The sequence below is a fragment of the Bufo gargarizans genome, chromosome 3, assembly GCF_014858855.1.
Source record: "Bufo gargarizans isolate SCDJY-AF-19 chromosome 3, ASM1485885v1, whole genome shotgun sequence".
NCBI lineage: Eukaryota > Metazoa > Chordata > Amphibia > Anura > Bufonidae > Bufo > Bufo gargarizans.
The window spans coordinates 154,573,135-154,698,215 of record NC_058082.1 but is presented as its reverse complement, the minus strand read 5'-3'; the positions used below and the strand labels follow the sequence as shown (position 1 = coordinate 154,698,215).

The 125,081-nt window shown below is 44.1% G+C and overlaps 2 protein-coding genes across 2 annotated transcripts; one reads left to right on the top strand and one right to left on the bottom strand.

Moving 5' to 3' along the window:
• Positions 1 to 23,202: 23,202 nt before the first annotated feature.
• On the bottom strand, positions 23,203 to 88,571 carry UCHL3 (ubiquitin C-terminal hydrolase L3). Its single transcript, XM_044288264.1, has 9 exons — positions 88,429 to 88,571; positions 88,332 to 88,343; positions 67,866 to 67,994; positions 66,428 to 66,584; positions 64,121 to 64,206; positions 60,601 to 60,648; positions 31,336 to 31,411; positions 27,769 to 27,827; positions 23,203 to 23,437 (listed from the first exon to the last, which is right to left on the bottom strand). The coding sequence occupies exons 1-9, from the start codon at positions 88,468 to 88,470 to the stop codon at positions 23,354 to 23,356; spliced, it is 693 nt and encodes a 230-aa protein (XP_044144199.1). The 5' UTR covers positions 88,471 to 88,571; the 3' UTR covers positions 23,203 to 23,353.
• Positions 88,572 to 88,840: 269 nt separating this feature from the next.
• COMMD6 (COMM domain containing 6) lies at positions 88,841 to 106,635 on the top strand. The gene is made up of 7 exons (XM_044288265.1): positions 88,841 to 89,178; positions 90,241 to 90,299; positions 92,941 to 93,006; positions 94,348 to 94,424; positions 96,540 to 96,705; positions 104,410 to 104,562; positions 105,588 to 106,635. The coding sequence occupies exons 1-7, from the start codon at positions 89,142 to 89,144 to the stop codon at positions 105,636 to 105,638; spliced, it is 609 nt and encodes a 202-aa protein (XP_044144200.1). The 5' UTR covers positions 88,841 to 89,141; the 3' UTR covers positions 105,639 to 106,635.
• The last annotated feature ends 18,446 nt before the right edge of the window (positions 106,636 to 125,081 follow it).

Genomic DNA, 125,081 nt, shown 5'->3' with positions numbered 1-125,081 from the left:
CGTTTGTCTTAATATATTCCCCCCCGACCAAAATATCTGTCATCATTATTATAAAATTGTTACTACAGCTACTGAGCATGTTAAAACAAATAAATACATCTTCTTTAAATGCCAGTCTTTCCGAAATGTTATCCTTCGGGAACCAAGGAAGTAAGAATGACAGCAAATTACTGCAAGATAATAAAGTATAATTTTCAGCTGTTCCAATAACGTGACAATTACTGTAGTTATCCATATTCATACAATTCAATATTTTAAGTGCAAAACGTTCCCTGCTTTATAATTGCAATGATTAATTTTCATTCATACAATACAGCCCGCCCTGATAATTTCCTTTTAAAACTATATTATTAAAATTCTGGTAGAATTATAGACACTAAAGACAGTTGATAGTGTATAGACATTTGTATATGTGACTTTTATATTTGTGATCAGATAACATGTACAGTATTTAAAGGAATATTTTAGCTCCTTAATGATTACCCATGGCTTAAACCTACTGTTCTGCTATGAGATTCTACATTGGGAAAGGGGGGATTGGTTCCCTGGTTACAGGCTATAAAACTGGGAATCCTCTCATCCCCAGAATAGTCTCTGTCTCCGATAGCAGCCAACTAATGATGTGATGATGGTATAGAGAGGCAGTGTACAGAATTGTAGTGTGGCTGTTCTTTGTAGAAAGTCAGGGCAGACAGAGTTCAGTCATTACAGGCATACATATAGGGAAGCCGAGTGCTACCCAACAAGGGATGGCACCCAGGTTAAACAACTGCTCTGTTACACTTTTATTGTTTTAACAACAGCCGTGAAGTAGATTTATTATAGAGTGCTGCTGTTTGCCTCCACAGACAGTTATGGAGCTTATAGCGAGTTCATATCTGCATTGGATCATATCTCCTAGAGCCTCATTTGCATATATTACAACTTCATTTTTATCAGCAATGGCAACACATATCAACATAGGACCAACACCACAGCAACATGCGTAGCGGTATGACGTAGCGGAGCAGCTGCGTAGGCGTGCCGCGCGTCCGCATGGGTACCGCCCACCTCCTCGCCTCGTCTCGGCATCTCGGCGTCCTGGCCCTCACCTCTGCTCTGCATCCCCCTGCACGGTCTACTGAAATATGACCGAGGCAGGGAAGAGGTGGAGACGCTGAACGGCCGGACGATCGCCCTGTTGTTCTGCTGTGCCCTGCTGTGTCCTGGTACTGTGTCCTGAAGGAGAGTATGGACTGAGGCTTGCGGGTTGGTGTCGGCGCTCACCTGACTTTGGCTGGCGGTGGATCTAGAGGTGTCGTCGGGCGCAGTCTGTTGTATGCCACACGTTGGGATTGCCGACTCTGGATGGCTGTGGTCCGAGGGCTGTCCGTTATGTGCACACTGATGCACTCGATGTATTGGATGCTGGCTGCTGCCGAAGACCGGTGAGATCGTCTCTGTGTTGAGTGCGCCAGTCGCTTATTGTCATCCCCCCCCCTACTAACCCATGTTGTCTACACTAACTATGGGCGCATGGACAGTGACCGGCTGATTGGTACAGTTTCGGCCTATCTGCTGACTACCAGTTACTGGGTTAGCTAGGTGTAGGACCCCTGCATATATTTTCGGAACGGTTGTGCGGGATGCCCTGTGATAAACTCTCATGGAATTGGTGACGGTGGGGACGGCACCCCGACACTCCATTTGACATGTGGGGGCATGTTAACTACGTGGCCGGCCGATACGTGGTCCCCTTTCAAGCTCCAGTCGTTGTTTATTTAATCTCTTGGCGGTAACAGTCCCCACAGCTTCCCCTATGATGGATTAATACTGAATAAGTATCGAGCAATCCCCACACCACAAGGAACATATAACGGTTTATGGGGGCTTACAGCTGATACTTTCCGCTAAAAAGAGAAAAAAAAAAAAAAAAAAAAAAACAATAGAGGCTATTGTGCCGAGCTTGGCCGGATTGGGTGGACTACCTCCATGGCAACTTAATCGAAGGTTTGCTCCTCATTATTCTGGAGTCCTTGTGATCGACGCAGCTCGCTGATGTCGGTCAGGGGCCCTAGACTGTGACCCTTACCCACTACTACTGATCATTATTGACTTTGTCTGCACCACCGATCTTAATGAGTGCTTTGCCTTATGCTTGATATTTGCCATTACTGCCTGATACTGCTCAAGGCTTTGACATTTTGTTGATTTTTTTATGCTATGTAAACAAGTGTTGCTCCATTATATATGTATATGTCCATACAGTTATACTCGTCCCCCAGACGGGTCGGTATAAATCAACGTCAGGTTTGCACACAAACTTCATTTTGTTAATATTGACACGTCGCAGAGCCAGATGCTGTGGTAGTGCTGGGATATTTTCACCATTGGATGGCGCTGTGACAGCATCTGGGTTTGGAACTGTGTACGGTGTACCTTTGCTTGAAAGATTTCGAAAATATGCCCGCCAAATACAACAGGAGATCCGGGGGTACGGGATCCCCTAGGGCGGGTGGCGGTAGTAGTCCACAGGCGAGAATGGATAAATACCTGAAATCGCCCCCACCGAGACAGAGGGGGGGAAAGAAAATACCTGAACTGGCTGAAACACAGATAGATCCATCTACTCAGATCGAGCAACACACGAGATTTGATAATATTGAGAACAAATTAACGGACATATTATCGGTGGTACAAACCACCAATCAATCAGTTCTAGACGTCTCCATCACCGTACAGACACTGCAGACTGATCTTACTCTTATTAGAGAAGATATGAATGAAATTAGGGCCGGCATCGCACTTGTCGAAACTGGGTTGACTAAGGTTCAAACAGAACAGTTACAGATGGAAAAAAAAATAGTAGAATTGGATAAGGAAAATAAACGCATTAATGCAAGACTAACTGATATGGAGGATAGGGCACGACGTAACAATTTGAGAATAGTTGGCCTCCCTGAGGGGGTAGAGGGGGGCAACCCCGTGGCGTTTATGCAAAAATGGTTAATTGAAACGCTTGGATCCGATGGAGATACTCCCGCACTATGTGTGGAGAGAGCCCATAGAATCCCCGCAAAAAAGACGCCGCCGGGTGGCCCCCCCCGAGCCATCCTAATTAGGATACTCTCCTCTAGGGATAGAGACTGGGTGCTTCGACGTAAGAGAGATCTAGCTGACACTACACTCGACGGATATTCGATACAGATATACCCTGACTTTTCCAGGGATACCCAAAGTAAGCGTAGGGAATATTTTGATATTAAGAAAAGACTACGTGAGGGGAATATTAAATATTCAATGCTATACCCCGCTAAGTTAAGAGTGGTGTATAGAGACACTGTAATGTTTTTCCACTCCCCTAGAGAAACCGTAGAATGGCTAGACTCTGTTAGGGTGTAGACGCCGGGCCTCGGTTGATGTGGCAGTAATGCCTCCCAACCTAGGGCTGGGGCAATAGCGGTGGGCGCCCCATGGACGGATGGGCGAAATGTAAGAGGTTGACAACGATGTTTCGCATCAGTGAACCAGTAAGGGGGTTGTTGGGGGGTGGGTGTCAATGGGTGTGGGCGGATAATGGGTGGGGGGGGACCCTGGCTTGGTTGTGGCTGCCTTTGGGGGGTGACGGACGCCTCCTCTACAATTCATGATATGACTAATAATAGAGTCATGATATGGAATGTGCGTGGATTGGCTGATAGAATGAAAAGGGTAGTGGTCTTTGATTTAATCACTCGACATCTCCCTGCAATAGTTGCTTTATTAGAAACGCATGCCACACCGAATATCCCTGAATATTTAATAAAGCGATGGGCAGGACATCAATTTCACTCTGGTCTCTCGGCATATTCCCGAGGGATTAGTGTGTATATACATCATAGCATCGACTTTATCCTGCTAGACCAGTCGATCGATAGAGATGGGAGATATATCTTCCTCTTTGCCCAATGGAATGGCAGTAGGTGCGTCCTTGCTTTCTTGTATATTCCCCCACCGTTTACAATGACAGTTTTAAAGCAGCTGGCGCTTTTTATACATAATAAAGAGCGATCCCCGATATTAATATGCGGTGACTTTAACTGCGTGCTTGACCCGGCGCTGGATAGATTTTCAACCGCCCGGAAAAGTGCGCAGGATAAACACGCTCTATTTCGCGGGTTTTGTGAGGAGGTGGGTTTAACCGATGTTTGGCGATGGCTCTACGGCAACAAACAGGTGTTCTCTTGCTTTAGCAAAGCGTATAGCGCTATGTCTAGGATCGATATGGCCTTGGCCAATGAGCAGATGCTTGAATCTATCTCAAAAATGACGTATGAGATCCATGGCATATCCGATCACTCACCGATCTTACTGGTGATGAAGACCGGACAAAAAACCGGGATTAGCAGATCGTTCAGACTGAACGAACACTGGCTAACCATACTAAATGACTCCGTTGGGATAGATAAAGAACTTTCACAATTTTGGCAAGAGAATATCGGTACAGCTCACATCCATTTTGTTTGGGATGCCATGAAGGCATTTATGCGTGGGCTGTATTTTTCCAGAATAAAAAAGCAAAAAAATGATTTTTTTGCTGAACAAAAAAAGCTGGAGGCAAATATTGCATATCTGGAGGGCTGTATCCGAGTACGGAATGATCTGAATACGCGCACTAAGCTAAAATCTGCCAAAGACCACTATACTACCTTTATGAAGGAAAAAGCACAGAATCAACTATTTTTTATGGGCTATAAAGACTTCTGCGAGGCGGGTACCCCGAGTAAGCTATTGGTTTCTATCATAGCGATTCAAAAACCCCCTCAAAGAATTAGACAAATACTGACGGGGGATGGGCGTAGATTGGAAAGAGGAATGGAGATGGTAGCAGAGTTTTTTAATCACTTTGATAATTTATATCGATCCGGCGTGGTAGATACAGTGACCAGAATAGATGACTTTTTAGAACAAGTCAAGATCCCGGTGCTGTCGGACTCCGATTCCGCTTCCTTGTGCGCCCCCATTTCTTTGGAGGAATTACAAATGGCCCTGCATGGGACCCGGGGCTCTTCGGCGCCGGGATCGGATGGACTCCCATTTGGCATTTATAAGCGCCATGCGGAGATGCTCTTGCCCGGACTGTTGCTGGTCCTAAATGAGTCTAGCAAATGTGGAAAGCTGCCCCCGTCTCTGACCGAAGCAACGGTCACATTGATCCTTAAAAAGGGGAAAAAGGGAAATAAAGTTGAGGACTATCGCCCAATATCACTGCTTAATGCAGACTATAAAATAATCGCAAAAGTCCTTTCCAACCGCCTAAAAAAAGTAATAGCGCGCCTGATACATGTAGACCAGACAGGGTTCATCCCTGGGCGACAGATACAGACCAATATACGGCGGACCTTTCTTAATATTCAGATTGGCGGGGGGGAGGACCGCTCGATCCTATCACTGGACGCCGCTAAGGCGTTCGATCGGGTCGAGTGGCCCTTCCTCTGGCGTGTTATGTACAGGATGAATCTGGGCCAGGAATTTATTGGATGGGTTAAACTGTTATATAGTGAAGCAACTGCTAGAATTAAGGTTAACGAGGTGCTTACCCCTGCCGTCTCCCTAAAGCGGGGAACACGTCAGGGTTGCCCCCTTTCTCCACTCCTCTTTTCAATCTTTATGGAACCCCTTGCCTGCAGGATACGGACTGAACCTGGTATATCCGGTTTCGGGGGGAGAGGGACGGACGATAAGATTTGTTTATATGCAGATGACGTTTTACTCTACCTGAACGATGGTTGGAGAAGCGTCCCCAATGTTATGCGGATAACAGAGGAATTCGGCAGAATTGCTGGGTATGAGATAAACTGGCTTAAGTCTGTACTCTTCCCCCTGAACCGGATGCCCCCCCCTAACGATCTTAGGATCAGAATTATTCTCCCAACAGATCATTTAGATTATCTCGGGATAAAAATCAGCAATAATATCAGGGAATATAATCAGTTAAATATTTCCCCTTTAGTGGGGAGAATAAAAGACAAAATAAGAGTGTGGCAGAAACTCCCACTTTCGCAGATCAATAGGATTGCGCTGATTAAAATGGTTTTGTTACCTTGGATATTGTACACGGTTAGCTCCTGCCCCGCTTGGATTGAGGATAGTGTCTTCAATCTGATTGATCGCCTGATAAATGATTTGATATGGGGCAGAAAAAGGGTCCGCATTAAACTACAATACTTGCGAATGGCCGTAAGTAATGGGGGCCTAGGCCTGCCCCATTTTCAAATCTATTATCTGTGTGCACAATTACAATGGTGCGTCAATGTCGGGGACGGAGTATTAATATCACATATCCTAGGTCAACGCCCACTACACGCAAATAACATTTTTAGTATACTGGAATCTGGGCTGTTTCAGCGTGCAGATTACTCCTGCCCCATCGGAGCCGCGCTACAGAAAGTTTGGAATAAAATCAAGGTACTGATCCATGCCCCTCAAATTTTGGACTTCTCCCCGCTATGGGACAACCCTGCCCTAACTGAATTCTTGACACTTAACGAAAACGAATTCTGGACTCGAAAAGGTATTACATTATTTTCACATATATACACAACAGGGAATAGCAAACCAATACGGGAACTGATACAACAGGCACCAATAACTGCACTAGAGCACTATAGATATTGTCAACTACAACACGCACTAGCATACACTCTCAAAAAAACACCTCTGATAAAAGCTACTCCGGGATTTTTATTATTTTGTTATAACATAGTAGGGAACAAAGTTAAGATTTCACTAATATATAGGAGATTCATCGAGGAAATAAGCACCATCACTAAATTTAAAAGTGTGGATAAATGGAAGACAGATATCGGGGAATGTAACCCCTCACAATGGCAGGAAATATATCAAAATATTAAGAAGGCCTCTCTTTCACGACAACACCGATTGATACAATTTAAAATAATACATCGCCTATACGTTACTCCGAGTCTGTTATCTAAAATGTACATCAATAAGGGTCAAGAATTTAGCTGTCTTAAATGCTCTTGTGTAGCCGCAGGGCTTGTACACATGCTGTGGGACTGCCCTGCTATTAGGACCTTTTGGGGCTGCATATTTCAGACAATGGTGGCAAACAGCAGGAATAGTCCCCCCATGACTATTCAAGTAGTTGTTCTTGGACTGTTCCCTCCTGAGTACAAAAACAAAACCACCAAAAATGAACAGGCATATTGGCTAAAGGGGTTTCTACTGGCCAAAGTGATAATCTTGAGACAGTGGGTGAAAGATAGACCCCCAACAATGAATGATTGGCAAAGTTTAATGACGAGAATAACACACTTTGAGGGCATGAAACGACGCGGATTAAACGATGCCATAGGAATGGGCCTACAGAGAAGGGAAATAGCTAGCAGCAATATTTCTGATCAGAATTGATGATTATTAATTAGTGGAGACTACTGCATAAATATACCCCAACAAACCATTATATATTCCTAAAAGATAAACTCTATCAACACAGCCCACGCTAAAACATGTGTGAAACTGTAAAGGTTCGAATGAAAATTTTTATGAGGGGGGCAAGAATATTCCGCCGCCCCTCGCGGCGGCCACACCAAGCCAGGTGGAAATGGGGGGGGGGGGGCCAGGGGGGGGGGGGGCTTTGGATTCTATGCCTGTGAACTGTTATTAGAGCTGGACTGTCCTGACTACAGATGTTTTGTTGTTTGTGTCTGCTCTATGGCATGGATATGATACATTGTTCTATATGCGACTATTATATGTGATTAGAAATTTGCTTTTATATTGTTTGTAAAATAAAAATACAAATATAAAAAAAAAAAAAAAAACATAGGACCAACACAGATGCCTTCAGCTGCCAAGTGCACATGTAACAGGTCAGCCAGTTTCATAGGTACAAATCTGCTGAAAGATGCCCTTTAACCACTTCACATCCACCTATAGGATATAAACGTCCCATGGGTGGATGTTCTGGAATGTCCATTCAGACATGGCAGCTGCGCGCTAATAGTGCAGCTGCCGAGCAGGGAGCCTGCTGTCAGTGACAGCAGGGCAACCCAGAGAGAAGGCAGGGACAGTTCCCAGGTGTCCCTGCCTTCCAGCGCTATGTGCTTCCTGTCCTGGCCCAGTGGCCATGTGACCGCCGGGGCCAGGAGAGTGCAGGAGCTGTCAGGTCTTCCATAGACTTCGATCAGCCCTGCACTGAGGCTGTACAGTGCTGTATTCTGCTGCACAGCCTCTCTGGGGGGTGTATTTCCCCTGTAACTGGGGCTACTATGTCAGCCACAGTTACAGGAGAAATCAATAGTGAAGAAAAAAAATGTGAAGTTAAATGTCCCCCAGAGGTCTTGTATAACCTTATGGGGGATGCAAAGTGTAAAACAAAAACAAAAAAAAGTTTCACATATAAAAAAAAAAAAAGTTTGTCGATTAAGTAATAAAACAAAATAGAAAAAATAGAAAGAAATTAATAAAATAGACATATTTGGTATTGCCGCATCCGTAACGACCGGCTCTATAAATATATCACATGATCCACCCCGTGTGATAAACACCATAAAAAAAATAAAAACTGTGTCAAAAAGCCATTTTTGTCACCTTACATCACAAAAAGTGCAACTCCAAGTGATCAAAAAGGCGCATGTCCCACAAAATAGTACCAATAAAACTGTCACCTCATCCTGCAAAAAATGAGCCCCTACATAAGAAATCGCCCAAAAAAAAAAATATAGTTCTCAGAACATGGAGACATTAAAACATTTTTTTTTTGTTTCAAAAATGCTATTATTGTGTTAAAAGTGAAATAAATAAATAAATAAAAAAGTATAAATATTAGGTATCGCCGTGTCCGTATCAGCCAGCTCTATAAAAATATCACATGACCTAACCCCTCAGGTGAACATCGGAAAAAAATAAAAGTGCAAAAAAAAGCCATTTGTCACTAAGCAATTAAAAAGGCGTATGCCCCCCAAAATAGTACCAATCAAACTGTCACATCATCCCCCAAAAAATGAGACCCTATCTAAGACAATTGGTAAAAAAATAAAAATAAACTTTTTTCCTTCAAAACTGCTATTATTGTGAAGTAAAATAAATAAAAAATAGTAGACATACATTAGGCATCGCTGTATCCATAACAACCAGCTCTATAAAATATCACATGACCTAACCCCTCAGATGAACACCGTAAAAAAAAAAAAAATTAAAAACAGTGCCAAAAAAGCCATTTTTGTCACATAACATCACATAAAGTGCAACACCAAGCGATCAAAAAGGCGTATGCCCCCCTAAATAGTAGCAATCAAACCGTCACCTCATCCTGCAAAAAATGAGATCCTAACTAAGACAATTGGTCAAAAAAAATAAAAAAGCTATGGCTCTCAGACTATGGGGACACTAAAACATCATTTGTTTGGTTTAAAAAATGATATTATTGTGTAAAACTTAAATAAATAAGAAAAAGTATACAAATTAGGTATTCCTACGTCCGTAACGATCTGTTCTATAAAAATATCACATGACCTAACCCCTCAGGTGAACGCTGTAAAAATAAATAACTGTGCTAAAACAACCAATTTTTGGGTCACCTTGCTCCATAAAGTGTAATAATGAATGATCAAAAAACATATGTACCCAAAAATGGTATCAATAAAAACATCAACTCTTCCTGCAAAAAACTAGCCCCTGCACAAGACGATCGGCAGAAAAAAAAAATTCTTTCAAAAATGCTTTATTATGTAAAGCAAACAAAGAAAGTAGACATATTTGATATCATTGCATCTGTAACAACCTGCTCTATAAAAATAGCACATGATCTACCCTGTCAGATGAATGTTGTAAAAAATATAAAATAAAAACAGTGCCAAAACAGCAATAAACGTAATATAGAGCAATTAAAAATCATATGTACCCCAAAATAGTACCAATAAAACTGGCACTCTATCCCCTAGTTTCCAAAATGGGGGGTCACTTTTGGGGAGTTTCTACTGTAAGGGTGCATCAGGGGGGCTTCAAATGGGGCATCTAAAAACCAGTTCAGCAAAATCTGCCTTCCAAAAACCACATGGCACTCCTTTTCTTTTGCGCCCTGCCGTGTGCCCTTCCATCAGTTTACAAGAATCAGAGTAATAAATATTGAGTTTTGTTTGGCTTTTAGCCCTCGATGTGTTAAGAAAGAAATGGATTAAAATGGAAAATCTGCCCAAAAAGTGACATTTTGAAATGTCATCTCCATGTAAGTTTAATTATTGTAGAACACCTAAAGGGTTACCAAGGTTTGTAAAATCAGTTTTGAGTAACTTGAGGGGTGTAGTTTCTACAATGGGGTCATTTATGGGGGGGTTTCCACTATGTAAGCCCCACAAAGTGACTTCAGACCTAAACTGGTCCTTAAAAATTCTAAGCCTTCTAACGTCCTAAAAAAATAAATTACATTTACAAAATGATGCCAACATAAAGTAGACATATGGGGAATGTTAAGTAATAAATATTTTATGAGGTATCACTTTCTGTTTTAAAATCAGAGAAAATGAAATTTTTAAAACTGCTAATTTTTTTAAATTTGGGGTAAATTTTGAATTATTTTATAAATAAAGGTCAAATATATCGACTCAAATTTACCACTGTCATGAAGTACAATGTGTCACGAAAAAAGAATCTCAGAATGGCTTGGATAAGTGAAAGCGTTCCAAAGTTATTACCACATAAAATGACAGATTTGCAAAATTAGGGCTTGTTCACACGACCGTATATATTTTTCAGTGTTTTGCGGGCCATTTTTGCCGGATCAGTTTTTCAGTTTTTCTCAGTAGTGTTTCCGGTTCCGTTCGTTTTTTCCATATGGCATATACAGTATACAGTAATTACATAGAAAACATTGGGCTGGGCATAACATTTTCAATAGATGGTTCCGCAAAAACGGAACGGATACGGAAGACATACGGAGTACATTCCGTGTGTGTTTAGTTTTTTTGCGGACCCATTGACTTGAATGGAGCCACGGAACATGATTTGCGGGTAATACTAGGACATGTTCTATCTTGCAACGGAACGGAAATAGGGAACGTTTTTGGGCGCAACCATTGAAATGAATGGTTCCGCATATGGAACGCAGCCCTTAGTTTGTATAAACGAGCCCTTAGGCTCTGTCAGGAAGGTGGTAAATGGCCCGGATGTGAAGTGGTTAATCATCGTGTAGACTGACCATTTTTGTTTTAGGGCAGTGTCCTAGGGGCCACAGGACTTTGGTTACAACTCATAAAGAATGCTCCTTTTAAAAATAAAAAAAAGCTGGCGGGTCTGGATTCTCTTCAGCAGTTGTTAATGCCAGAGGAAGCTGCAGCTAGCTATATATTTCCCATGTAGTGGTCAATAAATGCCTGTCCATGGATGATGGCTTTCCAGTCTGACATAAAGAGAGGGCCCAAAGTGGGTGACCCTCCCCCTCCCATGACCCTAATATGGCATATGTTCAAAGGCTGTCCTAACAACCTCTTCAAATGATAAGTTCATCCAACTTATCAACCCAAACCAAGTGCGTCATTGCTGAAGTGTCCAGTATGAAGTAGCTATTAGGAAGTGATATACTCCAGACTAAAAGCAGCTAGGGCCTAGTACTGTGATGGCTAACCCGCACTCCAGCTGGGATAAAAGTAGGACTCCCAAGATGTGCACTTGCTTGGATGGAGCATGCTGGGAGTCATAGTTTCCCCACTGCTGGAGTGCCAGAGGGTAGCATCACTGTGTATAACCAGCAGTAATGGACACATACTAGCCCATTTGGTGTTGACATGAACAATATCTATTCACAGTGTTGAATGAGATTCATAACATTTTATTGCAATAATCTTTTGCAAACATATTTTCCTGAACTATCAAAGTGTAGTCTTCTTCATGTCGATGTGTACGATGTTCTAACTGCATCCAAGGGCGCATTTCTCTGTGACGTTCCCCTCTGGGTGCACGATTATACTTGCTACAGCAGGAGAGGAATTCAAGGTTACAGAATGCCAGCACTAATAAAAACCTGAAATAGTGGAAATCCTCACTGAACACGCGAAGGTGAGAACAGAACATTTTTATTTGTATTAAAAGCAGGAATAAATAATTGGGGGAAAATGCTCCATGGCGTCTTAAGGCTACTTTCAGTACTTCGTTAATATTTTCCAGTGTTGAGATCCGTCATAGGGTCTCAATACTGGAAAAAAAAAAAACGCTTCCGTTTTGTCCCTATTCATTGTCAATAGGGACAAAACCTAACTGAACAGAACGGAATGCTGCATAATGCATTCTGTTCCGTTTAGCTTGTGTCCCCATATCGGAGAGCAAACCGCAACATGTTGTAGTTTGCTTTCCATCCTGGGATGCGGAGCAAGATGAATCCGGCATGACCCCCAATGCAAGACAATGGGAAGGGATCCAGTTTTCTCGGACACAATCTGCCACACTAGAAAACGGATCCGTCCTCCATTGACTTTCAGTGGAGTTCATGACTGATTTGTCTTGGCAATAGTAAAGATAATACAACCAGATCCGTTAATAATGGATGCAGATGGTTGTATTATCAGTAACGGAAGCGTTTTTGCTGGAACCCTGCCCGATCCAGTAATACTGCTGGTGTGAAAGTAGCCTTAGTTATCTCGTATTTAAAAGCTATGCGCACTTTTGCATCCAATATTTTGTTGTTTCAGTGTATGTAATATAACATATGCATACAATCCAAACGTTGTATGCTGACAGCCCCATACAGATACACATTTGGCTCGGCTGAACATGTATGCCTATTCAATGGGTAGAGGGGTGAACAAACGGATTGGGCAAAAATATTAATTTCACTGATCCTTCTCTCCCGTGACATCCTCTGTGGGCGGCAGTCAGACATCCCACACACATTAGACTGTTGGCTGAACTCACAGTTCTCAGAGGGGAGATAGGGGGTTCAGCCGATATTACACTAATGTGTGTGAGGGCCTTTAGACGGACCAGAATAACACTGGACTGTAGGATCAGACTACATATAGTCAGTTGTAGTCTGTACACGTGGAGACACATAAAGTAGGTATGCACAGCAGCTGGAGCTATAAGATTTTCTTTTATCAAGACTACTTGTACTTATGTTTTTTTCAGATGCATTAGAGCAGGGATGTTCAACCTGCGCCCCTCCAGCTGTTGCAAAACTACAACTCCCAGTATGCACTAATAGCTGTAGGCTGTCCGGGCATGCCTGGAGTTGTAGTTTTGCAACAGCTGGAGGGGCGCAGGTTTGGGCATCCCTGCATTAGAGCAGTTCAGAAAAGAAAGCATGGTAGTCCACGTCTTGAAGATTTCCCTTAGAGGAAATACATACCCTCCTCACTGATTTAGTGAAATTAACTAGCGTTTTCAATCCTAGTTTCTGATTACATGTAAAAACATATATATCATTTCTGTTTAATTAACATTGTTTATTGAAAAATGTGTATCTAAACTTATTTAAGTCCCTCTAGGGAACTTTATCTTTTATGTTTAACCTCCTCCATATTATATTGGTAGATAAATTGGCTTCCTCTGAAGTATTGTAATAGTGAGCTTGGGACAAGGACTCACAAGTGCTAATGTACTGTGCTACAGAATATGTTAGTGAGTTACTAAATATATTATGTACCAAAATAACTGTGATGTAGGGTATGACTTAACAGCCACAGCCTGTTAATCACACTCTCTTTCTTGTTACTCCCTAGATGCTGCAATCAGTATTGATTTCAACATCTAAAGGTTTCAAATGGCTGGGAAGTTCTGGAGCAGTGTGTTTGGTTGTCATATGATCATCAGGATGCACAATTCCATCCTATTGCAGTTAGGGAAACACAATTAGGAAGAAATATTATAAATTAATTGTGGGGGGGGGGGGAAGTTAAAAGGGTTGTCTGCTTTTTTTTATACTGATGACCAGCCAATCAGCTGTTTGAGGAGACTGCTGCGCTTGTACAAGTGCTACCCTATCTTCACTGTTTACCTGCTCGCAGTCACAACTGCAGCGCTGACCAGGTGTAATTACAACTACGCTGTCCCATAGAAGTGAATGGGCGCGGCATAGTTTTAATTACAGCTGCTCAACGCTGTAGTTGCGAAGGCAAGCAGGTAAACAGTGAAGAGAAGGTAGCGCTCATACAAGCGCTGTGGTCTCTTCAAATAGCTAATCGGCAGGGGTGCTGGAAGGATAGGTCATCTATATGAAAAGGTGGACTACCCCTTTAAGGAAATTCTCAAGACATGGCCTGCTGGCGCTTTGAGGACAGCTACGAGAGACACTGCATTGCTGCAATAAAAATAATGTTTGTACATATCTTACACAGGTTCTGTCACGGGATTTCACAATAAAAACTGTATACATTATTTACTTAGTCCAGAAAGACAGAGAGGTGTTGCAATGTATTCACAAGCCAAACTCAGTCTACGCCCACCTAGAGTATCATCTTGCCCTTACTAAGGCGAGATGGAACTTTGCCTGACCACCAGGTAGCTGGAAAACAGTGGAGCAGGCTGGTGCGCCGCTCTTTCAGCAGCTCCCCTTGCAGTGCGTGGGAACAGAAACAGAGTGGCACAGCAAGCAGAGCGGTGTCCAAGTTAGAGAAATAGCATAGCTTGCTGTACTACGCTGTATTCGTAGCTTCCATGCACTGCAACAGGAGCTGCTGAAACAACAGAGTGATGGCCCACTATGCTGTTTCCCGGCCATCAGTCGGGTAGTCCTTAGTCCAATCTCGCCTTAGTAATGGCGAAATGAGAAAGCCACTTGAAGAGGAGGTACACTGAATGGAGATTTTCACTTAGGATAGGTCAGGGAAGCTCAACCTGCGGCCCTCCAGTTGTTGTAAAACTACAACTCCCACCATGCCCTGCTGTAGGCTGTTCAGGCATGCTGGGAGTTGCAGTTTTGCAACAGCTGGAGGGCCGCAGGTTGAGCATGCCTGGGCTTAGGTGGTGTCACGGGCGTTCCCGCAATAGGTGGCAGGAGATTGGTGAGACTGGCAACACTTGGTTTGATCTGACAGGTTTTCCTTGTGGATCAATAGATGTCTGTGTTGTTTTTTGTAAAGGCCACACCCCTTGCCTCAGGTGTTGCTAATGTGGTCATTTAACCTTTCTTATTTATTCTTGTTTCTCCCACAATGCTGTGCGGTTTATAGCTTCAGTTTCAATTGTGGATAGCTGGTGTGTGGATCTCGGCTGAGTTCCTGGTGCTTTCATAGCCCCTTTGAAGTGAAGTATTTCCTTTCCCTTTTGTATTTTGTTTGGGTTCTGTGTGATGCATTTCCCTATTGTTTGTATTAGGCCTGAAGGAGACACCGGTTCGTCCTTCCTTTTGGAGGAACAGGTAGTCTCGTCCCTGCCATTAGTACCAGGGTTCTACAGGGCTAGATAGGACTCTAGGTATTCCTGAATATGAACACGCCTACCTTTGGGGTCTGTTCATACTGGTAGTCAGTAGGATTTTGATTAGGGTTCTACTAGGAGGTGTCCACCTTCCTTCCCTAGTTCTCAGGCCTGATTCCCTGTTCCCCCCTTCCCTCTTATGCTCGGTGTGGTATTTCCCTCCCACACCAAAGCATGACAGGTGGACACAGAATGCATTTAGATTTGTGAATCATTGGACACATCAGCTATCCCACTCTCTAGCTAGACTAATAAAATGTCCCTTTTAATTATCAGGTTGGAAAATGTTCAAAAACCATTATAAAGCCATTCATGGATTTTCAAAGTACCGTTGCATATCATAGCTATGCACGATATGCCTAATATATTCTACAAATGTATGTATTTGTATTTAAAACTTTTTTTCTTCTCCTCATGCATTGTCATGTACTACATTAGGGATCAGCAACCTTCGGCACTCCAGGTCCTGTGAAACTACAACTCCCAGCATGCACACTTAGGCTACTTTCACACTTGCGTTCGGGGTTCCGCTTGTGAGATCCGTTTGAAGGCTCTCACAAGCGGCCCCGAACGGATCTGTACAGCCCAAATGCATTCTGAGTGGATGCGGATCTGCTCAGAATGCATCAGTATGGCTCCGTTTCGCCTCAGTTCCGCTCAGCAGGCGGACACCCGAACGCAGCTTGCAGCGTTTTGGTGTCCACCTGGCCGTGCGGAGCCAAACGGATCCGTCCTGACTTACAATGCAAGTCAATGGGGACGGATCCGTTTGACGTTGACACAATAAGGTGCAATTGCAAACGGATCCGTCCCCCATTGACTTTCAATGTAAAGTCAGGAGTCCCTATTAATATACCATCGGATCAGAGTTTTCTCCAATCCGATGGTATATTTTAACTTGAAGCGTCCCCATCACCATGGGAACGCCTCTATGTTAGAATATACCCATGGATTTGAGTTAGATCGTGAAAACTCAGATCCGACAGTATATTCTAACACAGAGGCGTTCCCATGGTGATGGAGACGCTTCAAGTTAGAATATACTAAGAACTGTGTACATGACTGCCCCCTGCTGCCTGGCATCACCCGATCTCTTATAGGGGGCTGTGATCAGCACAATTAACCCCTCAGGTGCTGCACCTGAGGGGTTAATTGTGCGTATCATAGCCCCCTGTAATAGGTCAGGTGCTGTCAGGCAGCAGGGGCCAGACCCCCCTCCCTCCCCAGTTTTAAATTCATTGTTGGCCAGTGCGGCCCCCCTCCCTCCCTCCCTAGTATTAAATTCATTGGTGGCCAGTGCGGCCCCCCTCCCTCCCCAGTATTAAATTCATTGGTGGCCAGTGCGGCCCCCCTCCCTCCCTCCCCAGTATTAAATTCATTGGTGGCCAGTGCGGCCCCCCTCCCTCCCCAGTATTAAGTTCATTGGTGGCCAGTGCGGCCCCCCTCCCTCCCCAGTATTAAATTCATTGGTGGCCAGTGCGGCCCCCCCCCTCCCTGCCTAGTATTAAATTCATTGGTGGCCAGTGCGGCCCCCCTCCCTCCCCAGTATTAAATTCATTGGTGGCCAATGCGGCCCCCCTCCCTCCCCAGTATTAAATTAATTGGTGGCCAGTGTGCCCCCCCTCCCTCCCTCCCCTGTATTAAATTCATTGGTGGCCAGTGCGGCCTCCCCCCCCCCTAATTAAAATCACCCCCATCATTGGTGGCAGCGGAGAGTTCCGATCGGAGTCCCAGTTTAATCGCTGGGGCTCCGATCGGTTACTATGGCAGCCAGGACGCTACTGCAGTTCTGGCTGCCATGGTTACTTAGCAATTTTAGAAGCATTATACTTACCTGTGCTGTCTGTGGCCGGCCGCTCCTCCTACTGGTAAGTGACAGGTCTGTGCTATAAGCAATGCGCCGCGCAGACCTTTCACTTACCAGTAAGAGGAGCAAACGGCCAGCCACAGACAGCGCAGGTAAGTATAATGCTTCAAAAATAGCTAAGTAACCATGGCAGCCAGGACTGCAGTAGCGTCCTGGCTGCCATGGTAACCGATCGGAGCCCTAGCGATTAAACTGGGACTCCGATCGGAACTCTCCGCTGCCACCAATGATGGGGGAGGGGGTGATTATAATTAGGGGGGGGGGGCCGCACTGGCCACCAATGAATTTAATACAAGGGAGGGATGGAGGGGGGCCGCACTGGCCACCAATGATTTTAATACAGGGGAGGGAGGGAGGGGGCGCACTGGCTACCAATGAATTGAATACAGGGGAGGGAGGGAGGGGGGGCCCTGGGCACCAATGAATTTAATACTGGGGAGGGAGGGGGGCCGCACTGGCCACCAATGAATTTAATACTGGGGAGGGAGGGGGGCCGCACTGGCCACCAATGAATTTAAAACTGGGGAGGGAGGGGGTCTGGCAGCACCTGATCTCTTACAGGGGGCTATGATATGCACAATTAACCCCTCAGGTACGGCACCTTTGGTAGGCGCGTGCGTTCCAGGTGATGCACTTCTGGTGACGTTAGTTCCACTGACATTCGTCCGGCCGGGGATTACGCCCGTGGGCCTGTCTTCCAGGCATAAACTTCTTTAAATGAGCAGGCGGTGGCTAGACACGTGAGGTCCTGGTCTGCTGCCAGGTACCTCTGTGCTTCTGGCAAAAATCTGAGTGTCGGGTTCTTCTTGTCCGGATCTTCGTTGCATGTGCTCTGTATAAATTTTCTTTTTTTTCCCTAGCATCATGGAAGAAGAGAAAAGACCTGACCCGGCAGAAGGAGAGATCCCTGAGCCAGTATTTCAACTCAGATTCTGAAATCGTAAGGGGTAAGTGCTCAAGCCGATTTTGGTGTTATTGATGGGGTAATTTATCTATTTATTTCTAGATGCGATCCAGGAAAGTTTTGACAAAACAAAAAAAACATGAATGTGCTCTGTGTAGATGCCCTTTGTCCTCCTCCTACACTAAACAATTGTGCCAGCAATACATAGACAAGACAGTTTCTGAAGAATCCCCTGGTTTTCTAAAAAACATCAAGTCTCTCATTAGATCGGAGGTTAGATCTTCTTTGAAGTCCTGTAAGAAGCAGAAAAAAATCTACAGAGACTTGGTCGTCAGAAGTGGATTCTTCAGATAGTAATCAGGAGCAGGAACCGTTTAACTCTAAGGATTCCTCATCCTCTGGGGAGGGGTTAGATAAAAGCAACTTGTTGCCAGCCGAAGATACGAACAAGCTATTGAAAGCGATTCGCTCTATATTAGAATTGGAAGATGTAAAAGATGATAAATCAGTGGTGGATTCAGTTCTTGAGGGTCTTCAAAAGAAAAATCTAAGATGTTTTCCCTTACATAAGAGTGTTATGGCCCTCATTAATAAAGAATGGAAAAGTCAGATAAAAAAGTTTTTATCCCTAGGAGTTTTAAAAGAAAATATCCTTTTGAGGAAGAGGCTTCTTCTTCCTGGGATAGGGCTCCAAAAATAGATGTTGCTATTTCCAAAATATGTTGAAATTCCTCTCTTCCATTCAAGGATTTGGGGTCTCTAAAAGATCCATTAGAGAAAAAAATCGACTCCTGCCTTAAAAATTCCTGGGAAGCATCCACCTCCACCTTTAGACCTAGTATAGCTTCTACAGTGGCAGCCAGATCCATGGTCATTTGGTTGGACAGATTGGAGGCCCAGATTCATGAAAAATGCCCCCAAGAACAAATCTTGGCCTCTATCCCTACCTTACAGAGGGTGGCAGATTTTTTGGCTGATGCCTCGGTAGATTCTATTAGACTGTTAGCTCAGTCAATTCAGCTCGCAGAGCTCTGTGGTTAAAGAATTGGAGGGGAGGGGACCTGTCATCAAAACAACGCTTATGTGGTATCCCTTGTCAGGGAGAATTTTTGTTTGGCCCAGATTTAGACTCCCTTCTAGAAAAAGCAGCAGACCGTAAAATAAAATATCTGGGTGTCTTTACTGGTTTTTCCTTTAATTACTTATCCAGATTCAGGCGTTCCTTTTGCTCTTCTGGTTTAAAGGAAGAGGCCGTCGTGGTAGCGAGAAAAGCCAGATCTCTAGATCTAGAGGGTTTGGAAGCAGGGGTTTCCTGTTCAGAAATTCCTCCTCTCAGCCTAAAAAGCCATCCCAACCACAATGACGCCAAAGCAGTGTGGGAGTAATAAAAGAAGGCCTAAAACTATAATTTTTCTCTTCCTCAGAGATTCATGATCACAAGTCCTCAGGGCTCATCATCAGGTCTATCTGCAATGGAAGCGAAGGTTTTGAATTTAGAAAAAAAAAGTAAGTCCTAATTCCAGTACTGTTAGCGAAACAAGGAAAGGGGTACTATTCCCCTCTCTTTTTAGTAAAGAAACCAGACAAAACCTTCTGAACTATTATAAACCTCAAACAATTAAACAAACACCTTGTCCTGAGAAAATTCTAAATGGAAACGCATATTATCACGTCCCCAGTCACCCCTCTCACCAGCAGTTCCTTAGAGTGGCCGCAAGAAGAAAGGGTCAGATTTGTGATAGCCAATATCACGCACTCCCATTTGGTCTTTCCATCCAGCCATTTGGCATCCTTCATAAAGAAAGAGGACATTTTATTCCTACCATACCTAGACGATTTCCTGATCATTGCAGACTCTCATCTAAATTGTGTAACAGCTGTACAGGAAGTGTCAGACATCCTGAAATGTTTAGGATGGATGATCCCAGAAGGTTTTTCTAACAGAAGAAAAGATTACAAAGATACAGGGGAGGCTTCAGATGTTAAGGACATCAGATTATCTGTCCATTCGGAAAGCCATGTCTGTGCTGGGGTCCCTAACGTCTTGTATGCCAGCAGTGGCGTTTGCTCAGTTCCACTCCCATGCCTTACAGATGGAGATCCTTTTCATCTTGAGAAAACGGGGGAGCTCTTTGGAGACAAAAATAAAATTCTCAAAGGAAACTTGGAGAAGTCTGAGATGGTGGGAGGAAAAGTTGAATTTAGATCAAGGAATTGCCTGGAATGTCTCCAGCCCAGTGGTGTTGACCATGGATGCCAGTCCCTTTGGGTGGGGGGCTCACTTTCTAGACCAAGTATTCAGGGGACATGGTTTTCAATTCAGAAGACATTTTCCTCGAACAGGAAAAAGTTGTTAGCAGTGAGGCTAGCTTTAAAGAAAGCAATTCCCCTAATCTATGTAGATGACATAAGGATATTATCGGATAATCGAGCAGTGGTGGCGTATATAAAGCGCCAGAGGGGCACAAAATCCAGGTCCCTCATGAGGGAAGAGTTCCCTTTTGTTTCAGTTTCTGAAAGGGAGGATTGGTCATATCTCCGCTCTCCGAATAACCGGCAAAGACAATTTCCAGGCAGATTTCCTGAGCTGGCATCTGCTGAGACAGGGGGTCTCTAAATCAGGATATCTTCTTAAAAAGTCAGTTCCATCAATCTGTTTTCCACCCGAGCAAACAGGAAAGTGGAATGTTTTTGCTCTCTCAACCCGAAAGAATCCCCGTTTGGAGTAGATGCTCTTCTACCTGAAATGGAACTTCCCCTTGGGTTATGCTTTTCCTCCCCTCCAATTAATTCCTCTAGTGTTGGAAAAAATCAGGGACGAGGGAGCAAGGATTATACTAATAGCCCCCTTCTGGCCAAAGAGAGCCCGGTTCTCTCTTCTAAAATCCATGTCAATATCAGACCCATGGATGCTTCCGGAAACCCTGGATCTTCTTAATCAGGGACCAGTTTGCCATCCAGACATCAGAGGTTTACATCTGACGGCCTGGAATTTGAAAGGACACTATTAATTAATCAGGGGTTTTCTGAGACCCTGTATCCACATTATTAAAAAGTAAAAAAAAAGTTACAATATCAATTTATGCAAGGGTTTGGAGGAAATACCTTAAATTTCTAGGGGTCAGGCCCAGGCTTTGTACCTTTGGAGACTTCTGTCTTCCAGGTACTGGAATTTCTTCAGAAAGGGCTGTCAGGGGGACTAGCTAAAAGTACTTTAAAGGCCCAAGTATCCGCTCTCTCTGCCCTTTTTCATAGGAACTTTGCTTCTAACCCATGGGTGGAAAGATTCTTTAAAGCAGTAGACAGAATTCTACCATTAAAATCTCCCAGTATGGCCCCATGGGATTTAAACTTAGTTCTGAATGCTTTGACCCATCAACCATTTGAACCGTTATCTTCCTGTTCGGCAAAACTCCTTTCATTCAAACTGGTTTTGTTAGTAGCCCTTACTTCCGCCAGAAGAGTTAGTGAAATACAGGCCTTGTCTATAAACCCTCCCTCGCAGAGGATAGGGTAGTCCTGAGACCGGATCCCGCTTTTCTGCCAAAGGTCCCGTCTAGGGTTAATAGACTTCAGGAAATTGTGCTTCCAACTTTCTATACTGACCCTAAGACTCAGGAGGAGAGTAGGTTACACTGCCTTGACGTTAGAAGATGCCTTTTACATTACCTAGAAGTGACTAAGGAGTGGAGGAGATCTCCTTCTCTTTTTGTCTGTGAAGGTTCTCATTTATCCAGGTCATGGTATATCTGTAAAGAATAAATCAAGGCAACTGGACGTACTATAGATTTCTTAAAAAACGTTTCACTCGTTCTTCCAACGAGCTTTCTCAAATAGAGGTGGGGGGTTAGACATCTATTGTTGGCCACATACAATGCTGTCTTGACACCTTTTTCTGGGAAGTCTTTATCACCTACTGACTACAATTAGGATAATGGAATCAACACCTTTGACCCCATGCTGGGTATAATGACCACTGACCCCATGCTGGGTATAATTACCAGATGTTGATTCAGTTACATATTTATTCCCAGAGAATTCTTGTACAGTCACTCAGAATTGAGAAAGCTCGTTGAAAGAACGAGTGAAACGTTTTCAAGAAATCTACAGTACATCCAGTTGCCTTGATTTATTCTTTACAGATATCCTTCTCTTTTTGTCCTCTTTTCAGGGAAAGAACAAAGGAAAGGTAGCCTCTAGAGGTTCTTTGGCTAGATGGATTAGATCTGTTATCTCCCTAGCTTACACTTTGTCTGGAAATTCTCCTAACTCTCTTAAGGCACATTCTACTAAATCTGTCTCTACCTCTTGGGCTGAAAGATTAAATATTTCTATTGAACAGATTTGCAAAGCTGCCACGTGGTCCTCTCCTTCCACCTTCTACAGGCACTATCGTCTTCAACTAAATCCTTCCTTCTGATCTTCTGTTTCGTACCAGGGTTCTTCAGGTGGTGTCCCACCCATAAGGAAAGGGTGTTCTCTGTAATCTCTCTCTGTGGTGCTGTCATGGGGGAAGGGAAAAATGATTGATTACACTTACCGGTAATCGGATTTTCCAGACCCCACAAAAGCACCCTTCCTTATTCCCTCCCTTGGGGATTTTTCTTGGTTCCTTTCTTATGCACAGGGTGTAGCAGCAAAAAAAATATAAAAATTATATACATATATATATATATATATATATATATACACACACACACACACACATACATATTTATTTGTATATTGGATAAAGTAACTTGGGTTGGAGTCACTCTCATGCTCTGTAAACCACTGAGGTGGGAGAGGGGCTCCACCCTTTTATTTCTGCAGGTTTCCTGTCCCTGGGGGCGGATCCCCCTCTCTCTCTCTCTCAATTGTGCTGTCGTGGGGTCTGGAGAATCCGATTATCGGTAAGTGTAATCATAATTTTCCTTTGTATATTACATCTATTTAACAAGCCCTGACTGTTTGGTTTTGTGCGGTTTATTGGTAACATCACAGTGAAGATGTCACTGATGAGAAAGACCTGAACACAAGCTGCAGGAGGTAGTCACCACAGTATGTCTGCTTTGGTAAACATTTTCTTTTTATTATTAACACACAGTACTCTGAGATTTGCTCACAAAGATATAAAATCCATTTTTTCATCACGTGGCTTTCTTCCAAGTCTTCTTGGCCATTTTTAGTGTTCCACCGAAGTCCGGATTTTGTTATGCTTTAGAGAATGCCACCACAGTAAACCTTAGTTCATCTGGATCACGCTGCATGAACTTTCTGCAGACTTTAATAGCATCCTGGAAAGTGATAGGAAGGAGAAGATAAAGATCCAAACACATTTAATATAAAAATTAGATTGGCGTACTCACTGCACGATTAGACACTTGACAAAAACATGCATTTCTTCAAAGATCAAGGGTTTAAACATCGGGGAAAGGGCTGATGTTCGCCAGTAGATAAATTGTTTGTCGGGAGGACTGGCTTTGCTTTCTTTCATCGTCTGTCATTTGTGAATGTATGTTGCAATGCTGGCAAGCGTTTATCTGCTCCCATTGTCTAAACTGATGGGATATGGATGAAGGTACTAAACACAAGGATGGATTACAGAAATGTAACTATAAGCACAAAGAAATGTGATGATTACTAAGGGGATTCTTTATGTAATCACAACTGTTGAGTAGGAACTTAAATGGATTTGCCAGGGATATTTAAAGCGGACCTGTCTCCACTCCTGACATGTCTGTTTTAGTAAATCATTGTATTCCACATGAAATGACAATTCTGGAACATTTATTATCATGACTCTGTTATGGATAAAGGTACAGAGTGGAGTTACCAGTTGTGGGTGTGTCACTGAAAAGTCTGGCACTGTCCAATCACTGGTGCCAGTAACAAACCCCTAACTGGTACCACCCATCTGTACCTTTAGCCATAAAATTCTAGCAGTAATAACTGACATACGCCAGAACTATAGTCATAAGAAATGATTCTCCAGAATTGTTACTGCATGGGGAATGCAAGTAGTGTCTAAAAAAGACAAGTCAATAGAGGTGACAGGTCCTCTTTAAAAATTGTCATAAAATAAAGCAAGTATTACTCACCTGGAGAATCCCTCTCTGGTCTTGGCTGCAGTCCTGCACTGATGAGATTGCAGATAACCTACAGTGTGACTGCAGCGGTGAAGTGCAGGTAGTAACAAAGTCAACACTGCGGGACAGCAACAGGGAGCAGCGGGAACACCGGAACCCCCTTAATATGAATGCCCCACCACCATTTTGTAAACACGTAATAAAAAATGTTATATAGCCACTGAGTTTTCTAATTTCTCTGTCTGGCTCATGAGATGGTCGCACATGCTCAGTTTCATCCTTCAACTGCCTCCTGAGCTGTGATGGGAAGAGAGCTGCAGCAGAATGGACACACCTCCTGAGCTGTAACAGAAAATAGCTGCCAGGTTATCCCTTGTCCTATTCACCCTGATAGAGATCTATCAGGGTGAATAGGAGCTCACATTGTCCCTGCTGCTGTGTGCTTTGTGCACACAGCAGCATGGAGCTTACCATGGCAGCCAGGGCTTCAATAGCGTCCTGGCTGCCATGGTAACCGATCGGAGCCCCAGCATTACAGTGCTGGCCTCCGATCGGAGGAGCAGGGGAGAGGGGATCCTGTGGAGGGGCGCACTGCGCTGCCAGCTTGATAGAAATCTAGCAGAGCAATGACTGGGGAGATCTCTGGATCCATTATGAGGTACAGGGCTGGTTCTAGCTTTGTTTACATTAGTCATGGCATAATCCCTTTAAGGTGTGTTCTGCAATTTGAGAAAATAAAATACTATCAGATTTTTCCCAATTCCTAAACTGGTTAGCAATGGCACAGTATGGTACTAAGGAGCTTATTTATTTATCTAGGTAGTTATATTATTCTTCAGATCTCTATTACAGCTTCCCATTACTTTCTACCCAGCTTTCCTGGCACCCTTAAAGAAAAGCCTGCCCAGCAATGGCACTGTTTGGTTTCTAGAGGGAGATTTATCTAAGAATAGAGCAGCAGCCTGGACGCAAGGGACGCCCCAGCTCATCATCACCTGAGCATAACCCCTTTAATACTCCTGAAATTGGAGAGGGTGGTGGCACCACCCTCTCCAATTTCATTATTCACCTCCTAGGGGCCGGCAACCCGTTCTAGTGAGGATCGACCGACACTGGCAGCACTGACTGCTTACCAACACCTTTGTACTCTAGGGTTGTGCCTACGGTTGCACAACCACCTAAGGTGAGCCTAATCATCTTAAACAGTCTTTTCTCTACCATACCTACTACCCTATGAGCGCCTATCCCCTCCTTGTTGCCCGATTTCCTTTAATACCCCTGGAAGACTTTCCAGCCAGGGAAATGCTGAATTTTTGGACGGGCGCACAGACCTTATCCTCTTCTTAGAGAGTAACATTATCTTTATAGTTTTTCAGTACATCCCAGGAGGGATCTCAAGGCTCTCTGCACACTGACAGTGCTGTCTCCAGGGAGGAAATGGCTGCAGCTGATGAATGAATAGGAAACACACTAAATGAAGCAGCAGAGGTTGTTTCCTTCCTCTAAACACTGTGGTGAGAAGCAATCGTACCCCAGCACCAGGACACTGCTCCACGATTAATATTGTGCTGGTATATATCTCTCTGGGAAAAATCTGATGGAGGTTGTCTTTATGGGAGACCACAATGTGCCCATTACTGATCCTAACCTCTTACACTCATTCCAGCTTATACAACCACAGCTGGTAATATTAGTGCCTCCTATAACATTCCAAATTTTCAAGATAATCTAATCTGAATAAGTTATTCAATAGATACCGAATGAACAGTGCCGCCAGTAGGATGGGTATTATACGGTTTCTACCGGATTTATTTAGGAATAAGGAAAGGAGCTTGGATGCTAAAGAAAGCTCTCTACATGAAAGTGTTTTGAAATGATTGCACTAAATATATATCTAATCTTGGATGAAACATCTCAGTTTCTATGGTCATCTCCGCCCCAACATGTCAATAAAGAAAATGTTAAATTCTTTTAATCCAGCATTTATGGGTCCTGATATGGATTAGATTATAAAATAGGCTGCAATGTCCGAGCCATTGAAGAATATCTCCTCTAGAGCAGTGGTGCACAACCTGCGGCCCTTGATACCATTCTGTGCGGCCCCCAACCATCTAGTAACAGACATGTATGTCTATGTCTTCTGGCTGCTCACATGTATTTGTCATGTATTCTCCCATTAGATGGGAGTCCTAAAACTGGAACTAGACCCTAATGGTATATACTGTATGTACAATCTGCCACAAATACAGTATTTCAGTTGTTAATACCCCGTTAAATTGTATTTCCCCCCTTGACATTGCTTCAGTCTGACAATATGGCCCCCACACAGAAAATGTTGTGCACCCCTGCTCTAGAGTCACTATTACGAGAGGCTGTATACTGTGCCACCATCCGACTGAAAAGGACACTTGGGAGGAGGAATGCAAAGAGAGTCCTGTCAGGCAGCTGCTCTCGTCAGCAGAGTTCTCAGCATCTGCCTCACAAAACGACCTATTCAACTGGATGAAGGCATAATATACATGTTCTACCTACAGCTTCTAGAAAGGCAACTCAAAATGCTAACATATTATGTACCCATCACTATCTTATAACTGGTCATGGACTGATCATCTGCAGGGAACAGGTGACGGGTTACCCGAATTTCTAGACTACTGGAACAACCTAATGCAATGGGCTGGTCTGTGGTGTAGTTTGCCTACATTGCACCGCTCTTCTATTCTGGATTCTTTATAATATGATTATTTGTGAAACACTAGATCAATGAATAGTAAATCAAGAGATCAGAGCTTTCCTGAATTCAGATTTATGTTAGACACGAACATCTTGGGCTCTGCTAACTTTGTGTTTCTCCTTCCATCAGGGGCTCCAGTATTTTTGACAGTTTGGGGTGCTATTCCCACCTTTAAACTAAGAGTCTGACAGATCCCATTAGAAGCCACAGACGCCCGTCAGATTAGTTTGAAATCAGATCTGTCAAAGCTTTTATGGCTCCATTATAAAAACAAGTCATGATGCTGGTGTGAACAGAGGCTTAGGCCTCTTTCACACGAGCGTGACGGATTGGCTCCGGATGCATTTCAGTGAAACTCGCACCACTTTGCAAGCAAGTTCAAGTCAGTTTTGTCTGCAATTGCGTTCAGTTGGTCAGTTTTTCCGCGTGGGTGCAATGCGTTTTGATGCGTTTTAAATGCGTGATAAAAAACTGAAGGTTTACAAACATCTCTTAGCAACCATCAGTGAAAAACTGTATTGCATCTGCACTTGCTTCCGGATGCAATGCGCTTTTCACTGAAGACCCTATTCACTTCTATGGGGCCAGGGCTGCGTGAAAAACGAAGAATATAGAACATGCTGCGTTTTTTAACGCAACGCAGAACTGATGCGTGAAAAAAATGTACACAGACCCATTGAAATAACTGGGTCAGGATTCAGTGCGGGGGCTATGGGTTTACGTCACGCATCGCACCCGTGCGTAAAACTCGCTTGTGCGAAAAAGGGGCCTTACAGTAAAAAAACATTTGGTAATGTGGTGTACTTACTTCTAACAATGTGTCCTCACTAGTTTTCCCATGGTTTATTGGAAAAGGCTTCCTTCCATCTATGACATGAAAGAAAAAAAAATGAAAACATTAATCCAGTTTTGTATGATTTAAAGTGGTTTCTCCACCAAATGTAGCTATGCTGCAGTGCCCTGCAAAGTGGGTAAACGGGGGCAATAAAGGGAATAAGCCACAGGAAGTCAAACAAGCACTGATCAGAACGCTATATAAAAATCATTAGAGCAGTGATCACAAACCTGCGGCTCTTCAAATGCAAAATTACAACTGTCAGAGGATGCTAGGAGTTGTAGAAGGGGAAGAATACATTAGAGAATGGGAATAATGGGGCTGTCAGAGTTTTTTTTTAAATATATTTTTTATAGACTATAGAACTCTCTGCCTGAGGAGGTGGTCATAGTGATATCACTAAAAGAGTTCAAGAGTGGCCTGGATGTATTTCTGGAGTGTAATAATATTACAGGCTATAGCTACTAGAGAGGGGTCGTTGATCCATGGAGTTATTCTGATTGTCTGATTGGAGTCGGGAAGGAATTTTTTCCCCTTAAGTGAGGAAAATTGGCTTCTACCTCACAGTTTTTTTTTTGCCTTCCTCTGGATCAACTTGCAGGATGACAGGCCGAACTGGATGGACAGATGCCTTTTTTCAGCCTTATGTACTATGTTACTATAGGCAGGAAAGCTATTAGAATAATTTTTAAAAACCCTTAGGCCTTATGGACACAACTGTATGTATTTTGCGGTCCGCAAAAAAACCGATCCACAGAAAATACGGATGACGTCCGTGTTTATTCCATATTTTACGGAACAGCTGGCCCCTAATAGAACAGTACTATCCTTGTCCGTAATGCGGACAACAATAGGACATGTTCAATTTTTTTGCGGAACAAAAAATACGGACATACGGAAACGAAATACACATGGAATTAGGGATCGACCGATATTGATTTTTTTAGGGCCGATACCGATAATTTGTGAACTTTCAGGCCGATAATTTATACCGATATTCAGGGAATTTTCATTTTTGAAAAAAAAAAAATAATTCCCACAAAACTGCTGAAAATGAATGTTTATTGTTAATGTGTATTTTTTTTTTGTAAATCTTTCTTTTTCATTTATACTTAATATTTTGGTGTTTTTATTTCTATTTTTGTAACTTTTTTTTTTTTTTTTACTAACTTTTAGCCCCCTTAGGGACTAGAACCCTTGTCCTATTCACCCTGATAGAGATCTATCAGGGTGAATAGGAGCTCACACTGTCCCTGCTGCTGTGTGCTTTGTGCACACAGCAGCATGGAGATTACCATGGCAGCCAGGACTTCAGTAGCGTGACTCCTGGCTGCCATGGTAACCGATCGGAGCCCCAGGATTACACTGCTGGGGCTCCGATCGGAGGAGCAGGGAAGAGGGGATCCTGTGGAGGGGCGCACTGCGCCACCAATGTTTTTAATACTGGGGTGGGGGGGCTTGGGGGGGAGGCGCACTGCGCCACCAATGCTTAATACTGGGGGGGAGGGGGGAGGGGGGGGCGCACTGCGCCACCAATGTCTAATACTGGGATTGGGGGGAGCGCACTGCGCCACCAATGAAGGTTAATCTCTCATTTATTCATATACAGGAGGAGGGAGCTGGCTGCAGAATCACATAGCCGGCTCCCGACCTCTATGAGCTGTAGCTGCGATCCGCGGCACCTGAGGGGTTAACTACCGTAGATTGCAGCTACAGCTCATAGATGTCGGGAGCCGGCTATGTGATACTGCAGCCAGCTCTCGCCTCCTGTATATGAATAAATGAGAGATTTCTCTTCATTGGTGGCGCAGTGGCCACAGCCCCTCCCCTCCTCTTGTCCCCTGTCCTTTCATTGGCGGCAGCGGCAGCAGCACAGGGGGAGGAGACACTGCTTCCTTCTCCCCTGTGCTGCTGAGGGAACACGGAGAGCGCTGAGAGCAGCGCGATCTGTGTTCCCCATACGCTATCGGAATATCGGCAAAATAGATGCCGATACCGATAGCGTTCAAAATCCTGAATATCGGCCGATAATATCGGTAAATCCGATAATCGGTCGATCCCTACATGGAATACCTTCCGTTTTTTTTTGTGGACCCATTGAAATGAATGGTTCCGCATAGGGTCCGCAAAAAAAAATCCGGAACGGACACGGAAAGAAAATACGTGTGCATGAGACCTCATTCTCACCATCACAAGCTGCCTCCATTCCTTTGTTATCGCTCAGATCCCTTATGCCGCTGAAGCCACCTCATGTTTTTGGTTGCAGTAATGACACACCACACGTTACCTTTGCAGCCATGCACTGGCCTCAGCAGTCTACAGCACAAGACAGCAGTTTTTTTTTCCTTTTTTATTCCAATAGCTTCCCTGCCTTTTTTAAGGGATTCGGTCACCAGGACATTCACTCTTAAACTAGGCACAATGCCTGGTAGGTCTAACTCTGCTGAGTGTAATGATGACTTTCATTTTATGATCTACTGCTTCATTCAGTTTAATTCAAATGTAAATAAGCAGTTAAGTGCACTGAGGGCGGGCCCAAGTCACTCTGTGCACCCTTGCTCCTCCTGCTTCCTCTGACCCCTCCCTCTTTGTTGCCAGGGCCAAGCGAGATGTCTATGCAGTTACCTAGCCCTGTCAATCACAAAGGAGAGGGAGAGGCTGGCAGAGGAAGCCACAGAGTGCACTTAGCTGCTCTTTCCCATATGGATTAAAAGTACTTTTTCTCCAGAATGATGCAACGGATCGCCAAGTAACAAGTATGTCAGAGGGCCCTCTCTCCTGTACTAGTTTGTAACTCGCCTTGTCCATGCTGGGTGCAACTGTCTGTATTATGTATGTGCACCCCTGTTCATATGTACAGCGCCATGGCATGAACGGCGCTTTAATAATAAATAATAATGTAGCTGAGTTAGACCTACAAGACATTGTGCCTGTCTTCACAGTGGATTTCCTGGTGACAGACTCCCTTTAAAATAAATAAATAACAACCCCTTTAACATTGTGCCTCAATGCACTTTAGGTCACCTGGACACGTTGCGGAATATGCGCGTTTTTCCCCCATGCAGCATAGTACAGTACCAGCAAAGTGTATACGATTACAGAAAACTCATGTACACGATGGTCGTTTCTGCAGTGTGGATTTCCGCAGCATGTCAATGATGTTTGCCGTTTTAGCTGCGGATTTCATCCTTTTCCAGAGAGTGAGATCTGCAGCAAAACTGCATCTTAGGGTCCATTCACATGTCCGCAACTGCGGAACAGATGCGGACCCATTTTGCGGACGTGTGAATGGACCCTAATCTGCAACAAAAACCGCTGTTAGAAATTGTGGATTTTTGTGCGGATATGCTGCAGAAAATTGTGCGGATCTTATGTACGTACACCCCCCATCGTGCAGGCGGCCTTAGGTGTAGAATTCTGAACAATGAAGCCCCTTCCTCTACTAATAGGCAGGTGTATGGCGGAGGTGGGGATACAGCTGCTTCTTCTGTTTCTTCAACACGGCACATACATTAATACATGAACATATATTATAATTACCAAGTTCATAGAGATGACCTTGTAGATGGACAAAAGCAACAAAGTGTAAATCTACTTTGTCATCGATACTGGGAGCCTGTGAGAGAATAAAAAGAATTAACGCGCAGGCATACAGCATACAAGTATATGAAAGGATACGGCAGGCGTCCTATGGTACACACAGGCACAGAGCAAAAGTCAATAACGCCTTGAGCTTCAGGGTGCGGAGCAGGAACTCTATGGCTTGTGGTTATGGGTTGGTAATGCTTTGTGACATGCATCTCCTCTCTGGGACAATAGTAATTTAGTTCTCGTTTCAAGTAACAATTCAATCACATAATTACATAATTCCCAGTGCATTGTTGTCCCACTCCGCCCTGTAATATTGGCCCAAGCACTGTGTCATGCTCTAAAAGAAGTTTACCTAAATCTGACACTTACAACCGGTTACTTGTCAAACTTATGGCCCCCATGATTGAAACCACAATTCTCAAACTAGAAAAAATTAAAAAAAAAGACCCCGAGTGCCTGACTTCAATGGATAGCTGGCGGTGTATGAATTGTCCTTCTCCAATTAAATGAATGAGAAACGTCTGAACGATAGAACATCTTCAGCAATTCCTTAACTCAAAACAACCAACTGCCAACTTGATATTCAGGACACATCTCTAAGGGCTTGTGCAACTGGCCACGTCTGCTGAATTCCTGCGTGGTAACGTTCCTCAATTGGCGCAGGCGTACTCAGTGAAGGACACGCGTTTGCCAGCTCCTTCCTCAGTGCACCTGCGCCGATTATGTCACACTACACCCGGAAGAGAAGACTGCCGATTATCGCTGATGCCGGCAGTCTTCTCTTCCGGGTGTAGTGTGACATAATCGGCACAGGTGCACTGAGGAAGGAGCTGGCAAGTGCGTGTCCTTCACTGAGTATGCCTGCGCCAGTTGAGGAACGTTACGGCGCGGGAATTCCGTAGACGGGGCCAGCGGAAGGAGGAAGGCGCTCGCTGGCCCTGTCTATCAAGAGGAGATGGGGCGTGTCTAGAAGCGGCAGATGCGGCGGCTACCAGCAAGTACACGCCCAACTTGCTGGTAGTGAAGAAATTTGCATATGATAAAAGTATGATTTTTACAAGAAATAAGCCACAGACAAAGGTAGGACATGTATGATTGCACTCAGCTGACATTAGCAAATAGCTAATGTCGGCTAATGAAAATTGCACAATGGGGGGGTGACAGAAGCCCTTTAAATCTAATTTAGCCTCTATTTCTGAAAAGTTTCTGGTGGGATTTAAACTCACAACCTTCTACATTACAGACAAGAATGTTAATGTTAAGTTGTTCTGCTGTATAGGAATTCTGTAAAATATGAGACTTCTGCTGTATAGGAATACTTACTACTAGTAAGTATTCCTATACAGCAGAAGTCTCATATATATATAGATAGATTTTTTTTTTAAGTAACTAGCCATGCAGCTCTATGTAGTGGTTAAGATTCTTGGCTGTAATGTAGAAGGTTGTGAGTTTGAATCCCGCCAGAAACTTTTTGGAAATAGAGGCTAAATTAGATTTAAAGGGATTCTGTCATCAGATTTGTGCCCTATAAGCTAAACATATGGCCATGTCGGTGCTAATAACATGAATCCTAAACTGCCCTTATTAAACCTGCTTGTGGCTCTATTAGCCCAAAAAACTGTTTTTTATAAGCTATCACTCGCCTACCTAAGGTGCCCAAGGGGTTTTACGTTAATCCATGGTGCCTGCCCGGACCCCTCGCCGTCTGGTGCTCAGCGCCGCCTCCTCAATCCACCCGTCCCTCTGCCAGATCCGGCACCTGCGCACTAGGCTCAGCCTGATGCGCTGTGGACTCCTGGCAGCGGCTTCGTTGAGCGAAGTGCGTATGCGCATCAGGCCGGCGCATGCGCACTTCGCTCAACGAAGCCGCTGCCAGGAGTCCGCGGCGCATCAGGCTGATCCTAGTGCGCAGGCGCCGGATCTGGCAGAGGGACGGGTGGATTGAGGAGGCGGCGCTTAGGTGAGGAAGGCGGCGCTGGGCACCAGACGGCGAGGGGTGCAGGCGGGCACCCTGGATTAACGTAAAACCCCTTGGGCACCTTAGGTAGGTGAGTGACAGCTTATAAAAGCCTGTTTTTTGGGCTAATAGAGCCACAAGTAGGTTTAATAAGGGCAGTTTAGGATTCATATTATTAGCACCGACATGGCCATATGTTTAGCTTATAGGGCACAAATCTGATGACAGAATGCCTTTAAATACACCGGGTGTCTAAGCAGGGGGTGCCTGGTTTAATGCTTGGGTTCTCTCATTGACTTCTATTGTGCTCGGGTGCTCTGTAGAGCACCCGAGCATCGGGAAGTGTTCTACTCGAGCACATGAGCACTTTGGTGCTCAACACTACTAGATACTATATAATTAAGGCTACTTTTACATTATCGTTTTCAATTCCGCTATTGAGAGCCGTCATAGGATCTCAATAGCGGAAGAAAACGCTTCAGTTTTGTCCCCATTCATTGTCAATGGGGACAAAACGGAATGCACCAGAACGCATTCTGTTCCATTTGGTTGCATCGCCATCATGGACAGTCTTAGGCTACTTTCACACTCGCGTTTTGGCTTTCCGTTTTCGAGATCCGTTCAGGGCTCTCACAAGCGGTACAAAACGGATCAGTTTTGCCCTAATGCATTCTGAATGGAAAAGGATCGGCTCAGAATGCATCAGTTTGCCTCCGTTCTGTCTCCATTCAGCTTTGGAGGCGGACACCAAAACACTACTTGCAGCGTTTTGGTGTCAGTCTGATGAAACTGAGCGAAACGGATCCGTTCTGCACCCAGACTCCTCTTCTGTGAGGCTATGCTGTTTTGATGGATGCAGAACATGGTTTAGCATTATCTTGCTGAAATATGCAAGGCCTTCCCTGAAAGAGACCTCTGGATGGGAGCATATGGTACTGTAAACCCCTATATACTGTTCAGCATGGATTGTGCCTTTCCCGATGTGTAAGCTGCCCATGCCATAGGCATTAATACACCCCCCATACTAGCAGAGATACAGGCAAACTGAACAAGCCGGATGGTCCCTCTCGAGTCTCCAGGACACAACGTCTGTGGATTGCAAATCTTGATTCAGAGCCGTTTTAACTCACATTCATGGTTTGAACAGGGAACTGTGTTCATGGGCTGTGATTTCTGGAAGTCTTCCTGAGCCCATGCAGTCATTTTCAGTACAGAATCTTCACTGTTTTTAATGCAGTGACGCATGAGGTCCCAAAGATCACAAGCAAGCAATTTTTATTGTCTGCTGTGTTCCCTGCATACATGGATTTCTCCAGATTCTCTGAATCTTTGATAATATTATGTACTGTAGATGGTGGGATATTTAAAGTTTTCACAATTTTTACATTGAGGAACATTATTCTGAAATTGTTCCACAATTTGTAGATGCAGTTTTTCCCAGGTTGGTGAACCTCTGCCCATCTTTTCTTCTGGGACTGTCTTTCTAACATGCTCTTTTTCTGCCCAGTCATGTGACTTTGTAGAAAGTTTCTCCCAAACAGTTTTTTATTAGCACCATTTACTTTTCCAGCCTTTTGTTGTCCGTCCCAAACTTTTTTTTTTACATGTGTTGCTGCCATCAAGTTCTAAAGGAGTTATTTTTTCATGAAATGGTAAAATGTCTCACTTGCAGCATCTAACATGTATTCTACGATCTACTGTGAATAAAATACGTGACTATGAGACTGGCATTGCATTCTGTTATTTACATTTTATACAGGTGTCTGCGTGGGTTCCCTCCCACACTCCAAAGACATACTGATGGGGAACTTAGATTGTGAGCCCCATTGGGGGACAGTGTGATGCTAATGTCTGTAAACGGCTGCTGAATATGTCAGCGCTATATAAGTGCATAAAATAAATAAATATAGTGTTCCAAATTATTAGCAATTTGAGGGGGTTTTTCTGCAGCGACCGATGGTCCGTGAAGAAATTTTGATGTGTGAATTGGTCCATTGACAGAGTTCAATCTGTGTGCTGTCCATTCTACCCACTGACAGTATGCGAATGTGAAAATGATTACTCGCCAGCCCCATGACAAACAAGTGTCCTGCATCCAGTTAGTGCTGTCTCACACTCATAGTGATCGATAGACGTGTTGTCACTCGTGCTAGGGAAAGCTGCAAGCGCCAATGCCTTCTCGAACAGCTGATCAGCGGGTGTCCCAGGTGTCGTACCCCACTGATCAGAAACTGATGACCTATCCAGAACAGTATTTAAGTCTCAGAAAAAAGAACTTAAAATCATGACCACTGCTGTACCAGTAACAACTCTGGATTCCTGCTGTATGAGCATTTTCTGGTCACTGTGAGTTGACTGGTACAATTTTATTATAATGCTGTTTAATGGGGACATTGGTAGGGTTAATTATATTTGCTGGAAAGCCTACACTTCTGTATGGGTTCTGCAGGGTGAAGAAGGAAGATAATGCTAGAATCACGTTATACCAGTAATTAAATCTGTCGCCCTGACTCCATGACAAGCTGTACTAACAGTGACATCTGCAGGCTAATGGCGTACCACAGTGAACTTGCTAACAATGTAAGGTTAACTCCCATTTTTTATAAAAAATAAATAAAAAGCCACACTTCTTCATTTAAAAAAAGGAAATAAACAAACAATGCCCAGGAAATTGACGGGACATTCAGTAGCATTATTCTCATTGCTTACAGGGGATTGTCATCATGTGCATTTATGGCCTGTCTTCAGGCCCCTGACTCCCAGGTGGCTTACTGACCTGCTTCATAATTAAGCCTCTTTCAGACGAGTGTGACGGATTAGGTCTGGATGCGTTCAGTGGAACTCGCACCATTTTGCAAGCGAGTTCAGTCAATTTTGTCTGTGATTGCGTTAAGTTGTTTTAATTTTTTTCTGTGCGGGTGCAATGCGTTTTGATGCGTTTTTCACACGAGTGATAAAAAACTGAAGGTTTACAAACATCTCTTACCAACCATCAGTGAAAAATGGATTGCATCTGCACTTGTTTGCGGATGCAATGCGTTTTTCACTGAAGCCCCATTCACTTCTATGGGGCCAGGGCAGAATATAGAACATGCTGCGTTTTTCACATAACGCAGAACTGATGCGTGAAACAAAAAGGCTCATTTAAACAGACCTATTGAAATGAATGGGCCAGGATTCAGTGAGGGTGCTATGCGTTCAAGTCACGCATTGCACCAGCGCGGAAAACTCGCTCGTGTGAAAGGAGCCTTACAATTCAATGGATAGGGCTACAAAGCCATCCCCACCCCTTCACCTGCACTTCACACATGGCTGGAAACAGCAACAATTCACGGTAAAACGACATGCAATTTTTAACGTGTGGTTCCTGGCCATGCAGCACAAACCACGAAAAAGCTCAATAATAGGACAACTAAAAACATGAACATTCTATATAAAAGTTAACCAGACAAAAAGCAACTATTTATAGAACGGACTGCATTATTATTATTTGAAGATTATTTTTATGTTGACTTAACTAGTACTGATCTCACGCAATTTGAAGGTGCAGATTCCAAATATCAAGCCAGAAATGATGTATCAGGTCCACATTTTTACAACAAGAACTTATTTTACATATTGTTAAGTTTAAAAGGGTTTTCCAGGATTTTTATAATGATGACCTATCTTATCAGAGCGGGATCTGATCAGCTGTTTTGCGAAGGCATGAGGCATCGATGCTCCTGTGAACACCGCTGCCTTCTCGCATCTCACCAAGCATAGCACTATACATTGTATAGCGGCCTGTGCTCGGTATTGCAATTCAACCCTATTCACTTGCGTGGGGCTGAGCTGCGCCTAGGCCACGTGATCGAGGAACATATCTTCACTGGCCTAGGAAAAGCAGAGATCCAAAATTGATTTTTTCTACCACTTTGTTTTAATGCTGTATGGAGACCTGTCTCCGTACAGCATTAAAATGTATTTCCTCTGTATAGGCAAAATTCATTTCACCCGAAGTCGCAAGATCACGGTAATCACATGTGCGTCTTTAAAAACATACAAAAATAGCAATTTGAAGTCAAGTTTGGTACCAAGATACCAGCCGGTACCAAATCTGACTTTGAGTTGCCATTTTTAATGTTTTCAAAGATGTAGATGTGATTACCGAATTAATTCACCAAAGTCTCGCGCGACTTCAGGTGAAACAAATTTTGGCAAAATGGAAGCAATACATTTTAATGTTGTATGGAGACGTGTCTGTGCAGCATTACAATGAAGTGTTTGATGAATCGACTTCGGATCTATGATCTAAAACTTGATTCGCTCAACACTGGTCCTAATGTCCTTATCTTTGGCATTTTTTTTGGGCACAATGATGTTCTTTTAGACCAGGGATCATCAGCAACCTTCAGCTGTTGTGAAACTACAACTCCCAGCATGGTCCTTTCCCTTCTGTGGGAGTTTAGAGAACAGCCAAGAAAGTGTGCATGATGGGAGATGTAGTTTCACAACACCTGGAGTGCCGGAGGTTGCTGATCACTGTTTTAGACGATCAACATAGACTATGGCTTTTTTCTACAGGCTTCTACCTAGTAGGCCTATTTATATTGTTTGGTTTATTTGCAGTCTTGCCTCTCAGCCTCCTCCAAAACAGGCATAGAAAATGATAAATGAGACGAGCCCTGCCCACGCCCCCTTTTTTAGACCTGGCGTGAGCGGGGAAGGAACCCGGCTCGTCTCACTTATTTTCTATGCCTGTTTTACATAACTTCGGCGAATCCCCCACCAGAGCAGGGGTTATAAGACTACTGAAATAATCGTACTGCTCTAGGATAGATGTATTACCTTTTTTCATCTGACGGGCTCACATCATCATTTTAAAATAAATGCCAGCTTTCAGCCAGACAAAAAATCCTGGCAGAAAGCCAGCAGTGTGCCGGAAAGCGCCCAGATCGCCATTGCATCACATTAGAGTCAACGGAGATCCAGCAGTTGTTAGCTATGCTGGATACGGTGAACTCCGACAGACTGTTCCTCTGCCGGATTTCAAAACACTGATGTGAACGTAGGGTTTTCCAGCTCTTCGCCTATTTGAACTCGTTTAAAAAGGACCATTTATTCATTTCTGTGAGTCAGTGTAGATTTTAGCTGATTTGTCATTCATACGGCTATCATACATGTTAAATTGACGCATGAGGAACTGTCCAGTTATGGAAAACAATACCTGACTACAATAAACAAATGTGATATCTGAATTCAGCACACAATAATTTACAAAGATCAGATGCTATCTTGTGGTCCTCAAAACTGATGTAGACAAATGTTATAATCCAACTGTAGACTGTCTGCTTGAAGGGTATGCCATCAGGTTAACCGTGTGTGGGTAATATACACACTCTCATAGTCAAGTCACATTATTATGACCGCTTCCTACTTTCAATGTCGGCTGTGCGTAGCTCATGAAGGATGTCACGTATCATGAGCTGGCTTGGTGGGTATATACGGTGTGTGATAGGCTGTCTGCACTCATATGCATCATTGTGGTCATGGATGAAAGGGGCTATTTTGCAAAAATGGATGATAATTGGATTTCGGGCCAAGGGTAGTAGTATTTCAGATACTGTGCAGTTTGTGGACAGTTCTCCTGCTGCTGTGGTGTACAGTAAGTGTATGGTGAGTAAAGGGTGCACAGACATGATACAGTGGAAAAGCTCTCCACCAAAATGAACCAGGGGGCTACCAGACGTGTGCCTAAAACAACAGCTCAGCAAACTCTACTGCTTATGGGGATCCGAAGCAGATGGATGATCACTGCACGTCTGCTAACAAAGTTGCATCAGCATAAAAGGAGTCAATTTTCGCAGCATTATCAGAATTGGACCTCCTTTAATTGGCAAAGGGTTGTCTTGTCTGATGAGTCACGTTTTCTGCTTCATGAAGTAGATAGATGTTGGCATGTCAGCCAAAAAACATCACAGAACAAACCCTCTTCAAGCATTGCTGGAAGAACACAAGCTGGTGGTGCCAGTGTTATGGTCTGGGGAAATGTTTTCGTGGCATTCTCTGGGCTCAGTCATCCATATGGAAGGCACTCTCAACCATTCTTGCAGATCACATACACCCAAAAATGCAGATTGTCTTCTCTGGGGAGGATGGGATCTTCCAGCAAGACAACGCAACATGTCATATGGCTAGAAATAGCCAACATTGGTTGGAAGAGCATGACCAAGACTTCCAAGTGCTATCCTGGCCACCTAATTCCCCAGACTTGAACCCAATCGAGCATTTGTGGGACCATGTCAATTGTTGTGTTTGCACTGTGGATGCATTGCACTGCACTCAGAATGGCTCCAGACAACTGTGACAACCTACCAGGGTATTATTGAGTCACTCCCAGCCCATCTGTCCATGCTGCACACAGTGGTCACGCTGGATATTAGCCAGTGAGCATAATAATGTGACTCGACTGTGTATTTTGGACTGTGTTCACATTAAAGCATATTTGGCCAGGATATGTTTATTTTCAGGCATGACTGTACACTAGAATTTATTACAGTCAACCTTATGTACAGGTCACAGCACACACTGTGGGAGTAAAGTGCTAATGTCACTAGTTTCTTAATGACTACAGAAGGAATTTTAGGTCAGTGACATAACAGTTATGTACGGAATCCCCCCCCCCCCCCCCCCCAATTTAAGGACGCTACCGTCCAATTCCAAGGTCACTTTTCAGTCATTTATTTACGGTATTTAACGGACAGTGTTAACTTTCAGTGGTGCTTGAGCAAATATTAGGCAGTTCAGTGGAGGAGATTATAGAGGACCGAAAACCTCTCCTGACACGTCTGTTTCACAATGTAATCACAATTCTGGAGCATCTATTCTCTTGACTATGTTGTGCTCGATTATTCCTGCTAGAAGTTATGAATGAAGGTCCAGATGGATGTTGTCAGTTGAGGTTGTGTCCTTGTACAGTGACACTGACAGCACGGACTGGACTGTGTCAGACTGTGCAGAGACATAGCCCCAACTGGTAACACTCAAATGAACCTTTACTGCAGACTATTAGCAATTCATGTGTAACTTCTAGCAGGAATAACGGAGGAATGACAACGCACAGTTATATGAAAAGAGGCTTAAGAATTGTTATTACACAGAAATATCAGCAGAGGTGACTGGTCCTCTCTAATACTGGCCCCGTCTCTCTTCTGGTGTACAGAAGAGAAATAACAATGGAGTCCATTGTAGGGCGGCGCTTTGAAATCACCACAGAAGGTTTCCGTTCATTGTTGAAGTTGTTGTCCACTCCAATTAGTGACTACAAGCTGCTATCTGTATAAAGCACACCAGCATACGTTTCTAAATGGGCATCTTGTACTTCTTGTGCTTTTTTAACTCCAGAAAAATATAGATAAATCTTTCCAAATATACTTAGGATTCGCATGCAATACTGTGCACATATAGGAGGTCAATTATTATGCCCCTCTGGTCAGAAACTAGAGTAAAAAAAGGAGATATGTCGCGAAGGCTGGACCATCAGACACCGCATATTTATCATCATTTACACCACTTATGTGGAATAAATGATAACCGACATGTACACAGCTATGATTAGGCATAGATTTCAGCAGGTTTATGCTGCTCTCGGTTATGTTGGCATACAGGTAAGCATAACTGTAAATGAATAGGGTTGGAGTTTATTACTGATGGCCTATCCACTGGTCATCAATATCAGATAGTGGGGGACCAAATTTCAGGACCCCCCACTGATCTGTAGTTTGAAGAAGCTGCAGAGCTCACATGGCATAGACGAGGATTAGTCCCATTCAAATGAATAGGGTCGAACTGCAATACAAAGCACAGCCACTATCCAGTGGATGGCGCTGTGCTTGGTAAGCTGCGAGGAGGCAGAGGTACTCTTCAAACAGCTGACCGGTGAAGGTGCTGGGTGTCAGACACCCACCAATCAGATATTGATGACCTATCCTAAAGAAAACTCATTTAAAGCGACCCTCTAGTTCAAGAAAAAAAAACACATCACATTGGGGAATGATTAGAAAGAACACGTACATGGTGCCTTCCTTTTCATATTTTTAGTTTCAGATCTGCAAATTCTCTGGCTTCTCTTCAGCCATCCAAAAAGGTAGCATTGCGACTCAGACTATGTGTGCACACTGTGCATCGACAGCCCAAGACACTTCCTATTTGTCCAGCCCTGCTGTTGGATTGGCCAGCTGTGTTCATGTGAGCAGTGCTGGCCAATCCAAGGGCAGCAGGAAGTGTCTTGGGCTACTGAATGCACAGTACTCTTAAGGCAGTCTGAGAAGCGGTACAGCCATCTTGGGTGGCAGAAGGGGAGCCCGGGAACTGCAGCTAAAAAGATAAAAGGAGGGCACCAGATAATGTTTATTTCCCAGTTAATGTGAATTTTTTTTTCTTGAACTGGACGGACGCTTCCAGATTAGCTGGGCAGGGAGAAGCCGGAAAGAAGCCACCCAGAGGATGCTTCTCACCATGCCTGGCACTTGTTAAAACCATGATTTCTCTGAAAGGCTGCAGTGGTTCAGAGTACAGCATAGTCCATTGTTATTAGGAAGCCTCAATGTATTTCGGGCAGAATGAACCTGCTGACTGGTTCCATTTAACAACCAACTATGTATTTAATCTAATTATTATTTTTCTACTTCACCAATTCTGCTTTTTCATAATCTGGGCACACAACACTCCCCTGCTGGTTCAGGTTCTGTACAGAATATACCATATTGAATTACAACCAAGAGCGGCAAGTTACTGTACAGTATGAGATGAAAACTAAATAACCCAACAGACAGAGCAGAAAAGTCAAATTACATTATAGGATCTCCCCTAACTTGATGCAACTCTACAACAAACTATAGTATAATGCACGTGTCGAAAACTACAAGCAGCAGAAGAAAAATCCATGTGAATTTAAAGGGATTGTGAGCCCCACAGAGGTGCATGCACACCACAGCTCCATTCTCGTGCGACGGGACCTCAGTTATCACTGATCGCTGGAGGTTCTTGTGATCGTTGGGAGTACCAGTGGTCGGACCAGTGATCTCAAGTTCTGTTAGTGGGACAACCATTTTAAAAGGCCCAGGAGAATAATCCCAGTGCCATTACAAAGCTTAATGTGTGCAAGCACCATCTCTGGCAGTCCCATAGAGGTTAATGGAGCAGGTGCCCAGGTTTGGGGAGCCTCTGCCCTCCGTTCTTATATTTCCTGGTGGCTGACTGTTGTGGTCCTGTGCTGATGTAGTCCATACATGTCAATGTTTGATGCTTCATGTGTCCAGAGATCCTCTTCTGCATAGCACTCTTGTGATGAAGTAATTATACACATGTAACACTCATAACACAAAAGGTAAACTTACTGTAACTTTCAATGGCTTTTGGTGTGTTAAATGTCAAGAATTTATTTATCGCATTAAGTGCCAAGATAATTATTGCTAGTATTGTTACTTTGTCACAAAGCGCGTTTCTTTGTAAGTAGCAGGCGCAATGACTGGGAACGGTAATTGTGCTGCCCCCATCATTGAGCCGCTCATATGCTGAACGCGGTATCCGATTTAAAAATTTAGGCTTTTCAGGGGGTTAAAAAAAATAAAATAAAATACTCACCTTAGGGTACTTTCACACTTTCCGGTATTGAGTTCCGTCCTAGGGGCTCAATACTGGAAAGAAACACTTATGCAGTATGCATCAGGATGTCTTCTGTTCAGTCACTTTTACGGTATTTGGCCAGAGAAAATACCGCAAATTCCAGAACACTTAATGGAATGCCGGATCCAGCATTAATTTCCATTGAATTGTATTAAAGCCAGATGTGGTACCAAGTGTTCCAGAAAAACAGATCCGGTTTTTTGTTTCTTTAAAAGTGTGAAAGAAACAAATACCGGATCCATTTTTCCAGATGACACCGGAGAGACAGATCCGGTATTTCAATGCATTTGTCAGACGAATCCGCATCTGAATCTGGAAACAAATGCTATCCGTTTGCACACGGATTTCCGGATCCGACAACGGAACTGCCTGCTGGATTCCTCTAATGCTAGTGTGAAAGTACCCTTATCCATTCTTGATTGAAGATCCTGCGGGAAATCTCACACGGTGCAGATGACGTCATAATGCGACATCCCATTGCACTAGATTTCGTGGTGGATATTCAATCAAGATGGCCGCGGCGGCCTCTTCGTGCTCAAATGGATGAGCTGAGTATATTTTTTTTTTTACAATTTTAATGCAATTTCAGGGAAAATTGATTAGTTACCGCTAAGCACCAGGAAATTTGCTCAACCCTAATTGCTAGGTCTGTACTAGGTCTTACTTTTGCTACTATTTTGGGTACATAATTGCTGTGTAGGCCTCCATCTCCATGGTTACAAACAATCCTGATCCTACATTCATACTCCCTTCCATTGGTCCTCTACTTCTTCCTAGTATAATTTGGTAATTTAGTAAATGAATGGGTGAAATTGAAGGGAGTATGACTGCATAAGGGCTGCAGAAGGTTTGTTACAGACAGTAGCAGACGCATAGCAGCCTCAGATGCAAATGGTAAAAAAAGTAAAACTATTTGCAAAAATTGCTAAATTTTTCATTTAAGATGCCCTGGAGGAATAAAAAAAATGGTTGCACAGACCGTAACGGGGTAGTGCACCACTACATTTTTATTTTTTTTTGTAAGCACCCCCCCTGGCCAGACTGGTGAGCCACGGTGATGAGCATACTTACCTAATCCCCGCTGCTGGGTTCTAGCTCCATCGCTTCTCCTCGGGCACCACATGTCCCAGGTCTTCCTGCATCCTGTTTGACGCTGGTCTGGTGACTGGCAAAACCAATGACTGCCCGAGGTGCTGACGTGTCACGTGACCTAGTCAAACACGTCAAACAGGATGTTAACGCAGAGAGAACCGGGACCTGCAGTTAGAGGGGGAGTGATGGAGGCAGAACCCAGCAGTGGGGATCAGGAAAGTATGAGGGACATCTGGGGGGGGGGGGGGAAGCACTCCAAGGGTGAACAATCCTTTTAAAAGGGGGGGGGTAGAAGAGAGATGTTTTATAGGAATCATCCCAGGGTCCATCGATGGAGAGAAGTGGTGCTGTTTCTGGAAGAAATCTGCCATGTTTTTCCAATCCTATAAAATCCCCTTTGAAGGCCTGAGCTGATCGGGGGATACTTGTCCTGGAAACTGCCATGGCTGGCTGTTATAGTCAGGAGAAAGCTGCCAAGGCCTGCACAATGCCCAGTGAAATGCAGTACCTATCTGGTCAGGTTTGAGCCAAAGGGGCTCCCTGTATCACGTTCATATGCCCAACAGGGACAAGCCTGGAAATATATCTGTGAGGGAACTGGATTAACCGCACCAAAACCTGAATGCAGGTACACCTTAATCAGATATGAGAAAGGCAAGAACGCTTCTGCAAGACATCACTAGCAAACATAACAATTACGCATCAATTTCCAGACACAACAATTGGCATGTAACACGCTGTGACTTGCGAGTGCGTGTGAAGTTTCTAAAATGAAGGGTTTTCTTTTGGTAAGGTGAATTTCTTCTACATTTCTTAAACTACTTCTAAGTACCACTACTAATCCTGTAAATAGACAAACAATCCCAACCAACCTTCTCATCCTAATATTACATGGTCAATTACCTTGACTAAAAAAGATTGAACACACACTATAAGGCCAAAAGGCTGCGGGAAAAACATCATCTTACCTTAAAGGGAACCTGTCAGCGGCAAAAACCACCCCAAACCGCCAGCAGTACCTTCAAGTAGCCGGCAGAAAAGAATACAATGCAACAGCTCTCTGCAAACCAAATAAAGTACAACAAAGTATTCTAATGCTAATGCTATGCTTATTAAATACATTTGAGATTCTTGGCAAATACATTTTGTACAAAATTATTTGGGCCAGTTTGCCTTCCCTGCCCCTTCGCCTGTGACTGACAGCGCTTATGGAGCGTTCGGCTTGCTTTGCCGAAAAGCCGTCCGTCAGTCACAGGCGAAGGGGGCGCGGTTACCTTGACTTCAAGCGTGACTCGAAAATAGCACGGGCAGGGGATAAAAGAATGGTTTTTCCTGCTTTTACCGCATGTGACTGCAGGAAGAGAATCATCATTAGAAACACACTGCTGGCTACTTGAAGGTACTGCTGGTGGTTTGGGGTGGTTTGTGCCGCTGACAGGTTCCCTTTAAAGCACTTGTTTAGGCCATTTGTGAGGCCAATATTAGTTTTTATGGTGGTCGCTAATGTGCTTTAAACCTGCACATACGCCTTTTTAAAGGCGCAGCAAGTTTAGCCTGGCATAGGTAGGTGCTGGGTGGAACGGGTGGTAAAAATAAAAATGAAATAAAAGGTTTATTTTAAAAAAAAATACCGTTTTAAAACGCAAAAAAAATATAAAAATAAAAAAATAATTAAAATCGTCTTCACATATTTGTCTCCGATGCATCTGTAACGACCTGAACTATACAATGATGTAATTTATCCTGCACGTGGACACTTTAAATAAATGAAATACAGTAAATGCCAGAATTGCTATTTTTTGCTTACAAACAATAAAGCGAAATAAAAAGTGATCAATATGATACCAATGAACTACAAGTCGTCCCCCAAAAATAAAGCCCTCGCACAGCTCTGAAAGGAAATAAAAATGCGATATGCTCCCATTGTCTATGATGAGAAAACACCTTTAAAGGGAACCTGTCACCGGGATTGTGTGTATAGAGCTGAGGACATGGGTTGCTAGATGGCCGCTAGCACATTCGCAATACCCAGTCCCCATAGCTCTGTGTGCTTTTATTGTGTAAAAAAAACAATTTGATACATATGCAAATTAACCTGAGATGAGTCCTGTCCCTGACTCATCTCACATACAGGACTCCTCTCAGGTTAATTTGCATATGTATCAAATTGTTTTTTTTTTTACACAATAAAAGCACACAGAACTATGGGGACTGGGTATTGCGGTTGTGCTAGCGGCCATCTAGCAAACCATGTCCCCAGCTATATACACAAAATCCCGGTGACAGGTTCCCTTTAAAGGCTATGGCTATATTTGAAGCAATTTTTTATTATTGATTCACTTGTATATTGGGCTAAAAATATTGTTTTAAATTGTCAAAAAGGGAGGAGAGAGAGAGGAACTAAAGAGGAAGCAGTCAGAGAGCCAGTGAACGGATTCACTGTGAAAAGCTTTCTGAAGATGCTATGTACTATGAAACATGGATGCTGCAGAAGTCAAATGAAATGATATTTTTTATAAAAATCCATTACAAAAAATAATTTTAGACAAAATATATTAAAATCAATAATAATAAGGCTCCAAAGGCGTCCATAACCTTTAACAAACCTCAAGTGGACATTGCTCATGGTGATATTAGGCTTGCATGTGGACACCTGGCCATGGAAAACCCATCCATAAACTCCACAATATTTTAACAGCTCCTCTTTTGTCTCATAAAACATAGCAGCAGAAATAAGGCTGCACAGGTCAGCATCCTCTTCTTCCCCAAGCTGGGAGTACTGTATGTCATACTTTTCTTACAGGTTGTTACACCTGGAACATAACTAGCTTTACAAGGGTACATGTACAAATATGGCAAATTTGTTGTACAAATTAACTCGACTGTTCTATTCATCTGAATGAGAATATCAGAAATGTATGAGCTGCTGCCAAAACAACCCGCATTCAGATGTATGGGATGGAGCAACAAACTTGTGCAAGTCAATATGCCTCTGGACCAATGGAGTCCCCGTCCTTCTAGTACCACTACAGCAATCCCCAGTGGGATTTCAACTCTCCCCCACATAAGGTAATTTCCTTCTGACTACAAACCAAAGTATTAAAAGTCAGAGAATGCTACAGGGGTATACACATACTGTATATGTCTTGAGACCACATGATCTGATAAACTACACACACACACTGTCATATGCATTATCTACATCTAAAGGGGTTTGTAACAGCAGCACCAACCCGGTCTTTTATCCTGCCGGACAAACACTTAAAGGAGTTTTCTGACTTTTTTTATACTGATGGCCTATCCTTTGGATAGGTCATCAGTATCAAATCGGTAGAAGACTGCAGTGCGCTTAGCCTCGGCAAGTGATGTCATGTACATCAGTCGCGTGGTCTAGGCGCAGCCAAGTCCCATTCTAGTGAAGCACCACCATTATACAATGGATAGCAGCTGCACCTCTCACCAAAGCTCCGGTGAGCGTCTCAGCTAGGGCTGCAGTAAACAAATATTTTTGTAATCGAGTAATCTATCGATTATATTTCTCGATTCATCGAGTAATCTAATAAGAAAAAGCTACTTAAAATAACGTACGTAATTAGGCATGTATAAAGTTATTGGTTTGAAGGGGTTAATAGAAGCACCTTGGCATTAGGCATGTATAAAGTTATTGGTTTGAAGGGGTTAATAACTTTATACATGCCTAATGCCAAGGTGCTTCCATTAACCCCTCCAAACCAATAACTTTATACATGCCCATTGGGTTTGGAGGGGTTAATGGAAGCACCTTGGCATTAGGCATGTATAAAGTTATTGGTTTGAAGGGGTTAATAACTTTATACATGCCTAATGCCAAGGTGCTTTCATTAACCCCTCCAAACCCAATGGGCATATATAAAGTTATTGGTTTGAAGAGGTTAATGAAAGCACCTTGGAGGTGCCTTCATTAACCCCTCTCTAAACCAATAACTTTATACATGCCAAGGTGGTGCCTACAGCCTCCATTACCCACTCTCTCTCCATCTGCCTCCCCCCAGCCTCTGATCTGCCCCTCCCCCCCAGCCTCTGATCTGCCCCCTCTGGTAACACAAACCCCCCCCCCCCAGTATTAATCATTGGTGGCAGTGGCCACAGGGTCCCCCTCCTCCCCCCCATCATTGGTGGCAGTTTGCAGTTCCGATCGGAGCCCAGCAGTGTAATGCTGGGGCTCTGATCGGTTACCATGGCAGCCAGGAGTCACGCTACTGAAGTCCTGGCTGCCATGGTATGTTAGTGAGCAGAGAGCAGCGCATTATACTCACATGCACTGTGGCCGCCGGTCGCTCCTTCTCATAGGTCTGTGCGGCGCATTGCTAATGCTGTAAGCATTAGCAATCCGCCGCACAGACAGAAGAAGGAGCGACCGGCGGCCACAGCGCACGTGAGTATAATGCGCTGCTCTCTGCTCACTAACATACCATGGCAGCCAGGACTTCAGTAGCGTGACTCCTGGTTGCCATGGTAACCGATCGGAGCCCCAGCATTACACTGCTGGGGCTCCGATCGGAACTGCAAACTGCCACCAATGATGGGGGGAGGAGGGTGACCCTGTGGGATATGGCCGGCACATTCATTAGTGGCGCAGTGGCCACAGTCCCTCCCCTCCTCCTCCTACTCTGTCCTCATTGGTGTTCAGCGGCAGCCGCGCACAGTGGGGAGGGAGAGACTCCCTCCTCCCTCCGCTGTGCCGGCCGGCTCAGGAGAAAATGATCATATCGCGGTCCGGCGATATAGCGAAAATCCATATCGTGGCCCAAATTCATATCGCATATCGCCTATACCGTCCACCCCTAACTGGGACCTTAAGTGACGTCAGACGCACATTTTTAGCCAGCGTGCTGATGATGTATGAGCACAACTGCGCATTACGCAAAGTCCTGCCTCTCTGGCCTCCGGAGGACACGGAAGCGATGAGTGAGACGCTTAATTTCACTCCCGCTCCGTGATCATGTGATGTAACGATTACTCGATGCAGGGAAACTGCATCGATGAATTTTTTTACTCGATTTAATCGAGTTATTCGAATAATCGTTTCAGCCCTAGTCTCAGCTTCTTCAAACAGTTGATCAGCGGGGGTTCTGGGTGTCTGACCTTCCTTCACTAATCCGATAGGTCATCAGTTAAAAATATCTTTAACCCCCTTTAAACTTTCTATGGTCAATAAGCCATTTGTCTCCCTAATGCGTGATACATAGGCTTCAGATACATATTCTATGAGCAGCTATAAACCAGGTGAGTGGAGTCCACCAGCACATCAGTCCCTGCCGGCAGTATGTACTAGCTGTATATGTCCTTTCATGTAATAAATCAGTGCGCGCAGGAGAGCCAAGCAGGGACAGGAGCACAGCAGCTGCTATCCCACTGTCTTCACTCTTTTTGAGACATACCAGCTGTCTGCTCTCAACAGCAGAAGAAAGCTGAATTCCTCCAGATTATCTGCTTGGCCCACCGAGTTGTCACTCTGGGTTCACAGACACGCGGATCTATTCTGGGCGCTTCCTGCGGTCGCTGCCTTTTGAAAACAAGATGCATTCTGAAACATTCAGCAAAATACCAGAATAAGCACTGATGCGGCCAAGAATACAGTACAGCCAGCTGGCACGCAGGCCCTGAACCGGCGTCCAAACCCAAGACCCACGAGCAAACATTTAGGAATTTCAAAGAACTTCTGTGTGCCTAGGACATCTCAGTATATACTATGTTGTCAGGAGCTGAAGCACATACTTTAATCTCTGAGCTTTGATATACTGTATACACATGTACAAGTGACAGTCAGAAGCTCCACTCTGGAGCATTTTGCTAGTACAAATCTTCTCAAAATCAGTCGCACCAAATAGGAGAGCAATCTAACTCAACTAACGTTCTCCTATAACTATTAGTGGAAAGTCTTTCTAACCCCAAGTCCTCAAGATATACCCTTCTTATCTTCCCATGTAGATTTTTCAATCTTGTGTCAAATTGTAATGTATGATGATGCATGCACCACTGGAGGGAATAGTCTAAGTACACAGCAAGCAACAGAGTCCTCCATCACTGATGTCCTTACTGAACTACATCACACAGAAGCTGTCCTGCTGTTCACTGGGAAGTTACTGTAGTGTATCTATAGAGTAATTAACGTATGTTAGGAGAATGTTTCAAATCACAAGCTCTGTCGCTCCCTGCAGAATGTATGCTGTGCATAGGGTTATATAGGCTATATATTGCAGTATGGATAACTAAATACTGAAATGTCCTATTATTTTAATATCTTAATTTGCTATGACTATACACTGGTGTATATGGATGCTGGTCCCAAATACGTTACCTATATGATATACTTGCACATACTTGGGACATCAGTGTATATTGACCACTGGCCACAGAGTTGGTTGATAACCATGATACCTATTCTAACCTAGACCTTAATGTGACATACACTAAGATATCTGGATCCTTCATTCATCTATGTTATGGCCACCAGAGTGAAGCCGGAGATAACTCCAGAGACCTAAGGATCTCTTATCTGTATAAATAGCTGAGGATACAGCAATATTGTCATTTATTTTCATCCTTCATCATTGCAGTCATTGTATTGTATTTTCATTATTCTTTTTGTTATTTTTTCGTAATTTTTTTTGATGTTTCCTTGTATCTTCAGTGTCTGATGAAGGCCCGAAAACGTTCATACATATTGCCACATTACTTACCTTCTTGAATTAAAAGAAATATATTTTGAGCAAAGCAAATTTCTGCTGTGGCCGATTCTTACTGTTACAAGAATGTGGGACTTCTTACCTCTGTAGTTACAAGATACATAAACTTAGAGATTATTATTAGAGAGCACAAATATTTGAGTCAGTCAGGAATACCTCGGACCAGAGTGTCAGCCCAGCTCAGAACACCATTCCTCAGACATAACAGGGACACAATATGGCTGCCAGGAAACAGCATCTTCTTGTTTCAAAAGCTGAAGGCACCACATCAGAAGCCTGGAGGAAAAATTGCTGAATGTACAAGAAAAAAAAGACTACACCCTTACCATACCGTTTTTTTGGGGCTAAAGGCAAACTTAAAATGGGTTGTCCAATAGTAAAATTGCTAATACTGTAAAATGTAGGTACCAGATGAGTCAGTGACCTTGACTAATTGCTACAGATGTGTTTAAAATATCTGTTAGGGTGCGGCCATATGGAGTAGATTTCTGTTGTGGATCTGTCATGTATTTCATGCTCTGTACTGCTTTTCTCTGAATCCACTAAAGGGGTCAATATAAGGGGGGCCCTCACCAGTCACTGAGAGTGGTGGGAGAGAGCATCTCTTACTCATTTAACTGAATGAAGGCCACCCTCCCACACTCATACACACCCCCCATACACACACCATTATTCTGGTCATCCCCACAGAAATAACAATCAGAGCTCATCCCCTATGTCCACCCTCGAGTAATCACAGACAGGCCCCCCCAAATCTCAATGTAGTCAGAAGGCTTGCTCCTCAACATCTCCGCACCAAGCACATGCAGGCTTACCATCCCCTCCACACCCCAAAGTATTCAGAAGGCTTGTTTGCAGCAAGTACATGGAGGACCACCCCAGAGTAGTCAGAAAGCTTGCTCCCCTCATCCCCCTCCCCCAGTAATCAAATGCAGGCTCACCATCCTTCCACAACCTAGACACAAAGTTCCTTCCCCATTCTCCCAGGCTCACCATCCTCATTCTCCTGCCAGCCCACATCACACTTCTTTTAATCTGTGGCAGTCCTGAGCCATACGAGGAAGCAGCCAGTGTCACAGCAGGGCCCCACTCTCTGCTATAGCTCCTCTTTGGTGGCCTGTGGCAGGAAGCGTGAGGGGCGAACCTAGCAGACGCACCCTGCATGGAGCCGAGAAAAACAACTGTCGTGTGCATGAGGCCTAATAGCAATATGACGAGTCTAATTCCAATGCGGAACATACTTTGTTCATACACAGACAATTCCCTGGAGCTGATCGCTCTAAATTTAGATATTTTTTCCACAATAATGGAATGTAAAACATAGAACACAGTTGGTCTCAAGAGGTGACTTGCCACCTAGTAATTTGCGAGTTCCAAATATGTCTCCATAGTAAAGCTTATTACCTTGTGTAATAAACCATCCTAGGGTAAGAAATGTACAGAGACACATGCAAACAACTTTTTGGGGCCCTCTGTTCGTGCCCCTATGCCGATTTTTGCTGAATTCAGGAGAGCCTGATTCAAACCTCATTTCTAGGACATGTTTCTTCAGCCAAGTCTCCCTTCTGCTCGCACCTCTATTAAAGAGGATTACTAGCATTCCAGTACCTTATATTTTCTTACTTAAGAGACGCGTGCTCTACGGGAATGTACTGTGTGTGGAGTCTTTTCTGCTCTATAAATCCTCTACCTGCTAACCTGACAGGGGAATAATAGCGTTTCCAAGAAAAGGAACTCCTACACATGTCCTGTTCTGCAGAAGAGTATATTCATAGCTGTGCTATTTAGGATATGTACATCCCCTAGCTTCCTGGCATGAAACCCCCCCTCCTATGACAAAACATTGCAGGTGTGGCAGCGCTAAAGGCATCAAGGTTGTACCTTGTTTTCACAAGAATCACGCTTCATTTAACCCATACATCGTACCAGAAAAATTCAAGCTTATTTTTCAAAGTTGACTATTATGCGACTGTGACAGAAGTACAAAAGCTTCTAAACATTTGAGCAGAGTGAAAAAATAAAAAAAAATGTATTTGGAGAATGAATCCAAATGAATTGTAAGAGTTCTGGACATGGAAACCCATGGTTCCAGACAAACTGTCACGCTGAGACTTGTGCGCCATCAAGTTAACCCATACTGCTGCAGACAGAGGTGACAAGCACTCAAGACTGGTATACCGTATCATCTGGTTCCATCCTGAAATGGCTGCCATCTAGGCCTTTTTTTTTAAAGAAATCCCATTTCCCATGGGGAACATTGAAACCTTTATAAGGATTGTCCTGGGTTTTGATATTGATGGCCTATACTCAAGATAAGCTATCAATATTAGATCAGCAGGGTTCGCCAACCCCCCGATCAGCTGATTGCTTGTAGCTCCACGCACTGTGTAGTGGACGGCCCTGATAACTGCAGCACTGCTCCCGTTCACTACAACGCAGCCAAGTAGTCCTGGTGCCGTCTTCTGCTGCCAGAGCTACAAGGTAATAGCTAATCAGACACATACCGATATGATATTGATGGCCTACCCTGAAACAATATACTGGAGAAACCCTTTGACTATTTCTAGAACAGATTTGGTTATAAAGTTACAAAAAAACTAAACAAAAAAAAAAAAAAAACTCTTATATCATCATAGGTAATGTTCGGAGCCTCTATCACAGATTCAGGCATCAGCTCAACCCAACACACCACTCTGTAACTGAATGGGTCTGTAGTGTCTGAACTCTGCACAGTAGATACGCAAGACAAATAAAATAATGGGATACATCAAAAAAGGCCTAGATGTTCCTGACAAGAACACAGTTTTGCCTTTATACAAATCACTGGTCAGACCACATATAGAGTCATGTATACAATTTGAGACACTTGTGTATGAGAGAGGAATACAGTAGGTAAACTACAGCAGGTACAGAGGAGGGTGACCCAGGCGATTCAGCAGGATGTCCAGCTTTGAGGACTTTAGCAGACCTCTAGAGCGTATTGTACCTGTTGAAAAGCTCAAACTCCATTGCTCTATTCTTGCTCTGTGGTTCCTTCTGCTATCTTCTGATCCTCATTCTGTAAATTTCCAGACAGACGGGTCACATGTGCCGCAGCATATGTGACCCACACCCATCTGGCAATGATGGCATATCCTACCAATATGCCACCAATGTTCCAGAGAGGAATACCCCTTTAAGGGAATGGTTAGTTTGCAGTACCAAGACTTATGAAAACTGGGTTCATTTGGAAAAAAGGAATGGACTGTACCGAGCATTTTCTAATGATCTTTTTATACCTAGGCCTGTAAGCATGACAGGAGGTCCTCACCACATCTAGAGGAATGGATGTGGATTCTTCACTGTAAGGCCTCATGCACACGACCGTTGTTTTATTCCGTGTCCGTTGTTCCGTTTTTCGTGATTTTCTGCGGACCCATTGACTTTCAATGGGTCCATTGAAAACTCGGCTAATGCACCGTTTGTCATCTGCGTCTGTGATCCGTGGTTCCAGTCCGTCAAAAAAATATAACCTGTCCTATTTTTTTCACGGAAAACGGTTCGCGGACCCATTTAAGTCAATGGGACCGTGAAAAAACGCGGAGGCACACAATATTGTCATCATCGTCCATTTTTTTTCCTATCATTTGCATGGCAAACTTGACTTTACTTTCCTTCATGTCTGGAGATCCTCCAAAAATAAAGGAAGACACACGGAAACGGATCACGGAACCCCATTTTGCGGAACGGAACACAACAACGTTCGTGTGCATGAGGCCTAAGGGCAATGAGAGTATGGAATGGTTGATTCACTGTACAAGCTTTAGATGGACTGGAAGCCTTTCCTGAAAGCAAGGACGGGCACTAGATCTCTGGGACGCTGATGTGGGGATTGAATCCGATTCCCATATTTGGAATGGAATTTTTTCCATGGGTAATGGCATCCGCCGTAGTGGGGTGTTTGCTTTCTCCTGGCCACAGGATTGTAGATTGGACTTGTGTCTTTTCTCAACCTCATCAGCTATGTAACTATCTACATACTACCAGGACTGGGATCAGACAGGGAACTTATGATGTTACATGAGTCAATAGGAATTTATGAATTCCATAAAAGAACTCTAGTAGTTATATCCTCCTCCACGGAAGTATGCAGTAACACAACTGAAACTTTCCATGTCAGCAGTGCTGGGGTAGACAGTGTAGACTGTGACTGTCTTATCCTTTTGACCTGAGAACACAAACATTTGTGGTTCCATTTCCTTTAATAGACCTTGCGCCAAAAAAACTCTGATGACATGTCTTATCTGGGAACCTCGGTGGGCTTTTTTTCATCCACAGACATGTTTACTTTGTCACAAGTCTCCAGCGCCTTGTCACTGTGGGTCACTTGATAAAAGTCCTTTACTTGCTCTGAAAGCATCTTTTGTGCAGAGCCAAAATGCAGAACACTTCAGAGAATAATAGGACCATTAGAGGTCAGGATCGCTTGTCAGTGCTGACTGTATGGAATACTTGCTGCCTTCCAGAAGCACTGGAAGAAACTGCAATTCCCTAAGACAGCTTCATCAGAATCAGAAGTGGTCAGATACGAGGGGGTTTGAGGAGCCTAGAGCCAATGGTAATTAAAAATTAAAGGCTATGTACACCTTTGGAGTCAATTTTTTCATGACTGCATTTAACTTATATTTGGCTAAAAATCATATTTTCAATTGGCCTTTATTAAAAATATTGAGCTGTTCAGTCACAAAGGGTTAACTTTTTCTGACTGTGTGACTGGCATTTTCACTTTCACTTTGTGCCAGACATCTAATAACCCTTATCTCTAAATTGCTAAGAGGTCATAAACACTTAATCAAGCCACAATCTTATCAATAAGATAAGGATTGAGCTTTATGAGTGTTTATAGTGTGAGAGGGCAGAGATAAGGAGTCTGTCTGCTCCTCAGATGACAGAAAAGCCACAGGCAGCTAGTAGAGCATCTCAGCTCTGTACAGAAAAAAGGATTCCATACTGTTAATAAAGACCAATTGAAAACATGATTTTTAGCTCAAAATAAGTATAGTGCAATAATAAAATTTAATTTGCCCCCCAAAGGTGTACATAGCCTTTAAGCTTCCTGGAGTGATCCCCAAGTCACTGTAGTGGGATACAGTAGCAGTTATGCCATCATCATACACCTTGCCATTGTCTATATGATATTCTGACAACAATGACTGCACATTTATACTGTGCATCATAATCAGGAAAGGCCCATGCAACCCATAGTAGTAACATATATATGACCATACAACACTGCAACATATAAGTACAGTGTAAAGACCTGCCACCTCTCCTGACATGTCTGTTTTAGTAACTACTTGCATTCCTCGTGTAATAACAGTTCAGGAGCCTCATTTCTTATGGCTCTATGTGTGATGTTCTTCTATTATCCCAGCTAGAAGTTTGTGCTGCCAGTGCTAGACACCCACACCTGGTAACACCTTTATTTATAAACTGCTAGCAGGAATAATAGAGGAACATCACTAAATCATCATAAGAATAAATGCTCCACAATTGTCCTTTCATGTGGAATTTTACATACTAAAATAGACATGTCAGGAGAGGAGTACTCTTCAAGCAAAACGAAAAATTCCAGCTTCTAAAAAAGAAAATGATTATTTGCCTTTAATTGTTTTTTGACAAATGAAGGCAGGAAGGTAAAAGGGTACAAGTATTCCTTTACCATCATGAAGGAATTTTCTGACTATACCAGAAAATATTAAAAGTGCAATCGATATGAATCTCCAGCGATCCCAAAAACCAAGGGGAGGAATTAACGAGAACCCGTCATCACAACATGCAGTGCAATCTGCAGACAGAATGTTATGGAGCAGAATAACCTATACATATTTGTGGGAAATGATTCAGTGAACCTTGTAGGCAGCACAGTGGCTCAGTGGTCAGTGCTGGGGCCTAGGTTCATATCCAACCAAGGACATCTGCATGGAGTTTGTATGTTCTCCCCACACTCCAAAAGACATTGATAGGGAACCTACATTGTGAGCTCCATGCGGTACATCAAGTAATAATAATGTTGTAAAGCACTGCCTGCGGAATATGTCAGCGCTATGTATTTGTCACCTGACACCCAGACCAGGTCTCCTATCTGTACTGTTACCCTGATTCAAGTAACAATGATATCCTATTATTAAATGGGCTTCAAGGAGTTAAACATTGATGACATCCTCAGGATTAGGCTTCATGCACACGACCGTTGTTTCATTCCGTGTCCGTTGTTCCGTTTTTCGTTATTTTCTGCGGACCCATTGACTTTCAATGGGTTAGTTGAAAACTCTGCTAATGCACCTTTTGTCATCCGCGTCCGTGATTCCAGTCCGTCTAAAAAATAAAACCTGTCCTATTATTTTCACGGAAAACGGGAGGCACACAAGATTGTCATCCGCGTCTGCATCCGTTTTCTTCCTATCATTTGCATGGCAAACTTGACTTTTTTACTTTCCTTCATGTCTGGTGATCCTCCAAAAATAAAGGAAGACACATGGAAACAAAAACGGAAACTGATCACGGAACGGAACACAACAACGGTCGTGTGCACTGAGGCCTAAGGCATCAATATCAGATTGATGTAACGGGTCGCAGCACTCCGGCTACAGCCACAGTTGCTCCTTAAAGGGGTTCTGCCAACATGACATTTTATTTTAAATATAATTTTGCATGAAAAACAAGTTACTTTTGTAATTTACTTTCTGTTACAAACATGCTTCAGTTGTGAGATATTCTATTTACTTCATTATAATGGCGTCCTGGTGTTTAATCTGTATAGTAATGGGCACATCCACCTACTGAAGTAATTGCACATGCCACCAGCCATATCTGTGAGTGTTACAGGGAGAGAGCTGCAGCAGAAAGGACATGCCCCCTGAGGACACGCCCCATGAGCTGCCAGCCTAAAGAGAATCTAGCCGAGCAATTGGAATGGATGGGACCATCTTTGGATTCATCTGTGGTACAGGGCTGGATCTATCTTCGTTAGAAAGAGACTGCCATGTACTATTTCTACATCAACCGTGGGATACCCTTTTAAAGGGGTCTTCCAATTATACCTAACCAAAGCATAAGGAAATGTGCAGCAACTTTCTAATATTACAGAGTTGCTGAACTTTTGGTTACAGTGGACGGACCGAGGACTATGAATTGTTATTTAGTGCATTTACATATTACTGCCTTACAAAATACATTGCTTGAATTCCCATCCTGCAGAAAGCAGGACTCCCTGCCCAGGCCGTCAATGAGTGCCCCACCAGGTAATCTCTTGCCCCCAACTTAGGCATGTGAACTGTTCAGTAAAGCGGGCAGCAAACAGCATGGAGGAGACATGTGCCTTTACATCTATGACCTGACCCTGGAATAACACTTGCATTTTTCTTCCTATGCAACGACTGCAGACTACTTCCTGGCTGTGAGAAAGCAGTAGGTCCCGGGAGTTCTCAGGCCACTGTCACACAATAGGAGAACATTAGTCTGATGGGAAATCGGACGTCTGTAGGGTCCACTGAAAGGAATGCCAATTTAAAAAATACATATTAGGAAAAATTCGTAATTAATAATTATCAGAATCACCTCTTATTCAACCAGATTAATTACAATAAGGAGAGGAGCCATCAGAAAAATCAGATTCCCTCCAGGCACCACCTAAATGCATCCAAAGCCATGAAGACATGCCGACAAGTCTCTTAAGGTTCATTTACATTTCTAGATTTTTATTCAGATTGTATGTATTTCCTTCGTTTTTACTAATATATATTAAATATACACACACACACTCACGATATAGTATTTAGCACTTTGATGATTGGGCCAATTTTAGTTTTTGCATTTACATTTTTGTCTTCCTACCTTCCAAGAGCCGTATGAGGGCTTATTTTTCAGGGACAAGTTGTACTTTTAATGGCATCATTTAATCTATCTTATCTTGTATTGGAAAATGGGAAACAAAAAATATTATAATTGGTTTTGATTTGAAATGAAAAAACAAAAAAAAAATGCAATTTTGCCATTTTTGGGGGGTTTAATTTTTACGGCATTCACTGTATGATAGAATGACCTTTATTCTGCAATTGAGTGTGATGACGGATGAGTTCTTATTATGTTTTACTACAAAAAAAAAAAAAAATGTTTAAAAAAAAGGATTTATAAAAAATTTAAAAAAAATTAGTTTGAGGGCTTTTATTGTGGGAAAACCTTTAGTTTTTATTGGCACAATTTTGGGGTACATATAATGTTTTTATCACGTTTTATTTAATTTGTGGGAAGGTGCAAGATGACAAATGGCAAATTAGACATTTATTTGCAGAGCATGATAAATATTTTTATATTTCAATAGTTCGGACATCTTTAGACACGGCAATACCAATTATATATTTTTTTTATATGGAACATTTGGAAAAGGGATGACTTATATTTTTGTTATATATATATATATATATATATATATATATATATATATATATTAGCATTTTTTACTGTAACCTTTAGTCCCCTTAGGGACTTGAAGATGCGATCGTCAAGTCCCATGCCAGGACTTTCAAAAGTAGCCGAGCTCACTTCCTTGATTTTCGGAATGCCCATAGAATTGAATGGAGAAAGCTGCGCAAGTGCCACCTCTGGGACTTGCTGCTATTGGACATTTATGGTGCAGCCTATAGATATGCCATAAATGTCCAGATGCAAATACCGCTTTAAGGCCTTGGAGCTGACAACCCTTATCGTCTGGACTTGTGCTCCTGAACATACCAAAGCAGGTACATCTACCCATGGTCTCGCCACTGTTTTGTAGGACCAGGAAGCGGCTGGGTCTTGTGACCACTGCGGCCAATCACAGGTCTCATGGGGCCCAACCATACTTTTTGCTCCTATGGGGACCCGCAAGCAGTCGGCAACAGAGGAGTGGAGGAACCTTGGTCAATTGGGTATGCTTTTTTTTGTTTAAGGGCACAGGTCTGAATGTTAAGGTTTGTTGGCTCTAAAGCTGGATAACTTCTTTTATTATTACTGTTTTGCTCGCTTATATACATATTCTGCAGCGCTTTACAGACATTTAGCATCACTCTGTCCCCAATGGGGCTCACAATCTCAATTCCCTATCAGTATGTCTTTGGAGTGTGGGAGGGTAACCGGCGTACCCAGAGGAAACCCAAGCAAACACAGGGAGAACAGATAAACTTCATGCAGATGTTGTCCTTGGTCGGATTCAAACCCAGGACCCCAGTGCCGCAGGGCGCAAGTGCCAACCACTGAGCCAGTGCCTCAAGGCGCCAGTGCCAACCACTGAGCGCCAGGGCTGCAAGGCACCAGTGCTAACCACTGAGCGCCAGGGCTGCAAGGCACCAGTGCTAACCACTGAGCGCCAGGGCTGCAAGGCACCAGTGCTAACCACTGAGCACTCCTATAATATATTTCAATATGGAGTTATCAAAAAAGGTGGATGTACGGCATTTACTGCATCACGGCTGGAGGTTCCTAACACTAGCACAGAGTGCAGGTCCCATGTCTGATCTGGCTCTTAATCTTTATGTGTATGTTAGCCATTGTTACTGGGCTCATATCTTAGGCCTTGTAATACTTTCAAATATTTACATAGCAGCAGAATGATGATTATTCAAGAGATTTCTATATGCCAAATAATCCCACACAGGGTTTAGGTTGTATCTGAATGAACCATATTAGGTCAGGTCTGTTCCCTGAAATTTGGAAAGACTGGGCAGAAAACATGAAATAAATAAGGAGTCTTACCTCCGACTGCCCCTCCTGAGCGCTGCTCTCATGTGTAACCCGAATACTCTGGAACAGAATAACAGCAATAATCTTGTTAATAGCTACAGACATACTTGACTAAGCTACGCCGCAAGAAACTGGACCACAGGAATACTAGGTATGTACACCGCTAAATGCAAGATATCCAGGGCTCAAAAAATCAACAAATATATCCAATGACTAGTTATACAGTATAGGCACAATAGCTATTGGATAGCTGGGGGTGTATTAGCAACACACAGAATACACAGCTGTATGTCTCTGTCCTCCATTCTGTTCTATTAAAGGGGTTTGCCCACTAACCATGTTATAAATGGGATTATGATCAGTGATGGTCCAGCCACTGGGAACTCCAGCGGCCACAAGAACAGCGGTTCCCGATTCCCTGTGTGAATGAAATCGGTTGTATACGTGCATGACCGCCGCTATATTTAGGTCTATTAGACTGACAGATAGCGGAGCCCTGTTCTCAGCAATCCCATAAGCAGATAGAGGGGTGGTCACTAGTGATGAGCGAACTTCTGTTTTAAGTTCGGCGTCTAAAGTTCGGCTTCCGGTTAGCGGAGAATCCCGATATGGATTCCGAATACCGTTGTGGTCCGTGGTAGCGGAATCAATAATGGCCGATTATTGATTCCGCTACCACGGACCACAACGGAATTTGGAATCCATATCGGGATTCTCCGCTAACCGGAAGCCGAACTTTAGACGCTGAACTTAAAACAGAAGTTCGCTCATCACTAGTGGTCACGTATGTGCACAAAGTAAATCAGGGACCCCCATTATTGGGATCAGTGGGGGTCCTGGCTTTTAGAACCTCAGTTATCATACAGTTATCTCCTATCCTATAGATAGGCGATTCATTTTGTTTGTGGGCCAACTTTTTAACTGAAACCATAATGTCATAGACATTTAGAATATTAGAAGAGGTTCAGTACTAAAGTAAATATGTGCTACCATTTTGTAATGCACATGATGTCCCTTATCTGTTTCTGCAAGCAGGAGAGTCGGGGGGCTGTCAGGGCACCTGCGGAGCTGTCCTAGGGTGTTACAGCACGGACAACACTAGTTTCATCGAGTTCAACTAAAACCAGCTGAAGCAGCAAGGACACACCCGCTTCCGCTCTGACAGTACCCATGCTGCAGCTGCCTGCAGAGGCAGAATATTTTCATACTGTACAGTTACCGCTCGATGTTTTGATACAGCACCCCTTTAGAGGGGTTTCCAGGCGTGTGTAAAAAAGAAAACATATAATACACTCGCGTGTTGTGCAAATCCGTCAAAGGCCTCATGCACACGACCGTTGTGTGCATCCGTGGCCGTTGTGCCATTTTCTTTCCACGATCCCATTGACTTTCAATGGGTCCGTGGAAAAATCGGAAAATGCACCGTTTGGTAGCCGCATCCGTGATCCGTGTTTCCTGGCCGTAAAAAAATGACCTGTCCTATTTTTTTCATGGCCAACGGTTCACGGACCCATTCAAGTCAATGGGTCCGTGAAAAATCACGGATGCACACAAGATTGTCATCCGTGTCCGTGATCCGTGTCCGTTTTTTCCTATGGCAAACTTGACTTACATTTTTTTTTTTCATGTCCTTGGATCCTCCAAAAAACAAGGACGCACGGATGAAAAAAAGGTCACGGATCACGGACCCCGTTTTTTGCGGACCTTAAAAAAAAAAACGGTTGTGTGCATGAGGCCATAGACTGATCCGTTCAGATAATACAACCGTCTGCATTCGTTCAGAACGGATCCATTTGTATTATCTTTAACATAGCCAAGACAGATCCGTCACAAGCACCATTGAAAGTCAATAGAGGACTGATCCGTTTTCTATTGTGCCAGATTGTGTCCGTGAAAATGGGTCCTTCTAAATTGACTTACATTGTGTGCCAGGACAGATCCGTTTGGCTCAATTTCATCAAACGCTGCAACTGATGCATTCTGAGCGGATCCTTTTCCACTCAGAATGCATTAGGGCAAAACTGATCCGTTTTGGACCGCTTGTCACAGAAGAGATCTGGAAAACGTTGGGGATTAGAAAGTTGTGTAAGGTTTTAGTATACTAAGTGAAGCAAGCGGTTCAGGATTTTCATGCTACGGGCAGCATAAAGTTCCAACAGGATCCTTGGTTACAAACAGCAGTGATTTAGCCGGCAACAGGGAGAAAAGTAATCTGGGCGGCTCCCTACCCGAGTCAACCCGACTGACAGGTGTCTCCCTATATGTGTATAGGGAGAGGCCTATTAATCAAGCTGAGCAGGAAGTGGCGAAGCCTGCGGGGTGCCACTGATATGACTTTTCTCCCCACTCCCAGCTGGTCTTTGAACTGGGTTTTCTCAGAAATGCTGCAGCATTTCAGAGTAAGGGCTTATGCACACAAATGTATTTTCCTTTCGCTTCCGTTCTTTTTGCGGACCATATGCGGAACCATTCAGTTCAATAAGGCTGTAATACAGAAAATACAGAAGTTACTCCGTGTGCATTCAGTTTGTCCGCATGGCCGTTCCGCAAAAAAGTAGTGTGTGTCCTATTATTGTCCGCAAATCACGGTCCGAGGTCCCATTCAAGTCAATGGGTGCACAAAAAATACGGAACGCACATGGAACACATCCGTATTTTGCATATCCATACTGTAGAAATGCTATGCCCAGCCCAAATTGCTCATGTGTTTGGTGATTAAAAGGTTACTGTTTCTATATACGATCTGCAAAAACGGATCAAATACGGAAACCATACGGATATGTTTTGTGCAATAACAGAACGGAAGAGGACTTAAATCAGAGAGAAAAAACCTCAGATATGGAACAACGGATCAGTGAAAAACGGACCGCAAAACAACAATGGTCGTGTGCATGAGCCCTAAAACACAGCGGTGCATAACCAGGTTGCCTGTCAGCATTTTATACTGCCTGTGGTTCCGGCAATACTAATTTATTTCAAGGACACTGGAAAATCCCCCTACATAGCTCGCATTCAGCCGCACAAGCCCCAAAGCGCAAGTCAAAGCAGAGCTAGATCTTAAAGAAGTATTCCAGTAAGTTCACATTATCCCCTATCCACTGGATAGGGTAGAACTAACTAATGGCTGGGAACACGACCACTGGGACCGCCACCGATCCCAAGAAGGAGGACTCTTACCACCATGGTCAAGGAATGTGCCCTGCTGCTCCATTCATTCTGTATGGGACTGCTGAAGATAGCGGAGTGCCGTACTAGACTATCATCAGCAGTCCCAAAGAAATGGATAAGCAGGGCATATAAGCAACCTGCCACTCAATGAGGATGGGGTTACAGGGCTCCCATTCTTGGGATCGGTGGGTGTCCAAGCAGTTGGTCCCCCTCCTATGACTTAGTTATTACTTATCCAGAGGATAACTTGAAGTGATAGCCGTTGTACCACTTTAAAGGGTCTTAGAATGAAATTGCCGTAGTGATCAAATCTTCTTTGCTAACCCCCAGTTAAACACGGCAGCGCAGTCATACTTGTACATACCTCATCTTTTTCTAGAAATTTGGCTCTTTCTTCAGGACTTAATGAGGTGGACTCATGAAGAAACTTTTTTAAAGCAGAATCACTTTCTGAAGGAAGGAAAAAACTGTCAGAGATAATAAACTCCAATCTGGGAAATATATTAGGACTCTTCGAATGCTCTGACTTAGGAGTCGCGACCGTAAGCCCTCCTATATATACGGTCCGTGAGCGGGCCCATATGTCCCGGAGCGGCATTAATCGTGCGCACGGGAGCACACAGCATTATAGATTACAATGATGCTGTGGACGTTGGGCCAGCCGGGGGACTATTGTCCCGCACTCATAAGATCAAATGAGTGCGGGACAATAGCCCCGCGGGCGGCCCGAAATGCACAGCATCATTGTAATCTATAATGCTGTGCGCTTCCGTGCGCACGATTAATGCTGCTCCGGGACATATGGCCCGCTCACGGACCGTATATCTCGGAGGGCATACAGTCGTGTGCAAGAGGCCTTAGGGACACATTCATTTCAGCTCACATTGTAAAGTGGGACTAAAAATAAAGGGAAATAGAGATGACAAAAATAAATAAATAAATAAATAAATCTATAAAATATGGTTTCATCTTGTGTAAAAAATACACACATATACAGTTGGCATGTTATTTAACCTGCATGGCGAATGTCATAAAAAAATGCAAAAAGTTCTAAAGGAATTGCTGATAATAAAATGTAATCTATAAGTCCTATGCAAAAAACATGTCCCCATACAGCTAAATAAACAAAAAACAAGAAATTATAAGATATTTCATTAAAATTATTGTACAAAAGTAGTTAATTATTGAAAAACCTACATTTTACTATGATTGGTACTGCTGTAATCGTACCAACCCATGAAATAAAGGTCATTGGCGTTGCATAGTGAACAGCATGAATAATTTTGCAGTATTTTGCCACAGAAAGAATTAATAAAAGTTAACCCAAAATGATGCCATTGCAAATATACAACTAATCCTGCAAAACAACAAGCCTCATACAGCTACGTTGCTGGAAATAGAAGAAAAAAATGAAAAAGATCTCTTGAAATGAGATTATGAAAAAAAAAAACAACAACATGCTTAATCAACATAGGCCTAATTGGTTTACACGGTGCAGACAAGTTGCAGTCAAAAATGCTCCAAAAACGTGTTTGTACTGCGATTGTGTGATGCAGTACTTTTCCATGTGTTTTTTAGTTGTAAATAAGCAAAATAAGTTTCACTTCTAAAAACTACATCGGCAACGAATGCATTGCAAACAATGCCGCAGTCGCAGTAAGATACATGCAGTTTTTATTATATGTATTCTTACTGCGACTCATCGACAACGTGTAAACCCAGCGTTATAGCTGCAAGCCAGTCTGAAATGTCACACAAACACAGAAGTAATCAGGCGATTTTTATGTTAGCAATTTATTTTGTACACACTAATTGGGTGCAAATGCACCATATTAGGGCTGCTGCATACGAGCAAGTCCATTGCGGGAATCGCGCTCTGTGTACGAGCGTGATCCTCTATTGTGGACTTGCAGGAGCGCATGGCCTTATCATGATTTATAATGCTGTGTGCCCCTGCTTGACCTTACATCTACAGGATCATACTGACAGCTTTATGTCACTACGATTCTGTAGCAATAAGGTCACGCAGAGGCACACAGCATTATAAATCAGTGTAATGCTGTGTGTGCGCTCCTGCAAGTCCAGAATAGAGAATCACGCTCACACACAGAGTACAATTCCCGCAATGGATTCACTCGGGTGCAACAGACCTTAGTGTAGGGAATTTAAAGGGGCTGTCTGGTTTCATAATACTGATGACCTATCCTCAGGATAGATCATTAATATCAGATCGGTGGGGGTCCGACACCCTTGCTGATCAGCTGTTGAAGGGGAATGTGGTGCAAATGCTGGGTTCTCTTCAATGTTTACCTTCATGTAGTGGTGGTGCTGGGTAATTGCACCTCCCTATCCCATTCACTTGATTAGGATGAACAGTTACAATTACACTGCACCGCCACTACAATGCAGACAGCATGCAGGTAAACACTAAAGAGAACACAGCTCTCCTACTAGTGCCGCAGCCCCTTCAACCAGCTGATAGACTTGGGTGCTGCGAGTCGGACCTCCACCAATCTGAAATTGATGACCTATCCTGAGCATACGGTGAACAATTTCCTAAAACTGGAATATCCGTTTTAAGCAACTTTGATTAGAAAGGTGATTCTTCTGATTGAGTCTTATAGCACCACCTGGTGGACACATTCTGTAATGGCAACATGAAGACATTTACCAAAGCTGAGCTTGTCCCTGTTGTTTGCTACTGCATGAATAAGGCCGATTGTTCCACAGGCGTTGCTTATTGTCTGCTTCATGAAGTAAACAGAGGAATCCACATCTTGACCGTGGGATTTAATTTTTTCTTCCTCCTCTGCCCTGAAGTGCTCATACTGATTGGGACGAAAAATAAAGGATTCAGTGGCTGAACGTTATTCATGACATTCTCCCATCCACAGCTTTTAATGTGTCACGCGCTGGCTGCAACAAAACAGTCTTCTCTTACATAAGCACTGAGCCAAAGCAAGCCTCCTGCAATGCTAATAATGCCATTTCTGAATCACAGCGGGTCTATAAATACAAGTATAAAAGACAAAGAGAGCAGTAAAAAGAGTACAAGCCTCTGACATACAGTTCTCTTAATACATAAATGCCCAAAAATAGGACAATGCCACAAAACAGCCTCAATGACAGTTGTCAATGAAGCTATATATTAAGGATGAGAGAATCAATTCTATCGGTTTAGAATTTATCCCCCAAAAAGTTTGGATTCTAATGAACTCAATTTTTTTGTGATTCTCCAAGTATTTGGGGGAGTATTGCAACCCAGTCAATGTTCCTCTGGGTTTCTGGGAAAAATATATGAAAATTAGCACATGCTTAGGAAAGCTAATTTGAATATCTTTCCCAGAGACCCAGAGGGGCACGTACAACGCATACTAGGTGCTCTCCGTAATGTGAAAGGAGTAAACCCTAGACAACTCATATACTGTATATTGCTGAGAAACGCAGAGTAGCATGTTGTCTCCCTTAGCCCAGCAGCCATGTTTTTCTTCCTGGGTTCCAAAGAAGGCTGAACACACTGATTTCTGCGGTACTGGTCAACTATATTACATGTAAAGAGATGTGCTGACTCACCTGACACACAATGCCATGGGAAAGAAGGATCGGGCATGCTGAATTACAACATGCTTGATCCTCAAGGGGAATAAATGACTAATAGACAGTAAACACACATGCATGCTCAGCCAAAGCAAGCATGTATGTGTATTAGGGGTGGGGAGGGGGAGAAATAGCGCCGTTCGAATGTACGCTTGGCTAACAGCTATTGAAGGTGAATGACAGGCTGCAGTAATACTCACCTCACCGATCCCATGGCCGTCCTGTCCCAGCAGGTCTTGCCATGCAGAAACTGACTACTCGGCCAGTAGTAACCCATAACTGGGTAGTAGTGGTAGATATGTTTGCTAGCAAGGGACATAACTGTATGGTTCCACGCTGTACAGTGAAATTGTTCTAGTAGTTTTATATCCACCCATTATGTTCTAGGATATTTCTGTGGAGCACAGTACACATATGAGGATACAACAGAGGGACAGTATAAAGGTGCCATGTTCCTCCAGCTCCCATACAGTATAGCTGATGAGCATTTCTGTGATAGAAGAGAAACTTACCTTTTCTGTTACGGGGAAGAGAAGTAGAAGACCACAGACAGGGCGAGGCACCAAACTGAGGAGCTCAGGGTCAAGTCCATAGACATCTACAAACTGCCAGCCACTGCCGACTCCCAACTGCTTGAGAAACTGCAAAAACATCAAGAGACAGTAACATAAAAAGTCCAACAACATCGCCTTTTCTGACTAATAGGAGATCAAAATGTATGCCAGTTATGCAACATGAAGACTAAATTGGTTTGGATTTCTAATACCCTTAATACACTAAAAATATCTAGCATGTTACTTGTGAAGACATATGCCTGCAGTAGGGTATGCGCCTATTTGACTGCTAGAGAAAGGTTACAATCTGCAAATGAACAGCACCACACTGTGGTCATTCTATGTACTGACACCCTAAACCACCTTTCCCTGCTTCACATTTCGGAATGAGGAACACCTTGCATTGATTTGGAACATCATTTTTTCCTCTTTTGTCTGCAGCAGCACTTTAACTATAAGGCACAGGATGAGTGCTGTTTGCACTAGAACCTGTAAGTTCAACCACATTTTTAAAGCACCGCATTAAACTGATTTGAAAATGGTTTTCCGAGAGTTTCATACTGATGACCCATCCGCTGTATAAGTCATCAGTATTTGATTGGTGGGGTCCGACACCTGAGGCCCCTGCCAATTAGCTGTTTGAGAAGGCACCAGTGCCCCTCTGAGCTCCGTGGCCTTCTTGCAGCTCACCAAGCACAGTGCCGTATATTGTACAGCGGATGTGCTTTGGATTGAAGCTCAGCCCCATTCACTTCTATGGGGCCGAGCTGCGCCCATGTCATGTGGCCAATGAGTTTGTCGTCACAGGCCTAGGGAAAGCTGAGAGAAGGCGGCGGCGCTCACAGGAGAATTGGTGCCTTTTCAAACAGCTGATCAGCGGGAGTCCCAGCTGTTGGATCCCCTCCAATCAGATACTGATGACCTATCCAGAGGATAGGTCCTCAGCATTTAAAGGGCTTGTCTGGGCTTTTACTATTGATGACCTATCCTCCGAAACCCAACACCCCAGCCGATCAACATGTGTGCCATCTCCTCATACAGCTGATCGGCGGAGGTGCCAGGTGTTGGACCCCCGCCCATCTCATATTGATGACCTATTGCCACGGTCACTCCCAGGCTAGGTGTTAGAAGGTCGGAGAGGCTTTCTGAACGTGATGTCACCTGACAGCCTCTTTTAATTTCACTTTGTTGTTGATGGTAATGACCACACCTATAGTCAGGTGCAGCATAGTGGTCGTTACTAGTTAAGTCTGGCTACTCCCTTCACTCCTTGCAGTATATAGCTTCATTTGCAAGTGGAAGAGCTGGTGTGTGTTGTCTCCTCTGGTGTTCCTGCTCTTTCTTCTACTTCAGGAGTTAAGTGTCTCATTCCTTTGTATTTGTTTTGTGTTGTTTCCCCTGCCTTCTGGTATCTGGTCTGAGTCAAGACCCCTGTTCCTTCTGCTTAAGGAACAGGGTCGTCTTTGGGCCCTTTCACTACCTCAGGGCATTACAGGGTAGTCAGGCTTTAGGTTCCAGTGAATGAACGGTCCTACAACTGAGGTCCGTTCATTCGCTTAGCAGTCAGGGCTAGGGTTAGGATATCATTAGGTGGTGACCTTTTCCTCTACTTTGCTTCTAGGCCAGATACCTTACCCCCCCCCCCCTTCCTGTTATGTTTTGTGTGGTGTTCCCTCCCACACCTCATCGTGACACTTATCCTGAGGATAGGTCATCAATAGTAAAATCCCGGACAACCCGTTTAAGTCTCTGAAAACCCGTTTAATAATTTAATAATGGTCTAGAATGTGTACAGGGACTTACTACACCCATCATACTAACTCATATTTATAGAAACACAGAGTGAAGAACCAAGCACTGCTGTTCTATCCATTCATTCAGCCTGTGCGATACATTACAGGCAGACTGATAATAAAAAAACAACAAAAAAAAACGGACATTACCTTTGGAATTATTATCCAGACACCAAAATCATTTAAGATTTCCATACTCTAGCATACAATATATATATAGACCTAAATGGTTAAAAATAAAATACTCGGCACAGCCTACGTAGCAGACCACTTTTCTGCACAGTAGAAAATAGTGTGCTGAGGTACGCTGGCCCAGGGGATGGGAGCGCTTTAGGGGTCTATGGACTGTTCAGTTTATGTTCAGGGAATCTCTACCAGTGCATATGCTGAATTTTTACTCATACACACTAATAGGGTACATTCAGGCCCCCAGCTACTTGACATGCCATTGCGGCTTTTTGTTGGAGTCAGAAAACAGCATTCGGCCAGTTCTACGTCCTGTAGGTAGGGCTTCACGTATAGATACATATCGTTCCTTATACACTATACATCATGAAGTCAGCTCTCATTATCCACTGAGTACAGAGACCTGAATCCTGAGCGAGACAACATATATCAGCACCATAAAAGTAAACTGTCTGATAAATGCCAAGCTGTCAAATGCGGGGAGTATCAAAAATACCCGCTGGTAACATCACTGTGGCTGACTGCTAGTCTGTGGGCGATGATGTGCACAAGTGAACAGTCCTATTCTAGAGCACACCATGTCTTGCTGCTGAAAAACAGACTTTTCAATTATAGATTGTGTCATTAGTTTCCTTATGTACTACCAGGAAATAAAAAACTTTCAGTGCTGACTGCAGCAGAGCAAATGACCATGACCATGCCCAGGAGGAAGAAAACAAGCCGCGGACCAGAAGATGGACAGGGATAGGGGATAACTTGTAATAACCAGCATACCCTTTAAAGGGGTTATCCAAAGTCCTAACATAGTGGTGGCGAACCGTTTAGAAGCTGAGTGCCCAAACTGCAACCCAAACCCACTTATGTGGCAAAGTGCCAACACGGCAATTTAACCAAGGAAAAGTCTAAGACATATTGGTACGCCTTAGACTTTTTCCAGGGCGTGGGTGCTTACAGATAGGGCTCAGAGTGCTGCCTCTGGCACCAGTGCCATAGGTTCACCACCACTGGTTTAACTCATTCCCCCCCAAATCGGAGGCCCCTCATATAGATTATACTTACCCCACTCCTCCTGATCCCCTCACAGCTGCCACGTTGTGTGGATCAAAACATCCAGCGACAAGGGGAGCAGCCAATAGCAGGCCACAAACCTCCCTAGCGTCACCTGCGCGGCCTGCTATCGGCTGCTTACCCGTATCTGGATGCTTTAATCCGTGCGACAGGGAGATGCAGCGGTGGCTGTGCGGGAATCAGGAGCGACATGGCTGCCAGGGAGAAAAGTATGTATAATCTATATGAGGGGCATGTTTTAGACATTGGATAACCCCTTTTAAGCTAAAATTAGTTACGGTAAGTCCCTAGGGGGTTAAAATGCGCTTCAGTAACCATAGTTGTGAGCAACAACTATATTTTGGGGAGGGTTTTTCCAATTTTAAATGTGACTTTTGGGGAGGTTAATGTGACAGACCTGAGAAAGACAAACTATAAACTGCTAATGATGTTTGTTCAGTGATCACACATCCAAGGTGGTGCACCCTTTATTTTGGGTTCTGCTGCAGGGTATATGTTGATGCAGGGTCACATTAATACTGGGCATCTCCACTTGCTGCAATACAGGCTACCACTCTGGCATGGTAACCGTCATACAGATGCTGGATATCCTTCTGCAGTATGTCTTTCAACTTGGACCCATAGTTCAGCCAAGGTGGTTGTTGGCTGCTAGGCATGAGAGATCCTTCGCCCCATCCAGTCCCAGACACTCTTGATGGGGCAGAGATCTGGCGATTGAGCTTGCCACAACATCCTGGACATACCAAAGGCTAGTAAACGTTGACTCCATGAATACCAGACAGGAGTGGCCATGGTATCTCACACCATGACACCTGGTGTTGGTCCTGTATCTCTCCGCACTATGCATTATGGTAGTAGTCGCTCTCCAGCCCTCCTGTGAACTCCGATGCGGTCATCAATGGCAAACAACAGTGTTCAGTGATGAAAGCAGGTTCTGCCTTGGTAATAATGATGGCCACATCAGAGTTCACAGGAGGGCAAGAGGGGTATTAGGCATAGTGCAAGGACACAGGAGTAGTGTTGAGCGAACTTGTGTTTTAAGTTCGGCGTCTAAAGTTCGGGTTATCGAAGTATCCCGTTATGGATTCCGCTACCATGGACCATAACGGGATACTTCGATAACCTGAACTAGAACTTTAGACGCCAAACACAAGTTCGCCCGCCCACTAACGTCACGACTAGTATCAACTAGCGTGGGCGGGGCTAAGCTCTGTTCACTTGAATGGAGTATAGCCGCGCACACGCTAGTTGATACTAGTCGTGATGTCAGTGGGCGGGCGGCCCGGCGGTAAACAGTGAGAAGGCCGCGGCGCTCCTGGAGCCGATTAGAAGCTGATGATCTAGCCAGAGAATAGATCATCAGTTAAATGAAAGTGCAGAACCCCTTTAAGTTTTCCAGATGTGTTTTTTTTCCGGTAGTGTAATAGGAAGGATATATCAAAGACACTAAGCCAAGAAATGAAAGGGGAGGAAACCAACATCTGAGGTGAATTATTCATTCCCTCTGCAACCACTTGCATTCCCCATGTGATAAACAATTCTGGAGCATCTTTTCTTACAACTCTGTGTTGTACCGTTCCTTTATTGTTCCTGCTAGAAGTTATGAATACATTGCTAGCAGTTTGTATTGAAGCCCAGTTGGGTGGTGACCCTGCACAGTCTGACACTGGCAGCACTGACTGGATAGTTCCAGACTGTGCAGGAACACCCCCCCATTGGTAACACCCATCTGGACCTTCACTGCAGACTGCTAGCAATTCATTCATAACTTCCAGCAAGAGTAATACAGGAATGGCACATTGTAGAGTCATAAGTATAGATGCTCCAGAATTGTTATTACAAGAGGGATACAAGTAGTTGTTAAAACTAACATTTCAGGAGAAGCGGCAGATCCTCTTTAAAGGATGAAAGCATGAAGTCTGTACTATTCTTGTACAGAATCCGCAAGAACACAAACAAGTTACCAATATTTGAGTAAGACTTGTCCACATCATATCCCTTCTCCACTCAGTGGCAGCCACTGCATCACTCCCATGAGTGCCAACCACAGTTGTCCCCAAGTGCTGTCATTCCATCGCCAAACATCAGCCACAAGTTGTATAGCAGCTGTACTTGATATTGCCTAGGCCACGTGATCGATGAACGTGTGGTCACTTGCCTAGGAAAAGCTGAAAGAAGGCCGCGGCGCTACTGCAAGCATCGGTGTCTTCCTAAACAGCTGATCGGCGGGGGTCCCGGGTGTTGAACTCCCACTGATCAGATACTGATGACCTATCCAGAGGAAAATTCTGAAAAACGCTTTAAAGAGGTGCAGAAAAATCACGTGACCCAACAGGACCAGGAGAAACTCTAGCCAACTCCACCCAAGGTGGGAAAAAATAAAGCGCTAGAAGATAAGGAACAGGGCTAGACGTCCTGCACGAGAACTACCAGTTGACCAAGAGTGCACTAGAGAGCCCGAGGAAGGATTTAGAAGAACCAAGGCTCCCCCTGAGGAAACAGGAGAGAAGCACAGCAACGTCTGTTGGTAACGACCTAGCGCTCTGCATATGGAAGGACGTAAGTTGACGCACTGGAGGCTAAATGCTTGAGAGAAATCATAACAAGACTCACAAAGGAAGGGAGCGAGCCTCCTTTCACAGCAAGGAAGGGGGGGGGGGGGGAAAGACCTATGAGAAGGAGGGAACCCCTTCTGCAAACCATAGCACTAAACAACTGGGAATGGAAAAAGATGTTGTCTCAATAGGGCAACAAGCCTATGAGGACCCAGGAGGGAAAAGGACCAAACCGGGCCCAAAGAAGCAGCTGTCATACCGAACCTGTGCGGTCAAAATGTCATGGGAAGCTTCCCCAGAAGGGAGCGGCCAGCTAGATGGTCTAAGAATGAGTGGAATCAGGGACTCCAAGCAGGATTACCCAGTCAGGGGCCCAAGAAGGGTCCACAGAACCGGACCACCTAAGGACAATAATAGACAGAAAATCAAGTAAACAACATCGGCCGAGAGTGACCAACCATTCCAAGTGTAGTGACTAGCAAACTGTGTAACACTGTCCCAGAAGGGGCACGTACTGCAGCCTGGATTTGGTAAAAGAATCGCCAAACATCCATATGTCAGAAAGGATGCAGAAGTCAGCAGGGGAAGCCGGGAGAAACTACACTGACATGTAGAAACTAGCTACCAGCAGAGCACAATGAAACCCCCAGGGAAGGAACTGACAGGTGCAGACAACGGCCCCTCTGTCATGTAGCACAACTAATCAGAAAACATAAGGGAGTACCAAGAACACCCGGACCAAGGCAGAACTACGGGACCATTTTCGATACCAGAGCAAGCAGCGGAAAGTCCACCCACAGGTAGGAGTGTGGCAGTCACTAGTCCTGTCACAGTCATATCGAAGAGGCTGTCCAGCAAAGGCATTTGTCCTTGACCACCCACAGAGATTCTGTATGGTGGAGGACATCCAGTGATGACCCGAAACTGCAGTAGCAGCTTGTACTCCCAACGCTGCATACTCCTGCAGGATAGAACATCCAGTGGTGATACCTGTACTCTGCCAGGACTGTGCCATGTAACTGTGTGAAAAGAAAACAAAGAAGCAGTAATAACAACGCGAGTACTCCATCAAGAAATGGGGTAACGCAGCTGTGCAGCATGCAGTAGTACTTTACAGGGTAGACAAAGAACAATCCTAGCATAGCAGCCAACAACCTGAACACTTAAGGACCACAGATTTATACCCCCCTAGTGACCAGGCCATTTTTCACAAATCGGCACTTCACAACTTTAACGGTTTATTGCTCGGTCATGCAACTTGGCACCCAAATGAATTTTACCTCCTTTTCTTCTCACAAATACAGCTTTCTTTTGGTGGTATTTGATTGCTGCTGAGATTTTTTAGTTTTTCTGATATTAATCAAAAAAGACTGCAATTTTCTAAAAAAAAGTGTATTTTTAACTTTTTCTGGTAAAATTGTTCAAATATAATTACATTTCTATACAAGTTTGTGTCAGAATTTATTGTGCTACATGTCTTTGATAAAAAAAAAATCCAATAAGTATGTTTATTGGTTTGAGCAAAAGTTATAGCGTTTACAAACTATGGTACAAAAATTCCGCAAGAATTTCCGCATTTTGAAGCAGCCCTGACTTTCTGAGCACCTGTCATGTTTCTTGAGGTGCTAGAATGCCAGGATAGTATAAATACCCCCCAAATGACCCCATTTTAGAAAGAAGACACCCCAAAGTATTCGCGGCAGGGCATGGCGAGTTTATGTATGATTTAAATTTTTTTCACAAGTTAGCGGAAAATGACACTTTGAGGGAAAAATAAATAAATAATAAAGTTTCCATTTCTGCTAACTTCTGGCAAAAAAATAAATAAATAAATAAATAAATCTACCACGGACTCACTATGCCTCTCAGTGAATACCTTGGGGTGTCTACTTTCCGAAATGGGGTCATTTGTGGGGTGTGTTTACTGTTCTGGCATTTTGGGCGGGGCTAAATTGTGAGCAACCCTGTAAAGCCTAAAAGGTACTCGTTGGACTTTCGGCCCCTTTACGCACCTAGGCTGCAAAAAAGGTGTCACATGTGGTATCGCCGTACTCAGGAGAAGTAGGGCAATGTGTTTTGGGGTGTATTTTTACATATACCCATGCTGGGTGAGAGAAATCTCTGTAAATTGACAACTTTGTATAATTATTTTTTTTTAAGTTGTCATTTACAGAGATATTTCTCACACACAGTATGGGTATATGTAAAAAATACACCCCAAAACACATTGCCCTACTTCTCCACATGTGTGACACTTTTTTGCAGCATAGGTGCGCAAAGGGGCCCAAATTCCGAGTACCTTTAGGATTTCACAGGGCATTTTTACGCATTTGGATTCCAAACTACTTCTCACGCTTTAGGGCCCCTAAAATGCCAGGACAGTATAAATACCCCACAAGTGACCTCATTTTGGAAAGAAGACACCCCAAGGTATTCTGTGAGGGGCATGGCGAGTTCATCAAATTTTTATTTTTTTTGGCACAAGTTAGCGGAAATCGATTTTTTTTTTTTTTCTTACAAAGTCTCATATTCCACTAACTTGTGACAAAAAATTAAATTTTACATGAACTCACCATACCCCTCACGGAATACCTTGGGGTGTCTTCTTTCTAAAATGGAGTCACTTGTGGGGTATTTATACTGCCCTGGCATTTTAGGGGCCCTAAAGCGTGAGAAGTGGTTTGGAATCCAAATGCGTAAAAATGTCCTGTAAAATCCTAAAAGTACTCATTGGAATTTGGGTCCCTTTGCGCCCCTAGGCTGCAAAAAAAAGTGTCACACATGTGGTATTGCCGTACTCAGAAGAAGTAGGGCAATGTGTTTTGGGGTGTATTTTTACATATACCCATACTGTGTGTGAGAGATATCTCTGTAAATGACATGTTTTTCCATTTTTTTTATACAAAGTTGTCAATTTACTGAGATATTTCTCTCACCCAGCATGGGTATATGTAAAAATACACCCCAAAACACATTGCCCTACTTTTTTGGAGCCAAAATGCACGTTCACAGGAAATAATCAGGTCTCACGAGATGACGCCAATAGGCGTCGCTGAGACCTGAGAGCGCTGCCGTCCGGACACCTATCGGCATTACAGTGGTGGCAAGCGGTTAAATAGTGCATCAGGCAATGAGGAAAAATCATTCCTAGTAGAGAGACAAAGAGATGACTAGAGGGCCTGGTACAGCACCTGGCAGTATACTGAAACTAACAAAGCAACTCTACTCTGCCCAGGAAAGGGGGAGACATATAGATACCAGGTATACCATGTATGCTAGAATCAGACAAGAGTGATGAATACAGCATCAGGAGATGGAAACATCACTCCACATGAATGGGGGGCCACATGATTGCCTATCACAGAACAGAGCCAGGGAAGGGAGGGTACACCTAGTAGCCGTATGAGCCGCAGATTGTACCAATAGGGCATAGCTCCTGGAGATACTGCAAATACTCTGCCTATAATAGGAGTAATGTGGCTGCATGGAGCCCATTATAATAAGTGTGGAACATAGCTACAGCATTGGAAATGCTACAGTATATGGAGACTGTACAGGTACTCTACCAATAGGGGAGAATACGGCTGTGTAGTGCAGACTTAAAACCAGACAGACAAAGGAAGCACCCAGGGCCCTTGGACAGGCCGAGAGAAAACGCGGCCTAGGCCCGGCAAAAGCCGGGGATTAAAGTAGCTGGAAGGGCCGGGGAGAAGATGAGAGCCCCGGTGGGCTCTGTTTTCCGCTCCTCCGGGAAACGGGGGGGGGGGGGGTAGAAGGCACCCAGAACCCCGGCTAAGGTAAACCACCCCCAGGCCACAGAGGGAACTAACCTGGGGACCCCAAAGCCTTGGGGCAGGACAGGGACGGGGGAAGATACTCACTGTCAGACGTCTTCGGGCGCCGCAGGGTCACCCCATCGGCAGACTCAACACGGGTACCGTGGGAATGCCGGCATGCCACTGCGGATGCAGTAATGGGGGACTGGGTGACCGGGTACGCGCCCGCAGGGGGGCAACTAAAGTGGAAATCCACGATAGAGGAAAAAATTAAAAAATAAAAAAGCAGCAAGACCTGCACAAAAAGAGCAGGTCATGTCTGCCTCCTAGCTTCCTACAGACACTAGACTAAGACTGAATAACCTAGTGCTGTGGAGAGGGTATAGCCCACCTGGGCGGAGCCAACCTTTTTGATGTCTAGTGCCTCCTAGTGGTAGCTGGGCATATACCCATGGTACTGTGTCCCCCAATGCCATTAACGAGAAACACGGTATAAATTATGGGATGAAAAGTCATGGATCCTAATAAATGCTCCTGACCTGGTCCTACTCACAGCTCAGACTCATATTCCACCTACACTGATAGGATCTATTACCTGTAGTGCAGGCTGTTTAGCTCAGAGGATGGCAGCTTTACCAATACAGAAACAAGTCAGCTGTGAGAAGAGGTAGTTCAGGGTAGATTTTCATCTTCTAGGCTTAAAGGGGTTATACAAGACAAAAAAAAAAAAAAAAAAAAAAAAAAAAAAAAAAGTCCCATGTCCTCCCCCGGCAAGTTCCACTGATACAGCAGTCACTACATATTTTACTGCATGAATTTCAGGGGCGGACTGGCCAAAGACCATACAGGTAAATCTCCCGCTGGGCCGATGCCCTGGGGGCTGCCCAAGTCCTCCTCATGGCCGCCAGCCGGGTGCATGATGATCTGGTAGTCTCAGCGGTAATTAATGCTGGAACTCGTGTGCTCTCCTGAATTTATCTGTACTGCCATCCTCAGGATGGTGATACAGTTTCATACAGTGGCAGTATTTTGTTCCCCACTACGGTATTGCTGACCATACCTATTTCTGTCAGCCCACCTACAACAGGCCTGAAGTCTAACCGCTCAAGAAGCCCCGACCGCCCTAGTGGAATGAGTGGTCAACCGAAAGGGATTATGAGAGAGAGCCAGAAAGATTGCCCTAAGGTCTCCAGAATATTGATCTGCAGGGAGGAGTCCGCTGCTGACCACAGGCCCTGAGCAGAGAGGGACCCGAAGACGGCTCCCCACCCCATCAGGCTGGCGTCCGTGGAGATCACCCGCTAACGAGGGGGAAGAAAAGACTTGCCCAGAGATAGGGTGCGAGGTAGAAGCCACCAGCACAACTCCTTGCAGACGAGAAGGGGAAGACGAACCAGATGGTCGGGGCCCAGCTGGGACTTGTCCCAGCTGGATAGGATCGCCAGCTGAAGAGGCCTGGAATGGAAATGAGCAAATGGGAGGCAACCATCCGGCCCAAAACCCGCATGCACGTCCGAAGAGGTAGAGGCTTGCGAAGGTGAACCACTGCATCTCGGAGAGCCACCACTTTGTCCTGGTGAAGGAACACTCGACAAAGGCGAGTGTCTAAGGCCATGCCCAGGAAATCCATTCTCTGGCGGGGAACCAGGGAGGATTTAGGATAGTTGACCAACCACCTGAACTGAGACAGGACAGACAGGGTGATACTGAGGCTGGCCAGGTTGTCCTCCAGAGACTTAGCCTTCCCTTCACCAACGGGTTGTTCAGGTAGGGAATCACTGCCACCCCGACCCCCCCCCACCCTGAGTGGGAGGTCGGGGGTTAAGAGGGGCCAGGACATTCGGGAAGACCCTTGGGGCGGACGCTAAGCTGAAGGGCAGAGCCACAAACTGGAAATGCAGAGAACCCACCGCGAAGCAAAGGAACCGCTGATGGGCCACGGCAATGGGAATATGGAGATATGCGTCCTGTACGTCGATGGACGACAAAAATTCGCCCTCCTCCAGGGAGGCAATCACCGACCTGAGCAACTCCATGCGGATGTGCCGGGTCCGAACAAGGCGGTTGAGCGCCTTCAGATCCAAAATAGGGCGGAGGGAGCCGTCCATCTTGGGTACCGTAAAAAGATTTGAATAAAATCCCTGGAAGCGTTCCGAATCTGGGACTGGACTATCACACCGAGGGATTGAAGGGAATGAATAGCCCAGAAAAAATCTGCCGCCTTTACGGGAGACTTGGGGGGCCGCGACATGAAAAACCGACCAGAAGGAAGAGTGGAAAACTCTATCCTGTAACCGGAGGAAATGATCTCCAGGACCCATGCATTATCCACGCTTGCACACCACGACTCCTGGAAGTAGAGCAAGCGGCCCCCCACATGAAGTAAAGCGCAGTCATGCAGAAGAGGTTTTTGCAGACTGGGGCCTTGAAGGCTTGGGGCGAGAATGCCAGGCAGGCCTGGCCTTGAAAGAAGGCCCCCACCCCGACTTCTTGTCCAAGCGGGAGGAAGAGTCCCGAAAGGAGCGAAAATTTTTGGACCTTAAAGTTGCCAAGGGAAGGCAAGGGCGGTTCTGGGGAGGAGGGAGCTTTTTCCTCCCGTGGCCACTGAAATAAGCTCCACCAGACGTTTCCCAAACAGCTTTTCACCCTGAAAAGGGAGAGAGAGATCAGCGCCTTTTTGGAAGCCACATCTGCCGCCTATGAACGGAGCCAGACCGTGCGGCGGATGGCCACAGAGTTAGCAGCCGCCCTGCTAGACCGGCAAGCCGATTCAAGGAGTACATAGGTACCGGGAAGCCTGGAGAAGCTGAGAGGCAAGAATGAAAACTTCACCTGGAGCAGAATCCGGCAGCAAACGGATGAGTTGCTTGGCCCAGACCACACAGGCTTTGGCGACACAGGAGGCAGCAAAAGCAGGCTGAACAGCGGAGCCGGCTGCTACAAAAACGGTCTTAGCCTAGGAATCAATCTTCTTGTCAGCGGGATCCGACAAGGAAGCCGCATCAGCCAAGGGAAGGGTGGTGGCCTTGGCCAAACAGGCCACCTGAGGACCAACCAGAGGTGGGACTGACCAGAGGTTGACGGATTCTGCACTGAAAGGAAACAGAGCGTCCGAACCCTTAGAGATCTGTAGGCGCTTATCAGGCTGACGTGTTTAGGTCCAGGTGGTTAGGAAAAACCAACACGGAACGCTTGAAACGGCGGAAGGACACAGGATCCTGAGAAGAGGAGGGAGTACCCTCCTGCACATGGAGAGTGTCTCTAACCGCCTTAATGAGGTCCTGCATGGCCGAAGATAAAGTATAACTCTGCTCTGATACAGAATCGGAGTCAGAGGTGTCCCCAGGAGTGGCAGAAGACGAGACTTCGCCTGCCTCAGACTTCTCCAGGGAGTGACCAGAGGATGCTGAGGATGAGCGGGACGCGGCTGAGATCACTCAAGGTCTTTTACAGGACCTGGTGTCAGAGCGGGGGCAAGCCCCTTCAGCAACATGGTCCCTGTAAGGGGCAGAGACTACCGCACTATGAACCGGGACAGGCTGGCAAGGTCGCCTATGGCCTGGGACCGTGAGGTGGCCCAATCAGGAGGGACCGCCACCGCAGGGGGGGGGCAGAGCATCAGTAGGGGGCATGGGAGCAACGCACTGCGCTCAGAGCGAGTTAGGTTGCGGGGAAGGAAAAGCCTTACTGCACTTAGAGCAAGCATAAAAAATAGCCACCCCAATAGGCACCCGGGCTTTAGGGTCCATACTAGCAGAGGACATGATGGCAAAAAAAGAAAAGAAATGTATAGCCAGAGAGGCTATCCTACCAGGCCCCAGGTGCTGTGCCCCACGAAGCGCAGAAGAAACCGCCCCTCCAGAGGAAAAGACGGCGCCTAGCCGTGATAGGAGCTAGGCAGGAGGTCCCTCCCAGTGAGAGGAGGAGTCAGGCCAAAGCCAGGGAAGAAAAAAAGGGGATGGAACTAGGTCACGGCCTAGCAGGCCGAAAAGCCGGGGACTAAATTACTAGAAGCGGCCGGACCGGAGCTCCGGTGGCCACACACATAAGCGGGGGGGATGAAAGATGAGGACCCCAGCGAGGAAGTGTCACCCAGGAGACAACAAAGAAAAAGGGGGACCGACCGGGAGGCAGGATTGCAGGCCCATATGTCCAGCACATGCGTCCCTGAGCCCCATGAACAGACGCCCTGGCTCAAGGTAGAAGGGATCAGTGGTCCAGAGGGGGAAGAGGGGAAGCTGTACTTACCCTATGACATCTTCAGGCGCAGCAGGGTCACCCCATCAGGAGACTCAACAAGGGGCTCGTGGGAATACTGGCAAGCCACTGCGGCGGCAGTAATGGGGACTGGGTGACCAGCGGTACCGAAGTATGCGCCCGTAGAGGGTGCAACTAAAGTGGCAGCCCACGATGCAGCACCCCCTGCAGCAGGAGAAAAAAAACTGCATAAAGAGGAAAAGAAAGAGAAAATAAAAACAAAATAGCAGCAAGACCTGCAGGTCGTGTCTGCGTCCTATAGACACTAGAAAAAAACTGGTTTGCTCCTGCATCTGCAGTGGGTATAGCCCAGATAGGAGGAGCCAACACTTTTTACTTCTAGTGTCCGCCTCCTAGTGGCGGCTGGGCATATACCCATGGTGCTGTGTCCCTCAATGCATTCAAGAGAAAAAACAGCTGCCGATTGGTTTTTGACTGTTTGGCCAATCAAATCTAGCACTGGGTGCATGCGCAGAACTGTGTATTGCCAGTGCATGCGCTCTCCATGCATACAGAGGTGGACGAGGAGTTTACTACTTCAATTGATGGGAACAGCCAGCATTGACGGGAATGCTGATGACATTACGTCTATATTGGTGCAGAGGAACATGGGAGCCAACGACATTACATCAGCAGATACGTGCAACAAAGCGGGGAGCCCATCATGTGAACCAAGTGGCTATAAGACCAATGCTGTACAGTCGGAACTGCAAGTACAATACAAAGTTACTCTTTGCGGGATATTATGTCAAATAAAGACAAGTTTTAGGTCTTGTATAACCCTCTTTGAACTTGAATGTCTTTCATTTATTGACAGGTATAGATTTTGCACATGGTGTAGAAATAAAACACATAGGGGGAGATTTAGGAGGACTGGTGTAGTGTCTTAATTTGCCCTTCGCTGGAGTGAGATGCCCCATATTTATTAGGAGGCATGCCACTAAATAACGGTATCGCCTCTCCTGCTGTCCGTGTGCCAGGAGCTGGAGTAGATTTCAGGTGTAAAGTGAGTCTCTGGTGCATGTGTTGTTAAATCCGTTGTGCCCAGCTTTCCCCACTTATTGCTAAAGTGCAGAGGGCATCGGAAAAAGCTCAAAATTCACAAATTTTGGTGTACAGCCATAATAAATGTCCCTCACAGCGGTAAATTAAAAAGGAACCCATCAGGAGCTTCAAGATTACCCTGGTTACAAATGGCTGCTGCATTTATGAGAAAACATAGCTTAGGCACATCCCGTTTAAACCCCATGGTTAATATAATGCCCATAACATATAAGTTACGGGCAAGTGTATTAGTGTAAGCACCAGATTGAAAAGGGATTATAATCTCCGTTATAATAACACCCTTGACCAGTTAAAACAGTTAGAAGCCCGTCTGGGGTCTCATCGTTCCTGTCACTTGCTACGGCGTATAGTACTCCTCCGTGTTCGATTGCGTGAAATGGCTTTTGGAAAAACGGGTAAACTCCCACTATATTCGCGACAACGGTTCTACATGTGGGGGAATAAATCACACACTATCTTGGCCCGTGAGGTGCGGGAATCAACCGCGGCTACTACCCCAATGTCCATGAGAATGAGCAATGGAGACATGGTGTATGACCCCAAAGCGATACTCGACCAATTTCAGAAATACTATGCTTCTTTATACTCCCTTACACCACAGACACCCTCCGACCCAGTTGATCGCCAGACACTATTTAACTCTTTCCTAGCTCAAAGTAGTATACCCAAATTATCATCAGAAGCGAGGTCTGCGCTTAATGCCCAGATCACGGCTGAGGAAATTCAAGGTGTAATTTCCCAGTTACCTAATGGCAAATCACCTGGGCCGGATGGGTTACCCTACTCTTACTACAAAACTTTTTCATCTCTTCTCATACCCCATTTGTGTACGCTTTTTAACTCATTCCTACAAGGTACAGCTATACCAGAAACCATGCTTCATTCCCATAAAACCCTTATTCCGAAACCGGGAAGGGACCCCTTGGATTGTGCAAATTACCGCCCTATTGCTCTTCTAAACTTTGATCTAAAAATATTCACCAAGCTGTTGGTGGACCGGTTGGCGCATTGGCTCCCGCAATTGATACCCTCAGATCAGGTTGGCTTTGTGAGAGGCCGTCAGGGTGGAGATAATACGAGAAAACTTATCAATCTAATAGATATTGTCAATAGACAGCATCAACAGGCATTACTATTGAGCCTGGACGCTAAAAAAGCGTTTGACCGCTTAAGCTGGTCGTTTATGTTTTCCACCTTGCAAGCTTTTGGATTCTCTGGTCCCTTTCTCTCAGTCCTCCATTCACTATATAGCCATCCTACAGCGACAATTAAATTACCATATGCAAACTCAGCTCCTTTCTCGATAAAAAACGGCACCAGGCAGGGATGTCCGCTTTCCCCTCTCTTGTTTGTGCTTTGCATTGAACCCTTAGCCGCAGCAATCAGATCCCACCCGGACATTCATGGAATCATGGTTAACAGAGTTGAATATAAAATATCATTGTTTGCAGACGATGTTCTACTTACTCTATCAGACCTACATATTACTTTGCCCAACTTATTTGGTTTGTTAACATTATATAGTCGGCTTTCCGGATATAAGATTAACTCCTAGAAAACAGAAGCCCTTCCCTTGAATATTCCGGCAGCCGTTCTAGCTACATTAAGATCCAATTATCATTTTCGATGGCAGGATGCTGCCCTGCGTTATTTAGGTGTGAATTTGGCGGCAACGTATTCTTCTATATATTTTCATAATTTCCCCACCCTTTTTCAAGAACTTAAGCGTCAGATGGCTAAATGGATGTCTCTTCCCATATACATGGTCGGCCGCATAGCGGCAGTTAAAATGTCTATTTTGCCAAAATTACTCTATTTGAGACCCTCCTGGTACACGTACATGTTGCTAAGTATTATTGGGCCACACATCTTAGATGGTTACCGGCATGGTCTAAACTCTATGCTTATTCCAGGTGGATGGAAATCAAAAAATTGTGGATTGCTCCGATACATCCTAAGGCTAGTTTCACACTAGCGTTCGTCGGTCCGCTCGTGAGCTCCGTTTGAAGGAGCTCACGAGCGGACCCGAACGCCTCCGTCCAGCCCTGATGCAGTCTGAATGCATCAGTCTGGCGGCGCTCAGCCTCCGCTCCGCTCGCCTCCGCACGGACAGGCGGACAGCTGAACGCTGCTTGCAGCGTTCAGCTGTCCGCCTGGCCGTGCGGAGGCGAGCGGATCCGTTCAGACTTACAATGTAAGTCAATGGGAACGGATCCGCTTGAAGAGGTCACCATATGGCTCAATCTTCAAGCGGATCCGTCCCCCATTGACTTTACATTGAAAGTCTGAACGGATCCACTCAGGCATCTTGCGCACTTAGAAAATTTTCTAAGTTATTAATGCAGACGGATCCGTTCTGAACGGAGCCTCCGTCTGCATTAATATGATCGGATCCGTTCAGAATGGATCCGATCAAGCGCTAGTGTGAAAGTAGCCTTACTCTTTGTTGTGGTCCCCAATTCCTCAAGTTCAATTACCAGAATTGTTAGGACCAATGCTACATACATACAAAATATGGCAACATTGTAAGCACCGTTTCTCTCTGGTTTCTGAGAAATCCTCCATGACATCTTTTCTGTTTACACCGCTTTTCAATGTTGGGTCAAAGGTATCCTTTTTTAAACCTTGGTTTGCCAAGAAAATGTTTAGGTTTGCAGATATGATTGATTATAGAACGCTACAGCTACTTTCATTTGATGAACTTAGAAGTTCTAGGTCACTTACGGAAGTTACTAGGTATCAGTACTTGCAAATCCAACATTTGTTTACTACATTGTTTCACTCAAAACAAGTATCTGTCCCCACGTCTTTTGAGAAGATGTGTAAGCTCTCGGAGTCTACTAAGGGTCTTATATCTGAAATATATGTGCTCCTCTCCTGCATCTATCCGTCATTCGTACACGTCTAAGTGGGAATCGCTCTTGCACCGTTCTATTTCAGTAGATGATTGGAAGATAATCTGGCAGAGAGCTGCGATGACATCTACTTGTGCTATTCATAGAGAAAACACCTACAAAATAATGATGTTCTGGTACCACACTCCACAGTTGTTACATAAGTTTAACCCTGACATTTCGGATCGCTGTTGGAAATGCAACACAGAGGAGTGTTCACATATTCATATCTTCTGGGAATGCCAGACTCTAACCCCATTCTGGACTATGGTACAGGAAGTCCTATATAGCCTGTTTGAGGTGAAGTTCCCCTTAGATCCTTACATATATTTGCTGAATATCCCACACATACCTTTGAAGAAACACCTATTAAAGTTAATGTTATACATCTTGACTGCGGCTAGGCGTTTGTTAGCAAGATTTTGGAAAAGGACAGATTGCCCATCACGAGCTGAACTCATAAATTGTGTATTAGAAGTCAGACGCTTCGAACATATGTCGGCTACATTGCTTGCCTCGGTGGATAAATTTGACCGAATTTGGAAGCAATGGGACATGGTGTTTGATGTCTCAAACTGACTGAGCCTACACCTTACCCCCTCCGTCCTAACCCTAATGTGGTCTTGTCATTCCCCAATGTACGTCCGAATCTTTCTTACAGTAAATTTTGTATAACTCTGCATAGTTAGTGCGAATATAGTTGCTTTGTTACTTTAGTAGCCTATAGGCTCTTATTACAGTAATACTCATTCATGACTATTGGGTAGGTACTTTCTCAGACTTATTCAATGTAAGGATATATATGCATAAAAATATGATGTATGCTATTTTTCTGCTCAAATGCCCTTGGTTCTGTCTTTGTATCATGAGTAATGTACTCCAAAGTCATGTTTTTTCTTATGTGCATGTTTATTCTTGGAAAAATCGTCAATAAAAAGACAATTGATAAAAAAAAAAAACATATAAGTTACACAGATGCCCCAGACATCCGTCACCATAGGGCTCCATTATATAAAACGGATCTTAAAATATATGTTTTTTGCTGGACTGTGCAGGATGGAAATGTGCAGTGTACTATGCTTTTGTAACCCCCCCCCCCAACGTATTTGTTAAATGTACAACAAAAACTGAATGTGAACAGACCCTAAAAACCGAGCTGGTACTAGCAAGAAGAGTTACGAGGGCAGCTCTCCATATTTGTGTGTAAGAAGGTGGTCATGGATACTCAAAAGGGACCTGCCCCATATATCTTCTCCTCATTCCTGGCTCCTTTATTTTGGCACTGCAGCGTTTCAGGGTAAACCATAGCCGCTTGTAACCGTGGAACCTGTCGTGACAAGTCCCCTGTGTTTGTGGCTTTTTAAACGGCTGCAACTAAATTTTCTTGCAGATGGCATTTTCACGTCATCCTCGCCACTTTCCAAAAAGAAGGTATGCCGAGAGTGGGGAGGGAGTGGACCCTCGCTGGCATGAAGACAAATCTACCACAGCTAAGAGACTGCCATAGATTGCATTCTGACTCACAGCCTGCTGGAGGATGCGCCAAATCTATGACCAGGCATAAATTAGGGGCATCCCCCGGCTGTACAGGGGAAATCAAACACTGGTCTCGATAAATAGCCCCCCTCTCTGTCTTCATGTTTACCCTGTATAAGGGCCCTTGACATGGGCAGAGAATCCAAAAGATAATAGCAAATAAGCGTTCATAGAGGCACTTGTTAGCGATTATCTGGCAGTGTAAATGTACCGCCGATTACCCAATGAACAAGCCTCTGATCATTTGTGTACTCACAAATGTTGTTTACCAGCAGCAGATCATGCTGTGTAAACACCATCTGATGCCGGATGAGAGATGGCATTAGCCATCAGTACTCCCTATACCAGTAATGGCTAACCTCCGGCACTCCAGCTGTGGTAAAACTACAACTCTCCAGATGTACACTTGCTTGGCTGTTCTCAGAACTCCTTAGAAATGAATGGAGCATGCTGGGAGTCGAAGTTTCATCACAACTGGAGTGCCGGAGGTTAGCCATCACTGCCCTATACTGTGGAGGAGATTGCTGACAATCTGCTGCTATGGCGTCCCATGTAAAGGGACCTTTAGGGCTCATGCACATGAACGTATTTTTTGTCTGTGTCCGTTCCGTATTTTTTTGCAGCCCATATGCAGAACCATTAATTTCAATGGGGCAGCATAAATTTTTTTTAAATGACAGTGTGCATTCCCTATCCGTATGTCAGCAAGTCCACTCCGCAAAAAAAATAGAACATGTCCTATTGGTGTCCGTTTTGCGGACAAGGACAGGCATTGTTACAATAGATCTGCAAAAATACGGCTTTAACATGGATACGTGTTTTGCGGACCACAAACTACATACAATTGCGTGCATGAGCCCTTTCTCGTAGTAAATCAGAGCGCCTACGGGTCCAGAATTGGGAACCGTAGGGTAGGAACCTCAGGTTAGTGTGGAGTACTAGGCAAGAGACCACCTGGGCTGACTTTTAGTTCCACCATATATTACGTATAGTGGCCGTCTTCTCAGAGAAGACTACTCCCATAGATGACTACTCTGTAATCATGTATGCAGGCGCTGCCAGTCAATCCTCAGTGATGAGTAACCAGATCTGCTACACCCATAGATGCTACACCCACGCTACCCAGCAAGTCATTGTGACCTCAGATCTGTTGGTCCTCAGCACCTGCACACTACATATATAGAGAACACATACACACCCCCCTGTCCAGACCATACTCACTCCACCGCTCAGGTCTCCATTCTTCAGCCCCATTATAGCACCACTATGGAAGGTAAAGTGCATTCTCACTCACCTGGTTCATAACCTGCAAGGAAACACACAGACTGTCAGCTGCCTACAATGGTGGCACACAGTGAGAGGACAAGGCACTCACGGTGCCAGTCACTTACATCTGGATTGGCCTCCAGCGGCAGCCAGCGCATGGACTGCATGATGCCTCCTCCTATTATTCTCTATGGAGATTGCTAATCTGACAGCACACTCTCTCCTCAATCTTCCTTCTCCCAAACTTCACCCATGGACCACTTCATCTTTCACACATAGGGGGGTAGCACTTGTCGACTGCTAATATGCACAAGGTTACACGATGTACAGACAAGCAGTGAGGGGAATATCCATTTAATAAAACTGAACTGAACCTGTCACAACTTAATTATTAAAGCTATAATCTGCTTTATCGTACAAACACAGAAAAGATAGCGCTCTCCCCCTACAGCCGGCTACAAATGGTCTATTCCATAATGGAGGAGCGCGTTGAGGCAGGCAGACTGGCCAATAGGCTTGCGCGCTGGAACGTGTGGCATCATGGGGGCGTGGTAATCGGGGGCGGCCGTTTCCGTGCGTTCCAGGCCTCAAGATGGATTTACTGGATTCCAGTCCTGTATACTCCTTTATTTGCCAGTTATATGAGATGGTGGATCCTGGGTGAATAACCAGTGCGGCTGTGGAGCAGACCCTCAAGAGGTTTCCTTACTTATAGAGCGCGTTATCTGTAACTGCTAAGCTGTGGTGCCCGGTTTAAAAAATGGAGGCTGAATAGGGATTCAGCTGGTCACATGATTTACGTATGCTCACGTGATTTTCGCGGGGTGTGACGAGTTATATGGCTACGGGAGCGATGTATGTGCTGTCAGGAGCTGGTAAGCGGAACTCTATCTTATGTGCATTCTCATAGGAATTAGGAAAGCTATACTGGGTCCCCCGTATATGACCAGCTCTAGGTGTGAGCTTTATATGGTAGATGTAGTGCTGGGAACTACAAGTCCCACCATGCCTTGTCAGCTAACCTACATATTTTCTGGTGGCCAGAGCTCCATGGTGACACATAGTAGCAGATCAGTACACATTCACATCAGCATCATGTAAGGTATCTGCAGCATCACCACTGCAAACAGTCATGGTTAAATTCCCTCCCCTAGTTATTTCAGTTATGGGTAACACATCCCATGTGAGTCTGCCCTCCAATGTAACCTGCTAAACATCATAATCATGTGACACTGTGGAGCCCTGGCCTAAAGCGGGACTGTCAGGTGACTTTTCAGAATAATCTACCGCGTGTACATGAGGATAACACTAAAATAACTCATAAATAACATGTTTTCAGCAGTTTAACCTTCTTCAGGCTTTATTTTCCCCTGTGGTAAGCCCAAGTGCATGCAAACTAGCTGCTACAATGTCTCCCATACACTGCTCACAGTGAGGAGGTCCTGCTCACCTGGCTCTCTATAGCACACCCTCAGGGGCAGCAGATGGAGGACATTACAGCGGTACTGAGCAGTGTAGCTGTTAATCCAGCATTGTGGGGAGATAGACACTTGCACAGTGACACTGCTGTAGGCTCTAGTGTCTGTCTCCCTTCCCTCTCCATAGACGTCTATAGACAGTATGGACCTTATCCCTCCAGTGAGCTAATAGTCCTTCTCATCAGTTCAGGAGGCAGAGGGAGGAGAAGTGGTATATGTGAAGAAAAATACATTTTTCTCCAGGTATATTACAAAGTTTCTTATGTTCACTTTTGCTATTTATTCATGTGAAAAAATAAAACTACAGTTACTCTTAAGAGGATTCTGTCCCCTACATTTTGTGTATAGAGCCGTTTATAGGGTCTGCCAGATCCCCTATAGCATGTCACAATGTACCTTTGCCATAGATATAAATGGTTTAGTTTATTCAGAAAACCGATTTTATCTTTTTGATTTCAGGATTTGAGAAGTCGAGTGAGTTGATAAAATTGCTGCCTCCTGACTTGTTTGCTGAACTGGTAGGTGCCCTTTTTGTCTATTAGTGCAGTGCTGCTTGCATAGGGGCTTTGAAGAAGAGAAAACTAAGGGTCAGCAATATCTCTGTCCACACTGACATATTTTCAATGTAAAAACCTAGAAAAACTAGTTTTTTGGAACGTCTTTGAAGATTTATATTCTTTATACATATTTCAGCAGATGGAGTATTTAGGCCTTAAAGGGGTATTCCCATCTCAGACAAATGGGGGGCATATCGCTAGGATATGTCCCCATTGTCTGATAGGTGCGGCCGGGTCCCACCTCTGGGTCTTGCAACTGTCTTGTAAACGTAGCCGAAAACAAAGCCTGCAAAGTGGTGACTGGCAGTGCCAGGTCCGGCCACCACAAAGTGTTCCTATTGGCCTGCTAAAAATAGACGAGCGGCACGCTTGGCTATTTTTGGAATCCCCATAGAAATAGATGGGAGCGCACAACGCTTGCGCAGCCACCGCTTCCATTCACTTCTGTGGGGTCGACGGCCATAGCTGAGCCAGTGCTTGGCTATTTTTAGCGGCTGCACACGCGCCCTCCTTCACTTTACTGACTGATTTACGAGATAGGTGCGGGTCCCAGAGGTGGAACCCGCACCATCAGACAACTGTGGCATATCCTAGAATTGTCTGAGGTGGGGAAAACCCCTTTAAGCACAAGGGCTGTCTCTGTATGTAAGGCCGCAAAATATGAATATCTTCTGTGTCCATTCTGTATTTTTCTCGCTCCCATCAATAGAAGGAGCTATTCTTGGCCACAATACTGCTCTATATAGATGTGTGCATGGTCCCATAGAAATGAATGGGTCAGTTTCAGCAAAATAAATGTGTGATTATTTAAGTGAGTATGTCATATGGTCTGGAACCGGGTTCCTCAGCTCCGGTCCTCAGGACCCACCTGGCAGTCATGTTTTCAGGACTTCCTTAGTATTGAGCAGGGGATATAATTAGTGTCAAATCAATGCATCACTACTTACCACAGGTATTCATTCTGTGGGATATTCTCAAATCATGACCGGTAGCTGGGCCCTGAGCACTGCTCTAGAACATTCATCATCCAACTCTGGCTTTCCTGCTGTTGGGAAACTGCAACTCCTAGCAGGTAATACTAGGAGTTGTAGATTATCAACTGCAGGTGTGCCACTTTTGCAGACTACTTATCTAAAGAGTGCATGCGAGTAATCTTTCTGGGCTAACATAACACCATGTGCACTGGAGTCCCAGCAATGGATTTCAGCGTAGCTTTAAGCCCTAACAACTGGGAAAGGGGCAGTAGGAAATAAAAAAAGAATACTGTAGTGATTTGGACTCCTTCTCTGCAGTAGTACTCATGTGTTACTGCAGATAATAGTCCAGAACTCTAGTGACAGATTTCCTTTACAATATTCCTATATTAGAATGTTATGGCATACGACTCCTAAGTTCGGGTCACCATAGATCTAGTGTAGGAATGCACCAAGATGCCTTCAGCATTGTTTTGGTAACTCGCTGTGTACTGCAGTACGGCTCCATACAAGTAAATGAGCCCGTGTTGTAGTTCCACGAGCAGCAGCTGGCTAGGGGTAGTCCTCTGTTAGGCCGCTTTCACATGGTCAGTGATTTTCATCAATGATTGTGAGCCAAAACCAAGAGTGGAGCCTCCACTGAGTTAAAGAGGACCTTTCACTTGTATAAACTATGTGAACTGAGTATGCTGCCATATAGAGCGGCGCCCGGGGATCTCACTGCACTTACTATTATCCCCGGGCGCCGCTCTGTTCTCCCGTTATAGGCTCCGGTACCTTTGCTCCTTAAGTTATAGTAGGCGGGTCTTCCCTTGTCCTGTGGGCGTCTCCTTCTCCTAGGCTGCAGCGCTGGCCAATCGCAGCGCACAGCTCACAGCCTGGGAGTTTTTTTTTCTCCCAGTCTGTGAGCTGTGCGCTGCGATTGGCCAGTGCTGCAGCCTAGGAGAAGGAGACGCCCACAGGACAAGGGAAGACCCGCCTACTATAACTTACAGAAGGAAGATACCGGAGGGCTTAACGGGAGAACGGAGCGGCGCCCCTGGATAATAGTAAGTGCAGTGAGATCCCCGGGCGCCGCTCTATATGGCAGCATACTCAGTTCACATAGTTTATACAAGTGAAAGGTCCTCTTTAATGCATAATGTAATAATCTGCACCGGTTCTGTTTTTTGACCCGCACCTGGTTTTGGCTCTCAATCACTGATTAAACACTGGCTGTGTGAGAGGAGCCTTTCATGCTGCATATAAGTAGGGTTCCCGGCAGTAATATCTTAATAGGTCATCACTTCATAAATTTATTAAATATTATTACAAATATTTTAAAAAATATTTGCCCTAAAAGAAAAAGGCAGCACGGCGGCTCAGTGGTTAGCACTGGTGCCTTGCTGCGGTCCTAGGTTCGAATCTGACCAAGGACAACATCTGCATGGAGTTTGTATGTTCTCCCCGTTTTTGCATGGGTTTCCCCTGAGTTCTCTGCTTTCCTCCCACACTCCAAAGACATACTGTTGGAGACCTTAGATTGTGAGCCCCATTGCGGACAGTTGGATGCTAATGTCCGTAAAGCGCTGCGGAATATGTCAGAGCTATATAAGTGCATAAAATAAATAAATAATGTCTTATTTTAGTGCCAGCAAAGCATTCAGCATCTGCAATGTCTGAACACCGGTGTAGACCAAGCACTACTTTGTCAGGTAAGAGCTAAGGAGTGGGTGAATAGCAGGTTTTGAAGAATTAATACATCAATATAGCTTGAAGGGGTTTTCCGGTCCTTTTATATTGATGGTCTGGGTCTAAAGCCCCGTATTTCTGCCGATCAGCTGTTCTGCAGTACCACTGGCACCGTAACGACACCGTAGTTCTTTCTTTGTCTGTAGTGGATGGAGTTGATTATTACTGCAGCGCTGCTTCCATTCGCTTCCCACCCTGCCTTGCAAAAGCCATAACTTTTATTTTTGTACAGTCAACACAGGGAGATAAGACTCCTAACTAGATGGGTAATCTATTGTCAGTTTGCTGCTGCTGTGAGGGGAAGAATATATCTGCCAGTCAGATTCATTATTAGTAGTAGATGTAGAATTGGGATGACAGCTGACAGATCCATTGTTCTTTTCTTATGGTGGATTTACATGGGGCGATTCTGCAGTCTGTTGTCAGAAAGGAAGCGTTCCTTACCGACAGTCGACTGCTCGTTCAGTGGAGGTGACGGCTGTATTTACATGCAGCGATCTCCTTCACTGTATGAGGACCAGGGATCGCTATACCGATTGCTTGAGCTCATACAGATTCATGGTTTCTCAGCAGCAGATCCCTGTTTAGACCACACAATCTGCAGTGTAAAACAAAACCTGCAATGCAACAGCTCTCTGCAAACCAAATAAAGTACAAAAATGCATAATAATTGCTAGTGCTATACTTATAAATTAGAGATGCTTGGCAAATACATTTTGTACACAATTATTTGAGCCCGTCGGCCGCACGTCAAGGCAATCTCTGTAAGACTGGTCCTAACACTAAATTCTACCTGTTATGTGCCATGACGGCTACCATACAATTCAGGGAGTGTAGGTTCCTCATGCATGCTCAGAAACTAATCGGTGGTTCCTGCATGAATGACCAGCGTTTCGCTCGCTCATCGGTGATTGGCAGCACATTTGCAAGGGTAGATTGTTGGGAACAACCGTTCGCAGAAACATTAGTTCCCAATAATCTGGGCGGTTATTGGCTCATGTAAACACAGCCTAAAGATGCCCACAGTAGAGCACTGCACGTATCGGTGTGATGCTCTGAGTCACTCACCCCCCTTCCCTCTCTGGTCGCAGTCAGACTGAGGAAGTCAGGTTAGGCTGTTTGCTGTCCAAAGAGGACAGGACATAGAATACGTGGAGTGACCTAAAAAAATTATATCCAGAAAACTGTCCACAAAAAATGCATAAAATATTCACATGTAAATTGTTAATAAGTTCCACAGAGCAGTGTTTTCTGGAGCTCATATGACACGATGTGGAGAAGTAACTGTAACTTCTCGTTAACAGAGGTTCCAAGCTGCGGGAGTGGTCACAAACGTGGATGAAGTTAGAAATGTTCTAAACGCAGTGAGCCATCTCTTCAGGTACATTTCTACATATGTGATATAATGGGATTTATTCTATACAGTGTGATAAATGATGGTAGATATGACTGAATCAGTGGACGTACATGAAGATCTGCTGAAGATGACATTTGATGGTTGTACCAAGCCTCACACACGTCTTCATAAACAGAAGGCTGGCATACTTAAATGGGTTGTCCGCCTTGCAGTCTCCATAATGTTCTGTGCTGTGTTAGGCTACTTTCACACTCGTGTTTGGGCGAATCCGTTAAAATAATACAACCGCATGCATCCGTCATGAACGGATTAGTTTGTATTATCTGTAACTTAGCCAAGACGGATCCGTCATGAACTCCATTGAAAGTCAATAGGAGACGGATCCGTTTTCTATTGTCAGAGAAAACGGATCCGTCCCCGTTCACTTACATTGTGGATCAGTTTGGCTCAGTTTTGTCAAGCGGACACCAAAACACTGCAAGCAGCATTTTGGTGTCGGCCTCCAGAGCGGAATGGAGACTGATCGGAGGCAAACTGATGCATTCTGAGCGGATCCTTTTCCATTCAGAATGCATTAGGGCAAAACTGATCCGTTTTGGACCTCTTGTGAGAGCCCTGAACGGATCTGTGAAACGGAAAGCCAAAACGCCAGTGTGAAAGTAGCCTTACAATAAGGTGTAGATTTGCCTATCCCCCATTGCCCCAGGCATTCGCTTGGCGGCCCCCTGCTGCCCATCGGATATGTGAATTGTGGACACAGTGGTCTTTACAACGGTAGGATGTTAGATGGCAGCTTTCCATTTCTGTGTAAACTACCATGCAGACACTGAACATCAAAGGAGTTGTGCCATCAAATATATTTAGCTTTTTTTGAAACCAGCACCTGGATGTGAATATTTTTGTAATTGCTTTTAGTATAGCCACTGAACTATTCAATATAAGGTAACTTGTCCACCTCGCTTTGCTGGTCGCACATGCTCAGTTTAAATCATCAACTGTCGCCAGCCATATCTTCTGTTAGTAGCTGTGACGGTTACAGGGAAAGAGCTACAGAAGAAAGGACACTCTCCCTGAGGTGCTGGAGCCGTCAATGGGGAGAGCTCTGGTTCCATGGGAGGTACAGGGCTGGTTCTAGCTTTGTTCGAAAGAGATTGCCATGCACTATATGATGTCTTATTTTCATTTTTTGCATCAATCATTGCATAACCTCTTTAACTGAACACATCCAGCTGATAAACTGCTGCAGCCAGTCCTGGTTTATGTGACTACCACATCTTAAGAGCTCTTTACACTGGCCAAGAATCTGCAATATAATCACTAACGAGCAATCATAGGAACGCTCATTAGCAATGATCTGGCAGTGTAAAAGTGCTGCCGATTACCTGGTGATCATTTGTGCGGACACAAAAATTGACGTTTGACAGCAGCAGATCGTGCTGTGTAAACAGCCACTGCTGCCGGCAAACGACGAGTCTGTATGGGATGAGCGATGGCATTAGCGTTCACTCCTCCCAATACTGTGGAGGAGATGGCTGCATGTAAAGAAACGCTTGCTCCCGACAATCGCCAGCAGTATCGTCCCGTGTAAAGGGACCTTTACATATTATGGAGCAAAGACCACCACTTTTCAATATTTCCTTATCCCATACACAGGCAGCAAGGGACGAATCAGGTGAACAGCTGAGTTAAAGGGGTTCTGTAGCTTTTTCTTACTGATGATCTATCCAGAGGATAGGTCATCAGCATCTGATCGGTGGGGACCCCCCACTTGGGACCCCCGCCGATCAGCTGTTTGAGTAGGCAGTGGCCTTCTCAAAAAGCTAATCGGTGGGGGTCCGGACCCCCACCAATCAAATGCTGATGATCTATCCAGAGAATAGGTCATCAGTAAGAAAAAGCTACAGAACCCCTTTAGGGGATAAGTGAATGGTCATTTTATGTGATGCAGCTTAGCAGTTCATGGCATATTAGGAAAAAATATATATTATTTTTTTTATAAAGTGATCCACCCCTTTAAAAATATATTGCTCCAGGGAGTAAGCACCTCAGTTGGCTCCTCATGGGTGAGCAGATTTTTGGCTTTAGTTTAGGTTTTGTCTCCGTATTTTTGCACTGCTGCCTTTTCTTCTCTCTTCATAGTGCTGCTGCAAAGCACAGACTGTCCACAGATGCATTGCTGAACACCGCTGTAAGTCATTACAAACTGCCCAAGCAGACTCTGCAGGTTATTCGCCATGTGTGGAATGAAGAGGGGAAAAAGCTGTCCGACACTGAATGTTCCAGAGGCTTATTACCAGCCACACAGGTAATGAATATTGTTTTAATTTACAGCTATACCTTGTATACTAAAAGCTAATGATGGTGACAGACCAGAGGAGGTCATGTGGCTGGGGCCATGGCTCCTGTTGTGTAAAGGTGCCATGGAGCTGGACATGTGATCATACTCAGCTAGTGAATCTACGTATGTGGACATGTGTGTCCACGTATGCAGTAGCCATGCATATATATGTGTCCACATATGTGGTGGTCTTTATTATTGTGTATCCATTTATATAGCGACCACATCTCTGGCTGGCACACACTATTAACCCCTTCCCGCACACTGACATCTTGGTAAGCGCCTTGATGTACTCTTACTCACATGACTGTACACAGCCACACTCCCATTGCAGCTTTCAGGTTGGAGGAACTCCTCTCCCCTCAGTGAAGCCAGTCAGCCTTGATTGTGGCACTGTGCAAGGATCACTGGGGCTGGCCTCACCATGGAGATGGTCTAGGATGCAAAGGGAAAATATACTTATGTATGTTGTAATTAAAGGGGTTTTCCAAGATATTTTTATTGATGACCTATTCTCAGGATAGAAGGACAAAAGGACCGGCACTCGCTGTTAGTATATAATCTTGTGATTTATTGTCACAGTCCAGTGACGCGTTTCGGCATACAATCTGCCTTTATGAAACTGGGCTAAAAGGAGATTGTAGTCTGGAACGCGTCACTGGAATGCGACAATAAATCACAACAAGATTATATACTAACAGCAAGTGCCGGTCCTTTTTTTCCTTTTATTTACATGGGACGCCTGCCCTGGGACACGTGCACCACCACTCTCTATTTTCCGCAGTGCCAATCAATATATTGTATACACTATTCTCAGGATAGGTCATTAATATCAGACACCCGGCACCCCCTCCGATCACCTGGTTGAAGAGAAGGACGAGTGCCGTGCCAGCGCAGCCTTCCCTTCATTGTTTACCTGCTCACCGTCGACATCGCAGCACTGAGCAGGTTACAAGATTACAAGAAGTTAACACGTTTTTTTTTTTTTTTTTTCTTATGTTTTGAGATATTGTGGGTCCTCTCATCAATATTATTCTCTCTGAAGTCAATTTGCAGACCCTTTTAAAATATACTTTGTATTATTTATACTTAAAATAAATGCCCCTTGTTGGTGGCTTGATGTCATACAGAGTGTAGGCCTCCAACCGGCTACTCTTATTGTATAATGGCATCCGCCACGCTTATGACATACAGACTTGCACAGTGTACAGTGTGAATTGGAGGGTAAATGGTTAGTGTGGGAATTCTTTCCCTAGTACACACTCCTTCTAACCTTTGCCCAGGGGTCGCCCCTGATGGTGGGGTTCCCTGTCCGTGTACCTTCTCTCCTTTCCCTGTAACACCCTAAGGCTGGGTTCACACCTGAGCGTTTTACAGCGCGTTCCTACGCGCTGTAAAACGCTCAACAAGGAGAAACCAATGATTCCCTATGGGAATGGTTCGCACTTGGGCGTTTTACAGCGCGTACGATCGCGCTGTAAAACGCCCGACGCTCCAAAAAGTACATGAGCGACTTTTGGGGCGTTTGTGGCCATAGGACACTGTAGTGAATCACACAAACGCGCGTTTACTATTACAAAAACGCGCATAAAAATGCGCGTCAAAAACGCGCGTAAAACGCGCGTTTGCGCAACGCTCAAGTGTGAACCCAGCCTTACAGTGATAGTGTAGTGTAAACAAATAACATATATACGATACTGCCATAACATAGATAATTGTTGTACAAAGCAATACCTCAACACGTTTCGCCGACTCAAGGGCTCCTCAGGGGGTCTCGGTTCCAATAATACAGATAGTATAGTAACACCTGTTAAAGTGTTTATCCCAAGATATATACAAACCGGATTCCCAAAAAGTTGGAACACTATACAAATCGTGAATAAAAACTGAATGCAATGATGTGGAGGTGCCAACTTCTAATATTTTATTCAGAATAGAACATAAATCACGGAACAAAAGTTTAAACTGAGAAAATGTACCGTTTTAAAGGGACTCTGTCACCAGTTTCTAACCCCCCCTTTTAAAACTATTGTTCTCTCCATGGTGCCCTTGTCATTACAAAGCTGTTATAAGATAAATCCGCCGTCTAGTTTTGATAAAAATCGCTTTTATCCAACCTGTCAATCTTCTGGATAAGGTGCCCAGGGCGTTTCTGAAGGTCTGAATCTGCCGCTCTCCGCCGCCGCCGTTGGTGCCCAGCTCCTCCCCTGATCCTTTCAGCGCCACCTGGATGTAATGAAATCCGCCTCCGGCTCTCCTCAGTGCCCCCTCCTCCTTTTCAAAGATCCCGCGCGTGCGCACAGGTCTGTGCCTGATGCGCCCGTGCGGACTTTTAGATTCTGCCTCGTTGAGCGAAGTGCGCGAACATGCGCGAATGCGCGCTTCGCTCAACGAGGCAGAATCTAAAAGTCCGCACGGGCGCATCAGGCACAGGCCTGTGCGCACGCGCGGGATCTTTGAAAAGGAGGAGGGGGCACTGAGGAGAGCCGGAGGCGGATTTCATTACATCCAGGTGGCGCTGAAAGGATCAGGGGAGGAGCTGGGCACCAACGGCGGCGGCGGAGAGCGGCAGATTCAGACCTTCAGAAACGCCCTGGGCACCTTATCCAGAAGATTGACAGGTTAGATAAAAGCGATTTTTATCAAAACTAGATGGCGGATTTATCTTATAACAACAGCTTTGTAATGACAAGGGCACCATGGAGAGAACAATAGTTTTAAAAGGGGGGGTTAGAAACTGGTGACAGAGTCCCTTTAAGGGAAAAATGTTAAATCAGAATTTCATGGTGTCAACAAATCCCCAAAAAGTTGGGACAAGGCCATTTTCACCACTGTGTGGCATCTCCCCTTCTTCTTACAACATGCGCATATGCAAACGGCGCAAATCGAGAAAGAGGCTGAAACAATTAAGGCCCTCTCTTAATATTAATAGTTAGTACTCAGTAATTTATGTGACCTATATTAAGTGTATGTTTGTAATTTGTATCTAGCTATCCTTGAATACTTCGTTGAAGTCCCCTGATGAGGTCTGGAAAGTAAGACCGAAACATGGCATGTAGGGCTTTGTAATTAGGGTTAGCATAGTACTAAGGCCCATACTGAGGGACAGGTTCGGTATGGGGTCGCCCCTGTCGGGGCGGGTGCTCCATGTGTGTTAGGCAGGTGTCCAGAATAGACCCCAGCCCTATTTATAGGCAGGCAAGACACAATAGGGTCTCATAGGAGTACCAACACCACCGCCAGACACCAGCACCTTGGTCACGCAGGTTCCGGTTACCATTTATTACAGGCCGTGGTATCCACAAGACGTGGTAAGACCCACCCATTTATCTACTTAATGTGAGATAATTATCAGTGGTGGTACTTGTAACTTGTTGTCTTTCACTCAGTGGTATCTATATATTTTAAAGGACCTAGTAAAGGTTATGTTTTAATAATTCTCATTCACAAAAATAATTCTGTCTGCGCACTAGCCTATCTCTCAGGCTTCTGCCTTTGCGGTATCCAATACTTGGATAAGACATAATGTTCTTACTCACTTCAGGGTCCATTTTAAGGATTGGCCAGTACTTGTCTAGTATTTCTTTTACTTCTTTATTTGCAGTGTCATAGATAGAAATAAGTCTGGTCTGTGCTTTTTTATTTTTATCTTGTTTTTTTAGGGGTAAGCAGGGCCTCTCTATTTGTACCCAAAGCATACTGGAAAGCCTTCCTCAGAGTTGCCTTGGGGTAACCCCTATCCCGTAGTCGGTAGTATAGTTTTTTTAGATTCTAGATGGAAATCCTCCAGAGATGAACAGTTTCTGTGCAAGGGATGCCCCTCTTTAGTGGGGGCGGGTAGGGGCTCTCCTATCTTAAGATAGCATTAGTTGTTGTAGATTTCCTGAACACATTGCTTGTTAACCTTTCCCCCTGCTTGAAGACTTTTACATCCAGTAAGCTAATGCATTCGGTCTGGATCTCAGAAGTAAATCTAAGGCCGATCTCATTGATGTTAAGGGCATCCAAAAATCTCATGAACTCATCTCTTGTTCCATTCCACAGCACAAAAACATAATCGATGTATCTTGTCCAGAAGGTGATTTTTATCCTGCCACCATGTTGTGTGGCCAGGGAAGACAGTATTGTCCTCCCACCAGCCCAGGAAAAGATTGGCGTACGTGGGGACACATGCGCACCCCATCGCCATCCTCCTGAGCTGGTGGTAAAATCGCCCCCTGAACAAGAAATAGTTGTGCTTCAAGACATATTCCAACAGGCAGAGGATAAATTGGTTGTGATTTCTAAGATGCGTCCCTCTCGTACTGAGATAATAATGGATTTCTAGTAATCCCTTGTCGTGGGGGATGCTGCTATATAAGGACTCAACGTCTATACTTGCAAGCAATACAGATGGTTCAACGACTAGGGACTCTACTTTGTTCAGAAAGTCCATTGTATTTCTTGTGTACGATGCCAGTGAGAGAACAAAATCTCTCATCACTTGATCTATATATATATATCCCACTGTTTTGGGAGAGGGAATTGATACCTGATACTATCGGGCGGACCCTAAGGGGATTTGTCCCCTTAGGAACCTTTGGGAGGCTGTAGAAAGTAGCTATATGTGGAGCTGTAGGTAACAAAAATTCATGTTATTTGTTTACACTACACGATCACTGTTAGGGTGTTACAGGGAAAGGAGAGAAGGTACACGGACAGGGAACCCCACCATCAGGGGCGACCCCTGGGCAAAGGTTAGAAGGAGTGTGTACTAGGGAAAGAATTCCCACACTAACCATTTACCCTCCAATTCACACTGTACACTGTGTAAGTCTGTATTGTCTGTATGTCATAATAAAAAGTATATTTTAAAAGGGTCTGCAAATTGACTTTATAGAGAGTAATTACAAGAAGCCATCCCCATTCACTTCAGTGGGTTGGCTTGTTCCTATGCTGATCTGATATTGATGACCTATCCTGAAGATAAGCTATCAATAACAATATCTTGGAAAACCCCCTTTGAAATAGTTTAATGAAATAATTAATATATTTACTTATGCCGTCTTACATTTACACAGCATAAATGCTGTAGTGTAGAAAAGCTGGTCAGGGTCTAATAGGCGAACTGTCGGTGTAATACTGAAAGGTAGTATATATTAAAATATAACAGTATTGTTATATATTTCACTAGCGATTAAAAGATTTCAAGTTCAAGTCCCCTATTAGGACTTAAAAAAAGAAATGGTAAAAAAAAAGTTGAAAAGTGTTTTGTTTTATTTAAAAAAAAATATGTCCTTCTCCCCCGTATCCAGTTATTAGAAAAAAGTGAAAAAAAAAAATCAAATAAACTGTGCGTAATTGGTATTCCTGCTTCTGTAACTACCTGATTCTATAAAATAATCAGGTCAATTATTTTTCACGGCAAATGCAGTAATTTAAAAAAAACAACAACTGGAATTGCTGTTTTTTGGTAACCTCACCATCAGAAGAAGTACTATAAAAAAAAAATCTTCATATGTACCTCATAATGCCAATAAAACCTACAGCTCGTCTTGCAAATAAACAAACAAACCTTCAACAGAAAAATAAAAATATTCTCCAGAATTCCCATAGAAATGAATGGAGGGCCTCCGTTCTTGTGATTGATGGGGGGTCTTACTGCAGAGCCCCCCACCGATATAATAGTTATCCTGTAGACAATAGATAACTTATAGGGGTATTCCAGTTACATTAAGTTTTCTCTGCGCTGAAAGTTCTACGGCTACGCTGTTCCGTTGTAATATTTTATGACAGCAACATTAAAACAATAAATGTAAATAAATATTTATATATTATTATTTTTTTGTATGTAGGAACTAAAGAAAAACAGTAAATGAAATGTATTTATTTTGTTTTTTTAGTATTTAGGAACAGCCTTAACCCTAGTCCTAACCTTAATATAAGTCCTAAGGAAGGTTTTATTAAAGTGTTATAAAATGTTTGATTTTTTCTTATTTTTTTCTTACCCTTTTGTAACGGTTACAGACTCTGTAACAATTTTCAGAGCGTCCCCTGCGGTTCTGTGTCTCCCCTGTCATGAAGGCCTGGCGAAAGGATCGCAGAGGCTGCTGTTTAAGGCCTCGTTCAAACTACCGTATGGCTATTTCAGTGTTTTTTTTGTTTCTGTTTTTCCGTATGGAATATACAGTAATTACATAGAAAAAATTGGGCTGGGCATAACATTTTCAATAGATGGTTCCGCAGAAACGGAACGGATACGGATGCATTTCCATATGTGTTCCGTTTTTTTTGCGGACCCATCGACTTGAATGGAGCCACTGAACGTGATTTGCGGGCAATAATAGGACATGTTCTATGTGTCCACGGAACGGAAATACAGAAACGGAATGCATACGGAGTACATTCAGTTTTTTTTTTTTTTTTGGGCGGAACCATTGAAATGAATGGTTTCGTATATGTAACGAAAAAAACTGCCCGCAAAACGGAAAAAAAAACCGGTAGTGTGAAAGAGGCCTAAGGCTACTTTCACTTTAGCGGTTTTTGCGGATCCGTCATGGATCTGCAAAAAACGCTTCCGTTACAATAATACAACTGCATGCATCCATCATGAACGGATCCGGTTGTATTATGTCTTCTATAGCCATGGCAGATCCGTCTTGAACACCATTGAAAGTCAATGGGGGACGGATCCGTTTTTTTATTGTGTCAGAGAAAATTGATCTGTCCCCTCGTTGACTTACATTGTGTGCACATTGCGGACAGAATAAAATTCTATTCGTGATGGGGGCACAACCAAATGGAACGGAATGCATTTTGGTGCACTCCGTTTTGTTTCAGTTCAGTTTTGTCCCCATTGACAATAAATGGGGACAAAACTGAAGCGTTTTCTTCCACTATTGAGATCCTATGACGGAACTCAATAGTGGAATTGAAAACTCTAATTTGAAAGTAGCCTAACTTAGGGCTTATGCACATGAATGTATTTTCTTTCAGAGTTTTTTTTTTTTTTACGATTCAATGGGTCCGCAAAAAAAGCGGAAGGTACTCCGTGTACATTTCATTTCTGTATGTCCGTTTTTCCGGTCAATGCGGACAAGGATAATATTGTTCTATTAGGGTCCAACTGTTCCGTTCCCCAAAATACGGAATGCACACAGACGTCATCCTTATTTTTTGTGGATCTGTTTTTTGCGGACCACAAAGTACATTCGGTTGTGTGCATGAGCCCTTAAAGCGGGGCTGTGATTGGTTTCTCACACAGATCACAGCTTGTGGGGACCAGTCAAATTGGTCCTCAACATAATCAGGGAGCTGACAGCTCGGGCTTGGCGATTTCAGCACCATCCTTTTCTAAAGCTCCGTGTAAAATGGTGGTGCTCTAGAATAAAGCCTGTTAAGTTCTACTGTAAAAACACGTATTGTACTTAAAGGGGGTAAAGGTAGTGCCGCATAATCCTGACCAAATACTGCCGCGTAAAAGTGGCCTAAGTGTGACAAACGCCCTCTGTTTTTCCTGAGAAGGAATGGACATTATCACAGCTAAGTCCTTATCACGTTTTTTTTGCTTTGTGCAGGGTGAATAAAATCACACAGACTGTACAGCATTGTTGTTTTGGGTGATTTACTATGGTTTATAGATTATTTTTTATTTATTTATTTTCCCCCTAACTTTCTTGTTTTCATTTGCAGCTTACTGATTTTCAGTGGAAAATTGGAATGGCCGCCAGTTCAGACAGCTGCAGATCCCTTAACCACCCTTATGTCACTGTGGAATTGAAAGTAGCAGACCATTCCGGCCAGGTCCAAAGCAAAGTCTTTGAAATGACCATTCCAGAGTTTCAGGTTTGTACGGATGCCTCTTGTAATGGCTTTAATGGGTTTTCCCACTAGCATTTATCATTCTCCACAGATAAGGCAGTAGATGGTCACTGGTTCAGGGCCAAGTCTGCTCTATCACCTGGATGTCCGTGTTGAGGAGGGGTTTATGAAGCTGCTGCTCCATGCATTTTGTGGACGCTACAGAAACATCACCATAAACAGCCAAACGCTCTCACCCCCATAGAGTTGTCCGTAGCAGCAGCCTCCATGCTTTCTCACTTCTCCATACACCTCTTCCTTACCCCAGATATATTGTTTCCCCCCATACTTGTTGTCATTAGGGGTCCAAGAGACCGAATATATTCAACAATCCTGTAGGTATTGTCCCAGTGTCACTCACAATTTACACAGCATAAAGGGGTTGTCTCGCTTCTTCAGAAAATGGCATTTATCATGTAGGGAAAGTTAACATACGAAGCCGGACTCTGCTTCCTTAATGAGACACATTAAGTTCGGCTTAGTATTTTGAAATGGTAATTTATGTCGTGGAGTCGACACGTTTTTTTTTTTTTTAAGAGAGTCCGAACCTGATTCGCTCAACCCTAGTGGCCATGCTTGCACATTATAGGAACCTCTCCGGTGGACAGGACCGATGGAGCACACATAATCGCGCATGCGCAGAAGCTCCCATCCCGACATCTCATATCTGCACTATAGCACTGGCTGTTCCCCTGCTTATGACCAGTGTAAAATGCAATGGAAAAATGAATCAAGCCAGCATGATAAATGCCCATTGCAGATGCGAGACAACCCCTTTAAGAAATGTGAAGGGAATTTGGCAACCCCAGTCTGCAGCTTTAGTAATGTCTGAGACATCTGGGCTCATTCTCTCCAAATTCCTTGGCCATTAGACAGCTGATATTGGTTTTCTATAAATTTTGTTTCCAGGCCTATGTTTAATACAAATTTCCGTACTTGTACTAAAGTGTTATCCTATGTCCTTTTTTTTTTTTTTTTTTTTTTTTTTTTTTTTTTTTTTTTTTTTCCAGAATTTCTCCAAGCAGTTTAAAGAGATGTCGGCAGCACTTGAGAACGTTTGACGCCACAGTCTAGTCTAGTGGGATGAGAGATATGACAGTTCTGTATATTCTCATTTCATACTATTCATACTTGGGTAACTTCGGCTTAAAGTGATCTGTCATCCACTGTTACATCCCCTGAGCAGTGTCGCACGCGGGTTTTCCAGACACTGTTCAGAAGCACAGTATATCGTATTTACAGCAACCCCAGGTTTGATTGACTTCATATGGTTGTCGCCATTGGCACTTGGGTGTCAAAAGCAGTCACAACCGGCAGTCAGGCGCTGTCATTAGGATCCAGCTTGTGCTTTGGAATGGTGCACCGGCTGACTCACATTATAAGGGGTTGTTTGGCAAGATAACATATGGGGAAGAGTGGGTTAAAAAAATATTACTCACTTCACCAATCCCCTGTCGTGTACATTTCGATGATTACCATCCCCTTTTATAAAAAAAAAGTTGCCCAGTTTTTGTATTGTTGGGGGTCCCATTGGTAGGACTTCTACCCATCTAATAGTTATTTGTATCTTCTTTTTTTTTTTTTTTTTTTAAACCAGAATTTGGGAGTGCAGGGCATGACCATTTCCTCCCTTCTTAACATTAAAATCTCTTCTTATTCTAGGCATAGGAGTCCAGTGGACGGTCCTATCAGTGATTGGCTGCCATTCCTGAATGATTGTACATACAGAGATAGCTGTCAATTACTGAACAGAACCACCCAGTGGACTCCTAAGCCCAGTATGAGCAGAGATTTCAATAAAAAATTAGTACTTATTTGCTTGACGTATTGTAACAAAACTATATATCGGTATATAGAAATGGGTGGCTTGCTATCTGGTAACAGTGGAATTTGGTGCTCGTATCCAAAACTGACTCACCCGGTCAGAAAAGGCTATTGTAGTTCCATAGATTGTGTGCCTGTCCCCCATTTATTACGTACAAGTATATTGTCATATTTTACATCAAACACATTTATTTGTTAAAATGCTGTATAAATGGAATAAATGAATACAAATTGCAATGTTTCCACAGTGTTAATTATAAATATTGATACATCACACTTTCTTGATCCAGGTCTGTGCTTTTTTATTATCTGTCATATAGTCCTGCAAAGGAAATTTTTTCTAGCAGCATAGAACGCAGAATCCTACAGGAGACAAATGTTATGGTAATCCTTTAAACAGTGATTACTCCTCTTTTTTTTTTTTTTTTTTTTTTTTTTTTTTTTTTTTCTTTTTGATGTCCAGATATGGGATTAGGAGAAACTTTAGCGCATATAATGGTAAAATTATGACTATATAGGCATGAAGATATGGGGGTGTAAGAATAATCGTCCCAATAGAGCACCGCTGTTTAAGCGTTATTGAGATATATAAGCATGAGGATATAGTCATTAGCTGTCCCACTTATTTGGTTTCTTCTAGATCCGGAGCATACTCTCTATTTGTTCGGCATATATAAAATCAGAGTTTACTCACGGTTTGTCTGTCTCCGGCTGTGACGTCCCACATAAGTCTATGTGAAGCCCCAGTCTATGTGAAGTCCGCTGTGGGTGTGCTTCTATGTTCGGGATTGGCGTCCCACGTGGTATGACGGTGTCTCCTGTGCTATTCTGCTTGCACCTGTTTCACCTTAGTAGTTGCCGATCCTTGGGACTCTGCAATGCCTGATTAAGGCCCCTTTCACATGAGTGAGTTTTCCGCGCGGGTGCAATGCGTGACGTGAGCGCATTGCACCAGCACTGAATCCGGCCCCATTTATTTCTATGGGGTTGTGTATATGAGCGGTGATTTTCACGCAATGCAGGCCCCATAGAAGTGAATGGGGCTGTGTGAAAAACGCTGTGCATCCGGATGTAATGCGTTGCGTTACAATTGAAAACCATGTAACTTGGCAACTGTGAAGTCACATGACACAGGAAGTTGACTGTTTGCAAGTTTCTGCTGAGCGTTTTCAGAGTCTGGAGCAGCTCCCAACGTTTGTGCCAGCCCTTGCAGTACATTTGTCAAGATGCCCAAAATTCCAAGACCTCTAGATGTAGAGAAAATGATTGTGCTAGTGCAGGAGAGGCCCGGCATTTAGGACTCGCGCTCTGCTGAGTACCATGACTGGTACAAAAAGGAAGCAGCCTGGCAGGAGATTACGCAATGTTTGGCCAAAGACTAGCGAGAAAAATCGACATGCTCTTGGTAAGTTCAAATTGGAATATAATGTTGTACCCTGTAGTGTGTGGCCTAGTACAGTTGAACAGTACAGAGAAGGTTAATGTTTTTATTTTTTAGGTCACATTTTAGTTGAAGAGGTTAAAAACAGATGGCGGAGCTGCAGAGACCAGTTCCGCAAGGAAATGATGCACAGTCGAAGTGGATCTGGCGTCCCCAAGAAACGCCCATATATGTTTAAGGAACAGCTTATGTTCCCACGTGACATAATGGATTTGCGTCCGTAAGTAATATCTTCAGAATCTAATAATCATGTTATAGTAATGTGAATTATAGTTTGTAACGTACATAGAATCTACCTAAAGTTTACCCTTCAATGCTATTTTGATGTGGCCTTTTTTAAATAAATATTTGTAATAATATCCACAGTATTTTGTCATTATACTGTGTATGTCTAGCTTAGGCCCTTCGGGCTGTCTTATGTTTCTTTGTTTTAGAGGTCCTTCCTCTAGGGCCTATTATTTTAGATGCATTTTCATTAAATGTTAAGTTTTACCCCCCTGTCCCCTAGGGGATATGTACATTTTGCTATATGATTTTTTTGGGAGTAAAAGGTCAAGCCTTTTCACTTGGCCTCGTTGAGTTTCCTATATATTTATCAATACCGAGCATGGCAGGTTTCCTTGCCACTGGCTTTAGTGCTGAGAGCTGGCTGGTGGAGGCCAGAAAAGTATTTTCAGATAAAGAATTCTCCCAAAAGAAGTATACACCATCATTTATGCAGCATTTAAAGAACTGACGGATATTTACAAAGATCAAATTCTCTCTTGGTGGAAGGTACAAAGCCTGGAGAATTATCTCAAACATAGCATTGTTCCGAGGGGACTCAGGATCGTGCTGTTACCTGCAGCTAGATTCAGAAGCCCCGGCTTTCTCAGTAATTGGGAGAAGGAAGCTACTGAGAGTTCTCTGCGGCTGATGCGCCTCCTTTTAATGGAGGAGAAAAATAATCTAGAAAACCTCAATAAAAAACTGACTGCAGGTATTGAGGCTGCTCAAACCTTTTCACAAGAGGTGGAGTTTGCAAATAAAGAGAAGCAGTTACACAACTTCCTTGAGAAATACCAATACCATCTCAAGGAGCGCAAGCACCGCCAATTTGTGAGCGATTTAGCAGATTTCAAAGAGAACAGGATTTATTCCTCTATCGCCAATAGGAGAGACATTGCGTGTGGTAACTGGCCAATCCTCGACAGAAACAGATTGTTCTGACTCTGACAGTATCTCCAAGGGAATTAGACTGTCACCTCGGGGAGGTAATCGCCGTGGGCGACAGAGAGGAGGCTCGCGGGGTAGGGATAGACATTTTTTAGGGGGGACTGGCCAATATCAGAACCAACCCAATCCTCCACAGACCTATCCATTGTGCAATCGCACACAGCCACCTCCAAAGCCCTAGGACCTCAGGTTGTTAACCTTTCCTCTCGTCCCCTTAGCCTAATTGAGACCGAGGTTCTCCAACTCTGTCTCTTTTTTGTACCAACTCCTTCCTTTTAATCAATTTGATGTTATTAAAGACCTAAATCTGTTTGTGTGCAAGCTCCGCTGGCACAAATTCCATAAGTTACAAGAAAAGAAACAGTGCCGCGAATTGGGCATTCCTTTGGACATTTTAGTGGACGTGCGTCTTTTGTATGGTCTTGACAGAGAATTTGAACAACAGGAAGGTCAGGGTCCTTTTACTAATCTTAAGCTTAAAAGCAATAACATGCCACCTAGTTTTGGTAAGTTGTCGTGTGTGGATGTTTTCCTCAGCACGGTCTCGCAACAGATTGAGGAGTTACGCCCCTCGCACTGTTCCAATATTGACCGGGCTCGGGCCAATGTTATTTCTAATCTTGATAATGATCACTCCATTGTGATCAAACCCTCAGACAAAGGGGGCAACACAGTTGTCATGGACCACGGTCAATACAGTGCCATGTGCGAGGCCTTGCTGAGGGACTCATCCACATACAAGGTCCTGGCACATAACCCTTTGGATAAGTTCAGAGCACAATTGAAGACCATCTTGGATGAGGCCAAGTGTTCACAAATCATTACAGATGATGAATATAAATTTATGCTACCTACCCATCCCCATTTGGCAACTTTTTATTGTCTTCCAAAGTTGCACAAGGGGACGCACCCCCTGAAGGGGCGTCCCATTGTGTCAGGGGTGGGCAGTCTTTCACAGAATGTGGGGATTTATGTAGACTGGGTTCTGGCGCCTTTTGTTGCTGCACTCCCTTCTTACAACCGTGACACCACGCACTTGTTGACACAGCTGGAAGGACTCCACATCGAGGATGAGAGTATGCTAGCAAGCATTGATGTGGAAGCTTTATATTCTGACATTCCTCACACCCTCGGTATTAGGGCAGTGGAACACTTTTTGAGCACCCATGGCTGTCAGTACTGCGCCCACAGCCTTTTTGTCCTCTCCCTATTGGAATTCACTCTGACCAGTAATGTGTTCTCCTTTAATGGAAGGATCTACCACCAGCTCAGGGGCACAGCGATGGGGAGTTCATGTGCCCCATCATATGCAAATCTGTTCCTGGGCTGGTGGAAGGAGACCCTGGTCTTCAGGGAGGACTGATCTATACTTATGGACCAAGTGGGCTTGTGGGCGCGGTACATTGACGACATCTTCATCATATGGAGCGGAAGTGAACCATCGTTCCGTACGTTGGTGGGGATGCTCAATGATAACCACATTGGCATGCACTTTACCTGTGAAGTTGATGATAAACAGCTGCCTTTTCTCGATGTCCTTGTTTCCAAAACACACACTGGTGAACTCGAGACGTCTGTGTATAGAAAACCGACGTCTACTAATACCCTACTTAGGTGGGAGAGTAGTCATCCTCTCCCACTTAAGCAAGGTATCCCCAAGGGACAGTACCTCCGCCTTATGAGGAACTGTTCAACTAAGCGGGATTTCGTCAGGCAGGCGGCTGACCTACGGGTTAGGTTTTGCCAGCGAGGATACCCAGACAAAGTCACGAGGAGAGCGTTTGGGTTTGCACTTCATGTAGATAGAATGACTCTTCTTGCTCCTAAACCCAGCTCAGTGCAGACTTCTTCAAAGCTTATCCGCCCAATCACGACCTATGACAGGGCATCAAGTGAAATCGGAGAGATTTTTCAGAAAAATTGGGGCATTCTTATACTGAATCCCGACTTGAGAGAGGTAGTGGGTGAATATCCACACCTCACTTATCGTGGCGGCCGCAGTCTCCGTGACAGGCTGGTATCCAGTGAGTTCATACCCCCCTCTCCGTCGGATTCCACATGGTTAAATTCTAATGTGAAAGGTTGCTATAGGTGTAGCGGCTGTATTGCCTGCCCTTATTTGAAAACTGGGAAGGTTTTCAGCAGTGTAGTCACAGGCAAAGAATACTCTATTCACCCCGAACCCGCGGAGTGATATACCTTCTGACATGTGAGTGTTGCAGAGGGTATGTGGGCAAGACCATCCGCGAGTTCCACAGACAAATTGGGGAACATCTAAATGATATATCTAAGGCCAAAGACACTCCTGTGGCTAATCACATCCACAATGGGAAAGCCCGTATTTCAGTTATGGGCATCGATCAGATTTTCCCCCCAAGGCGTGGGGGAGACTGGGACCGCGCTATTCTTCAGCGTGAGACCCGTTGGATTTATTATTTAAAAACAATGGCCCCATTGGGCTTAAATGAGCACCTGAATTTTAGTTATTATATATGAATCCGTTCCCTCCCCCCCCCCCCTTCCTTTCCTTCTTTTTATTTCTTTATCTTTAGGTCTTCGTGGTAATTAGCAAGTTAGCTCCACCTGAGGTTGGTGTCTTCTTAAGCCTGCCTCTAATAGCTTGGCTTTAATTTCAACATTGTTACTAGGGGGTTCCCTTTTATCATGGGCCCCATATGCTGCCATTGGTGTCTGAATATATTGTCAGACACGGTGGCCGCTAAGTATCTAGTACCGCCTCCTGACTACACACATAATCGCTCCCGCTATGGTCCGTACGTTTGTGGGCATGGCGTGCTGGTGGTGCTGTGTTCCAGGGCCGATCATGTGCCTTGTCACGTGATTTGCGGTGTAATCATTGGCGTCGCAGACTCTTAGACGCGGCGCTTCTGTATGCCGGCCCGCTTCCTTGCGTTCCACCTGCAACGTGACTTCCTGTAACCGGCGTCACATGACCGGAAGTAGGGCGGATCAGGAACACTGGCGCGAGACCCGGTACATTTAAAAGGCGCTGACAGGTAGGCACTCCTTGCTGACAGCCAAATTGGATTGCATATATCCTAGGGTCAGACCTGGACTCTGGCAGGCATCACCCACTGGTGTGCCTGCATTTTTAAGCGCTGTGGCTATTCAAGGCGCTTTGAGTCAGACTGACCAACCACCTGCAATTTGAATATCCTCTAGCAATCCTCCCCTTACCATTTTTTGTTTTGTAATGCAATCCCCATCCATTGCTTGATATTATAGAAGTACATCTCCCCTGAAGAGTTCACTGAATGAAACGTGACACGTCGGGAGTTACCTGAATAGGGTGTACTAGGGATTCCGCCCCCAATAGGGATAGGTATCCGGACGGGGACGCCCCTTGCAGGGCAAGTACCTCGTATAGACAGGTAAGGCACATTAGCCCCTACCCTCTAGTAGGGTTTTCTTGTCTATGCTGGGGCGAATACGCTGGCACCTATCCAGTATGGTGACATATCATTAATGTCCATCTTTTGACATCAGCAACAAGAAAGAGATTCCGCCATCCAACTCCATACATGGGTGAGAACGTTCCTGTTTTGCTCAATATTAGTTTTTTGTCATTATACTGTGTATGTCTAGTTTAGGCCCTTCGGGCTGTCTTATGTTTGTTTTTAGAGGTCCTTCCTCTAGCGCAGTGATAGGCAAACTGCGGCTCTCCAGCTGTTGCAGGACTACAACTCCCAGCGTGCAAAGACTGCCTACAGCAGGGCATGGTGGGAGTTGTAGTTTTGCAACAGCTGGAGAGCCGCCGTTTGCCTATCACTGCTCTAGCGCCTATTATTTTAGATGCATTTTCATTAAATGTTAAGTTTTACCCCCCTAGGGGATCAGTACATTTTTGCTAATAATATCCAACCATCTGTTACATGTAGGTGTAAAAATAGTTTGTTTGGCCAGAATTGACTAAAAAGTGCTACATTTTTGCTTAAGATTGTGTAGATAGTTCCCATTTGTGTAAAGTATAACTGGCCTTAGTTGTCCATAGCAACCATTCAGATTCTTCTTTTAATTTTCAAATTGTGGTTCGGAAAATGAACGGAGGAATATGCTAGATACACATTACACCTTATTGATAAATGTTCCATAATGTTTTGGCTGACTTTTTCGCTCAAACTTGCCATACTTGCCAAAGTTTACCGCCAATATTAGCCAAAAATGTGTGAAATAAATTATGTGGTACCAAAAAATGTATTGTAGCTTAGGAATCATGGAACTATGACCCAAGTGTATTTGAAATGGTTTGTCAGGGTTCAGAGGTGAACCTTGACAATCCCCTTTAAAAATCATTGTGTCCTATTTAGAATGGTCCCTACATATTATTTGTCATTTGGAGGCAGATTCGTAGTAAAACTTGTCCCTGAGACATTAGGATATGACTATATGTGTTTATTCATATTGTATGTTACATACATCATATTTTACAGTTTTTTACCTTTCTCAAAAAAAAAAAGGACAACCTTGAGGAGGAAGGTGAGGAGACTTTGGAGCAGCACTCCAGTGCATGTGAGGCGGAAGGGCCATCACCACCTCCTACAGACATTGCTGAAGGGAGAGCCTCCAGTGTGTCCCAGGCAACTGTTCCCCCGCCAGTCGAATTGGAACCAGCATTGTCAAGCCAGACGCGGCGGAAGAGACCAGCTCCACCTATAGACACATCAGTCAACACGCAGGTGCTGGATTATCTTTCAAGAGCACGCCATGAGGACAATTTCGACCTGTATATGAGGAGTCTGGCCTCACATTTCAGGAATCTGCCTCCAGAACGATACTTTTGAATACAATCGACAGTGGGTATTGTTCTGGAGGCAGCCACTCCTCCCAATGATACCTCTGACATTTATAGGGCATGTGAGAACTGGCGCATCTATGGTAACATAACTGGGCCTGTGCCAAGGCCACCTCATATGTACCCACACCCACCAGAATACCCTCCTCAAGGGCAACAATATGGCCCCCCACCTCTACATTATAGGCCTACATATAGTGGAGAGTCCACTTACCGCCAACAGGCCCCCTCATCTTCCCAAAGTGTAGCTTCTCAACAGCCAAGTACCTCTTCACATGGCAGTTTCCATGGCCCACAGTATGAGGGAGGCCCATCCTCACCCAGACACTTTTGTGATAAATGTGTTTTTTTTTTTTGTTTTTTTTTGTTGAATTTTGTTTTTTGGGACCAGGACTGCCTTTACTGTTCTGTTCTAATATAAAGGTGATAAATCTCATCTTTATAATAAATGTTTATTTTGGTTGTTTACTTGTCTGTTTTTTATTACTGAAAACTTTAGTATTTTACTGTATTGTCTACAGACACATTTAACATATCCCTCCTTTGCCATTTTTTTATTATACATTACAGAGACAATGTACGCTAAGGGTGTATGGTAATGTGTTCTAAAGTATCAAAATAAGTATACCCTTGCCGTCAAGTACACATGCAAAAATAGGTACTTTATTCAACATCTTCTTTACAATACATGTCCGGCCTTAAAATATCAAGTACTATAATATACACAGTTCTATTTCAACATTACATATGTAAAAATGTCCCTAACTACCAAAATAGAAAAATAACTAAAAACAAGATCCATCCAGGATATATACACTCTATAGTCAGCTTGAGTGTAATGAAAATGAATTGGGTATCCCCACGGGAAGATTGCTGTGAATGGAAAGTAAATGACCCAGCTGGAGAAGTGAAATAATCTGAAAATAATTCCATCACATTCAGTCCTGCTGAACCAGCTCTTCCAAGTTGAGAGGGCTCTCCATGGGTTTCTGCAGTAAATACTTCAGCATCTTCGTCCACAGTAGCCTCATATATCCGACTGTAATTATGGAGGACTACACACGCTTTTATTACTGTGTTTACATTTTCAGGGGAAAGCTGGATGGCCGAAAGAAAGATACGCCATTTGCAGGCAAAGATCCCGAAGGCACACACCACAAATCTTCGGGCCCGGCTTAATCTATAATTGAATGTGCGCCTTTTCGCATCCAATCCTCGCCTGGGGAAAGGACGCATTAGGTTTTGCGATAGCGCAAACCCCTCATCACCAACTATGACAAAGGGTGCAGGTGGGCCAGAGGAGCCAGGAAGAGGAGCTGGCTAGGGAATGTCCAGTTGGTTGGACTGAAGCCACCGACTCATTCTGGAAGCCCGGAAGATGCGAGCATCTGCCGATCTTCCATAGGCCCCGATATCTACAATTATAAACCTGTAGTTTGTGTCAACCAAGGCCAACAAAACTACAGAGAAAAACTGTTTATAATTATCGAATCGGGACCCTGAGTTCGGTGGCTTCTTCACCCATATGTGCTTCCCGTCAAGGGCACCAATACAGTTTGGAAATTGTGCCCTGGGCAATCTGAAGTCACTGCTGCCTTGTTGGTTGTTGCAGCTCGCAGCCGCAACCAAATAGTGGCACAAGTTCCCCTTACTATGCCAGCTATTGTGAAGGTCCCCATGCGAAATTCAAAATGTAGGAATGTAAATGAATTTCCAGTTGACAAAAATCTGTAGGGAAAACAAACAAAAAATATAATCAGTTAACTCTGAAAACACTATAACAATACTCTCTTTTTTGGCTCATGCATACAAACTTGTGCCAGCCGTTATTTACTTTGGGGCCCTAAATGCATGGCAGCATCTGTGCGGCTTTCGCAGACAGATCCAGACCCATTCAACTTGAAGGGGTATGTGATCTGTACGCTCCGCAAAAAAGTAGTGCATGCGCTAGTTTGTTGCAGGGCAGAGGCACGTACAGTATAAACATCATCTTTAAATCGGAGCTACGTTACTTTTATGTCTTTAGAACTACATACAATTTTACATATCTGAGAGTAATTATGAGCCGTTCCTCAGCTGAAACAAAACGCCGCATGTTGGTGTCCATGAAGGTCAACCCAGGCCTCAACTCCGCCAAAAGACGATCAATCAAAGGTGGAAATGGACATTCTGCAGTAATTATAAAATTTTGCAGGGTGCTCACGAAGGTCTGAATACAGACTGGCAAACTGACCTTTGCAAGCCCTCTTCACAATAATAGGATGAACCCACATCCTCTTCCTCTGCGGTTCCTCCTCAATCATTTCTCTCCGCTCTCCAAAGCACCAGTATACCAGCCAGTGCAAAAGCACATGGTCAGTACATGATAAGGAGAAAGCTGACATCCTGCTAAGGAACAAAATAAAACACTACACACAATAGCTTCTATCCACACAAAATATAGCTTTCCCAAGCAGAAGAGCATGCTGGGGATATTTATATGTCTTGCTAATTAACATGTAACTCGAGGATGGCTGCAGGTTTTTTTCACGCGCGCGGAAAAACGCATGCAATCCGGATGTCACCCGCGTGGAAAAAACGCAAACGTGGAACGCAATCGCAATGAAAACTGACTTGTTTTAGTGTCAAAATCGCACCATTTTCCCTGAACGCATCCGGCCCCAATCCGCAACGCCCGTGTGAAAGGGGCCTAAGTAGTTGTTGTATCGCAGTTGAGATTCTTTCACGCTGTGTAGCTTTTATAAATTTCCGGGAGCGATCCACTAAAACTGTAATATTTAATTCCACAGTTAATAATCGCTATATACTTGAGTATCACTGCGTTCTATGCTGCAATTTTTTTTTCCTTTACAGGGCTATATGACAGATAATAAAAGGAATAGATCTGGATCAAGAAAGTGTGATGTATCAATATTTAGAATTAACAACAGTGCAAACATTGCAATTTGTATTCATTTATTCCAGTTTTTAAGTTCGATTTTGTTTTAGGGTGTGTGTATACAGCATTTGAGGTACTTTTAATTCCATAGATTGTGTGCCTGTCCTCCATTTATTACTTACAAAAAACGGTGTATCGGTCTGCTCAGCTCCTGCTGCTGTTAAACCTACTGCTGGCAGATTATACTGCATTTCTATCAGATCAGGTTAAGGATAGGTTAGTCTAAGGGTACTTTAACACTTGGGGCAGAGGATTCCGACAGGCAGTTCCGTCCGGCAATCCTGACGCAAATGGATCCGGATCCATCTGACAAATGCATTAAAATACCAGATCTGTTTCTCCGGTGTCATCTAGAAAACTGATCCGGTATTTATTTTCTGCATTTTTAAAGGTCTGCGCATGCACGGACCGAAAGAATGGATCCGTTTTGCCAGAACACTTAATTCCAGGATCCGGCACTAATACACTTCAATGGAAATTAATGCCGAATCCGGCATTCCGGCAAGTGATCAGGATTTTTGGCCGGAGAGAAAACTGCAGCATGCTGCAGTATTTTCTCCGGCCAAAAAACTTGAGAGGGACTGAACTGATGCATCCTGAACAGATTGCTCTCCATTCAGAATGCATTAGGATAAAACTGATCAGTTTCTTTCCGGTATTGAGCTCCTGTGACAGAACTCAACACCGGAAAAGAAAACCGCTAGTGTGAAAGTACCCTAAGGCCCCTTTCACACGGGAGAGTATTCCGTGCGGGTGCAATGTCTGAGTTGAACGCATTGCACCCACACTGAATCCCGACCCATTAATTTCTATGGGGCTGTGCACACGAGCGGCGATTTTCACGCATCACTTGTGCGTTGCGTGAAAATCGCAGCATGCTCTATATTCTGCGTTTTTCACGTAGAAGTGAATGGGGCTGCGTGATAATCGCAAGCATCCGCAAGCAAGTGCGGATGCGATGCGATTTTCACTCATGGTTGCTAGGTGACGATTGGGCTGGGGACCCGATCTGTATTATTTTCCCTTAAAACATGGTTATAAGGGAAAATAATATCATTCTGAATACAGAATGCAAAGTAAAATAGTGATGGAGGGGTTAAAAAATATATATATTAACTCACCGAGTCCACTTGATCGCATAGGTGCGGTTCTTCTGTAATGTTGAGCTGCCGGCTAAGGACCTGTGGTGACGTCACATCACATGATCCAATCACATGGTTCCTCACCATGGTGATGAACCATGTGATTGGACCATGTGATGACGTCATCAAAGGTTCTTTTCCTGTGCACAGCAAAGAAGAAGACAGAAGAGAAGCTGGGCTGCGCGATCAAGTGGATTAAGGGGAGTTAAATTATTATTATTTTAACCCCTCCAGCGCTATTGTACTATGCATTCTGTATTAAGAATGCTATTATTTTCCCTTATAACCTTGTATTATTTTCCCTTATAACAATCTACAGAACACCTAACCCAAACCCGAACTTCTGTGAAGTTCGGGTTTGGGTACCAACCATGCCGATTTTTCTCACGCGCATGCAAAACGCATTACAATGTTTTGCACTCGCATGGAAAAATCGCGCATTTTCCCTCAACGCACCCGCATCTTATCCGGGCAAAAAACATGACGCCCGTGTGAAAGAGGCCTAAGTGTTCTTTCTGATGTGCAGCAAATAAATGGAGAAAATTAAAAAAAATTAGATTGCTAACATAACGTATTTAACATGTCATATCTTGTGAAGGAATAATATGAATGAAATGTATGTTATGAAAGTATACATGAATTATTATTCTGCTGTGCAGTATCTAAATGCTCCACTTTTTATAAATCTTACTCTACAGTCAGTAAACCATGTGCATTTACTAAGTTTTGGTCATTCGTTTATTAATGCAAGCTTTGTGCTATTGAAAATGACGACAATTACTGATCAGATAAGTAAGTGCGAATGAGTCCTAAATGTTACCAATATAATCATTAGGTTTTTACATTGGGGATTGTGTAAATAAATTTAGTGACATCTTAATATGAATAATATACAGTACACATCACTGTCACTGGGCACACCATGATCTCTGTAGATATTAAGTAACCCTTTTAGTTCACACAGTCAGTGTTTGGTCAGTTATTTCCATCAGTGATTGTGAGCTAAAACCAGTAGTGGGTCTAAACACAGAACAGGTGCAGATCTCTCCCTTAGGGCTCATGCACACGGCTATTGCCGGCTGCGGCCCATATTGTGGCCCGCAAGCAGCAGGTCCGCAATAAATGGGCACCAGCCGTGTACACCCAGCATCACTAATGCAGACCCATTCACTTTAATGGGTTTCGCAATCCGGAAGGTCCGGTGCAGAACGGAGGCATGGAACCCCCATAGTTTCTCTATGTTCCCCCGCACCGTAAAAGAATAGATCATTTTTTGCGGTGCGGACGGGTCACGGACCTATTCAAGTTGAATGGTTCTGGATCCGTCTGCGGAATCTGCACGGATGTTGCCTATGCATGAGCTCTTATACCTTATGTCTGTGGAGGCTCCATTGCTGGTTTTGTCTCACAATGGCTGATGGAAATCACTGACCAAAACACTGACTGTGTGAACTAGGCCTAAAGATACCAAATGTCTCCCTTCTATAAAGATCCGGTACAGGAGGTGATCATACACTAGGGCTATTTGGAGAGCATCTAGAAGTAAAAACATTGAAATAAAATTGTCACAAAAAGTTAATTTATTGTGAAAAAAGTCCTAATACAGATATTTCGTATTATCATATAATGCTAAGACTGCATAAGCAGATCTGCAAAATACCGATATCGGCGGTGTGCATGCCTCATTTTTCATGAGCCCAGATGTAGAAATGCCTGCTGTCTGCAAAAGGGACAAGAATAGGGCACGTTCTATAATTTGCAGGACAGACACACAGTTATAGAAAGCACGCCAATGATATCTGTTCTGTCCACATTTTTGCTGTCCCATAGAAATGAATGGTTCTGCATCCAAACCGCAAATATACGGTCATGTGCATGATTCCTAAGATGGGAATAACCATTTAAGGAATGCTACTGATGGTGTGCTTGCCTACGATGATTTGACATACCATCTTCACTTCACACCCTAATGCCCTAGGGAAGTGATAGCGAACCTTTTCCAGACTGAGTGCCCAAACTGCAACCCAAAACCCACTTATTTATCACAAAGTGCCAACACAGCAATTTAACACAGTGTGGCGGCCACATCTCCTAGGCCGACCCTGGCTCCCTTGACCCAAACTGACTGCATCATAAAGATTTAGTCTGATCACGGGTCTATTGTACTGTACTCGCATCATCTGATGGGAACTGACAGTATCATATATCACTATAATGAGCGCAGTCATGTAAATCAGCCTTTAGAAAAGAGCAGACATTTTGTAATCTGTAGTCAATTCCAAAAAGCACATACGCAGTCCCAGTACAGCTTCAAATAATCCTCATTCACACGTTTTCTCATGTTTGACGATGTCCATGGTTCATCCATTTATTGCCCTTCATGTGTCATCCGTTTTTTTTGTGTGTGTGAAAATAAAGGGGATCTCCAGATTTCCAGACCATCTCCTTGCCTATGAAAAACAGACTGAACACTGATCACATCTATGCGCTGTTCATGGTTTTCATGGACCCATGGAATTAAATGGAATGTTTTTTCCACAGGAAAAAAAAAGGGGGGGCGTCTGCATATACCGATTGAATTTAATGGATCCATATGCTGTCTGTAGAAAACAAGGACATCAGACTTCTGTGATTCACTGACATGTGCTGCATTTACACGAGCCAATAATCAGCAGATTATCGGGAACGACTGTTCCTGCGACTGGTCATTCCTGACAATCTGTCTGTGTAAATGCGCTGCCGATCACCCGATAAACGAGCAAAACGTTGTTCATGCAGGCACCACCAGTCATAGTTTCTGGCCAGCAGATTGTGTGGCTAAACAGCGATCTGCTGCTCAGAAACCATGATTCTGTATGAGGATGAGAGATCACTAGTAATCCCCCATCCTCAGACAGTGAAGGGGATCGCTTCATGTAAATACAGCAGTCTCCTTCACTGTGCGAGCAGCCGACTGTCGGATAGGAACGCTTCCCTCCCAACAATCGGCTGCAGAATCGTCCTGTGTAAATCCAGCTCGAGGCCTAACAGTTGTGCTGTATAGCCACAGTCAGAGGACGTGGATCAGCTATCAATGGTACATACAGAATCGGAAGTGTCAGCGTTGGCTCATTTATGAAAAGGCTAATGTAGTGGTGTAACAGGGAGGTATAAATGCATATGAATATTTAATGCAGGCATATGTTGTATATGAATTATAGATAAGAAATAATGTAACACTGTGGTGTTGTATAAAGCATAACATTTAGTAAAAAAAACAAAAAAAAACATAAAACTGAATGCTTGCAGGTAAAAGTCTCACTCCTGGTTTTCGCTTACAAAAACACTTTCTTATACATTACTGGGGTCACTGAAAGGCTGTACAGGGGGAAAGATGACTTTTTGATATCGCTTGTAGATTCCTTCCTCCCTCCCCTAAACACACACACAACCAGCAACTTTTTCACCCTGTACCCCAACTAAGTGCTGCACCCCAATATTTTACCTAGGGATTTGATCCTGGTTTGCATTTGAAAGCAAATAGTCATCGCTAATTATTATAGTTACGAGGTTTAAACCATGATCAATTACATATGTTCTTGGCAATGAAAGGGTTAACCCGATGGTGGTAAATCAAGAGGATACCTTAGTAACAATAGTTATGCCATCCATTTGTGATCAATGAGGGCCTGACCTAAGTTCCCCCCCCCCCCCTCCCCCCCCCCCCCCCCCAATCTAAAGACAGAAGGGGCCACAGTGTTCCTTCAGTGTTGCGGCCCCTTTCTTAGGATTGGTGGGGGACCCAGAGGCCCAGCCAGATACTGCTTCGCTCAGTTCCCTCACTGTCAACATCCGTTTTGACACCACTGCAGCCAATGACTGGCCACAGCGTTGACCAAGTCCCTAGCAGTGGGGAGCAGATAAGTATGCTTCCCTTTACCGGTCTGCCCAAATCCCACTACAAAGTGAACAACTTAAAAAAAAAAAAAAGTTATATGTATATATGTATTAACAATAGTGCCATACACAGTACAGTACAGGGAGTGCAGAATTATTAGGCAAGTTGTATTTTTGAGGATTAATTTTATTATTGAACAACAACCATGTTCTCAATGAACCCAAAAAACTCATTAATATCAAAGCTGAATATTTTTGAAAGTAGTTTTTAGTTTTAGCTATTTTAGGGGGATATCTGTGTGTGCAGGTGACTATTACTGTGCATAATTATTAGGCAACTTAACAAAAAACTAATATATACCCATTTCAATTATTTATTTTTACCAGTGAAACCAATATAACATCTCAACATTCACAAATATACATTTCTGACATTCAAAAACAAAACAAAAACAAATCAGTGACCAATATAGCCACCTTTCTTTGCAAGGACACTCAAAAGCCTGCCATCCATGGATTCTGTCAGTGTTTTGATCTGTTCACCATCAACATTGCGTGCAGCAGCAACCACAGCCTCCCAGACACTGTTCAGAGAGGTGTACTGTTTTCCCTCCTTGTAAATCTCACATTTGATGATGGACCACAGGTTCTCAATGGGGTTCAGATCAGGTGAACAAGGAAGCCATGTCATTAGATTTTCTTCTTTTATACCCTTTCTTGCCAGCCACGCTGTGGAGTACTTGGACGCGTGTGATGGAGCATTGTCCTGCATGAAAATCATGTTTTTCTTGAAGGATGCAGACTTCTTCCTGTACCACTGCTTGAAGAGGGTGTCTTCCAGAAACTGGCAGTAGGACTGGGAGTTGAGCTTGACTCCATCCTCAACCCGAAAAGGCCCCACAAGCTCATCTTTGATGATACCAGCCCAAACCAGTACTCCACCTCCACCTTGCTGGCGTCTGAGTCGGACTGGAGCTCTCTGCCCTTTACCAATCCAGCCACAGGCCCATCCATCTGGCCCATCAAGACTCACTCTCATTTCATCAGTCCATAAAACCTTAGAAAAATCAGTCTTGAGATATTTCTTGGCCCAGTCTTGACGTTTCAGCTTGTGTGTCTTGTTCAGTGGTGGTCGTCTTTCAGCCTTTCTTACCTTGGCCATGTCTCTGAGTATTGCACACCTTGTGCTTTTGGGCACTCGAGTGATGTTGCAGCTCTGAAATATGGCCAAACTGGTGGCAAGTGGCATCTTGGCAGCTGCACGCTTGACTTTTCTCAGTTCATAGGCAGTTATTTTGCGCCTTGGTTTTTCCACACGCTTCTTGCGACCCTGTTGACTATTTTGAATGAAACGCTTGATTGTTCGATGATCACGCTTCAGAAGCTTTGCAATTTTAAGAGTGCTGCATCCCTCTGCAAGATATCTCACTATTTTTGACTTTTCTGAGCCTGTCAAGTCCTTCTTTTGACCCATTTTGCCAAAGGAAAGGAAGTTGCCTAATAATTATGCACACCTGATATAGGGTGTTGATGTCATTAGACCACACCCCTTCTCATTACAGAGATGCACATCACCTAATATGCTTAATTGATAGTAGGCTTTCGAGCCTATACAGCTTGGAGTAAGACAACATGCATAAAGAGGATGATGTGGTCAAAATACTCATTTGCCTAATAATTCTGCACTCCCTGTATACATGCTAACCCTAAAATACTGTGTGTACATTTTTGTTTTTGTTTTTACTTCCAGCCGTCCCAAAGCCATAACTTTTTTTTTTTTTTCACATTGCAGGGCTTGTTTTTTGTGGGAAAAGTTGTACTTTCTAATAGCACCGTTTATTTTTTTTAATTAATTTTTTGTGGGAGGTAAAGCAACCATAAAAACGCGAATTGGCCATTTTGACTTTTTTTTCCATTCCCGTGTGGAATAAATATTTTTATATTTTAATAGTATGGGCATTTCACGTGGCGATACCCATGATGTTTATTTTATTTTTTTGTTTCTTGTCTCTTTATTTAAATTTTGGGGAAATAGAATTTTTTTTAAAAGCTTTTTTTTTCTTTTTTTACACTTTTTTTTAAAGTTCCCCTATAGAACTATAACAAGCAATCATTAGATTGCTTTTCTCGTAGACTCCAATGCAGTAATAAAGCCCTGCATTGGCGGTGGATCCACTGCAGTTATGAAGAGGCGCCAGCCTCTACATAACTTCGGCGGATCCAAAGCTGCTTCTAAATGCGAGTGGGCAATAAGACGGGCTTACCCTTCCCCGGGCGTGGCAAGCCAAGTTTTTTAGACAAGGCGTAAATGGGGAAAAGTCACGTATTGTGATGCAAAGGACTTTTGCACCGCAATCTGTGCCGGAAGTACTCCTAATATGGGCGTATTTCTGTTTAATAAATGACCCAGTAAGTTCCTGTGGATCTTGTGGAACTAATGTGCGGCAGCCTCGTGCCACTTAGGAGGACGGAGGCTGCTGATGTCGCCGTGTGCTCCTTTGTCTCGTTCTCACAACCGAAAACGACCGCCACAAGTACAATTGGGAAATCCCTGGTGTAGTGTGCGTCAATGTGTGAGCAATTCCTCCAAAATAACATCACAGAGACATTCTCAAGTAGGTTCCAATAATGTGCCTCCCTCCCAGCGGCTAGGCGTGGTTTATTTATACCAGAAGATGGGAGGCGGTCTTACAATCATGACCAATGGGGAGACAGGTTATGGTATGAAGTGATTGGCTGGAAGGTGGTCTTACAATCATGACCAATTGTCATGGAAGGTGTACAGAAAACTAGAAGACACAAAATGAAGATCCGACTGACTGGATCCAAAACTAAGGAACCAAAGGGTAAGCCCTGCAACAGACCTGGCTCTCTCCCTAACTGCTCAGCCTATGCAAAAATCTCAATGGTAGATGATTGCATATCCTCGTTCCTCGACTGTATAACACCTGAACACCCTATAATAGTGAGGGGACACGACCACCGGCTCCCTACACTTGATACGGAGGGAGTCAGGGTAACCTGGGATCCAGCAAACAGGAAAACGAATGAACAAAACTTATCTGTAGAAGACTCAGTAGTAGCATCCAGCATGCACACACTCCAGGAAGTTGTATAAACCGCAAAGTGATGCAGTATGGGAAGGGATTTAAAGGCATGCAATCAGTGCAACTACATGACAGCTGAGAGAGGCTAATGAGATGAGAAAACGAAAGCAAAACAAAAGGAACCTCAAGGAGGAGGTTCTGAAGAACG

Excerpts from the sequence above, each read along its gene's own strand:
- COMMD6 (XM_044288265.1), top strand. The coding sequence starts at position 89,142 with ATGGCTACGGGAGCGATGTATGTGCTGTCAGGAGCTG. Across the intron at positions 89,179-90,240 it reads GTATGTGCTGTCAGGAGCTG|GATTTGAGAAGTCGAGTGAG; the intron begins GTAAGCGGAACT and ends TTTTGATTTCAG. Across the intron at positions 104,563-105,587 it reads TGACCATTCCAGAGTTTCAG|AATTTCTCCAAGCAGTTTAA; the intron begins GTTTGTACGGAT and ends TTTTTTTTCCAG.
- UCHL3 (XM_044288264.1), bottom strand. The coding sequence starts at position 88,470 with ATGCAGTCCATGCGCTGGCTGCCGCTGGAGGCCAATCCAGAT. Across the intron at positions 64,207-66,427 it reads CAGGGACAAGCTCAGCTTTG|AAAGTGATTCTGCTTTAAAA; the intron begins GTAAATGTCTTC and ends TCCTTCCTTCAG. Across the intron at positions 23,438-27,768 it reads GTGAGGACACATTGTTAGAA|GATGCTATTAAAGTCTGCAG; the intron begins GTAAGTACACCA and ends ATCACTTTCCAG.